The sequence below is a fragment of the Aulostomus chinensis genome, chromosome 5 (genome assembly GCF_037954235.1).
Source record: "Aulostomus chinensis isolate RoL2024-O1b breed Wild chromosome 5, RoL_Achi_v1.0, whole genome shotgun sequence".
NCBI classification, from domain to species: Eukaryota; Metazoa; Chordata; class Actinopteri; order Syngnathiformes; family Aulostomidae; genus Aulostomus; species Aulostomus chinensis.
Window position 1 is genome coordinate 15,945,407 of NC_141324.1, and position 101,397 is coordinate 16,046,803.

The 101,397-nt window shown below is 43.2% G+C and overlaps 6 protein-coding genes and 1 long non-coding RNA gene across 11 annotated transcripts; 5 read left to right on the top strand and 2 right to left on the bottom strand.

Annotated features, from left to right (window-relative positions):
• The first annotated feature begins 21,179 nt into the window (after window positions 1-21,179).
• Window positions 21,180-46,014, top strand: LOC147261447 (uncharacterized). The gene is made up of 8 exons (XM_086204936.1): window positions 21,180-21,236; window positions 42,001-42,122; window positions 42,632-42,753; window positions 44,117-44,157; window positions 44,241-44,316; window positions 44,404-44,538; window positions 44,614-44,705; window positions 44,783-46,014. The coding sequence occupies exons 3-8, from the start codon at window positions 42,660-42,662 to the stop codon at window positions 45,146-45,148; spliced, it is 804 nt and encodes a 267-aa protein (XP_086061062.1). The 5' UTR covers window positions 21,180-21,236; window positions 42,001-42,122; window positions 42,632-42,659; the 3' UTR covers window positions 45,149-46,014.
• Window positions 46,015-46,191: 177 nt separating this feature from the next.
• On the bottom strand, window positions 46,192-48,876 carry sf3a2 (splicing factor 3a, subunit 2). Its single transcript, XM_086204937.1, has 8 exons — window positions 48,745-48,876; window positions 47,803-48,048; window positions 47,655-47,701; window positions 47,381-47,490; window positions 47,247-47,296; window positions 46,894-47,034; window positions 46,742-46,810; window positions 46,192-46,648 (listed from the first exon to the last, which is right to left on the bottom strand). Exons 2-8 carry the CDS (start codon window positions 47,998-48,000, stop codon window positions 46,382-46,384), a joined length of 882 nt encoding a protein of 293 aa, XP_086061063.1. The 5' UTR covers window positions 48,001-48,048; window positions 48,745-48,876; the 3' UTR covers window positions 46,192-46,381.
• A 1,412-nt stretch (window positions 48,877-50,288) lies between these two features.
• Window positions 50,289-52,124, top strand: LOC147261449 (dysbindin-A-like). Its single transcript, XM_086204938.1, has one exon. The coding sequence runs from the start codon at window positions 50,575-50,577 to the stop codon at window positions 51,592-51,594; it is 1,020 nt and encodes a 339-aa protein (XP_086061064.1). The 5' UTR covers window positions 50,289-50,574; the 3' UTR covers window positions 51,595-52,124.
• A 4,991-nt stretch (window positions 52,125-57,115) lies between these two features.
• plekhj1 (pleckstrin homology domain containing J1) lies at window positions 57,116-61,842 on the top strand. The gene is made up of 6 exons (XM_086203462.1): window positions 57,116-57,526; window positions 57,635-57,702; window positions 57,780-57,846; window positions 58,060-58,150; window positions 59,175-59,238; window positions 60,433-61,842. The coding sequence occupies exons 1-6, from the start codon at window positions 57,433-57,435 to the stop codon at window positions 60,523-60,525; spliced, it is 477 nt and encodes a 158-aa protein (XP_086059588.1). The 5' UTR covers window positions 57,116-57,432; the 3' UTR covers window positions 60,526-61,842.
• Window positions 61,843-62,034: 192 nt separating this feature from the next.
• Window positions 62,035-69,061, top strand: fzr1a (fizzy/cell division cycle 20 related 1a). Its single transcript, XM_086204939.1, has 14 exons — window positions 62,035-62,211; window positions 63,018-63,091; window positions 64,268-64,396; window positions 64,551-64,614; window positions 65,672-65,802; window positions 65,885-65,970; window positions 66,091-66,274; window positions 66,406-66,471; window positions 66,673-66,775; window positions 66,917-67,101; window positions 67,219-67,452; window positions 67,772-67,876; window positions 68,306-68,398; window positions 68,577-69,061. Exons 2-14 carry the CDS (start codon window positions 63,023-63,025, stop codon window positions 68,616-68,618), a joined length of 1,491 nt encoding a protein of 496 aa, XP_086061065.1. The 5' UTR covers window positions 62,035-62,211; window positions 63,018-63,022; the 3' UTR covers window positions 68,619-69,061.
• Window positions 69,062-81,274: 12,213 nt separating this feature from the next.
• Window positions 81,275-95,169, bottom strand: LOC147261452 (spindlin-Z-like). Of its 5 annotated transcripts, none has more exons than XM_086203464.1 (5): window positions 95,077-95,169; window positions 92,058-92,099; window positions 88,181-88,440; window positions 86,088-86,321; window positions 81,275-84,029 (listed from the first exon to the last, which is right to left on the bottom strand). In XM_086203464.1, coding segments are annotated over exons 1-5 (744 nt in total). In that variant the 5' UTR covers window positions 95,079-95,169; the 3' UTR covers window positions 81,275-83,823. The 5 variants fall into 5 exon arrangements, with proteins under 5 accessions (XP_086059590.1, XP_086059593.1, XP_086059591.1 ...); XM_086203467.1 differs by lacking the exon at window positions 95,077-95,169 and adding an exon at window positions 92,846-92,866; XM_086203465.1 differs by lacking the exon at window positions 95,077-95,169 and adding an exon at window positions 92,736-92,862.
• LOC147261453 (uncharacterized) lies at window positions 92,265-99,503 on the top strand. The gene is made up of 3 exons (XR_015115767.1): window positions 92,265-92,638; window positions 92,771-92,926; window positions 98,193-99,503. It is a non-coding gene; the product is annotated as an uncharacterized LOC147261453 (long non-coding RNA).
• The last annotated feature ends 1,894 nt before the right edge of the window (window positions 99,504-101,397 follow it).

A 101,397-nucleotide genomic window follows, 5' to 3' on the forward strand; every position in this document is an offset into this window, starting at 1 on the left:
GATCTGGGATTGTTAGAGAGGGAGGATGGGGAAGGAGTGTGCTGTAGTTGTTGCCTCTGCCTCCTTCAGTGTGAGCGCCTCTCTCGTTTAGCATGCTTTTCATCTCTCTCTCTCTCTCTCTCTCTCTCTCGGTCTTTATCTCACCACCCACCCACCCACCCCCCCTCCCTTTTCTCAGTCACTGCCTATCTGCTGCCGCTCCGGCTGTTTGGACTCGCTATTCACTGAGCTGCCGGGTTTAGGGTTTAGGGAGTCTCTTCAAAAATACTGCCGGGAAGAAAAACGAAGAGAATCACAGCAAGGATTAGAGGACGGCAAAACAGGAGGAAGGCGTATAATTAGAGTTTTAGCCAGAAGGAGAGGAGTGTAAATAAATAAATAAATACAAAAATGTATAAAATGCAGATTTGAGTGCAATGACATCTATATTTAATACACCAAATGTAAGGAGTAAATTAAATACAAAACACAAATCTGGTTCACAGTTAGGTAATTGCTGAAAAAATCTCAGGAGGATGGAAGACAAAATCTTCCAATTCCAAACTGAGTGAAATATTTGATCTGCTGCATACCATAAAATATTAAACTGAAATGACATGCATGCTTGCATGTAATTGACTTTGCGAAGGAAAAGAGATATTTGCTGCATGTGTCTATATTAATGTTACTTAATATTTATGAATTCTTAACATGCAGAAGCAGATTTTTTTGTTTCAAAAGTCTTAAGAGGATTCTGGAAATACAGACTAAAACCTGAGTTTTCAATGTACAAACTTAAACTCACTGATGAGTGTAACTGTAACACAGGTAGGAAACATGAGTGAGGCTCGAGCGTGCCAGTCCAGACAGATAGAGCCTGACTTGGTGGTGGCCTCCTGAGAGCTTTTAACCTTGTCTCATAAAACCTGCATCTAACAACCAAAATTTCAGAACCAAATGGCAGCAAAAGGGCCCTGATGCAGTGTTGTGAGTGTACAAGCAAAGAGAGGTTCTAAAAACGCCATTTTGGGATTTCAATTCGTCCATTGGGACTGTTACGTATAATCCCCTCCTCCATTTTGCCAGGGGCATGCAGAGAGGGTGCAAGACAGAGAGAGAAAATAGACATTTTTATTGTTCAGTCCTGTTGCCTTGTCAGGCTAAATCAGATCACAGCGTGCTAAGGTTCAAGCACACACACACACACACACACACACACACACACACACACACGGAGGAACACCGTCCTGTAGCCTGACTGATTGCCCCTGGGGTCAGTTAACAGCTCATCGCAGGAAAGGAGAAGTCTGGCCTTCGACCCTGAGGACAGAGGTTACGAATGTCATGCAGCCTGGTGGAGGCCAAGCCCAGCAAACACCTAAAACCTCTGAGAGCCAGTCGCACACACACACACACACACACACACACACACACACACACACACACGCACGCACACACGCACACACACAGAAGCAGCTGTTGAAGGCTGTGAGTTGATAAAGACTGTAACCCTGAAGTGATGCTTCAACCAAAACTGTTATTTACATGGAACTCATGATTAATTTTTCCCCTGCGTGGCCTCTGTGAATTCAGACAACGCTAGCGCCGTACTTGACACAGGAAGCTAATGGAGACCATGGATTTACAGACCCCTGATGATGCAGCTAGAACTGGTGCGAGAGGGAAGGAGCCGATGGGATAAGAAACTCCGCTAATAGGACTGCGACTGACGAGGACTGATTAACATGTGAGACACAGGTGATTCACTTAAAAAAGGTGGGAAAACAGACAATGACAGGAAGCATCAGTTGCGTAAACGCCGGGTAATTACATTTCAAACTAAAACAGGATATAGAAACACAACAGAAAGAGAAAAACAAACAAGTGAAGACAAGAAACAGCATCAGACGTACAAAAGTAAACAATTACGGTACTAACAGCAACAACAAGACCAAAACTGGAGTCTATATATGTATAAATGGTAATTTTGTGAATTTTACATTCAAAGAAAGTGCAAAATAATTGCATATTTCTACTTTGAACTGAAATATCAGTTGTGGTTAGCTTGTGATCAATGAGTGGACTACTGGTCTGCGCTCTCCCAGCGCCCATCTAGTTCTGACATTATTAATGACACGACATCTGACTGCGACAGCAGAGCAGCAGCTGGTGTTTCTCCACTAATTCATGACCAACCTTGTTTCCGAACAAATATTGAACAGAGCACTAGAGAAGCTGAAAATAATCCGGTGAACATGTTCACCGTTGCGTTTCAAATCACTTCATACAGTACTTCAGTACTTGTGTATATTTCCATGCTGGTACATTTGACTGCAAAAACCTCACTTTTCTGTCACCTAACCTTCCTCATCAAGGTCATGACACAATTTTAGACCACTCAGCTCTACTGACATTTTGAGAATTAGTTTGTTTTTTTTCACGGTTGCGCTTTTTAAAAAAAATCCTTGTGGTTGTCGATGAAACATCTGCACAGTGGGTGCAGAGCAGGAAGGTCACAAAGACAAAGCGTCCTTCTACGAGCTCAATGTTCTGAGGAGATTCCATTCCTTGAGACATTTCGAATAAATATGACGACGTCAGAGTAGAGACTACATGGGGCTCGCATAAATGTACCGGATCCATGCTAACAGGACCTACAGTAACTGCAAACATTCATACACATTTTATAGAGCTGCCAATAAGCATCCACCCCACTGTTGCCGAGTCCATGATGCAGTTGATCATGGTTCATTATAGAGACAAATACTGTAAAACGTAGGCATTCATTGTCTTTATTTAAAATTCACACTCGTACCTTTCGTCATCACCTGAAGTGCCTCCAGATATGCAAATGAATTCTTCAACAGGAGCAACTGTTCAGTGATGAAACAGAAATTTGCCTTTGATATTCCAGCGTCTTATTTTTCCTTGCTCTTGCCGACACGCTTGGTGAAACTAATCAGACTTGTCCGTTACTGTTGTGTTTGGCAACTTCTCTGCATTTCAGTGTATTGAATAGGCAGACGGTGGAGAGCCAAGTGGAATTACATCCCCGACCGAGGTCACGCTCACAAAAATACCACGCGGCTCTCATGTGACCTCAGCTATTTCCCATCAAGTAACTCTATATGTCACCGTCTGAAACTCCAAAATATTAAGCCGTTAGACGTCGAGCCAATACAGTCACTCAAGAGGAAGCTGGTCATAATTACATAAGATTCAGTCAGCTTTTATACAGACAAACATAGCAGACGATCAGAAATAAAATATTAAGTCAGTCTTAAAGGACGGGGAGCGATTGGAGGAGAGATGTTCCTGACATGATGCGTTATGCATCACCGTAGAAGTTCAGTTTCAATCACACTTTCCCGCCAAATTGGGGCAGTTACTCTTTTTAGGGTAGTTTTAGGGCGGAAGAAGGGCGTCGCACAATGCACAACAGAAGTCAGATGGAGAGGTTCAAACCAAAAGCTGGGTAAGTTAAGTCACCTGTATACACACTATTGGTGGCTGGACTTCTCTTCTGCCCTTGGCATGACGTAGCATCGTCAAGTTAATCTGCAGGGCGGAAGAGGAAGTGGGTGGGGGAGATCAGTGGAACCCACTTGTACTCCGTGGTTACTGGTTACTGTTATACTTGTGGGCTGTTTGTTTAGAAAGTTTTTCTTCCATGTGATAATTTTTTTGGTACATTCACAAACTCAGCTCTGATAAATCATTTGTTTAGTTCCTTGCTGACGTCATAGCGGAAAGGACAAGAAACTGCAGTGCATTGTGGGTGATATATGTCTTGCAGTGACCATTGTAGTTGATTGGCTCCCTCCCTTGGTTGCTTTCACAAAGCTCACTTTTGTTTCCAGTGAACTGGTCTAACACTTGTCATGGCGGTGGGGATTTCTCCCAGGCAAGAGAACAACCCAAGTATTTTTAAGTTCCCCCAGCAAACCTGACTCATTAGTTTGGAAAGAATTATTGGCAGGTGGGAATTCTCAGAACGGTTCAAAGTAAGATCCATGAACGGGAAAGGAAGCTGTTCCCTGGTGGTAGGGCAGGGATGCATCTTCACTGCAATGCTGCATGACTGCACTGCCACAGATTCCACTGTGAACTGGTCACTCACCTGAACTGGCCGGCTTGCATGGAGAACAATAACCTCACACACAAGCTTCACTGGTTTAAGTCTGTAGCTTCTTTTAACTTTGCTATGAGGCTCTTAACATTCCACAGCAGCCACATTCTTCTGTTACTCTATTCACTCATTGGTTTTACTGAGCCCTAAAACACGTTATGAGCCCTCAAGTTTTGCAGTGACTCCCATCCTCACTGAGCGAAAGAAGAACGCTATTAAAGCTTTAGAATGAGAGTGGGAAGAGCTGCAAATGTTGATTTTTGAGTGATGTGAAAGTTGCAGGAAATTAGATACGGCCAATCGGACCGAGGTCACGCAGCAAAAATTAAGACCGGAATGGAAGTGGAAAAATTCAGAAATGAGAAGATCAGGCATCATGTGATTTGCCAAGTTGAAATTGTTGGAGAAAAAACCCCCAGATCTGAGTCACACATGGGGCAAATTAGTCCACCATTTCCAGCAGGGTGAACATAGCCCCAGTACATGTTTCCATTTAAAAAAAAAAGAAAAAAAAGAAAAAAGAATTATGGCACTAAGTTTACAGTCTTTTTTGAACATGACATATTCAGTTATACTGACCTTTGCGTTGATGCAAATCGAACATAAGCAAGCCTAAAATTAAATTGAATAAACAGGACTTTTTTTTATGGTGCCTAATTGAGAAAAGTTCATTTTGTGTGGCCCAGACAGAAACACTTCATCTGTGTCTGATAATAATAAATTAGAGGCCTGCGGCTCAGCTTGTGGTGTACCTGAGCTGGCCATGACACGTCGGGTAATAACTTTGTTTTCAGTGCAGCCCTGCACCAATTGGATTTTAAAGAAAGGAATAACTTGTCTCCCCTTGTTTTGGCTTGCTCTATCTCTTCATCTTCACCGGGCCCTTCTGCTCGCTCAGAGAAGAGATCAGTGATGACACATTCGTTAGCGGTGAGAGAAATAACAGTTAGGTGTGATGCTAAGTGGCATTGTTATCTCTTTTTCTGTGTGTGTGTGTGTGTGTGTGTGTGAGTGTGTGTGTGTGTAAGTGAGAGCCTTATCAGTGGAAACAGACCTGGACGTGAGCAGGATGGTGAGCAGGAGGAGGATGTGGCGGGGCTGCAGAGGAGGGAGAGAAGAGCAACAGTGAAATTGAAGGATAAGAAAAGAAATGGGCGACTGAAAGAAGGCAGAGATGGGGATAGATGATAGACACATGGAGGATATCAAAAAGGGATAATGCGTTGTGAACGAGGGGCGCACAAGATAAAAGACAAAAAGGAGAAGAGTGGGAGGGAAATGGGGAGCAGGTGGGACGTGATGCGGGTGGAAAGCGGGAGAAGAGGGAGGGACTGGGAGGAAGAAGGGAATAGAAATAGTTGGAGGGAGAAAGTTATTATGAGGTGATAAAGAAGAGGGGACAGGTGAGGCAGTCGAACTTGAGGAATTAGGTTTTTGATGGAATGAACTTTAATATAGGTGCCTGGAGGATGGAGCAGATGCTGTTTCTTGTGACTCTTATTAAGAGTATCAAGTTCTGAAAGTGGGAGCAGAGTGCTCCATATCTACTTTGAGACATTCAATTTTAGGGTCTAAATTCTGAATTGAAAAATGTGCCTTTGGAAGTGGAACAGTTTTCACAATGGAGCAAAAAAAAAAAAAACCTTCACAGCTTGAAAATGGTCTGTATTTATATTGCAGCTTTCTACTTCAGAGGCATCCAAAGCGCTTTTCTGTGTTGCCTCATTCACTGGCTGACGGTGGAGGCTGCCATGCCTACTCAGGAGGAGCGACTGGGGGATCAAGTATCTTGGTCAACAGGACTCTGACACCCCGCCACATCTCCTTTGCTCAGTTAATCAGACGCCAAGACAAAGGTGACACATCTTGTAAAAAATGTTGATGGTAAACCAAGATGGCAACTGTCAAATCTCAGCCACCACAGAAAATTTAAAGGCAGAGATCTACCCATTCCAGATGACCACATCATGGAAAGGCCAACAGAAAGACCAGGAAAAACAGAAAACCTTCAGACAATCAGACTATAAACTGTTAAAAACATCCAAGAGGATAAAGTCTACAGAATCTTGCAGCTCCGATACAAGACTATCCACCAGTTGTCCCAGACTGACCCTTCTGAGAACGTCCCATGACGAGACCATCTCTGTTCACACTGGTATATTGGCCGGGAATGAGTTTGTAGGTCATAAACTGCATCCAAAATAGTCTCATCTGCATACCAGAAGGCAGCAGGGAACCAATCTTCGGAGACCCTGAGAGTGACTGTGTGTGGTTTTTATGAGTCCTGTCCCACAGACATGATGTGTTCATGGACATATTTGTAGATTTTTAAACATTCTGGGTTGAAGTTTTTCCCCATGAGGAAAGCCACAGCAGAGAAATGTCTAAGGTGCTCACTCAGGACATATGTACCCATTGTGGAGTTCCAAATTACACCCTCTCAGACCAGGGAGACCAGTTCCTCTCTGCTGTCTTCAAAGCTACCTGTGAACTCAAACTGCCTACCGTCCACAAACTAATCCCACTGAGAGAATCAACCTCAAAATCCATGACTGCACCTTTTGTGGAAGACAACCAAAAATGGTGGGACAATACCTTACAGATTTTTACTTTGCCCTAAAATTCTACAACGTAAAAAAATCACAGGGATCGGCCCCTCAGAATGGAATCTTGGTAGGATACCCAGAGGCCCCCTAGGGGTGATGCTGCAGTCCAACTCTGCCTCTCTGGACTCACCTTATCTCGCTCCAGACTGGGTCATGCAGAGCTGCCGAAGAAGCATCTCTTTTGCTCAGACAATCAGGCATCAAGTAAAACACTGCACGTCTAGATAATAAAATGTTCACAACGATAAATTATAATCCATGCCCTATGTGATTTGTCTTGGGAGAATTTGTGCCCTCTGCAGGTCAAAAAGGTCATTTCATAGAATGAAGCATAAGTGTTTGCATCACTGCTCAACCATTCTCAACATCTGTGCGTATCTATGGCAGCTGGAGTTGAATTCCTGTTACTGGCTGATTATAAACTCCTTGCTATTTGAACTACCACTCTTTATTTTCACAACAGTTAATTATAATGCATGCTTTACAGGGGCAGCACGGTGGTGCAGTGGTCAGCACTGTCGCCTCACAGCAAGACGGTTCAAGGTTGGAGTCCCAGCTCCATCACAGGATCTTTCTGTGTGAGTCTGCATGTTCTCCCTGTTCCTGTGTGGGTTCTCTCTGGTACTCCAGCTTCTCAGTCAGAGTCAAATGAGGTCACATGAGACTCACCTGAAGTCAGGTGGGAATGGCTATGACTCTTAGGGCGCATTTCCACTGGCTCACTTCGGCTGGGGTCGGGCCGGTTTGGCCCTGTTTCCACCGACCCCAACACGGTACTAACTGTTACCATTTTGGTCCCTGTTCCGCTGGGGTTCCAAGCAAGCCAAGCAAGGACTAAAATGTGACTTAAACACATAGCGGACGCTGATTGGGTAACCTACCCGCTAATGTCGTCTCCTTGGTATCATCTTAGAATACTGGTCGATGGCTTGGTAAAGACTTTTATACTTTTCTTGGGTGTTCTGTTTCACCACTTGAGGCCTTGCCTGTCTGTCCTCCCTCACTTTTAGTTTGAGCAAAAACCACAGACTGAGCAACAGGCATCACGCTGCCTCCATGTCCTCCATTGTTGTTGTGTCGCACACAAATTTCGTCAGGGAACTCTCAGCTGGTGAGTCCACACACCCTGATGTGGTACCCGTCAACGCATGCGTACCGAGCTGAAGTGAGCCAGTGGAAACACGCCCTTAAAGGTTGAGTTGGAGTTCCTGTAGAATAGTTGAGAGAACGATGTTGAAGACGGGGGACAGATGGTGGCATAAACTCCCTCCTCTGTTAAGAGAAGGTTTTTCCACCTTGACATAGATGGCTTCCTTTACTCGCCTTTCAAACCATCTGTCTTCCCTGTCCAAAATGTGCACATTGCCGTCTTCAAAGAGTGGGCCTACTCCTCAAATGTAAATAGACAGCTGATTCTGGGTCTGAGGAGTTTGCTCTTCTGTGTTGGGCCATGCGTTTGTTCAGTGGTCGTTTGGCTTCACCAAGCTCATTGCATAGTTCACTACGTTGTACGGCATACACAAGCTTACTCTCTCAGTCTGAGGTGTGCGGTCTTTGGGATGTACCGGTTTGTGTCTGAGAGTGTTGTTGTGTGTGAATCTATGTGCCTCATGTGTTTATCTTTGGAGATTTTGTGCCCTCTAAAAGTCAAAAGGCCACTTAATGGGACGGGAAGGAGGAGGGACTGACTGGGAGTTTTTTTGACCTTGCTATGTAAATGTTGCCTGCATAGGAAATGTTGTTTTTTTCCCTTTTTTGCGCTCTTGATCTAAAATACCAGTCAGTCTTATTTACTTTGAATTTACAAGCGAAAGCATCTGTAACACTACTCAATCATTCTGAACATCTGTGCCTATCCCTGGCAGCTGGAGTTAATTCCTAGGCCAGCAGGCATTTTTCATGGCGTTCCTATCTTATCTGTCGCCCTTTCAGCTTCAACTGCTTGACAGAAATTTTAAAGGACTTCGCCAAGACCTTTGTATCCGGTTTGCTTCTACGCTGACCAACAGAGCTGTCCCCATCCCGTAGGTAACTGATGGCATCAGAGGTGTTTGAATTGGTTTGCAAAGAACATTTCTTCAATGCTGAATTGGGGGGGTGGGTGGGGGAGTGTTACTTGGGAAATAAGCAACCTTTATGTCCTGTACTTGCAAAAAATTCTTTGTTATTTGGGTGCAGAACAAATAATTCTTTATTATTTGGGTGCAGAACAAGTTGCACTAGGACAGGAAAACTAAACCCGTTATTTGCCTGTCAATTGTTAAAATCCCTCAAATGTATTTGAACACTGAATTCCTCTGTCTGGTTGATTATAAACTCCCTGCTATTTTGATTCCATTTTGAACTGTCAAAAAACACAGAAATGATAAAGATGCAACAGGAACTGGTGCTTATCTTGGTAACTCAAAGTTTTATCATCAAAAATATATAAATGCTATGAATTAGGAGACTAAGAAGCCAAAGGGTTTGACGTTTGCTTTTCCCAGGCTTTGGAAAATCCTCATGGTATTCAACACACTGCTCCAGAGAATCCTCATCATATTTATCCCCTAAGTGCCACATTATTAAAGAGTTTCAACAATTTTCTATTCCTGTTGATCCGTGTTTGTGTGCTGCTTGGTTTCTAGATGACGATGCCGCTGAGTTTTCTCATATAAACGCTGTTGTTTCTTTTAACGTGTCACAAGAATGAGAATTTGAGATCAGAGTCAATGCAAGAAATGCATTGTGGAGTTTGATGCCAGCTGTGACGGTTGTGATGGTTTTGCAGTGTTCATTGCTCTCTGAAAGAGTCCCGTGATCCTTACATGATGTCCTCTGCTGCAGAGGGGACAGGGTGACAGGCATGTTGGGCCTCTTGGATATGAGCCCACAGAATAACGGGAGTCTATGGGGGACTCTATTGCCCATAAGCCCCAAGCCATAATACTCTTATCCTTGCTAGCTAGTAAAGCGTATTGTTGAATCTGTTATTCCTTCTCTCCAATGACCCACCTATTTGAGGGTGTTATCATGCCTGCAGGCTCATGAAAATCTTCATACATATCAGTTCTGGCAAAAATGTACATAGTTCAGGGGTCTCCAAACACCTTGATGGTGCCATGTGGAAATATAAGGCCAACTTATCACCGCTTGCAGATTTCTAATTGGTTTGGTTCTTTGACTGTTTTTTTTTTTAGGTTTTTCATCTTCGTCTTCCGCTTATTTCTACATATTAAGGGTCGCGGGGGGGGGGGGGGCTGGAGCCTATTCCAGCACCTACGGACGAGAGGCGGGGTTCACCCTGGACAGGTCACCAGTCCAGCACAGGGTCAACACATAGAGACAGACAACCATTCACACTCACAGTCACACCTACAGTCAATTTAGAGTATCAATCAGCCTCGTCCCCTCTTGATGTCTTTGGACTGTGGGAGGAAGCTGGAGTACCAGAGAGAACCCACACAGGAACAGGGAGAACATGGAGACTCACACAGAAAGATCCTGTGATGGAGCCGGGGCTTGAACCTGGAACCTTTTTGCTGTGAGGCCACAGTGCTGACCACTGCACCACCATGCAGCCCTTTTTTAGGTTTTGGTCTTTTTTTAAATAAATCACTGCAGTTTTCACCCCTTCTCCTGTCATTGCCATCAAACCTGTGTTACACCCACCCTGGTCTTCCCCTAGTGCCCCCTCCTTGTGTGTGTTTCCTCCTTCCTCCTCAGGGGTTAGGGTTAGCTGCTGACTGGCACACCTGCTACCCATCAACTCATCACTCTCCAGCTTAAATGCTTCCAGATCTTTACAGTCTACCACGCGGTAACTGTGTCAGGCTTTTAGAACGGTGTTTGACTACCTGCTTCCTCGTGTTTTTTGATCATCTGTGTTCCTGTCTCACGTTTCCACTCTGCTCTCCTGCCCTACTAGGTTTCCCGGCCGTGCCAGTCAGCTGTCTCAAGGACCCGCTCCCACCCTGACCTCAGTCCTCACTGTGCCTTCATCCTGGACCTCCTCCTCTGTCTCTCCCCACCGTCACTTGTCCTGCGGAACCTCTAGCAGCACCGTCCTCCCTCCACCATTCACCCCCCAGTATTCAAATAAATTGTTTCCGAGCTAACCCTGTGTCTGCTTGCTTGGTCCACCCGCCACCTGTTGCGACAACCTGCCTCTTTACTTGTGGGTTTCTAGTTGGTTTTGTTGTGTGACACAGAGAGTGGTTGGTATGACGGAGTTTTGTTTTAGCTATGTGTAATATTTGCCACTATATTATTCAATGTAATCAATAATTCATTCATTTATTACCTCCAGCAAGCAGGTACTCTGTTAGCAGGATGATACAACCACTGAGACTGGGTTTCTCTAAACTGAGTTGAGGGGTGAATCATTGGCCAAAGAAGAACCCGCTGAATGTTAAGTCAGATATGTTTAATATTTTGGGTTTCTTTTATATTAGCTTTGACTGAATTCATCTTGGAGGAGGAATGTAATCTCTGAATACAAAATAAGCTCATTCCCAGCATCTATGGTGGTTCCAACAACTCAGGACCAATGCAGCTCTGTTCAAACAAAGTTTATGTGAATGCCATCAGGAATGCTTTTAATTTTAGTCATTTCTGATATGATTTTGTACTCTGCAGCCTGCCTGATGCATGTGACGTTACCACGCCTCGCTTATGTCAGTTAGATTAGCCAGTCGCTGAAAAGACGTGTTTTTACCGATGCTGAAAACACAAGGTAATGTAAGAGTGTGGACGTAGACATCTCTGCCTGGGCTACTGGACTTGACGGAGCGCTCCCATGTTCTTTTAAAGTTTAAAATCACTTTGGACTTGGAACTTGTATCACAGATTTGGTCTCAGTTTCAGAACAATTACATCCCTCCCAATGATGGACCTGCTGTCTGCTCTCAGAACTAAACTAACAGCGTCCTAACAGCACCGAGCTCACTTTGTGTGTTTTTGGCTGCAGCTGCTATCGAGATTAAACTGTGAAGACAAATTCTTACTACAACAAAACTTTGAAGCTGATGACCTATTGTTTGTATTGGTCATCTGTCACCGTAGCAGTAAATGAACTTTAAAGCTTAAATCATGAGCGGTTTACTGTTTCCATCATCAAGAGGGGAGGAACCGAAGAGCTGGATGTATTTTAATAACCTTCTTGGCGAGGACGATGGATTAGATGCGTGACTGCCAGGTACAGGAAGATGGATAGGCAATACACAGAGTTTGATTTGGGTAGAAATTTTTGGACCAGCGAAAGACTAAATCTTCTCTGCTGGCATGCAGCCGTTTATATTGCCAAATATTCATACGTGTAGCAGACATTCTAGCTCATGTTGATTGCCCCTCCAACCTCCATTAGTTTGTGACAATTGTGGCATTTCGATGACAAACGTGGACAATTTGAGTTGACCTTTATCTGACCCCGTCACGAGGATCCCCTGCGCATAGATCCTGGCTTCTAGTCAGCATCTAGATACTCTGCACCAGGGCAAGATGAGTACAAATAAAGTGATGATATTTTTTGTTCAGTGTACATTTGTTTGTCAGTGAGGTAAGACGAGTGTTTAACTGACAGACGAGAGACAGTGAAAGCTGTCGCACAGATTCATGGATGAGAGACATCATTGATGATAAACGAGGCTGCCTTCAACCCTTCTGGAGGCAGTTGGAAGGCGTCTGAGTTGACAGAAAATTTCCTGATTTCAGATTTCACGTAAAGCATGTAAGCCTGAGTTACATTTCATGCATGCAAGATGCCAATCTCAAGTCTCTCTCTGAAAATACAGTCCAATTTAGCTTAAAATGGTTTCATGTCCCACTAGCTATATTTAGCACTAAATAGGAATTGAAAAATAACAATGTATAGTTCAGAAAAGCAGGCGGCACAGTGGTGCAGTGGTTAGTCGCCTCACAGCAAGAAGGTGCCGGGTTCGAGGTCCCAACTATGTTTGTCTAATATCTTGTTATACAATTATTAAGTAATTGGTAGGTAAGTTAAGTACATTTTGTTTTTACTTATTACAAACCGTTGGTATTTATTTTGCTTGATCACAAAATACACAGCCAATCCAGAAAGCAAAATTTTGAACACGATTTTTTTTCTCACAACAAATTAAACAAACATACCTTGCAGTATCATGTAAGTAACGACATTAAGAAACCAGGTTTGTTGCTTGTTTTCATGTCCATGTATGTTTGCTGCATATTCTTTCTGCTCCTGCTCAGCCAGTCTTCACGGGGACACACACTGAGATGTTTAAGCCGTTCATGTCAGCTCCTTCTCAAGCATGTGATCCCTGGTATCACTGAAAACCTGTTCCCTGCGAATAAATGCTGTTGTATCTCTGCCTTAATATCTTGGCTTACAGATCTTCAGTAGTGGCATGATTGTGAATTCACATGCACGTGCTGGAGGTGTTTTTTTTCTCCTCAGTGGCAGCTTTACCTCTACAGCAACGCCTTGCCATACCAAGCAGACGCCACCAGCAATAAAAACTCTCTCTGCTGGATGTAAATCTTCATCGTAGCACTGACAAATAATGTGTTTCTCTGCGATAACATCGAAGAGAAAAGGACATCATCGTGTTTTGCCCCGCAAACACTCAGCAGCGATGCAGAGCCCAGAAGGCACGACAAGAACGCACACTTCCTCGCTCAGGGGCCACAGCAAGCAGCCAGAGACATTGTGTGTGAAGTCCAACAGAAAGTCACATCAAAAGTTTGGATTTAAAGAGAGTGAGAAGTGGAGAGATGAAAAGGAGTGTCAGAAATGCTAAAAAAAAAAAAGTAAGGGAGGTGCAGCAAAGGGGGATGAGGTACAGTGTATGAGGAGGAGATTGATAGAAATGCAGAAAACCAGATTAAGAATAATCATTTCCAGAGGGAAAAGACAGATACAACGTGTCCCCGACAGATAGCTAGAGATAGAAAAATGAAAGAGACTGAGGGTGTGTGTGTGTGTGTGTGTGTGCGTATGTGCGCCGATGTTTGAAAATGGAAACAGCCCTGCAAGGTGGAGAGAGATGGAGAGAGAGTGTGAATTAAGAGATATGGAGATATGACAGCAGAGGTCCACAAAAATCAATACAGCTATGACTAGGGAGAGATAAAGTGGATTGAGGGGGGGAATTGGGGCGGAGAGGTGGGGAAGGGGGGGGTGGGGGGTGGATGGGAGATCGTGACAATAAAGCTGAAAGAAGGGCAAAGGTAGAGCTGGAAGGAGAGAGAGAGAGAGAGAGAGAGAGGCGTGATGAATATAAGAGAGAGCAAGCTGATGTGTGAGGAGCTGTTGTTTGTCCTCGGGCTGCTCTCTTCGAGGAAGGACAAGGATGTGGGGGTGGTTAGCAACATTTACTGACACAAACTGTGAGCGTGTGAGTGTGAGCATGCATGTGAGCATGCGTGTGTGTGTGTGTGTGTGTATGTGTGTGTGTAGTCATTTTCTACCGGAACCAGCCACCAATACCATTATATAAGAATGATCAAAACTGAAGAAACCATGGCAACTGTAATCCAAAAGCTCCATCAAACACATCACATCAGGTGTGACAGTGTAATTACAGATGCTAAATACTTTTTCAGACATTAAGAAAATCAATTTTCAATAATGCCTGTCTGATTTATTTATTTATTTATTTATGTATGTATTTTTTACAATGAGAAAGAGGAGCTGGCAGGCTAACAGGGAATAGATGTTATCACGCCTCAGCAGACCAGAGGGCTCGTAGACGTGAAGTCCTGAGGGGTGTTCAGACGCTGATGGACACACTCTCTGGAAGATGAGTGCTAAAACAGAAGCATGATAGACAGGAGATCGGTGCATTTGGGTCACACTCCCAAATGAGTCCCTCGCCTCCAAGCACATGCCTCCAACGTCTGTCTAGTACCCAGCTTAGGAGAGGATGAGGGGGATAAATGAGGTAGCTCAAGAGAATGCTGCCTCACTAGCTACAGCTTAAAAGCTCATTTACATCTGTTTCACAATCACATCGGGCTAAATTGGACCTCGGATGGCCTAAATACCAGTAACCACACCTGTCTTTATTCTTCGACCCACAGACCACCAGACTCCAACACCGTCAGGTCTGATAACTGGGTGTTGGCCCTTAAGGCAACAAGCTCTGCAAGCCACACCCTCTAAATACTGTGCTCAATGATTTTACAGTCCACATGAGCAGGGATGTATAATTGGGGGATTAACCAGGGTCCTAATGGAAGAGGAGCCTTGAAAATCCTGGGATGAAAGTTTGTTTTGCAGTCGGGGGCCCCTCAGAGAACGCTTGCATGTATGTTTTTTTTTAACTGAGCAACAACAGTTTCCAACAGTTGATTTACCGTTCAATAGCTCGATGATTGGTCTGCGATTCTGTTTTTTAAAACAAATAATTTAATCCTTTTAATTCCCCGTTCTTGTGTTTTTCTTTCGAAAGTTATTTAAAGGGACCATTTGTAAGCACCTGTACAAGCTTTCACTTGAACTTGATCTAAGAAAATGTGGCCAAAAGATTTTGATCGCTTTGATTTGCCTACATACATCCAGGGCTGGGTTAACACTTCAACATCGTGCACACTCATAACAACGACGCCGACAACAACAACCTGCATAGAAATGCAACTACAAACCATAAAGATCATCACAACCATAGCTGACAAGACGAAGGCGTTCTTATGTGAAAGAAACGTGTTGAGCTGTCCCGTAAGCATCTTACGTGGCTGATTTTAACTCTTAAAAGAGAAAGCCCCTCCACAAAGTTGAAAAACTTCCAGATCAACGGACAGCATTTGGATTCAACCACTGTTTGATGACCATTAGAAGCCAGTCAACTCAATGGGCTCTTGATTATGGACTGCGCCTGACTTGTTTTTGAAGCTGTGATAGGTAATCGTGGAACGGCATTTTCCCATTAAATGTCTGTACATGAATTTTCATTTGTTGGTTTTGAATAATCATTCTTGGAAATCATCCATCGTCAACCACTTATCTTGGCGAGGGCAGCAGCGGGGCTGCAGCCTACTAGCTATCACGGAGTGAGAGATCCAGTAGACCCTGGACAGGTTGCCAGTCCATCTCAAGGCTCACGTATAGAGAGAAAATTATTCACACTCACACCTATGGGCGACATAGAATCTCCAATTAACCTAATGAGCGGGCTTTTGCTGCATGGAAGGAAGCAGAAAACCCAGTGAGGGCACATGCAAGCGTGGGGAGGATATGCAAACTACACACAGAAAGGCCCCAGACGGCTGATGAGGTGGAACCAGAGCCATCTTGCTGTGAGCAACATAGATAACCACTGCCCCTCTGTGCCGCCCACTCTCTCTCTGTCAGTGTTAGAAATTTGAACATTTAGAAACAAAGATCAATCAACATGCTTGACCTGAAAGTGGAGCAAGAAGTTTTGCTAATTCGGGGCAAGCAGAAGAAAGTAGAAATGTCAGAGGAGGCAAAGCATCCTGGGATTTCTCCCAACAACATGTGTCTTGAACATGTGTCTGGGGTCATCTGTGAACATTTTCACTGCCAAGTTGGTCACAGGGGGAGGAACCATATGTTGTCCGCACTTCACCAAAAGTATAAGATTCCCGTGCCAACTGTATAGCAGGGAAAATCCTTTCTAACTCTGTCACATTCTGACATGGAAATGCTGGTGAGCAGCAGATGGCAGATTTGCCCCGTCTGCTCAAGTCAGAGTTGATTGTTTTGTTGCCATTGTTTTGTCTCCATTGCTTTTAAACAAGGAACAATGAAACGCTACGCTGTCATTTTTACCCGTCTCTCCAGCAGTGACTCGACCCATTCAGTTCACACTGACTCATGCATTGACGTGCTCGGACGCCTGATCAGTCAGAGGGGCCAAGTACGTCACCTTAGGTCAGACAACAGAACCAATTTCATTGCAACTGAGCAAGATCTACAGGTAAATTGTTAACAGACTCATATTTGGAAGCTCCTTTCCACCTTGGCAGCAGTCAAAGCGCTTTACAATGATGGTGGTGGCAGGAACAATCAGGGGTTCAGTATCTTGCTCAAGGACACAGTCACTGGGGGAAGTGCGGATCGAACCAGCCCCTCACTTGCTAGACGGCCATGCTACGCCTGAGCCGTGCTGCCCAAGAACCAATAGAAAATAAGAATGAACGCTGCAACAGAAGAATGGGAAGCGGATATTTAACCCTTCTGCTGCTGCACATCATGGAGGAGGTGGAGGGCCATTGGCTCATTTGTTGAAAAGAGTTCTGAAAGGCATTGACAAAACAAATAAAGGATGATGACCTGGGATCTTTGAGATTGAAGATCTCTTATTTGAGAGGGAAAGTTACACTCAACAAACATTACAACAGCAACATAAACAAGCTAGAGTTTTTTTCATCAGTCGTTCCAAGTGGATGGTCCCTGAAAGCAACGTTCAATATCAGTGTAATAAATAGACGCTTAACAATACACGAGACGAGTGAAGGAATTCCTCCCCATCTTGCAAGAAAGACCGAAACGCCTCCTTGTTCACTGCAGCCTGGAGCTCCCAGCCATGATGTTTTATGAACAACTTGGAACTTTGAGGCTTCAGGATGCTCGGATTACTTCAGACAAGCAGCAAGGAGGCATTTTTGGGTTTCAGTATGTTTTTTTTTTCTCTGTACGTTTAACAGTTGGTCATCATTCACTTCAGTTTTTTGGGAGACTACTGTAACGCCTTTTCCTGTGAAACTCCTGCCGTGATTTGTGGACTAAAAATCCCAGCTGACATTGGGTGAGAGGCGGGGTTCACCCTGGACGGGTCACCAGTCCATCGCAGGGCCATCAGGAGCAATTAGGGGTTCAGTGTCTTGCTCAAGGACACTCGACATGGTCACCAGGGGAATCGAGGATTAAACAGCGACCCTTCGGTTGCTAGACGGCCACTCTACCTCTGAGCCATGCCGCCCCGTCTGTAAATTTTGAATTTTGCATTTCTAACACCCCCACAGTTTGCCCTCAAAATGTTTTTGTGTAAATATTTGAAATGAGCAGAAGTCAAACATAAATGCATCAGATTATGCAAAACTCCCACACTGGCATTCCAACAGAAACTCACAGTAGGATGAACAACTGTATAAGTGAGGATTTAAATATGAGCGATACCAGCTTGTCCAGGAAATTTTTTTTTTTTTAAATCTTCTAACACTTTAAGAGATTTAACAGCTCTGTTAGTTTCTGGTTTCTTCTTTAATATCAACTCTAATGGTCAATCCTGCAGGCACTCGAGGGCCCTCACAGTGAAATAAAGTCTGTTGAGAGAACGAGTTAGCCCTTTTTACCATAATTAAAACTTTCTTATCAAATGTGAAAATCACTAGAGGCCCCTGCGCAGATGAATGCAGCAGAGTGCAGTCTGATTGGCGTCATTAGTGGGACGCATGGAGTAAAAGGAGATTTCGTCACTGTCTTTCTCAGCTTTAACGTCTCAGTTTCTTCAGCTCTAGATATGCGAAATCTCATTGATTTCAAAATGTTGGTGTGAGGATTGCTAACTTCTCAACATTCCCTGCTTATGGAGGCCATTCATTCCCTGCATAGTCCCCTATACGGGGAGGCAGCTTTGAGGAGTTGTTCAATACTCATTCCGAGTAAAGAAAGCTGTGAGGCACAACAGACTAGAGCGTGCACAAGTTCAACCCCACATCAGTCAAAATCACGCAGCGCAAACAGCTTCACTAACATGAGTTGCTGCTGAATTTTGTTTGCCTCCTCCCCAGCAACAGCTGTGTGTATCCGTACGGCCCATTTTTTTCTTTGACATATCTCAGGAACACCTCGAGGGACTGACTCCAAGTTTGGCTGCAATATCCACTGGGTCTAAGGGATGAACTTTAAAGATTTTGGTGGTCAAAGGTTGGAGGTTATTGTCAACTCAGCTCAAATAAACAGCCTGGAACGCCTTGAGGGGATTTCTCCAAATTTGCAACGAGCATCCACCGGGACTCAAGGGAGATGTGAAATAGTTCAATGAAAGGACAAGGTCAGTGACCGGCACACATCAAGGTGGCGTGCGTGGAAGAGCAAAGTGAACATAATAAACCTTAGATGTATTTCCAGTGCGGTAGCTGGTGGTCCATATTGTTGTAACTCTGACCAAAACCACATCTGAGAGACTTCAGTTGCTCAGTTTCAAATTTAGAAAATATGATGCTGAATATCACATTTTAAATGCTTGCAAATCAGAACAGCAAAGCAGTAATTGATTACTCTGCGTGGGTAACATTGATTCACAATGAAAATATACAGTAGAGAAGTTTAGAAGTAGCATTTTCCATCCTGAAAGTCTACTGTAGGTTGACTAGAGAAAATCCAGAGTATGATGTTGAGTTGCTGCTTCTCCCCTGAGCTTCTCCGCTGGTCCTGTCACTCAGTCATGGTGGTGCATGAGCTAATAGGCCCTTTCCCAGCAATCACTGCTGAGTAAGTACACTTAATTATGGTCCTGTTCCATTTAGGTGGAGTTTGATATTGCTCATGCTGGCTCACCGGAATTAAACAAGGCCATCATTAAGAATTACCCTGCTATGACATGTCAAAATGCTGCTATGAATGTCTGACCATGATGCAGGGGTTCGCCACTCTCTGGCTACTACTTAGGATATACAGTATATTTACTTGAATTAAGCCCTGGTATAAAGCTAGATTTTTGCTGTGTAGTTTAACTTCAGAGTTGTGAAGAGAAGTCAGTCTTACGTTTACGAAGCAAACTTGCCTTCAAGATATTTTTCAGCAACTGCTGCAACTCACTGCCCTGAGGTAAACAGCATTTCCCCCATCTTAGAAAGCTCTAATGCAGTTTTTTAGTGTCTAGTTGATCCTTGCACCCCTCCATTTGCTTACAGGTAATAAAGGCAGTATATATGTGGGCCACGTCATCCACGAAGGACGAAATCTGGACCCTTTACCATGCTGAACAAATGGAGTGGCATGGAAATCTGTGACCACACGAAAAATCCCGTGCCAACCAATGATGAGATACAGGGAGAGAATTAGGAACGGCAGTGTTGAATTTCATAACTAGACTGCAATGGAGCGCAGACTGACATGTTTGTTCTATGCTCAGTCACCGTGTCAACAACATGCTTGCAACCTGATTTTAGCAGCTTGCCACATTAGACATGGACCACACACGACAGTAAAAATGGCAAAGTTGAGCATTTTTACAAAAGCGGTTCAGAAAATTTTGTATGAAATGCATCAACAGCTTTTTGCCTTTATCCCCTCGGGGGTGAACTATACAGTCGGTGCTGAATGAGGTGTGAGGGACTGAGGGAGTGATTACAAAATTGGCAGGAGCAAACAGGAGGCAGAAGGCATCTTCCTGTGAAGCAACAGTTTCCATTCAGACTCAATCGCAGGGCATCTGTCACGGTCGCTCATGCAATACTCCATCACATGGTCACAGTGGACCATATGGCTTATGGACCCATTCTGGATATCTAACTGGGCATTTCATTACACTTTATTGTTTATTTCTGCTTGGACTAGAGATGCAGTAGGGGTTAGGATGGATGTGTCATGGTACGGTATATTTCTGTTAAATGGAGCTATAATATGGCCACTTATCATTATACACATACACACAGTACATATATGAATACACACAAATATATAAATATATATACAAATACATATATATATATATATATGTATTTGTATGTGTATATATACACACACACCCGTGCTTAAAAGTGTAATGAGAGAAGAACACATCTGTGCAATTCCTCCTGTTTAAAACCTTTTTTATGTGCATTCTGATGGAACTGCAGTCAGTCACTCATGACAGTGGTGCTCAGGTGTGTGTTGCATTTTTACCTGTCCAGTGGCGAACTGTATTTATGCATGTCAGACGATCCTCCACAAAAATAGAGTGATCGTCAGTTGTTGTTCACCCCCCGTGTTAACAGTTATCCAGGAAACCAACTTAAAGCTGCTGGCACGCCAGGGAACAGTTTTATTTTCCTCCTCATAAATAGATACAAAACGTAATCATTTATGCATATTTTGATCATTTTTGCTTTCCCTGTCCCATCTTTCAAAATGTCTCCAATAGACGGGTGTGGAGCTTAAAGATGAGTCAGACAGCCTGAGACAGAATGAAGGAAAGATGAGTCAATTAATCTGAACCAACAGGAATAATGTCTTTTGACATGTGGAATGGAGTGAGAAGATCCCATATTTTCATAGCAGGCGCAGAAACACAAAAAGACAATTATTGAGAACGTGCATCTCTGCGGCGTGTGTATGTGCGTGCGTGTGTGTGTTTGCCTTGCATGATGCGATGATCTTTGAAAATGGTTTGCGACATGTGGAAAGCCAGAGGACAAAACAGTGAATCACGGTGGTTGTTCCTCATATTAGATTCTATTGCCTCTACCTGAGGCTGCTCTCACCTTTCTGTTACTGTGGCGTTTCATTTTCTCACAGGGTTTACTTGATTTGACGCAGATGTGTCGAGGAAGGAGAACGAGGGAGCAGAGCAAAAAGAGAGGAGGAGGGGTTGTTGATTTTCCTTGAGTCTGTGAGTATCAAAGCATCATTTGCTTTTTAGAGGGGGTTATTGTTGAGAGGCAGCCGACTGGAGAGCCCTGCTTGCTGTACCTAATCGGAACCGAGAGCGTGACGACTTGATTAAAAACTCAATGAAATCACTCACACAGACGCACACATACAGAAACGTACACATCTGCTGTGAAATTGCCACTTGAAATTTGGTTCTTGGTTCATTCAAACGTATAAATGAGAGCATATTATTTTGCACAGAAAAGGCAGCAACAGCATTACAGCAACATTAATCCAAAACCCATGTCCAGGAATCCCATGTACATTGTGAAAGATAACAAAAGCGCACATTGCTACATGCTGGGCCGCTATTTTATAACCCCAATACTCAGTTGAGTCCTTCTTTGTTTGTAAATCCCTGATTCAAGTCAGGTTATCTCAAGGAAATTGTTTAAGAAGGTCAGGCATGATCCAATCATAGCTGTACTCAATACTGTGCTGAACAACACAATTCAACATTTACAAAGACCTGAGTTGGAAAAAAATAAAATGAAATAAAAACGGGATTGTGTCTATAATGTCAAACTGGAGGGTCTTTTACCTAACAAATGAAGCGTTCTCCTACATGTCCCTATGTGCAATTGGAAAGACCCAATGATGGGATTTTGGTTGCTCTTGTGATTGACTTCCAAGGTAACGCAAGGTTCACCTCCAATGTTGTCTGATTATGGTTGAAGCTTGACAGGTTTTTTAAATCTTTTTTTTTTATTATTGAATGGGACAAAATCATGAAAGATGAACATACATCTTTTTTATTTCCTCTGAACAATCACCGTATTTCCAGGCATAGTTACTTGTATTTGCATGTCACGGTCCTGTCTAGTTTGGTCATGGACTGCAGGTTTTGGACTTTTTAGTTCATAATGAGTGACTGTTTAGTTTGGTAGTTCATCTGTTTCCTGTTCTTCACCGGTGTGTCTCTGCTGTATGTTTCTCTTGGGTTTTAGTTCACTCTGTTCATTTCCTGTTTTATTTTGTAAGCTCTTCCCTCCTGTGTGTTTGTAACTTCCTGTATGTCTGTTTCCTGCCTATTTTGAGTGCTTAACCTGGGTCTTGTATGATAATCAGTTCCAGACCTGCTCCCAGCATTTTTCACCCTATCAGTTCCTTCCCTGCCCTTGTGTTCGCCCTCATTTCTTGTTGTGTCATGAGTTGAGTGTATTTTAGTTTGATTGTCAGTGTCGGTCTGTGCCAGACCCTCCCATCCCCTCAGCTGTTGTTATCTTGCCAGTTTGTCTCCCAGTCTTTTCCTGTTTTATATCAACTCTCCCATCCTGGGTCTTTGTGTGCTGGTCACTTTGTCTCGATGTCTGTTTCCAAACCTGAGTGCTTCACCTGTGTCTTGTATGCTAATCCGTCCTCAGCAGTTACAGACCAGAGGGGTGTACTATAAAGCAAGTTCAACATAGCCAAGCTTTCTTTCAATAAGCTGGCTTGACAAACCCTAAACTCGCAATCAGAGACAACTGGTATCACGAAGGTGGATATGATTTTCTTTGTCAATTCAGGCTTTCTGATCCAGGCTCTGTGCGCGTCCCCATAAAAAGGGGCGTTTAATGCGTCATTTGACTCTTTGGAAATGGATAGATTGCGTGCTGCCTATTTCAGTCGAGAAGAACAAGTGACTACAATGGAGGGTTGTGAACAACATCAAACAACAGTTGCTGCAAATAAGGCGAGAGAAGAATGCTGGCAGAAAATTGCACATCGTGTAAATTCTTAAGATTATTAATTTATTTTACCACTCAGTGCACTCTCTGTGCCTCCCACATCCAAAGCTCTTAAACTCCCTAGAGAATCCTATGAAGGAATCAGATCTATACATTATATTTCACATGCAAGTATTTGTCACACTGATTATTAATGTAGTAAACTATAAATGTATGTTACCTGCGATTTTATAGAAGGCCTCTTTTATTGTCATTGTGGGCAAATGGCCGGGGAACACTCGAAACATATTCAGTAGTTCAGTGAGATCAAGTACAAGTTTGCGAGTAGCGCAGTGAACAATATTCTTGCTCAGATTTTCTGCATCAACTGAATGCATGTAGGTTCCCGTGGCAAAAAAAATCACAATGATATCCACACAGTTTGTGCTACTGTGAGTGCATGGCTTCTTTTTGTGGAGTTACTTACGTACGGCTCCAGCAGGTTGTATAAAAAACGGATTCCCTCAGATGAGAATCTGTAGCATTTATAGAGAATGATGTCAGGAAAAGCTAGCAGCTCATTCCGGTCTCTAAATACTCTCTCCCTCGGTTTTGAGTTTTTGTGTTTAATTTTCTCAGTTTCGCTGGGTTTTTTTTTTGGTTTTTTTTGCTTAATTACAAGTTGAAGCCTGTCCAGCCTGCCCTCTGCTCTCTTCATTTGTGTCCTGCCACTGCCACACAACAGTAATAATGTCTGAATGACTATCGACAAATGAGTAAAAGATGAAAGGTGTTCCTGATAGCAGTAAACCTGCAGACAATAATTACTCTGCAGTTTGCTTCACCACTAAGAAGCATTTTAGAATCTTGGTTTCACTGCTCAACCACTTTCCTGTTTTGGTTCTGCCATCTGTTTTGGGATGTTCTTTATTTTATATTTTTCATTTTATTATTTATTTTAAATAGAAAACATCATATGGTTTTGGATCTTGGAATGGTTTGTCGGTAGAAAGTGGCCTGTGGTGCTGAATCAAAAGTAGTACTGTATGTCATTAAGAAAACAGTATGTGGTGCTGGATCAGGACAGTAACATAGAAATATGTCACACAATCAGGAATGGTACGTTGGTAGAAAAATTGCATGTGGTGTAGAATCTAGAGTGGAATGACAGTAGAAAAATGGCATGTGGGGTTTGACCAGGAGTAGTATGCCAGTAGAAATTGGCACGTGGCGCTAGACCAGGAGTAGTATGCCAGTAGAAATCGGCATGTGGCGCTAGATCAGGAGTAGTATGCCAGTAGAAATCGGCACGTGGCGCTAGATCAGGAGTAGTATGCCAGTAGAAATCGGCACGTGGCGCTAGATCAGGAGTAGTATGCCAGTAGAAATCGGCACGTGGCGCTAGATCAGGACTAGTATGCCAGTAGAAATCGGCACGTGGCGCTAGATCAGGACTAGTATGTCAGCAGAACATTGCATGTGGTGCTAAATAATTATCAGTACGTCAACTGAAAACAGCATGTAGCACTGGATTAGAAATGGTACGTCAGTAGAAAAGGGCTTGTGGCTTCTGGCTCTTCTGCAACATCGGTATAAAATGGATGATTAGGGGAATGCTTAACATTTAGTAGCATGCATTTCAGGTGTGCAGCCTCTAAGCTATGAATCACTGAATCTCATTTTTCTCACAGTATTATTTGTAATCAAAATTCATGAGCACCTGCTATGAACAATCCAGCTCCACTAATCACAGCTCTCTGCTGCCACTGTTGCACACATGCTGATGGCTGTGGATGGATAGAACTGCATCTAGTCGACTGTTAGCAAAGGATTAGGCGGTTATTAATCTTTAACCTTCATCACTCTGCTTGCTACCTCTCTCTGCCTTTCATCTCTTCCATACTGTAACATTTCATTCTCTGCCATCCTCCCAGTTCTGTGGCTCTGAACCCCGTGGTCATGAGCACTGAGTGGTTTTGTATGTATAGGGCAGAGAGGGAGCATTTTAATTAATTTCCTTGTCTATATCTTCCCCCATCCACCTGCTCCATGGTGCTAGCAGGCAGAGTGTAACCTGGAGTCGAGCTCGAGCTGATTTGAGAATTGCAATTATTTCTTCAACACCCTTATCACAACTCAAAACCACACATATCCGCTAAAGTTGTATTTAAAAAAACAAAACAAAAAAAACAACCTTCTGGAAATGGTGATGGTGGAATGTGTTTGTATATGCCCTCGAGAAAACACAGACAAGTTTTCTGACCTGACATTCTTATTTAGGTGAAGGGAAATACCTTTGAATTTCAATTTGCAAAAACTTGGTTTTAAAGTCAAGAAATAAAACTGGTTGAATGTAGCAAACAGGAAGCAGAGGGCTCCATTGTTGAAGTCCCTCTCGAAGCAGTAGTAATTATTCCTGTCCACTGCACTGGTGTCAGCATGTGGTTATCGTTGAGCAAATAACCCTTAACCTCAATGAGCTCATTTGTTGCTTAACAAACCGTAATCCTAAGCCTTAAAAAGATGTTTTTTGAGCATAAACCTAACCAAATGCTAACCATGCTATTGTCATCTTTTTCCTAACATTTTTATCACCCTCTCCATGAAGAGGTTGTCATCACCAAATGAAAAGGAGGTAGACAAAGAGTAAATTCTATGGCGCAGTTTGGTGGTTTGAAGTTTTTGACCCCTCAGAATTATCACTCGCAGTAGCAGCAGTTGAGACCTTCTTAATACCTCACCCAAAAAGTGTATTTTGTCCTTGAAGTACTCACAAATAGGTGTCTTTAGTTTACAAATATGTCTTTTTCCCTCCTGCATCACTTCTTTGTGACTCCAGAATGCACAAAGAGCTAGCCGCATATATTTAGCCTGAAGCTAACGGACATGCGCTTGAATAGACACATTCAGTTGAACCAGCATGCTCATACTCACAATCATCCATCGTAGCGCTGAAGTAAAAAACATGGACAACATTGGACATTTTTGGACAGTTTGGTGTTGCTAGCCGTCAGTCACCATTATCTTGTGTAAATGAACGTGGCTGGAGCCTTCAGCACTCTGGAGTCACAAAGAAGTGATGCAGGATGGACAAATGTCTTTTGGGAGCATAAGACATCTATTTGTGATTAAAAATTCAAGTGAATTGACAACAGTATTAACACAGTTATCATAGCTTTAGTTTCAAGTGCTGATAAATGCAACACCACTGAGACTGACCCCTGAGAACCTTGCTCCAGGGTACTTCTAGTAGTATTCTTGTCATAACTGTACCATTACACCTCTGCTGTTGCCCAGTATTAACATCTCCTGCGTCCCATGGTGTGACGTATCCAATATGGATATGCACATTTCATTTCTGTAACGTTTTCTTTGATTAAAGATGTCAAGGACAACATTTACACACTGGTGCCTCTCACTCCTGCTGCGCTAATCTGTTGTACTGGTTGACACAACTGACAACAGACAACTCATCCAGACTATCTTGTCACAATATATTTGGTTATGCTGTCACATGTTTACAGTAAAAGGATGAACCTGTCAGAGGCTAAAGTTGTTAATTTTTTGTGATCCCTTCTGTCAACATCAGCTTATCTGTCCACTTGAAAATCGGCCGTCTCAGCAAGCTTTTCTGAACCTTCTGGTCTTTCAGCTTAGACCAGCGTAGAAAGGCTGAACCAGCACCGACTCTCGGCTTGCTCCTTTGTTGGTCTGACAGATTTGAGATGAATAACTGAATGAACCCTCACATTTCTCAGCCATTTCTCCAGATGATCAAACGCCTGGCAACTCCTGAGCTCCAGCGGTCAGGGATGAAGCAGATAACATGTGATATCAACGTGTTTATGCTGTTGGCTCAGAGATCCTGAACCGCTTGTCTGCCAAATCACTAGAATGTAAATGTTGTGAATGGTTTGACTATGACTGCCACTATGATTTTTTTTTTTTTTTGTTCAGGTAAACTTATACTTTCATTCTGCACCTTTAGGAAAGTTCCGTGAATGTCCTTTTTTGTATTATTTCCTTTCTTTAAAGTCTTCTTTTGGACTTTTAAATGACTTTGCTGCTGCCCCACTTCCTGTCCTTGTAGCCTACTGCCTTCTCAACTCCCCTGACAATCTTTGAGACGCACGAACGCACGGGCGCACACACACACACACACACACACACACACACACACACACACACACACACACACACACATTTAAAAGACACCAAATGTCAATTTCCCCTAGCCTTTGGAAAAGTAGTTCCATGCTGTTTAAGCACTTGGGGCATTTCAGAGTTTTGAGAGGGAAGACTTTGAGCCACTTTGGGAGAGGTCAGGCAGAGGAGCAACAAGAGAACGTAGCAGGGACTGAGAGGAGAGAAGATCCTGAAAAAGAGGAAGGTGTTGATTGGAGAAGCAGAAAGAGAGAGAGAGAGAGAGAGAGAGAGAGAGATGAACCGGACTGAAAGAGGGAGGTCTAAATGAGAATATACAAAGCATGCTGTAGAGGAGGATTGACATGTGAGGGGGTGAAAGTGAAGGGAAAATTGAGGCTTTGACAGAAATACAGTATGAAATTGGTTGTATTTGGAGACATGGTGGCGAAGAGGCTGGAAAATGAAAGGATTGTGCAAAGAGGATAAGGGAGAGGGAAGGTGGGAGACTGTCAAGGCTTTCAGTGCTTACCTCTGTTCACCTCAGTCTGAAAAATACATCTTCTGCTACAGGCGAAACAACACACCCACATACATGCTCTTGCTCTTTCTCTGCCTTTCACACACACTTAGACACACACACGCACGCACACACACGTGGAAGAATGCTGATCTCTGGACCCATGGAATCCGACATGGAGTCAAAGGAGACTTTCCCCCTCAGTCTTTTCCTGTTTCCGTCCGTGAGTTAAAGCTGAGGTGAAATCAGGCCTGAAACACACAGATTATTCCAGCAGTTTATCACTGCAGAGCGAGATGCGTATATTGAAGAGCATGGCCGACACACTGCACAGGAGCTTCCATCATTTCCCTTTTAGTAATGATTTTATATAAAGATTTTGAAGTGGGAGGCTGGGTAGGTGGGGCCTCCTGCCAAGTTTAGAGCCAGTAAGCCAATGGCTGGCATACCTTTCCAAAAACAGAGACAGGTACCAACAGCTGACGCCCTCTGTGACCTCGCTGATGTGATGTAATGCAGCTTTTTAGCTGTAATACACTTTAAATAGCCAGCTGCATGTATTTATGAGGTACCAGAGATTTGTAGTTCATTAATAGCACTTATTCAAGGATTTAAGTCTCATACCTAATGTGTTTGGACTTGTGAGAGAAAGAATAATAACGTAATAAAACAGCGAGCAGCAGAGATTTCAAATATGGCTCCGAATCCACAAGGTCACACTTGGATTGTTCAACTAGACAAATACCCTTCTGTGCTCTCTGTGTACATTATCTTAGAGACGTTCATGTCTCCTTGACTATAAGGGCGCGTTTCCACTGGCTCACTTCAGCTGGGGTCAGGTGGGGTCGGGTCGGTTTGGCTCTGTTACCACTGACCCCAACACGGTGCTAACTGTTACCATTTTGGTCCCTGCTCCGCTGGGTTCCAAGTGACCTGAGCAGGGACTAAAACATGACGTAAACACTAGCGGGCGCTGATTGGGTAACCTACCCGCTAATGTCGTCTCCTTGGTATCATCTCAGAATACTGGTCGATGGCTTGGTAAAGACTTTTATACTTTTCTTGGGTGTCCTGTTTCACCACTTGAGGCCTTGCCTCTCTGTCGTCCCTCACTTTTAGTTTGAGCAAAAACCACAGACTGAGCAACAGGCATCACGCTGCCTCCATGTCCTCCATTGTTGTTGTGTCGCACACAAATTACGCCAGGGAACTCTCAGCCGGTGAGTCCACCCACCCTGATATGGTTCCCAGTGCTAGTGGAAACGCACCGACCCAAGCCAAAGTGAGCCAGTGGAAACGCGCCCTAAGTGAACAAAATGTGTTTCCATTCAAGTGTGTGTGTGTGCTGAGCTATTGCCCTACCTGACTCTCTCAACTGGTACAGACAAAAATGCGTTTCCTTTTAGGTGTCTCTATGTTTATGGTTGTGTGTGTGTGTTTATATGCATGTGTGTGAGTGCATGTGGAAACAACGATGTGTGCTCAGTGATGCATGGCCCATTCTTCGTCTGTGCGGGACATCTGATAATAAGCCAATTGCTGGCACTGATGGAGAGGTGAGAGTGATGAGAGCACAATCTCCCTGCGGAGGAAGAGACTGAAGGGGATAGATGATGTGTGCAGATACATGATCGGCCAACACCTGAGACCTGCACCGCAGCAGAGCAGCCAGCTGATACACACCACTGTGTCAGTGTGAGCACAGTGAACCGATGCCTCTGTGTTGAAGTCCAACACTGCAGAAAGCTTCCTTTCGTCTGTTTACACTCACAGTTGGCACCACTCGTGTTGTGATGTATTAAGAAATTAACAAGTGCTTAGTCAAGCATTGTGACATTTCACGCATGCAGAAGAGAAGCCTTGATAAATGGTACCTAGTTTGCATTAATTACCGCACCCTAACTGTGCTGAGAAAATAAATGTAATCTTAAGAGTGGGAGTGGGACTCCTACGCACCGCTGAAATGGACCATTATTACAAGGCATACATTGATTACACTCTTATCACCAGCTGCAGGTCCACATAAACAGAAATAAAGATACATAATGAAGTAGAAATTGCATTATCGCACCCTAGACCATGCTCTACAGGCAGCTCCCTCATTTTTGAATATTGACTATTTTTTAGTGCTCTGCTGTGGTCCAGCGTGTTGAATACGTTCGCCAAAATAAAAGCACAACTCAGAGCACAAGTATAAAAGAAAAAAAACAACAACAGTACATAATCACTACAATTTATAGATGCATTCTGACAGCATGATAGGATTGCAATCCTGCAAATAGCCCCAGAGGGATGAATCAACGCAGGCTACAGTGAATCCTTTTCATTTCTGCAACCATTCACACGCGCAAAAAATATACTCAACACAACAGGGAATTAGAATTTGTCTTAAAGCATCTCGTTTGCCTGTATGGTTCAAAAATGACTGCCGGGTCCAGTGTTTCACAGAGAGTGAATTCATATACAATCTGCATTAACTGTCACCAAACAGGCAATAGGAAATCATCATCAGGAGCCAGCAAACACTCAGCGGGAATAACAATCACATATGTGAACCTGCATGTGAAATCAGAGTGCCTGCAGTGGTGAGATAAACAAACAGCAAGGCTTCTCCATTTGTCAGTGCGCACGTACGTGTGTGTGTGTGTGTGCGCGTGCGCACACGCATGTGAACCTTCTACAATATTGTGAGCCTGAAGGAGACCAGCAGCACAGTTCACTTCAATAACTGTATACTTACTGCCATTTTTCCATCCGTCGTTCTTCTATCTGCTGCTTTTTCTCCAAACGCCTCATTTCACAGCCCATAAATACACAAGGAGCGCAATAATAAAACAGCAAAAAGAAAACAAGCTGGGTACAATCCTATCACACACAAAAGCGTTTTCTACTCGTGTTAGCCAGTGAATGGGAACTACGTTATATTTCATCTGAATAATACAGGCTGGTGGAAAGACACGATGTACTTTGTAATGCTTTTAAATCCACAGCATTTTAGAGAGTAGCTGCTGTGGTGAGACGGATTGTTACATGGAAGTGGATAGAAAGATGAGAAACAACAGGAGGAGGAATTTGAATAGAATGCTGGAAAGCTGGTTGGAATCGTCATCCTGGAAACACCTGAGTAGACTGAGATTCTTCAAGTAAAACTCAGATTTCCTTGCTTAAGATGGCTGCAGAATAATTGGATTTTATTCGCTCTTCCAGAACGGGAATCTTTTGGAAAAAGATGAGAGGAATACTGCTGATGGTTTTGTACTACTTCTGTTTATGGCTTCAAGCATCTGTAAAGCAAGAATTTAATCTGAGGGTTTGTTTTTATCTAGATAAAGGCAGCCTAACATGAAGCCGTTGTGGGTGTGGACTGTGAGTGCTGTCCAAGGGACGAGGCCTGCTAGGGCAACATTAGCCGTCCTCGTCTGCAGGAACTCTCCTCCTGACACTGAGCCGGCAGCAAAACCTCGTCAGGATTCACCAACGTACGGCTTTTCTCACTGGTGGCCCATTAGCAATGACAAATAGTTAAACTATCAAACTGAGTGGTCAAATCCAAGTTGACTTTTAAAATTCTGGGTCCGTTTCACTCTGAGCACCCAGGGTGTGTCATAACATAACGTTAGGTGAGGCTCCGGTTGTATAAACTGAAGGGACAGCAGTATTGATAGATGAGAGAGAGAGAGAGAGAGAGAGAGAGAGAGACGGATGAACCCATCTGATGCTCCATGTGATTGCTGAAGCAGCCGTCCTAATCTGGAGTTGTCCCACTTTCCTCAACATGAATGGTTTTGATCAAGGTGGGCCTGCAGCCGTTCTGGGGAGGACACTGACATACAATATGTGCTAGCTAGCAAATATATATGACAGACATATGTACACGCAAATGCTTATGTGAGTAAATATCAACATTTTTTTTTACAGGAAAAAAACAGGATTGGATTTTGACATTGAATGAAAAGGAAAATTCCTCTTTGTAATCTGTTCGCTACATATTGTTGAATCGGTGAACAGGGTGACCAAGGAGCTGAATTAAACGGGTGAAAACGGCATGAGCTTAACGACTAAGACAAAAGAAGACTGTTTTATCTTCAGTCAGCTTCTCACTTTAAATGAAAAGTTGGTGCTTTCATGTGTTCAGTTCTTGTTAGTGTTGCTGTTCAGAAATGTCCCTCTTGCACCAATCACATTGGAGCAATTTGTGCATCAACATCCAGTGACATGATTGTTGCGGCCCATTGTCAAACTAATCTGATCAAAGCACACCTGCAGAGTTCTGCTGACAGCTTCTTTTTGAAGATTGGCAGAGAACCGCTGCAGCTGAAAACAGGAGTGAGACGAAAACTATAAAGCTGCAGGCTCGAAGACCTTAAAAACTCACTTATTAGTGCGAGTCTTATTTATCTTTAGTCTTATCAGAAAATATTGATCGTAGACGCATTGAAAGGGAACTTCTGTTTTTTTTCAACCTGGATCCATTTATGTCTACCTTTTTTGTCTGAGTGATAGAAAGAACCGTTTTTGAAATCGCTTCAGTTGTGGGGCGAGGCCACAGATCCCGCCATGTTTGTTATGGTCCGTGTCCTCTCTCACTCAGGGAGAAGTCTCGCTCTAAAATCTCCTGCCGGTTGAGCTGTTGATACGGGCGAGCTGAGGTCGTGGCGAGTTTTGCTACATATAGATGCGAACATTCTTGCAGATCCGCTGCACTTTTCCATCATCAGGTCTGCGTTGACCGTTTCAGGGACGAGAAATAACTTTCTAAATTAAAATGCTGCTCTAAGAAGAGAGAGTCCCGCTGCAGACATTCACTTCTCCTTCCAGCTACGTTGTCAGACAATTTTAATAACAATCCCAGCCTGTCAATGTAAAAAAGGATGCACTTTTAGTGGGCATGAATTGACAGGAGCCAGTTGCCCCATTGGATGACATTATAGTGTGCTCAGAGGCTGCAGGCAGCTCTGGTCTTGCTTCATACAGGAGTGCTTAAAAAACAGTTACTTCCATCACTCAGTTATAGGAAATAAATCAGAAAAACAGGGTCCTGATAGAAAAAAAGAAGTGTCCCTTTAAAGGGTATTTGTACCCTCGGGTCAAATAGCCTCAATCTTTTGTCCCACACACTGTTTTTTTGTTGTTGTTTAGCTTTTGAGGCTGCTGAACCCAGGCTTTGGACCGCTCGACTCTCCCTCATCAGGTTGGCTGAGTAAGTCAACTCTGTCATGACGGGAATGGGTCGGATGTAGTATGGATTCAGTGCTTCGTATCTGCCGTCAGCTATGAGACACTTTGTGACCTCTGTGAGAAGCACCGTATAAATCAAGTTTACTCACTTAACTAACTTCTTTTCATTCAGTGCGATTTCACACAGTTCATATTTTTGATTTTTCACCAAAGTAAGACTGCTTGTATTCACAGCATTTTTTTTCTGGTTTTCTAAATATCATAAACTTCAATTTCAACTTGTCAGACGGTCCTTTACTGCTCTCCCTCTCCTTTAGCTTCCTGCTTTGTCAACCCTGCATCATGCTGGGGACGAAGTCTGACAGTCTAATAAATCATTCACTGGATACACTCAATGAATACATAAACAAGCCCTCGCCTCAGACTTTTGGGCCTATTTGGAAGTGATGTATCCTGTGAGGCAAGTAGGACTCATGAGTACACAAGGCAGAGAGATCCAGAATGGGTGCCATCCTTTTCTGCTTTGATCTGTCCTGCTACTATCCACTTGCCTGCGGTCAAGTGCGCAGCTGTCATGGCTCCCAACGAAACAAGGAGGCAGACAGAAGGGGGTTCCTTCTGAGTGAGGGCTGCGATGCGTCGTCCGCTGTCGCTGCACACAACGTGGCTTATGTAAGCACGTGGGGGTTGGGGGTGCAGGAAACAAGAGGTAAAAGAAAGAGGAGGAGGAAAAAAAGTGTCAGGCAGGCATGGGGAGAAAAGAGAGGGAGACAGAGAAAGATGGGAAGAGCTGTCATCATAAAGACTCTGACTCATTCCCACTGTTCTGGATATAGCACTGAGCTGAGAGGCATGTAGCTAATGTACGACAGCTCGAGAACAATTACATTCCTTCAAATCAGGATTAGGCTCATAATGTGAGAGAGAGCAAGCTGGTCTCTGAGAGAGCTCGGCAGAGAGAGTTTCCACTGAGCCCGCTGCCAAATTAATTGTAAGATACTTTAACTCTCCAGATAAACTCCTTCAAATTACTTTTTTTACATGTTTGGGCCAGAAAAGGACTGATTTTGTAGAGGCTAGTAGCGCTTTGGGTAAAAGAAATGCTGTCAGTTTGATATATACAGTCTCTCTCTCTCTCTCTCTCTCTCTCTCTCTCTCTCTCTCTATATATATATATATATATATATACATACAAAAGAAAAAGAGATTGATTGATCTTCCAGCAGAGAATAGTGTGAGGACCCTATAGCAGCACCGGTCAGATATGTGATTTATATTCACTCTACCATTGTGTCTGTAGTTATCCACAGAGGCAGTTAAGGACCTCAGCTTGGCATGTTCTCCCTCTGTAAGTGCCTCCAGAAAGGACTGGCTGTGAAAGCTGCAGTCAAATAGCTGTAATTATCTTCAATCAGTTGACAACCAGGGGCCGGCTGAAAGGCTGCTCACACACAAATATGGGGGAGAGAGAGAGAGAGAGAGAGAGAGAGAGAGAGAGAGAGAGAGGCATTGAGGGGCTCCAAGGGTAAAATATCTCTTGGAAGAAAAGAAAAAAAATGGTTGTGATTTGGTTTTTAAATCAGGCGTCAGGTTTCTGAAAGATACATCATGATGGAGATATCAAAGGAGGCTGTAGCAGGTGTGATGACTCGTCAGGGGGAGCTTGCAACAGCAGCTTCTCCTCCTCGACAGCCACATCTACGAGAAGCAGTTGAAATGAAGTAACAAGATGTCCTTCATAACTACATTTTCATCTTTACTTCATATAATGTGTGGGGAATTTTTCACACCTCCAAATCTGACCAAACATTACGTAACTCTGGATAAAGTTTAACAGTATTTTCGGGAAACCAGGACATTTTCAAATCGCTCAGTTTCAGGCGCCTGGTACGAACTTGGCCATTTATCACTGCGGGATGGAATTTTTACTGAAGCTGTCAAAAGTTGTTTTTGGTTGTTTTTTTTTTTAATCGACCAACTGGGAATTAAACCTTTATCTCCTTGTTCCTTTAGAACTTTATCATCTTTAATAATGCTCCAGAATTCAGCCAACTTTTAGATACCTGAGTGCAGTGCGACTTCACGAGACCAAAAATGACAAACTGCTGTACATGAAAGGAAAGCTGCTCATTTTTAGAATTCCCTCTTGATTTAACGTACGCGTGTTTGAGGGTAAACCGTTTACTCACACAAGCGTAGAACATATGGAGGTAAAGCTGACAAGAGTCCGTGCCAAACCGTCAGTGTTAATGTACAGCGTTGAGGGTGCGTGAACCCGATGGCTCGATACTCCGATGATCCTGTGATGTCACTCTTTCTGATAGAGTTTCCTTAAAAAAAAAAAAAAAAAAAAAAAAAAATGTATGACAGTAACTCAACAAGCCTCCCGAGAGACGCAACAGTGTTTGCTGTTTCAATTTTCACTTTAAAATGTGTGTTCCTGTGTTGAAGCGGTGAAGGATCCACTTTCAGCTCCTGCTTCTCCAGTAAGACACACAGACGCATCGAGAAACGGAGACTTTTGCTTGTTCGGGTTATTTTATCAAATTTGCAACAAAATAAATCTTACACGAGAAGAGACTAGAATAGACGTTTCGATTTTGTTTTTCCTCCCCTCCATCACTTATTGACACTTTAAACAAATGAGAGCTTTCTTTGAAATTGATTTGCAGTTTCACTGATTCATAATGAGTTTAAGACAGAAAATGAGTTATTGATTAAATGTTAAAACGAACATGCATCACTGTGCATGAGAGGTAAAACACTCGTACGGAAGAAAATCATCTGAAAATCCACCCAACATGAGATGAAACCACGAATTTTGGTGTTTTCAGACTCCCCGTTTTTGTGTATCCTCCAGAAGTCAACAACGTGGTCATCACTGAGCCGCAGCAATAAATCACACTCTTCTTCTGTGCATGAAGCTTCACATTATTCATCTCCCACAGGCGCACAACCCCCGGTCGGAGCATTAGGGCTTTGACAGAAGCTGTGAAGCATTGGCCTGGAACTACGGCTCTGGAGCACAGTGAAAGGCCTCGACAGCCTCAGATGAATAGATGATAATTAATACACATAGCGCCCAGAGGACCGCGCTACAGTCTCAGGGCAAATTACCGCATCAATAAAGTGGCCTGGACACAATGAGAACGTAAGAGAGGGGGAGAGGGGAGGAAAACGTCGTGCAGCTCTCAGGTGTTTGACTGTACCAGAGAAGAGCTTCCTTTCGCGATAGAATAAAACCAAATCTCCAGAGGGAAACTAAAATAAAGGAGCAAAGGTTAAACTGCTCTCAAAATGTGAATCTGCACAGAAAATGTTGACTATCAGGCTAAAGCACCACGTACCAGTGTCACAAACAAGCTATTGCAGCAGAGAAATAAACACAAGTAACGTTCTTCTAAAGTTTCAAACACCACCAATTAGATTTCATGTAACAAATTCAGTATCCGTGGCCGCTTACACTCTTCTTCACTTCTCAATTCTCTGCTCTTCCATCAATCTCTCTTGTGCTCATCTCATTATGATGAAACGAGGCTTCAAGATATTTGGGAAAAGATCAATGGGAGGAAATGCAAAGCCTGCCTATGATGCAAATCTTTCTCCTAAGCTTTTATTCTCTAATCGTTCCATCCCCTGCGCCAGTGTCACATATCATCCAGCAGCGTGTTCCAGCCTTCCTCTGGGTCGGCGTCTCGTTCCAGCTGGGCTCTGAGAGGCGTAACTCTCTGGATGTTCCACCTCTGTTTCCCCCTCCTCGTGACGGGGTAATGAGAGACAGTTTATCACATTGTTTGGACATTTACACATTTGGCTGCCTGAAGGCACAGTCAGGATTACAGCAGTGCTCTCACTCATGAACCCGGCAGGAATCGCACTCATGATGCGGTCAGTTTCATGTGGTGGTCTCGCAAAGATCAAAGGCTCAGCGAGCTGCCTGAAGTGATGGAGCGTGGCAGCAAAACACTCAAGTCTCTCTGTGGCTCCAAGAGGACATGAAGGCTTTGGTTTGAGATTCAAAGTGAAAGGCGAGCAGCACTGAGACATATGACAGAATCCTTCTGGGTCCAGTGTCATTCCTCTTTACTTGCAGGTTTTACACTGTCAGCACATCTGGGAAGGAGGATGTTTAACATACAGGCAGAGATCTGAAGCTGGAAGGCAGGCAGGTCGTCCTGAGAGGCTGCCGGTGAACCAGCGTTTCCGGTTCAAGCCGACCGACTTGCCAGGTTCATTTCTTTTTTCCATGACAATAATAAATGATGAAAAAGTTGGTTTAATATATGTGGAATAAATATGGAGGGAGCTCAAGTTGGCTAGAATTGAACTAAACTGGGCGGCACGGCGGTGCAGTGGTTAGCACTGTCGCCTCACAGCAAGAAGGTTCTGGGTTCGAATCCCTGCTCCAGCATGGGCTCTTTCTATGTGGAGTCTGCATGTTCTCCCTGTGACTGCATGGGTTCTGTCCTGGTACTCCGGTTAATAGATGGATGAATTAAACTGACAGAGACACAAATATTTTTACTTCAATTTGTTTATTTGAAAGAGGCGTAGAACATTAATATCACGTCTCTTAACATTTTGAATTGTGACCCCTTAAATAACCCGGCTGGTGTTCGTGACTCCCGCTAGCACCCACTCGCAGCATCACTGTTTTCATTTTGCCCACAGACAGAATAATAAATCCTCTTTTGGCTTCATTTCTTTTAAAGAAATAACTGCAACAACACAGTGTACTGGACATGTGCTCACAAACATGTGTACTAGAGGCTTAAAAGATCAATAATGGAGGGAAATACATTCCCACGGTTACTGAACTATACCGATAGAAATATATTAGTTTAGCCTTAGGCCTTAAGAAATGTTTCCTAGTGTTTCATAATTCATAGCTTTTAGTACTTTATACTAGTTTTTATAGTTTTCAAGTGCAGGCACATTTTGACCTGACAGCCTCATTTTACTTTTAGAAGTAAAAACATTGTTTCGCATAAATGAAAACTAGTTCTTGAGCTAACTTTTTTTTCTCTTACATGTAGTTGTTTTTTTTCCATGACATCAAAACTCTACAAGTTTCTTTTGATTAATAAATTGTGTGAGGAATTCAGCGTATAGAACATCTTGATTTACACAGATTGCTGGATATAATATAAAAAAATATATACATTCTATCATCATTATCTGTGCTCATCCAGATTCATATTCAGATCTGGGCGCATCCCTACAAGACACATTGTATCTCTAGTAGAATATAAAAAAAAAAAATTGGGGTTCTTTTTTGTTTCGTCTTTTTTACGCACAGTCATTTGGCGACCTCCAGAAATTCTTCAGTGACTCCCATGAGGATCCCAACCCCCAGGATGAGAACCGCTGCATTCATGAACATCAGCGTAAAATATAGCGTTAGCAAGAATACCAATTCACATCCCGAGTCCCTAGGCATGGATAAGGGAAGGGAAGAAGAATAAAATAGATATAATACAACACATACACACATACACGAGGCATTTATGCTAAACACTTGTTTCATCCAGTTTATGATGCAGAAACAGTGCAATTAACTCAGCTGTGTTCCAGCTACAACCTGTTCTGTGCGAGAATAAATTAGGGGAGAGGTGCTGATGCAGCTCCAGAGAGGGTTGATAAATAAGAAGCTAAACCCCTCAAGATAGAACATGAAAAAAAAAACCACACACACACAAAAAAAACCCCAAGATTTTTGGGAGAAGGCTTTGACACAAGAGGAGGATCTAGATATGATGAATTGCTTTCTGGCTCAGGCTCATTTCCATTCCTACCACTATTGATTCATCCACCATTCAGTTCCAGTAGCATCCGTGAACAGTTCATCTCCGGGGCCTGCACTTATCTTCAATCCATTCTTCTTCATGTCGGGCAACAACCACGGTGCCGTTCTGTTCTCACTAGTCTTTTTTGATCTTGTTTTGAATCTTTTAGGTCTGAATGTAGACAGATTTTTCCCTTTGTGTGATGTTCTTATTAGAAATCCGAGTTCGCTCGTTAGCTTCTTCTTTTTTTTCCCCAAAAGCGTTGGCATTTTTCTATAAAAGTATTGTTTTTATGCTCAAGAAATAAATGCTTCACTCTTTAGGCAACATGGACGAGAAGTCTTTCGAGTCTTATAATAACAGCCTCTGAGCCTGAACCATCTCCATGACAACTGAATCCTCTGTTATTGGAGACTGTGATATAGATTTTAGCTTCTCAGAAAGTTGCTGTTAAATAAAGTATCAAGGTCCTCTGACACTGCAATGCTGCTTGCTTTTAATGCAAAAAAATGTGTGCCAGTAAATGCATCCAGCATCTGCATGACACCGCTGGGCTTTGACAGGTAGAATTTGAGAACTTCTGCGGAGAGTCGATTAAATCAGAGCAGCTGAGTGGAAGGAATCAACTTTTGTGGAGTCCTCAAGAAAACACATCGACTCTTCTTTCACAATGAGTGCAAACCAAAAGACAGTAATTTAACTGGATATTAATTCAAGTTCACTAAGTCATCCGAGCTTGTGGGTTGCAGAAAGAAGTTAATGATGTTTCACGCTCCGCCATGCTCCTCGGAGAGGGAGGCTACAGAAGGTCTCACAGGGCACCGGACCTTCGGTCTGTTCTCTGAACAGAGACGCCGTTATATGAGGACAGAAGGAGACGAGCTCCACCACACCAGGATCCCTCTAGAGCCTGAATTTGGAGCAGTGATATCCGCAAGCAATGTTAGCTCGCTTTATTGGGCACAATGTTTTCGTGGTTGGGGTGTGTGTGTGGGGGGGGGGGCATGTGCGCTGTCCTTGAAACATTCTTTAAGGAATTAGCCCGAATCTGTTTTTGTCCTGGATGAGCTGAGAGGAGAGAAGCCGCTATTGACTTTAAGGAGAAGCTGTGCCAATTTGCAGGTTCAGTTTGACATTGGAGGACTTGATTTGGAAGAATGAATGCATCTGAATCAAATTGTTCAATCAGTAGTAATTGAGAGGACTGTTCAGACGGATGATTCGCTCTAAATGAGACCGCATCCTTGTGACTAACAAACACTGACATAGAGAGGAGGGTGGGAGGGGTGGGTGCATTTGATCAATCACGTCTGCAAGATGAGCTCATTACAAGCAAAAATTACACAAAATGAACACATGATGCCACTTGTGCACATCAGGAAAGATGGGCACATGACGCATCGTGCAGATGGTGCAGTTAGTCGCTCGTCACAGCTAAAACAAGCACGCTGACATCAAACATCATGACAGAAATTCATTCAGCCCCTGCAGACTGTGCGAGGAACCTCTGACTTTTCCTCCAGCGCCACCAGCGGGTCAAAGTTTACATTTATACAGCGTAGACCCTCAAAATTAAGCTGTGTAAATTAGATAGCAGAAAAAAGTTATTACCCAGACAAGGGAGCTCACTGAATGGATGATGCTTCGACTTTTCCTCTGAGGCCACCATGAGGCGGTATGATACGTGCAATGTCTGAAAGTTTGGATGACTTCCAATGATACGTGGTACATATATTGTCTGGTGATACATTGGTTTCACCAGACATGCGCACTGCTGCGTCTTCGGCCGCGCTGTCGTCATGGAGTACCAATAAATCTTTCCAGCAATATTGCAAGAAGAACAGATTTCCAAACATTGTCTGGCAAAGAGGGTGAGACCACACATCTGTCCCATGAGAGAATTAGCTTTCTTAGTTAGCAACCAAATACTTCCTGATTTTATGAAGTTCTTGAATACTTCCTGAGGGTGGCACAGTGGTGTCTGAACTGTTTCCTCTCAGTAAGGTGGTTCTGGGTTCAACCCAGACATGGTCTCCTGCTTCCTCACCCAGTTTCTTGGCATTTAAGGAGGAATGCAAAGCAGTGCATAGATAGATGATGTCTACAAATAACACAGTGATTAATATGTGTGGAGGCCTGGGAGGTATGTGGTCGTGTAAATGGGTTGCAGCAGACTCCAGGGCCTGTCTAAGGGGGAGAGGGCATATTATTTAAGCCACTTTTAGAGACACAGAGGCCAGTTATTTAGGACCAAAGCTGTTTTCTAAATTTGTAAAACAAAAATGTGTAGGTTAGCATTTAAGGTGAGGGTTGCAGTTAAGCGTTGGGTTTCATCTCCAGGAAATTAATGTAGAAAAAGGAATGTGAAAACTTTAAAAATATAGAAGTAGAAATGTCTTTGTTCACTTTATCACGCTTCCAGTTGGGTTTCCTGCAAGAAGTCAGGTTCCAGTTTGCTGTTGAGTTGTTCATTAGTTTTTGGGGATGTGCTTGTGGCAGCAGTTTCTGAAGTACTCATCTGCCTTTCTATCTGTGTCCTAAAAAAACCAGAAGTTCTATCAGGGTTTGATGTCAGAGCAGCTGCTCTGGGTTTGCAGACCTAGACTTCTCTCAGCCAGACTACCCACGGCTAAAGGTTACTGAGCTTATGTCCAATTCAAAGTGATTACTGATGGGTTGTGCAGTAGTGTGTGATTCAGCTGGAATCAGGCAGAGTCCCAGCAAAGGTATGAGTCATCAAAATCGCCACAAGTCTGTTTACCAACACTTCATCTCCCCTCCCACATAAAGGTGGCTTGCAACCAGCTCCCTCTGATGTAACCCATCATCTTTACATCTGTTCACAGCTTCTTGTTTGCAACCTCCATATCAGGAATTTGCCTCGGAGCTTGGCAACATCAACACACATATAAACATACCAAGTCCGTGGTCAGCGCTAGAGAAATATTACAGATGTACTACAGCATCTCTACATATCGTATTCATCTATAATGTATTCAGAATATTTGACCGCCGTATGAGTGCTTGATATACAGGCTGGTGCTGCTGATCGGCACATAAAAATTAAACGTCCCCCTCTGGTGCTGTGCCTGATGATCAGTGTGTGTGACAGACAGCAGGCTGCAGGTCTACAGTAAAAAAGCTCCACTATTTAAGTGTAGTGGCGCCCTCTGCTGGTGAATTATGAAAAAGCGTGATTCAAAATTTTCACATCAACAACTGTGTGAAGCTTTTTCCACCGTTACTGTTTGGCTTTAGTTCTGGATATCCGTAAAAACTCTTATGATGGGAAATGAGACTTTAAAGAACCCAGAGAACCAAATCTTTTTGCAACCTGCGGCCTCTTTCACCCCTGCCAGTCCTGTCTTGGGATTTGACAGCTGTGCAACACGTGGTAATGTCAAGCTTGTTCCTCTGACTGGTGCTTTTTGTTTTTTCATTCTCCAGCACCTGTGCTTGGCTGTCAGACAGTTCAGAGCGTGACTCCGCCATCATCTCCGCACAGGAACAACAGCTCAGTGACAAAGGTCCCCACACTGCTGCACGGGGGACCCCAAATGTCGAAGCAGGTAGGTTTTTGTTTCACAGTTTAGGCCTCATGATTGGGGAGCCTGACTGGGTGCGTAATGATAACATCAAAGCTTTTATTTTTGTTAAATTATAATTATCTGCTGTGGGATTTCTTCTTCTATTTATAGTGGTGCAAAGACATTATCAGCTCAATGTCCGTTTAGAAATGCCATGTAAGACATTAGGGCCTCGCAGCTTTCATCCGTAAATGTGAAGGTCATGGAACTGCTTCCATTTTATTCATAAACAGAAGACATTGACCTTCTACTAGCAGCACTTTCAGCATGTGAACACAGAACAGATCATGAACAAATAGATTTCTGCTTGGCACCAAATGAGGAGATACTGTGCAGGCTACACTTTCAATGACATTGTATTAGGAAGGTAGCAGCCGACAAAAAGCCCTTCTAAAAAGACCCAGATTCTTGATACAGACCCTTTCAAGCCTTGAGCATCATCGTGTGATAATCTCAGTCATTTTTCAAGATGCGCTTTTTTTCAAATTCAGTTTCACTTTCTGCACTCTCAGAGAAGGGATGGAAGAAAGCTATGAGACATTTGAAGAGGAATTTGGGCCACCGAGTGCAGATCCTCCTCCACACAAGCCTGTTCGACAGATCCGCAGACCAGGTGGCGACACACACACACACACACACACACACACACACAAACCCACAGAATCTGTAATGCCTGCACATAAAAGCCTTAATCCATTGTGTAAAGATACTGCACTGCACTATAAATACTTAGAGCAGCAGCCCGAGGAGCCAGCGAAACATGATCCATGGTCAAATACAACACAGTGATAATGCACCTCAGTCGTGCTGGAGGACGGTAGTTGGTGGACAGGTCATTAGGCTGTCAGCGGGGTGTAGTGAGTTCAAATCCCTTAAAGGTGTGTGTATTTTTATGAGCGAGGAAGACCAGCATGTCGGTCGTCCTCCAGAGTGAAATATTTCATTTGAATTCTTATTTTGTACAAGCATTCCCGATCAATTCATCAATATCTCAAGTACATGACTGCCAGAAAAACAACTATTGGCTGCCAGATGAGGTCCAGTGATTTTTTTTAAGGTGGTCTTTGACCTCAAGCGTCTAAGAAGGACCAATTTTGGTGTGGAAATGCATTTACGCTCGCTTGAGGAGGAAGAGTCGTTTTCGTTTGATCCCTTCATTTCCACCACATGGATTTAAAATGTTTCCATTTTACTTAATGGCCAAATATTTATTGTTGTTGTTCCACTAAGCACAATGTTAGCATGCTAACAGCATGCGGTTGAACGGTCTTACAGCTCCACATTAGCACGTTAGCACTGTGATGGCAGAGGGCATTAGCACCAACATTAGCATTTACCTTGAAAAAAGAATTAAAGAGCTGCTAGCTTACAGACTTAAAACAGAAGCAGTTTGATTGCTGGACAACAGAAAAAGAATAGGTCTTAGTGCATGGATAAATGAGTATGACAAAGATTTCTTTTTAAGTTTAATCCATTGTGGTTAACTGTGTTAGAATATAACGAACATTAGCTAATAAATCTATCGAAATAGGTGTCAATAGGCAAGTTTAGCAGCAATCTTGACACGTAGCAGGGTCAGCACAGGTGTAATCAATAAAATGAAATGCCTAAACGGAACAAGGTCATCATTAATGTTAATGATCGCACCTCTTTACCCTGCAAAGACACGTAACAAAAGTGTCTGCTCTGAAATTAGGAGGACAGATCCGTTATGATCACCAAAGTGAAACATCAGGCCCGTTGTTATACTGACCAAGGCTGAGTACTGCATACGTGACGTGATGTGAGGACATCGACCAATGAACATCACTGCCATTCAAAGTTGAAAAGGAGACGTCAGTGTGCCTCATGCTAAGAACCTATTAAAAACTTATTGAAACACTTGAAACGTTTATTTTACGTATATTCACGTATTTGATGTGAATATGTTGGGGTTTTGTTTCTGATTGGTTCTAACACTTGTTTCTGTCCGTCAGCTCCAGAAATGTACTCTACCAGGAAAACCAAAGAGGTTGGAGTACGTGCACCTTTTCACTTGGTCACATTGCTGAGATCCTTCTGCTTTACTTGATTTTTTTTTTTTTTTTTTCCCTGTTGCAGGAAACACTTGCAGCTCCACAACAACCAAAAACAGGACCTAAGATTTTACCCAGGGAGCCCAGCTCTCCCAGGACCAGTGAGTCACTCCCGTCCTGCTCCACGGTCTCGTCCGCTTCACCAGCACGAGTTTTCTAACAGGTCCGTCTCTCCCGTCCCTCTTCAGCTACCTTGCATAAAGCCCTGTCCATTCAGAATCTGACCCAGATCGAGACCCCGTGGGAGAACGTCACCCTCAACCGCTGTTTGTTAGTGGCCATCACCATCCTGGTGCTTACCTCCGGCTTTCACCGACTTCACGGCGAGTACACAAGCGGGCACGACTAAGACTGTAGGTAACGTATCTGTTATGACTAAATAGTGTCTTAAATAACAGAAGCATTGCGAGGTCACGGGACGTCCCAGGAGGAAGACGCCGGGCTGACAATGAGACGTTCAGGCTCATTACGTCACAGACATACACTGCAGGTAAAAACTATGATACATTTAGGGTTTGACTATTTATTTCATCCTTCTGATCCTAAATCAAATCTAATGTTGCGCAGCCTGAGACATCTCTATGGGAAGTACTGTTTTGGTGGCTGCCTGATCTTGATGACGAAGACGATGAGGAGGAAGAGGACGATGACGCACCTGTGAAAGGACGGAAGTCTAAGAGAGGAGCAGCAGCCTCACGAGGCCTCAGAAACAAACCGCTGCCTGACAAAAAACTCATGAAGCTGAAAGATGGGAAACTAAAGAGCAGAGGCAAGAAATTAAAAGATGAAGACACCAAAATCAAGAAAGAGAGAGGAAGACAAGAAAAAACAGAAGAAGACGCTGATGAGGAAGACAATGAGGAAGTAGTGCTTATAAAGAGTAATAAAGAGGAAGAAAAGAGGGTGAAGAAGAAGAAGAGTCAAACAGGTTGAGTTCTTGCATTACTGAAGAACTACAGCTTCAGTTGGATGTCTCCAGCCACCAGTAGAGATCCCTGTCTGTAATATCTTTAGTGAAGTATTAATAAAGTAGAGTGCCCCCCACCCCCCTCTGCTCCTGAGTGTTGGCATTGCAGAATGAAAAATAGAAAATGACATCTCTTCATTTTATCCTTTCAGGCATTTCAATGAAATTAGTCGTAATTTCATTTCATTTAGAGCAGGGTTGCTCTACGTGGGGCCCACGGGCAAAAAATGGCTCAACATGAGGATCAATATGGTCCAACAGATGTACATAATATATAAATATTCTATAAAAATGACATTGTAAATCACTGTTATGCTGGTTCACCCCCCAACGCCACTGACAGGTACCAATGGGATGAGAGTGTTTCATCTGCTAGTGGTTGTAATGTTACAGCTGATCAGTGTTCACAGAAGCTCCAACATTGTTTAAGTAAAGGATTTTGACATCCTAGTCGTATTTAGCGATGTAACGACAACGCAACTGCTCCGAGCCTGCAGCCCACTTTCAGTTTTGGCCCTCAGGGGTGAAAGGTTTATGTACACCAGATTTCGGATGACACACATTTTCTGTAACCGTGCCAGTGTTCGCCAGCTGGCTGATTTCCAACTGATGTCATTTGGCGAGGGCGTTCGCGAGCAATGTCCCAAAACGTCAACCTCCCGCTGTCTTTCCCCTCCACCTCCACAGACTAACTGGAATGCTACATTATATCACACGTTAGCCTGCTAAACATGAGGAAATATCATTAAACAAATCTACTGAAAAAAGATTTAAGGGATCACTTATCAATCAGTTCTTTTAGCCGAGTTCCCCTTCCAACTAACACAGTGACACCAAGAAATTTAAAATAGATGTAATAATGACTTTAGCCTATTTAATTGCAGTTTTGTCATTGGCTTCAAATGTTTCTAAAACACCTGCTGTCAATAAACGGTTTGACTGTTACTCATTCAAATCGCCTCTTTCATGTGTTTAATATCTAAGAAAGAATTCGATTCAAATGTTTGTTTTTCCCACAGCATTTAATTACAAAAACAGAATCATAAAATACAAAAGTGTGGCCGTATGTATCCAGGCTGCCCTACACATTCACACACAAGCCATGAAAACGTGTCAAAACCTGCATGATGTCGTATCTAAAAGGGGACTGACAGGAAACCGTGAGGCGCCACTAACCACCAAAATCAGCTGATCTGGGATCAATTGTTGGACATTAGACCCTCAGGAGGAGGCGGCCTCATCGGCATGGGCGGCATGGGCATCTGAGGGGGCATCTGAGGGGTCCCTGGGGCACCCGGGGGGAGGGGCGGGATGGACATCCCTCCTGGCGGGGGAGGGGGCATGGAATCATTCGGTGGGCGAGGTGCACTCATGAGAGGAGGCGGCCGTTTCACGCCGGCGGGAGGTGGCGGCCCACTGGACTGCGGAACTGCTTTCTCCATTTTGAAGTGGAACTGTAGGAAGAACTGGGAGGGAACATAAGAGGAGAGGCAGGTGAGAACACACACTTCCCTTACCTCCAAAATGTGTGTTCAGAGGTGACAACTGTTGGCTTCTACCTGTTTGGTTTCTCTGTTCCAGTGAGTCCAGAAGCGGTTCTCTGCTTTATCAATTTCTCTACTGGGAACCTTAAAGAGAAGAGCAGTTTAGCTTAGAGCAGAACCGAGTAAACAGACAGTAAAATGACGACCTGAACGCATCCTCCAGTCACCTTGAAGGCAATGGTCTCATAAGGTTCTGCAGCCAGCAGGAGGTACTGCCACCGACGGTCAGGCGGCTCAATGCGCTGCTCGTACGCCGACATGAAACGATGCCTCGGTCCGATTCCTTCAGCGATTTCTGGGTAGTCGATCTGACAATCACAGAGAAATACGGGTTGAATTTAATCTGGCAGTGAGATCAAGTCAGTTTTACAACATCACTTAGACAAAGCAGTTTTATACGTTAGGACATGAAGTGATAGTTTCTATGTGACACAAATTGGATTCAAACTTGCTTTCTTTATTCAAAAAATGAAAAACTAACATCTAGTCAGATGGTTTCTCAGATGAAATTCCAACTAACCTGGAAAAGTAAAGACTGCTGTCCAGACTCTGGGTCCCGTTGTTTGGTTACTATGGAGATGAAGCCAAACCATATTTAAATGTCATAAAACCATGAACAATTACTGTCTGAAGTGATTACACAGATACTCTTACCTTTGTATCCTGGTCGACCAATTTTGACGAACTTCTTGACCTCGACCTTCACCTTCGCTGGAGCTGGCTGAGCAGGAGCTTCTTTGGCCTCTTTGGCTGCTCTCCTCGCTCTGGGACAAACAGAATTAAGAGTTGATGACCACACACAGGAAGTGGGCGTGCGTTCAAATAAGTTTCTGTTCAGGTGAGGTGATCTGACTTAAATAAGATTATATTGTGAGCAATGCAACTATGTTGCTGTAAATTCAAAATGAAAGGTAATACAAGGACTTACAGGTTAGTCTGGTGCTTCTTTCCTTGTGTGTGAGCTAAGTAGCTGCCCTGGAATGAACAGAGAAGTTAAAGGGTTTTTGTTTTGTTTTTTTGGAAACCATGAAATGACAGACAGCTCAGATTACACTGCCTCAGTGCGAGTCACCAACCTCATTGTTATGAAGTGTCAGACAAAGTTTGCACTCATATGATCCCAAATGATTCTTCATAAAATAGGGATCTTTGTTGATGTCGATGGTCTCCAGCGCCAGCTGACGTAACCGCTCTCGTCTGTCGCGGTTACTCTCCGAGGCGGAAGCCACCCCGCCGCTGCCCGTTTTCCCTCCAGCTCGATGCTGGAAATCCATCTTTGCGAGGCGAAAGACTCAAACCTGTGGATTCCTCCTGTCTGGATTCTGTAGGTGGAGGATATGCACATAGAATAGAGGAAAACAAACTTCATTGGTACCAGAGAGAAATTTTGACTCTACAGTTTACTCACATAAAACACTCAATAAATATGAATTTTAAAAATAAACTAAAAGATACCATGCAAATATGGTAAAAAGATCAAAACAAATTACAACACAATAAAATACTTTTCATACTGCAACATCTTTTACACATTTAATATTACAAAAAGGAGACTGGACAACACATTGACTTTAAATATATTTTTCCTTTTGCCCACAAGACGCACGATGCTCGACATATTATGTTTGTTTACCCCTGGACCCTCTTGGCTAAATTACATCAAAGCTAATCGCGCCTTGCTACGGCTCCGCAAATATTTGACCAAATACTCACAGCTAATAAGTTACTACAGCGAATTCGAAATTCTTGCCATGCTATAGCTTCGACCTAACTACTTCAATGATCCACAATGTCCAAATAACAATACGGTTTCTACTGAATTCATTCCAATACTACTGCTAAGCTAATAGTGTAGCATGCTAGTAATGAATGACTTCCAATACGTATTCAAGCGATCGAACAACTATTAAACCGGAAATAGGTTTGTGTATATACTTCAGTATAAGTTATAAACACAAAAAGTCACAACTGCACAAGATGGGACATAGTACACAGTTTTCTTTCTCCAAAATACTCACCAACTCCACAACGAAACGATCACGCTAACCTAGATCAAAGTGCGCATGCTCAGTCCCGTTGTTCTTCTTTGGGTGCCTGTAGCATCTTTTAAGCTCTTTACCGGCACCTGCTGGAGTGGAAGAACACAGGGGCCTTAATAGCGACATTAAAGAGAAAGTGGTACTATTTAAGAATGAGAATAAGAAAACTGTATTTATTCCACACTTGGGAGATTTAGATAGTCTCAGCAGCATTAACAGAGAGAAGAAGAAAGGATAATATAACTGATAATACCAAAGCCCTCTACAAGAAGGGCTAGAGACACCTCCACCTGCTGAGGAGACTGAGGTCCTTCAGAGTGAGCAGGGCCTTACTGGAGACTTTTTATGATACTGTGGTGGCCTCTGCAGTGTGTTACCCTATGGTGTACTGGGGTAATGGAGTCACAGACAGGGTCAGGACTGGACAAACTGGTGAGGAGAGTCAGCTCTGTCCAGGGCTGTTCACTTGACTCCATCCAGGAGGTGGCGGAGAGAGGGATGTTAGCCAAGATGACATCCATCGTAAACAACACCTCCCACCCCCTGGGTCACACTGTGGAGACCCTGAGCAGCTCCTACAGCGCCAAACTGCTGCACCCTCAGAGCAAAGAGCGCCACCACAGGTCATTCCTACCTGCAGCCATCAGGCTGTGCAGCTGCACACTGTGAACATTCACATTTCTGTTTTTTTGTTTTTTGTTTTTGCAATGTACAATTCCATCCAGTGGCTTTCAGATGAGAGGCAGGTTCACCCTGGACAGGTCACCAGTCCATCTCAGGACCAACACATAGAGACAGACAACCATTCACACTCACAGTCACACCTACGGTCAATTTAGAGTATCAATCAGCCTCGTCCCCTCTTGATGTCTTTGGACTGTGGAAGGAAGCTGGAGTACCAGAGAGAACCCACACAGGAACAGGGAGAACATGGAGACTCCACACAGAAAGATCCTGTGATGGAGCCGGGACTTGAACCTGGAACCTTCTTGCTGTGAGGTGACAGTGCTGACCACTGCACCACCGTGCCGCCCCAGTGTGCAATCATTGGTGCTATAACATATTCCTATTTTTCATGCTTGATATAAATATTTTTTTCTGTAAATTGTCCAGTATAAATGTTAGTATTTCTTTATGTTAGTTTTTGTTTGTTTCTTATTCCATAAATATTCAATACTTAATTGATATTATCCTTTCTTCTTCCCGCAGTAAATGCTGCCGAAACTGCCTAAATTTCCCCTGTGTGGCATTAATATAGTGTATATTATTATTATTATGAGCTGAATAAATAGAAAAGCCTGTACAGCTTACGAAATTGTAACAGTTTGATTCCCTGAAGAAACAAAGTCGTCTCAATTTTGTATCCCAGCTACTCTGACGAGGAACGGTCTCTGGGTTAACTCGAGGTGTATTTTCAGGAATGATTATTAATGCTCATTGTGCCTGCGTCAAATAAACATTGACGTAGTGACCGTCACGTACTCCGGGACAATAGGTGGCGGTATGCACCCACGCACCTTGTTCGCGACCCGCCAGTAACGGCAGAGAGGAGAAACGTTAATCAGGAGACTCAGCAGTGATTAAATGAAACTCGTGACTCCGGAGCTCGTGTTTACGTCCCGTGAACTTGGAGCTTTCAACGTTTTTCCACTTTTGAGTTCTTGAAAGCCACGAGAGGGACTCGGGTTCTTGTGAACACGGCAAACACGAGCAGCTGTTACCGCTGGGTGATCGCTGGAAGACCCCGCCGTCTCTTGAAGCGAATGCTAACAGACGCTGGCGTTCCAGGCGCCTCAACACGGAAGAGTCATGTTTGAAAACTTCCGAGAAAGACTCCACTTGGTCCAGCAGGATTTAACTACAGGATTCAAGAACCTTGGAGACAAATCAAAGGAGGCCAAAGTGAAGAGGAGGCCCAGGTTTGAAGACAGCCTTCCTCATTTCAGTGCTGGTCTGGAGATCCTCAGCAGGTACGAGGAGAATTGGTTCCTGCTTCATAAGACGACTAAAGACTATTCTGAGGCTGCGGAGGCAGCAGATGGAGATATGGTGATGCTGTTGGCCCACTGGGAGAGAAGAAGAGCGGCTCTGACCCAACTCCAGGAACATCTGCAGAGCCTGCCAGCGTTTATCAGCGAACTGGACGCCATCACTGCGACTATCGCACATTTGGAAGGTGACTTCGAGGAGATGGAGAGCAGGCTGGTGTACCTGGAGACGCTGTGCTGTCAGTGTGATCAACAGACATTCAAACAACATCAAATCGACCAATTGGAGGTGTATAAGAAAAAGAAGAGGAAGGAGTTGGAGGCGCTGGAGGTGGAGCTGAGTGCTGAGCATGATCAGATGGTGGCACAGTTGGAGCAGGCCAGGCAGCAGAAACTCAGGGAACGGCAGAAAGTCTATGAAGAAGCCTTCAACCAGGACATGCAGCAGTACCGGGCCATGGGATTCCTCCAGCACCGAAAATCGACCGGAGCCGACGAGTCTGTTCTGGATCAGATGACTGTAACAAACATATCAGACCAAGAGGCTTTTGATGATTTCCTCAACTCCACAGGGGACGACCTCAGTACTGGGTCATCGCTGACCTCAGGTCCAGACCTGGAGTCCTGCTCCTCTGAGTACTCTAGGAGCCCATTGAGTCAGGCCCCTCCCACAGAAAACCGGCCATCCAACCAGGAATGGGCCCAGGAAGAGGAAGTGGGCAGCGAGGAGAGCGTGGAGCTGCTGGTGCAGTCAGACGAGGAGGACGTTCAAGCAGACATGTCTCTGGTTGGCCCGGAGGGTGTCGATCCAGTCGGGGGTTGTGAGAAGAGTGACTGTTGATGATGATGATGGCAGGAATATATTGGAACGTGACTGAACCAGTTTGACTTGATCTGATGAAAGAATCATATTGTGATTGTGTCAAATTACCGTGAAATAAACGCCAAATTTTTCCCTGCGGTTGCTGGCAGGTGATGTATTCTGATCTACTGCCCTCTTGTTCCGTTCTCTGCATCTTTAATAAAACCCGCGATGGCGTCTATCGTCTGGATGAAGCAGGCTGCAGCTACCAGACCAGACTTGATTTCTGACGAGGTCGTAATGACCTACGACCTCCAATCTTCACCCTACAGCTGTTTGAACTCTGTGAAACTACACAACGACCACGTTGACAACCGTGGAAGTGACGACTTCCTTTACTTTCAGTCTTCCAGCATGAAAAAAAACAGCCGAGAGATTCTTGGGACTGTCGTGCAGCTTTCAGCTGTAAGAAGGGTTTGTTATTGTCGTCAGTCAAAGTTGTAATCATTTCAAAATTCCACGTATTTGTTAAGAAATACTGCACATAAATTAAATTGTATAAAAGCTCACCTGCTCGCAACATTTTAATTTGATGTGTCCTGCGTATGAAGGCGTAAACCATCCAGCAGTGTGGCGAGAGATGAGCAGCACCACGGCTCTGACATCACTCACACATGGGGTTGAATTTGTTTACTATCTTTACATTTTTGCTGGACAAGCGATCAAGTTGGCTCCTGTCTACATTCTGGTTGATGTTGCATTTATAGAGGTAGTACTACATTCTGGTTGATGTTTCTACCTGATATCTACCTAGTAACTGCATTTATAGAGGTAGTACTACATTCTGGTTGATGTTTCTACCTGATATCTACTCTAGTAACTGCATTTATAGAGGTAGTACTACATTCTGGTTGATGTTTCTACCTGATATCTACTCTAGTAACTGCATTTATAGAGGTAGTACTACGTTCTGGTTGATGTTTCTACCTGATATCTACTCTAGTAACTGCATTTATAGAGGTAGTACTACATTCTGGTTGATGTTTCTACCTGATATCTACTCTAGTAACTGCATTTATAGAGGTAGTACTACATTCTGGTTGATATTCTACCTGATATCTACTCTAGTAACTGCATTTATAGAGGTAGTACTACATTCTGGTTGATGTTTCTACCTGATATCTACTCTAGTAACTGCATTTATAGAGGTAGTACTACATTCTGGTTGATGTTTCTACCTGATATCTACTCTAATAACTGCATTTATAGAGGTAGTACTACATTCTGGTTGATGTTTCTACCTGATATCTACTCTAGTAACTGCATTTATAGAGGTAGTACTACATTCTGGTTGATGTTTCTACCTGATATCTACTCTAGTAACTGCATTTATAGAGGTAGTACTACATTCTGGTTGATGTTTCGACCTGATATCTACTCTAGTAACTGCATCTATAGAGGTAGTACTACATTCTGGTTGATGTTTCTACCTGATATCTAATCCAATAACTGCATTTATAGAGGTAGTACTACATTCTGGTTGATGTTTCTACCTGATATCTACTCTAATAACTGCACTTATAGAGGTAGTACTACATTCTGGTTGATGTTTCTACCTGATATCTACTCTAGTAACTGCATTTATAGAGGTAGTACTACATTCTGGTTGATGTTTCTACCTGATATCTACTCTAGTAACTGCATTTATAGAGGTAGTACTACATTCTGGTTGATGTTTCTACCTGATATCTACTCTAGTAACTGCATCTATAGAGGTAGTACTACATTCTGGTTGATGTTTCTACCTGATATCTAATCCAATAACTGCATTTATAGAGGTAGTACTACATTCTGGTTGATGTTTCTACCTGATATCTACTCTAATAACTGCACTTATAGAGGTAGTACTACATTCTGGTTGATGTTTCTACCTGATATCTACTCTAGTAACTGCATTTATAGAGGTAGTACTAGATTCTGGTTGATATTCTACCTGATATCTAATCCAATAACTGCATTTATTGAGGTAGTACTACATTCTGGTTGATGTTTCTACCTGATATCTACTCTAGTAACTGCATTTATAGAGGTAGTACTACATTCTGGTTGATGTTTCTACCTGATATCTACTCTAGTAACTGCATTTATAGAGGTAGTACTACATTCTGGTTGATGTTTCTACCTGATATCTACTCTAGTAACTGCATTTATAGAGGTAGTACTACATTCTGGTTGATGTTTCTACCTGATATCTACTCTAATAACTGCATTTATAGAGGTAGTACTAGATTCTGGTTGATATTCTACCTGATATCTAATCCAATAACTGCATTTATTGAGGTAGTACTACATTCTGGTTGATTTTCTACCTGTTATCTACCCTAGTAACTGCATTTATAGAGGTAGTACTACATTCTGGTTGATGTTTCCTGTTTAGTGGGGTTGCTCAAAAACAAATCTTAAAGGGCCTCAAAGAATTCTTTAAATGAGTCAAAGGTCCATTTATCGAGGTCGGTCAGGCTACATGCCATAATACTGTAATATTCAAAACAGAATGCCATTTTTGTTCAAAACAACAAAAATACAGACTAAAATATATTGTCATTTCCATTTTGAATAAAATAATAGTTAGTAATTAAAAATAAATAGTTGAATAAAACAAAACATGACCCCTGTCATGAATCCAAGACAAATATGTCAGGAAGGGGTTAAGAAAACTTTTCTTTTTAATTATAACCACAAAGAACCACAAGGAAGAAGGAAAAGTGTGTTTCTGTCTTGTGGTGAATCAAACTTCTTTGGAATTCCACACTAACAGGTGGAAAAATCAACCATTTCAGTTTAACAAACCGATCGAAATTTTAAAAATTGCTCCAAAAACTGAAGTGAAAGTGACAAAATTGCGTTTGCAGCAGTGAAAGGCAGAAAAGCTTTGCAGTGATGACTCAATTCAAAGTGAAGCAGGATAATTGAAGGATCAATTTCTGTCACTGACCCTGATGAGGGCCTGTGCATGTTGTAATGTTAAATACGTGTTGGCCTTTAAAATGCAGGACTTCATTTTACACAGACACTACTGTGTGGCCTTTTATGTTTTAACAACTGCGTGCTTATATCAACCATCGTCCATCGTCGTCTTCCGCTTATTCCTTACTAGTAAGGGTCGCGGGGGGGCTGGAGCCTATCCCAGCACCTACGGGCGAGAGGCGGGGTTCACCCTGGACAGGTCGCCAGTCCATCTCAGGACCAACACATAGAGACAGACAACCATTCACACTCACAGTCACACCTACAGTCAATTTAGAGTATCAATCAGCCTCGTCCCCTCTTGATGTCTTTGGACTGTGGAGGAAGCTGGAGTACCAGAGAGAACCCACACAGGAACAGGGAGAACATGGAGACTCCACACAGAAAGATCCTGTGATGGAACCAGGACTTGAACCTGGAACCTTCTTGCTGTGAGGCCACAGTGCTGACCACTGCACCACCATGCCGCCCTTATAGTAACCATTTACACTAAAAATAGGATACACGGGGAAAAGGAATCTTCTTGAGCTTCTTCATCCTTGCTCCCCAGCTCCCCCTGGTGACAGGGTAGCAGCAACGCAGGCTAACTAGAACAAATCGTTCATTTAAGAGGACAGAAATTGTTGCCTCACAGCAAGAAGGTTCCAGGTTCAAGTCCCGGCTCCAGCACAGGATCTTTCTGTGTGGAGTCTCCATGTTCTCCCTGTTCCTGTGTGGGTTCTCTCTGGTAGTCCAGCTTCCTCCCACAGTCCAAAGACATCAAGAGAGGACGAGGCTGATTGATACTCTAAATTGACCGTAGGTGTGACTGTGAGTGTGAATGGTTGTCTGTCTCTATGTGTTGGTCCTGTGATGGTGACCTGTCCATCCTGCAACTCTGAACAGGATGAGCGGAAGATGATGGTTGGATTTAGATTTTGATGTAACAGTTAATATAACTTTCCTTTTTTTACGTATGAACATTTTTTTGACAATTACATATAAAGTGTTGTTATGCATAAATATCTGTCTCAAATGTGAGGAAAATGAGTTAAAAGTTGAAAATATATCAGCTAGAAAATTGTAACTACAATTTTTACATTTGGCCCCCCATAACCTACAACTGATATCTTGCAGCAAAAAATATTTATACAAACTAAATGACAGAAAATGCTAAGGCTGCCATCCCATGCATGAGCTCATGCTAAGTTAGCCTCAGACCCCGTATTCAAAGTTGAATACACACGTTTAGATGTTTAAATGTGTTGAGGCACATGTTTCCTTCAACTGCCCAATCAGAAGCCCTCCTCAGCATTGGGGTGGTGTTACAGGGGTGTAGTCACAATAATGGCATAAGTGAACTGAAAAATGTACAAAGCAAACATCAGGCTGAAATACGTACGCGTGTTGTACAGGACTCCGTGTAAAAATGCGTGGCAGCGTACAGGCTTGACCTCCAGATTCTCTGACTTTGGGATTACAGCCTGCCCCCCAACCTGCTCCGTCTCTGGCCACCTGGGAGCACGATGTCATGGTCTGGGTTTTGTGTGCTTTTGTGTTTTGTGTTTCCTGTGCTGTGTGTTTGCCCAGTGTTTGCTCCAGCGTCAGCTGACTGTGTCCCTAGTGTGTTGACCTCGGAGACTTGTGATCGTGCTCTTTTTTAAGTGTGTTGGCTCAGCTTGGCCCTGCTGCCCTAACAGTTCCCTTTTCTAGTGCTCCCTCAGTTTTGAGTGTCTCAGAGGTCCGTAGGTCACCCAGCTTCCTGTCACCACCTCCATATGTCATCTCTGAGGTGTTTGGTTTTTTAGGGCCTGAGCCTGAAGGTACTTCAGGCGAAGACCCTATTATGTTTGCTCGTTTCCTTCTGAGTTTTGCCACCGTGTTCATGAACTCAATCTAAACTGCATCAGTGTGCCTGTCTGTTTCTGCTCCCGTTGGTCCACATAAGAGACCAGACCCTCACACACTGGTGGTTGATGGCTGCTTCTCCTCCATCTTTAACTTTGTGCACACGTTCATCTTGTATAAAAAAAAATTTTTATAACTAAAAGTATGAATCAGTTGATGCCGTTTTTGGCTTTGGTCTCAATGTCCTGACGTCTAGGTTGTTACTTCCAGACCTGGTGCAGAGCTTCATCAATACTGGGTCTGCAAAGCTCTGGCAGTGCCACAGCCTCCTCAGGGGTGCCCACATCCCTGTGGCTGGTAAAGGCTGGTAAAAAAAAAATCATCACACTCTCCACCATTACCTGATCAATTTATCCAAAAAGGAAAACAACAAGATGATTAGCATTGTGCAGGAAAGACAAGAACTGAGCTTATTTACTCTTACACAATTAAATTCAAGGCAAAACCACAGCAAAGCAGAGAAATCAATGGCAAGGCATCACACACAAGGTAAAAAATATGAAACAATTAAATATGTTGAAATTGTGTGTGTGTGTGTGTGTGTTTCTCAAAAGTAGGAAGTCGCACTTTTTGAGAGATATCTTTCTTATCTCCCAACCACCATTAGACACTCCCGAAGAAGGAAATCCTGTTCGCTTAGTTTGACCCTTTCCGGTTGCCGTAATCTACAGAGTCCGAAGACAGCGCTGTCCGTGCAGGGTGTGTAGAATCCATCTGTGTACAGGAGTCTTGTCTAAGCTCGACCACAGAAATGTCAGACAGCTCTCATTGTCAATCATAAGACACCAGATATCGCGGTAGAAATCAGTTTAAACGTCCGCTACGGTTTCCTTTTATTTTTATTCCTTTTTTTCGTTCACGGCGTTTATCGGGCGCCATCCTCGTACTCTCGGAGAAGGAAATGGCTGAGCGGTAGTCAGGCTCCCTGTGTCGGCCGGGGTTTAGTCTTCTCGCTGCTCCAAGATGCGCTTCAACGAGAAGGAGCTGATGTGTTTGAGCCGCCAGCCGTCCGAGCTGGCAGCCGAGCTGGGGATGCGAGGGCCCAAGAAGGGAGACGGTACGGTTGTAAATTCACTTCCGTGTCATGTCTTGTAACGTTACCGACTCGTAACTACGCGGAAGCCTGTGTTTGTGTTAAGAGTTTCACGTCTTCGTTATCACACAGTCGTAAAGAGGAGGCTGGTGAAACTGGTGGTCAACTTCCTTTTCTATTTCAGGACAGACGAGGAGGAGGTGAGCTGATCTAGTTGTTTAAAATCTCTGCACATTGACAGAGTGGAACTTAATTAAAGCCATCTTTTATCTGCCAGCCGGTTGGAGCTTTGCTGCTGGAACAGTGTCGGGTGGAGAGGGAGGACAGCCAGACCTTCTCCATCGGTGAGCTGCAGCAGTTTCACATCTCCGTCGCTGTTACACTTTGATATTAGTGACTCACGCGTTCACACGCTCCCTCCCGACAAACCGATTGGTTTTTGAATTCTGCAAATGAGTCGAGATCAGTGGGCAAAAACACCCTCAACTGAATAACATCAAATAAAAATAACAGTTATGACTCCGTATTAGTTATTTTTGTGCATGCTGTGTTGGTAGCGTTTCTGGATGAGGCGGAGAGGAAGTACCTGTTTGAGTGTGACTCCGAGGACCAGTGTGGGAGGTGGATGGACTCCATCATCAAGGCCAGGTTAGTCTCCTTCTCTTCTAGTTCCAACTTGTACCATTTATTGAAACCACTCTTATTAACCTTAATTATTAATACCAAAATGACTCAAGGGATATTTTGCCATGATGCCCAAACAGGAATACAAATCTTTGGGGTCTTCCCAAAATCCCACAATTTTCCTCACGCTCCTAGGTCTCTTTTGATTGGATCTCCCTCTACTTGAGTCATCACAGCTCCAAGTTTTATCCAATCAGAGGCTGAGTAGTGTTGGTTGGGGCCACTTCTGGGGATGCCCCACTATCTCAAGTTCCTCTGGGAACAAAAGAGCCCATTTAGGATCCAATTTGTTGCATAACCTGCTGATGAATAATATGAATAAACGGGCGAAACGACTACAACACCCTACACTTGCAGGAGCAGCAGAAACTACGACTTATCGGCCTGAATAAAGACTAAGAGCTGTAAATAACATGGTCGTGTCTTCATGGAATATTTCTACTTAACATCTCAAGAGGGTTGTGGATGTGGAGGAGTATGAATATTGAATATTCAAGGGGGGTGGAGGACTTAAAAAAAATGGGAACCACTAGAGTAATGAATGCATATATGGATCAGCAGATATTGATTTCAAGATTATAAGTCAGTCATTTTAAGGTGAAAGTGCATTCACGTTGTTGTACAGTGTGCTTGAGTGTGAGGGCAAAAACTGATGTACAAGGAAACACAACGCAGTGGCTCGTCCTTCAGTACCTTATGGCGACTTCTCCCGTGAGATTACAGAGTCTCCCAGCCAGCGTGAGATTTCTGGAGTGTGTTTGACTCTCATCTGTCATACCTGGGATTCCTTTCATTACACCTCATAAGAAAAATCTGAGATAGAGACGACGCCCCCCAATCCATCCATGCTATAGCAAACTAAAACTGTATTGATTCGTTAGCAATCACACACGGCGGGTCGTCACAAATATGGTTCTCGTCATAATTGTAATTTCAACCCTCAACTTTGGGGAAGTATTGACTCAGTTTGTTGTCTCGCTTCTTGCAGTTATGAGTTCATGAGGAAGAACCTTATATTCTACAGAACTGAGATCCACAGGCTAACTGGCAAGGTGAGATCAGTGCACACAGACGGAGCTTCTGCCCGACACTTAGAGAGAATAATGGTGACGCCAGCTCCACCCACTGGATGCTGCATCATCTGTACCAGCAGAAGGTGGATTTGTAGAGGAATGAGAGATGTGTCAAGACGCCAATCCAGAGGAGATCAGCACCTGTTCATGTAGCATATGAATGCTACCTCAAACGATGTGGGGGGGCTTCAGGGCGGTCCTCTGTGTGATCACTTACCGGTTTATTAAACAGATAATTGTGATGGCACTGTTGCAAGCTGGAGTTTGGGGTTTGTTTGCTTTTTTTTTGTGCTTTTTTTGGCTGGATGTTATCAGAGCTAACATCCAGCCAAAAAACCCAGCCAAATTAAAAATTTTCTGTATGACATCGCTAACAGTAAGTGGTAAGGACCTGTGCTTATGCCACATTTGTTTCTGAGTGCCAGCATCTTTTTTTTTTTCAATTGTTTTCAAGTTTTTGCAGCCACCACAAGAGAAGCGCTCCGGCCAGCAGCTGTTCTCCAAGTGATCCTCCTTTCTTTTCTTTTTTTTTGGTGCAGCTATTCGAGCAGCCCTAGTTGAAAATCTGAACATTTCAGAAAGATGCCGGTGTCATCTGGCTCTCTTTTTGACCGGTATTCGTCACTATGGTAACCGACACACTGCAGGAGCAGCTTATTTTTGCTCTGTCTGTTAATCCTGGACTGAATTCTGATAGAATCCTTTATAATAGAGACAGAAATGCCAGTTTTTTTTTTAATGTTGACTGTGAGTTCTGTGCATCTTTTTAGTGTATTGACGTCTTCAACAGAGTAGCGGACGCACACACACACACACACACACTCATCGCTCTATGGAAGTTAGACTGAGAGGTGACATTTTTTTTAAACTCATTCATAGATTGAATGCAAACATCTTTTGGTTGGTGGCTGGTGAAATAAACCACAAGTAACCCAGTGAAAGAAACAATTAGCAGAGTCATGCTGTTCCATCATAGAATTTGTGAAGGTATTGTTGTCATAGAAACACCTGTTGGGAACACAAGGCTGCCATTGTTTTTCAACCAGCAAAAAAAACCCAACATCAGTATGTTGAAAAAATACTGTATTTTCTCGGTTCTTTTGCATACGCTTGAACATAATTACCCAAATGATCAACTCACTGTTGTTGTTTCCTCCTCTGCTCCCTCCTCAGGACCCGTTGGAGCAGTACGGTATATCAGATGAAACTCGCTTCCAGGTCAGCAGTAGCCTGCAAGTTGCGGGGAGAGACACGTCCTCCTTGTAGACCAGCACCCTGCCTCGAGACGTGATTTGTTTTCTTTTCACTTGCCACTAAAGAACATTCGCTCCTGGCTCGTTTGACAAGCATATGAGCTTTTTTTTTAGAGTTGCAGACATTTGTTAAACACATCCTTTTTTTTCCCCCTAAGCGGATTGAGACGCAGCTCGTCTCATGCGAAAAAATTCAAGTCTCCGTGGAATATAAATCTTCTAACACTGTCCTTTTCATTGTGTAAGTAGGCAAATGCATCTTTTGTGAAATTATCCTGTAAGCTAGCCAGCGAGGGTGGGGTCTGTGTGGCGGCGAAGAACAAAAACTAAATGTACATCTACATAACCTGTTCTTGCTGGAGATGATGAAAGTGATTCCTCCGATTATTTCAAGTAGTCTTCAGTTTCGCAATGCTTCGCTACAGACTCTGCCTTAGCGAGTGAACTCCATATTTCTACTGGACAGACTGTACTTTCAGACGATCTGATCATCTGTTAGGATTCATTAGTAAAAGTTGAGATTTTAGCAGCAGCTGCTAAGCAGGGATCAGTTCACGACATAGTAACTCATTTTAAAGCAGTAATTGGAAGCCAGTGATTATGAGACAGCCTGCCTGTTAAAACTCCGGCAGCACCTAGTCATCTATTTTATCTGCTGAGTTGAGCCACATTTTTTTTCTCTATTTTATTTGAAAAAAGAATACTTTAGCGAGCCCAGTGTGTGTATATTGTAGCCTGTTGTGACTACTTTGTTTAAAAAAAAAAAAAAAAACATTTTTGCACATAGTATTTTTTGGGAGTAGATGGGTGTTTTTTGTTTGTTTTTTTTAAATTACAATAACTTACTTGAATGGATTTTACCTTTCTGTCTGGCACTTTCAGTCAGATTCCTTTAGTGAAGCTGTTGGACCACACTGGGATACCAGGATCTTAGCTGTTTTTTTGTTTTTTTTTATAACGTCACATGTGCGTCGTCATCGGTGAAGCTTCAGAAGAGCTTTCAACCAGACGGACATTGAATGTGTATTTGTTTTTTTCACTTGCTTATGGACTGTGTTCATTCTAGTTTGACTTCATTTTAGATTCTGAATTTGTTCCATTGTCTTTTCATTTCTTTAGATGATCTTTTTTATTAATAAAAACATATGAAATCAGTGTTTATTATTACATTTATTTCTTTTTTAATATCATTACACAGTTTTTCTTTTACTCCCAGTCATTTATTGGTTGGTCGATTGCCCAGAATGTCACATGACATTTTTAAAAAGGAAACCATCTAAATTCCCTTTCATTTGTCTGACAATACAGGTCAGTATTCTCCACCCTGCATTTTCTACAAAGTCCTCCTCCTTTATTGAGTTTCAGATTAACGTCGGCCGTCATTTTAGAGAGGAAATAGTTTGCTCTACATGTAAAAATGAACATATTCCTCCTACACACTCCTGACTTAACTAAGTCTCCTGTGAAAGAAGACACGTTTCCTTAGCAACGCCGAATGTTGGATTCAAAAATTGTGACGTCACGTCCTTCCCGTGGTGCTTTGCGAACCCATACTGAACGCTCGGCTAAGGAAAACATTTGTATTTTGTGAGCCCTGTTTTTTAAGATTAAATCGCAGTAAACAGTATATTTTGATAGAGGGCCGCTTTGTAAAGAGAAGCTAGTTGTCGTTGCGTACCGGGAGGAGTTTTTGGGGACGGTAGGTTCAAATACATGTGTAGATCGTTGAACAATGTTGCTAGTGAAGAAGCAGCTATCGCTCCTTTCGTTAAGTCAGCTAGCAGCGCTGGCTAGCTTTAGCATTAGCATTGCCCTCTTCGCTAGATTATTAGGTTGTTTAGTTTGAGCTTGATTTCAGTGTTCCGACTTTGGCTACGTGACAGCTACCACTTTTTATATTTTTTTAAAATGTCATTCAACATGCAGATTCATCATGTTAGAGGGGTTAAAGTTCATAAGTAGCTGTTTGAAGGTGGTTCGAGTGTTGTTTGTAGCCGAAAAGCCAGTCTACATCCCTTAACGGGTCATGTACATTGTCACTAATGTCCTGTAACACATCTTCCCCATATTTAGCTCGCTTAAGGCGTATTAAGACTGTTCGGTGTTAATTATATCTGTGCAGCTGAGTCGTAATAGACTGTTTATTGTGTAGTTTATACCCTCAGAGCAAATATGTCAGATTTCCACCAGAATTTGACTAAAGGAATGCTGCGTGACGGTGACTGTCTAGATAGTCCGTTCATTATCATCGAAATGCCAGTTTAACCTAATGGCGTATGTCCAATCCTCCGAACTATAAATTGATCATTTCTTCTGATTAGTCATGACGATGTTCTAGTGCAACATGAAAACACACTCAGTCAATGCTACATTCCTGGTAGACATCTGTTTCTTGATGAGCAGTCAGAATGACTTACAGTCACCATTGTGAACACACTCACGTCTTGACATACTTCATCAGAAAAATGCTGTACTGTGTGTTTATCAGTTTCGACCTGTTTTCAGGCATCATGGATCAGGACTATGAGTGCAGGCTGCTGAGGCAAATCAATATCCAAAATGAGAATGCCAGCCCAGTCGTAAGTACACGACACAAACCATGTGTTGCAGGTGTGAACTTGGCGTGCAGTGATGGATCCGTTATGGTTTCAGTTTGCTTTATACTTTGGGGAAAAGAAAAACATCCATCTGTCCATCCATCCATTTTGTACTACTTATCCTGTTCAGGGTCGGGGGGGGGGGGCCTGAAGCCTTTCTCAACTGCCTTTGGGCGAGAGGCTGGGTTCCCCCTGGACGGGTCAGAAGTCCATCACAGGACCAACACATAGAGACAGACAACCACTCACACTCACAGTCACACCTACGGTCAATTTAGAGTATCAATCAGCCTCGTCCCCTCTTGATGTCTTTGGACTGTGGGAGGAAGCTGGAGTACCAGAGAGAACCCACACAAGAACAGGGAGAACATGCAGACTCCACACAGAAAGATCCTGTGCTCTAGCCGAGACTTGAACCCAACACCTTCTTGCTGTGAGGCGACATTGCTGTCCACTGCACCACCGTGCCACCCGGAGAAGAAAAACTCTCCCAGCAAATCACAAGACAATCACGCTGAGTGGAAATGTAAATATAACATAAGAAAACTGTCACTTCTATATGAATCGACAGTTATGGTCTCTAGTGCTGTTTTCAATTTACCACTGAGCGAATGAATGATGTCACTCCCAAGTTGGGTGTGTTCCAGTATGCTCCAATAAAACAAGGGGAAAGGTTAAAAAACACATTGTTGTCAACCTTTGTTTACTTGTGTGACCACAAAATTGAAGTTCACATATGTGAGGTGAACCGTAGGTCAAGGTTGTGTATTAACCAGCCCATCGAGCTATAACCTCATGTATACTGAGTCCTCCTTGCCTGACTAGGTAATTGTTTGGACTGGAGTTTTATCTTAGCCCTTCGCAAACAGTGCTTGACCCAGCAAATGATTTAGGATGGGCAGAGGGTGGGTGTTAGTCGCCATGTGTCAGGGGAAGAGAAGTCGTTTGACAGTGTCGCTGGTGGAGAGTGAAAACAAGACCTTAATCGGCCAAATGAGCAGCTTTTGTAAACGCTGCCTCCTGTTGCTAACACCTCAAACAAATGCACCATCTGTCCCTTTAATATATTCCTGTCTTTTTGTTTTTTTCCATCATGGTTTAAGTCACACAGTCCATTGGCTCGTCGCTGGTTATAAATGGGTCTCATCTCTTGTGCAGAAATCTTCAGGAGCAGTGCGAGCTCTGACACCAACCAGCTCCCCCCTGTCCTCCCCCAGCAAGCACGGCGATCGCTTCATTCCCTCCCGGGCCGGAGCCAACTGGAGTGTCAACTTCCACCGCATCAATGTGAGTCTGCCTCAGATACAACCAAGAAATAACTGCCTCTCCTTCTAAAGTAACAACAGTCAAACATACTCTTTCACTCCATTATACTTCCTGCAACATAAAATGTTAACACTTGGCTGAGAAAGTGATTTACTGATCTTCTCTTGTGATGTAGGAAATAGAAAAGTCGCACAATCAAAACAGGAAAACAAAGGACGGCACGGCAGACAGCAACAAAGGTAAACTGCCTTTATTGGGACGCAAAGGTTTGGACAAATAAAAAGATGATAAATCACAATGGGATGTGTTGAAACATGCGACTCTGTTCTCAAACACAGCTGTAACAGTTGAGCCTCTCCGTGGTCAGACCTTTCGTGGTGCTCGGTCACCTAACAGCAATCCGTTCATTTTTATTTTTATTATTTCTATATATTTATATGATTTGGATTTTTTTGGTAAATGCGTTGTGTTTGTTTGTTAAAGAAATTCTGGTCTACATTGATTTTTTTTTATTTTATTTTAAAACATTTTTTTAAGAAGATAAATGTTTGCAAAGGTCAAACTTTCTTTAAATAAGTGAGGGTTTTTTTTTTCCTCTGGGTTTTTATTCAATAACATTCCAATTCAGTTTAATTTTGTTTTCATCTGAACCACCATAAAAGGCAATCCCACCTCCGTCTTCATGAAATGCAATCACAGATGGCGTAAAACATGAAGTCTTGTTTTTTGGGGGGGGGGGGGTAGCGTAGAGGAGGTTCGCAGGTTCTCTTCTTCTATTTGGAGCAGCCATCTTCTGATGATGTGCCATAGTCTGTTTTATTTGCTCCAAACCAGCTGGTAGGAACACGCCTGATGCAGTGTACTTAACATGTGTATGACGATTACATGGAAACACCTTTCATGATTCATTGATGCTGCGTTGAGTTTGATGTGTGCTGCAGAATCACCTTTGTTATAATGCTGTCGTTATCACGATCTTTTGGTAATGTATCACAAGGTTTCCTGTAATCTTCAGCCAGCAACAGAAGACAGACCTTCTCTGCTGCTGCTGTAAATTCGGTCCCAGCACTTCGTCTGCTCCAGTCAGACTTGATAATTCATCGGTTTCTTGTTTACTCAGCCTGGACGGGCTCATGGAACCCAGGAGATAAGGAGTAAACAAAGCCTAGTGAGAAATGCTCCCTGATCTTCCCAGATGTGGGCAAGCTATGAAATTGCCGTGGGAGCACAGTGTTTGAACTGAATCACTTGAGCAGCCTGGTTTCATTTCTCTCCTGTCTCCTCCTCTGCCTTCAGCCGATGGTCTGGCTTATTCCGCTCTGCTGAAGAACGAGCTGCTGGGAGCGGGCATCGAAAAAGTCCAGGACCCCCAGTCAGAAGACCGCCGTCTGCAGCCATCTACTCCTGCCAAGAGGAGCCTTTTTAATGTAAAATCTGTTAACCTGTTGATGTGTCAGTGGTATTTTGTCTTTTCATGTGTATAAATACGCATGTGCTTGTATTTTGTAGTATTCTGTGAGTGCTAAGAGAGCTCTGCCTGAAGAGGATGGAAACACGGTCTCTCCATATTCTTTATCACCTGTCAGCAGCAACAGGTAATACGTCATTCTCGTGTGTGTGTGTGTGTGTGTGTGTGTGTGTGTGTGTGTGTGTGTGTGTGTGTGTGTTTGTTTGTTTGTGTTCCCTTTATCTGAACAAGATCTTTTGCATTGCAGCCAGAAGCTGCTGCGGTCGCCAAGGAAACCTACACGTAAAATATCCAAAATTCCCTTCAAAGTTCTGGATGCTCCGGAACTTCAGGACGACTTCTACCTCAACCTAGTGGACTGGTCCTCTCTGAATGTGCTCAGCGTGGGACTGGGTACCTGCGTATACCTGTGGAGTGCCTGCACCAGCCAGGTGTGTGTCAGCTGCAGCCTCTTCCTCATCAGGTGTATGAATGAGCTTCGCTCTGGATGTCAGCAAATCTGTTTCTCAGCTCATGTTTTGTTTTCTTTTGTTGTTTTTTGTGTTTTGTTTTTTTTAATTAGGTGACGCGTCTATGTGACCTTTCTGTAGAAGGAGATTCTGTCACGTCAGTGGGCTGGTCAGAGAGGGTGAGTTTGCCTGTTATCTTTATAATGGTCGTGAAGTTTTGTTGTGACTGACCAGAGGTCAGCTGACAGATTCATCACGAAACAAGGCTGTTGAGTTGACGTTCAGGAGGGATTCAGGAGCCTCCCTGAGCTTCCCAGGCTGGACTTGGTTGTTCTGACCGTTTTGCAGGTTGCAGCAATGTCTTGTTCTGTTTTTTTCAGGGGAACCTGGTGGCTGTTGGGACTCATAAAGGGTACGTACAGATTTGGGATGCAGCCGCCGGGAAGAAGCTCTCTGTTCTTGAAGGACACACAGCCAGAGTGGGTGAGTGGAGCGGATGGAGGTGCAGCAGCGTTAAAATACTACCATCTTCATTTGTTTGTCCCACGGCTGCTCAGCGTCGCATCTCATTCACGGAGAGTGAATCATCTTTGCCTCCGTCTGCTTTTCCTCCTCCGCTGTCAGGTGCGTTGGCATGGAATGCCGACCAGCTGTCTTCTGGGAGCCGTGACAGGGTGATCCTGCAGCGAGACATCAGAGCCCCTCCTCTCCAGTCAGAGCGCCGTCTGCAAGGACACAGACAGGAAGTGTGTGGCCTTAAGTGGAGCACAGACCACCAGCTGCTCGCTTCAGGTGGAAATGATAATAAGGTGTGTGTCCATGAGCAACACATCCCCATATGAATAAAACAGGACCAATGTCTGATCATGTCACTTCGTGTGTGTGTGTGTGTGTGTGTGTGTGTGTGTGTGTGTGTGTGTGTGTAGTTGCTGGTGTGGAACCACTCCAGCGTGCTGCCAGTGCAGCAGTACACAGAGCACTTGGCTGCAGTCAAGGCCATCGCCTGGTCGCCCCACCAGCACGGCCTGCTGGCCTCGGGGGGCGGCACTGCTGACCGCTGCATTCGTTTTTGGAACACTCTGACAGGCCAGCCGCTGCAGTGCACCGACACCGGATCTCAGGTGTGCAACCTGGCCTGGTCCAAGCACACCAACGAACTGGTGAGTCACCTCGTGCTCTTGACTTTGATTGCATGTTCAGGCTCTGTGACACCAGAGAAGTTGCGCTATCATTACTTTTTGAATCGCTTCAGTGGACTAAGTAGCATCTGATGGATGCATCTTGGCTGTGGTGGTGCTCCTCCCCATGCACCTCGTAAACAATGAATTTGTTATTATTTAACAATTTGTCTTAGAGTAAACACAAACACGTCCCTCGCTACTGGAAGTTGTTACTGATCTTATTCAACGCTGTCGATGTTCCTCACAAGGTAAACAAGTTCAGGAGGCTCCGTTTGTCTGTCTGTTTGTTTCTCTGCAGGTCAGCACACACGGTTATTCCCAGAACCAGATCCTGGTGTGGAAGTACCCCTCCCTCACTCAAGTGGCTAAACTGACAGGACATTCTTACAGAGTCCTCTACCTGGTCAGTGTGTGTGTCTGTGTGGCTGCAGAACATTTTTGTCAAACAAAAGAAGCCCATTCATCCCTGTAAAAGGAAACAAAATTGTATCTTTCATTTCATAATCATGACTTTTCAAGGGCTTCCATGTCAAGGTTTCCATGGCAGGCCAAAGCGGAAAATACGATGTGGCGGTTTAAAGAGAGAAAAGTCTGAAGTGTTTAAAAAAAGAAATAAACTGTTGGTCTGTGCAGACAACTTTAACAGAATAAAGAACCGGCGTGTGTGTAGAATCCAGCTCATCAATCACACGTTCCCCTGCTCTCCACTAGAACCTCTCAGACTAAGAGAGGAGTAAATATGAAATAGACCAAATATAAATGGACCAATGGCGTCCTGTGTCTGGGTGCGTGTGTGAGAGTTTTTGCTGTCTTAATGGTGAGTTGTGTGCAGGCAATGTCCCCCGATGGAGAGGCCATAGTGACGGGGGCCGGTGATGAAACGCTTCGCTTTTGGAACGTCTTTAGCAAGATGAGATCCACGAAGGTATTTACTCTCTCAAATGTTTCGTTTGTCTTAGGGGCTTGCAAGCTAGGTTTTTTTTTCTTTTTTTTTTAATTCTCTCTGGTCATGTGTGGTGTGTGTGTGTGTGTGTGTGTGTGTGTGTGTGTGTGTGTGTGTGTACGTGCATGCGTGCGCGTGTGTTGCCTCCTTCCTCTTCCAGGAGTCTGTGTCGGTGTTGAACCTCTTCACCAGGATCCGGTAGTGAGAACACGTCTCACTGCCACCAGGGAGTCAAGGTTGGAGGTGGAGTTGTCTTTGCATGCGTGGAGTCTGAACTGTAACTGGGCCCCTTCTTTGATTCTTCATGCCACTCTGGGACGGCGGGCCCCCTCCATTGCCCTTAGTGTGTCGGCCGAGTTGTAGCAGGAGGTGAAAGGAGCTTGAGACGTGAGTGTGAAGGGCGGAGGGACGCATACGCACTGTATTCCACTTCCTAGTGTGACGGAGCTGCTGCCTCCTCCAACAGATCTCTGAACCACAACAGAACTGTGGGACGGTTCTTCTCTCCCCACCCGATCGTTATGTTTACAGACTGATATTGTGCATACCTGCCAAATCTTGAGTTTGTCCTTTTTAATTGTCTTATTTATTTTTGTTTTGTTTTGTTTTTTTATTGTTTTTTTTTTTAATTACTTTATTTTTTTTTAAGAAATACATATTTTAACACATTATCATTTCTTTTGTGTTTGTTTCGAATGCTGTTTGGTTTCGCTTTTGTTTGTGTGGCTGGAGTTTTTAGTTTGTTTTCGGTTGAATCTGTGGAGTATGTTTGGTTCTGGAACTGCCTTCAGGGGTTTAGGGTTTGCAGACAAATGGAAGCATTTTTTTGTATCTTAATTAGAACCAATAATGGTAAACGTGGTAAACGTGGACACGATAATGTCAACTTATGCCGATAGGAGAATTGTCAATGGATAAAAACCAACCAGCCTGATTTGTCTTTTTAAAAATCTAACTAAAGTTCCTTTTTCCTCTCAATTATTAAGCACTATTGGTTAATACATCTTCATAATCTCTATACAACAAAAGCATGATTTCCATCATGTCCTTTATAATATGACAAACGCTCCTCTTCTCAACAAAGAGGAGGGATTTCCTCCATTCTGTGGAAGTTTTTTTCCTTAAAATGGCAAAATCAGGTAAGAAAAACATTGGAAAAATGAAACATTTCTGATGCCATCAGTATTTGTTTTTAAGTATAAATAAATAAAAAATACCCCAAAAAGAAACCACTTCCATGTCATCTGCAACATTTCCTCCCCAGTTTGTCCATCTTTCCCAGTGTGAATGTTGAAGTCAACTAGTGTGCCACATATTTATTTGTGTTGTGCTGAAAGGTTCCTGTACAGTAACGGCATGTGTGTGTTTGCTAACTCGGAGGGAAGCTGATGGGCAGTTCACTGCCACTTGAAAATCAAGAGAATTCTGTCTGACTTGAAATACAGAAAGAATGTTAAAAAAAAAAGAATATTTCTGTACTGAGATAATCGACAATTAAAACGTCATATCTTGTACGTTTTGTCCACTGTTTTCCTGGAGGAGGTCACACCCGCGTCAGTTCGTAGCTGCAGATTTCACAAAAAAAGCTCAACTGAAATAATAGTACAAATACTTATCAAACTAACAGAAATCAATGATGGAAACTGGAACGCGCAAACTTCCGACAAACCTGTATGACATCATCAGATGTGCTTCCGGATAGATTCCAAAATCTACTGAATTGTTTCCTGTAACAGGTGAGAGCGGTTACAGCTACAAGCTAAGAGTTAGCATTTTGTAGCCTGACGGAAGCTACAAAAACAGGCTTTGTATCCTGCAGAGGAGTCATGGAATACAATGAAATACTTACACTCGCAATTAGTACAGGATAATTGCAGTAAAATATAAGAAAGTATGCAAGCACACCACAGTGTGCAGTGCCTGCAATTAAAACATAAATATGTCGCGAGTTATTCTGACTAAAACAAGAGTAAGACCTACAGTTCAACTAATAAGCGATTTAGTCCCAAGACTAAATCGGCTTCCTAAAAAAAACCCCGAACAGACACATTAACGCTCACCACAGAGACATGGAAGTCAGTTTTCAATGACTAAAACACTTGAAGCTTTCGAGACTAGAATGTTAAAACTTTATCAACTGAAACTTGATTACATAAAACAAGATGAAAGGAGTATGATCAAAAATAACATGGGTGCTTGAAAGGAATGGATAAAAGAATTATTGCCCGAAATAAACTCTGACTTGCACCTTACCTGTTTCATGAAGAGCTCATTTCAAGTCATTTCTTTAATTTTTCTAACTAAATTGTGGAGATTAGCATCTTCTTACTTGAAGAATCTATGACAAATATCAAATGCACATCTCCCTAGTTTTTTTTTGCTGCTCCGAGGGAATTCATTTCCTTCTGTTGGCAACTTTTAAAAAATGTTCAGAAGCATGAAGAGCAACTCCGTAGAGGATCATTTTTAGTTGTGGATTAATTAATACATAGTGCGCTAGTACGTATAAAGGAAATAAGACAAACTAATATACCCATTATAATGAACATGACTTGGCAGATAATTATACAAAGGAACTTACAAATATGTTGTTCACTGTAATTAAAAGAAAGTCAAGTTTTGGCCATTTCTTTTAAAATTATCATTATTCATTTTTTTTCATTTGTCAGGCCACATTTAGCACCTGGGTTCCACTTTGGTTAATTCTGACTCAGATAACATGAATACATTAAAATGCAGCGGCCCTGTATTAAATCCTGCCGTCTGGAGGACTGTAATGTTCAGTTTTTATCGATCCGTCACAGCAATATTTGATTTGAATGGTCAGTCTGGTGCCGGAGTTGTACGGAGAAGCAGTATCCTGCTATTCTCAACATGTAATGAATGGAACAGCTTTTATGATGATGATGTAAACATAAATGAGTGAGAAATTAAAGGAAAAAAGCAACATGAGGGTTCAGCTCGTCATTTTCTGAGTATCAGGTGTGACCAGCAGAGGGAGCCATCCCATGACCTGCATCCTAATCCAGTGATTCACTGCTGATGCCACACCCATACAATCAACCTTAACCAGGTTACCTTAAAGGTGAAAATCCGGTTAAACACTCACAAGACCATATCCTGCCAATAATGGCGGCTGTCTTTGACACAGGCTATGAAGGAGGTTGAAGCTCAACAGGGAGTTATCTAGAGTTACATTTGTTAAAGAGCCAGTAATGGCTGCAGAATATCCTGAGGCCCCCAATTATCATTATCCATCCCAAACAGGATAGTTTTGACCCAGAACATAAAAATAAACCCTCACACATAAACAGCATATTGATTTAATCAATAAACTAAAGCCAAAAAAAAAAAAAAAAAGACTGTTCTTCTTGCCGACCTCCGCAAAGAATCCTCCTCTCATGAATCGCTGGACCGTGACTATTAATAGAGTTAAAGAAGAAAACACGTTGGAGATCATAGTAGCCCTACGTGACAGCTTCCATCAGCACCAGCGAGCCAGACTGAGCCCCCCCCAGCCTCCATTATAATGTCATCTAAATAACATGCATGGTCCATTATAGTGATCAGACAAATCATTTGAATGGAAGACATTCAACTCCAGCTCATCTGTGGCTCGCGGTGGGCAGATGTTAACATTAAGCCCTGAAAGCAGAGGGAGAACGGGGGGGGGGGGGGGTCACTAATATGCATAATCCTACCTCCTGATGTTTCTATCAAGAGGCACCGAGTGGGATGTTCGTCATACAAGTAAAGCCTCACAACACAGCGAGCAGGCTCTTTCCCCAGGTTCCTTCCTAAGCCCAACTCTCGAGGTGCATTGTTAACTAGCCTACAGGGGTATATCAAAGGAACAAGGGCTTTGTGATTACTAAGAGCTGCAGCCACCCAGGCTTCTTTGTGGTCATTTTGTCAGAGGGAATAGAGCACAGGGAGGGTCACTCGTGTGCCTTATTTTCAAATACACACCAGTTACACACCCCAGCAGCACCTTGCTTGCTTTCATCAAATGGGGGAGGGGAGGTTTTCTTTCACAGCCTGTGACCTGTGACAAGCAGTCAAAGGAGCAGATGTCAAAGAAGATGCTGGGATTTCAAAACACGCAGCAGTAAAGATTCACCTGTTGCTGGTTTTCATGCGTCTTTTGCAGACACGCATTTGGTTGAAATGTCACACGGAGCCATGGCAGGAACAGGAAGCGTCCTCTTTCCTGTAACCTCACTGTGAACCTGTCTGCTGCTAAGCGAGGACGCTCCAAAAAAAAATACAGTCCAAGCTATTGATGTGGGGAAAATAGAGCTCTGCCATTGTTATTCCCCGAGAAATGTCAAGACAAGAGTCAACGTGTCTGATATTTGTGATAAATGAACACATTTTGTGTCATCGTTTCTCAGATTGATACATGATGAACTAGAATTCACTCAGAGAGCAGATTCACTTGCCGCCCAGGCCCTAATTAAAACAGCAATCAGTGATGAGCGCCCCCCCCCCCTTCACACACACACACACACACACACACACGCACACATGGGTTGGGGGGTGTGGCTGTTCCACAGACCTGTTGAGCGCTGTAGTGTGAAGTGAATATCACGAGGTAGCACTAGAAAACACATACGCATGCTATACATTATGTTACTGCGGTTAAATCAGGTTTACCTCCTGTAACCACCAGGTAGCGCTGTGACTAGGACTTCAACGCACCTTGCAGGGTTTTTCAAACTGGAACTCTGGTAAAAGTTTAGAAAACAGTCCAGTTACCACAGCTTTGTGTTCTATGGAGAACTTGGTCACCTCGCCATGGTAACAGAAACCCACAGTGACTCGCTTCAGGTGCCTCTAATCAAAAGGAAGGTAGTTCTGGTCGACCCACTGGGAGGAGCACATCAGTGTGCGAGAAGGAGAAGACTTCATTCTCCTTTTTCATAAATTCAACACAATTCTGTCGGAGCAATCTGAGGATTCGAGGAGAGACGTGCTAACTCCACACAGAGAGGCCTGAGATGGCCGGCGCTCAAACCCAGAACCATCCTGCTGTGAGGCAGCACTGCTGAGCCACTTTGCCAAAAACATGACATTTCCTGTTGCCACCAGGTGGCGCTATGACTAATCTGCCTCAGACTATAAGGGACCGGGTGCTGCTGCCTCACAAGTTTGGTAAGAAATCAGCCTCATAGTTTTTTGTTTTTTGGAATCCTGCAGGCTGACAGAGAAACCTTCAACAACAAGAGTTCCTTGGCAGAGGCGCAACGTGTTGGATGGACAGAAATCTTTGTCATGTGTTTGATAAACATCTCAGACTTCAGAGAAGCAGTCGAGGTTGTCATAGCGATGCTAACTACTTAGAGACAGGGCCGCTCTATCCTTCAAGACACACAACAAAGCTCCCTGTAGTCCTGCAAAGAACTATATGTGATGACTGAAAATTGAATTCCCCCAGTCAGAGTGTGATGTCACCCTCGGCAGCGTCCCAGCACTCAGGTCGTTGTCAATTAAGCACCGGATCTCGAAAACGTGAACCCTTTAATTCATTATCTGCTCCGAAATGTTCTGACTCCTCCTTGACCACCGCTCAATCCCTCCACTCCATTTTGTAAACTTTGACTTTGTAGATTCGGCTCTAACATTACGTCCTCGTGGGAGATGATTAGATCTAAAGATCTCCGCTGTATTCTAGTGTTAATTACTACAAATCTGCCATGAAAACACCAGAGGCACGGGATCCTAAGTTACTCTTTAACTAATGGCAATTACAAGTGAAATTTAAGGACTTTACTGCTGCGCTGTGACGATTAGGTTATTTTACACAGATGCCTGGTCTTGATTCAAGTGAACTCCTCACCACGCGTTTCCTCTGTCAGATCAAAATCACATTCTGACATCAATTTTCTTTGTCAGTGCCGCATGTTTTTTTGTCTGTTCCTCGAGCAGGATTGCATAAAAAATACCAGACCGGATTTACAGAAACATGGCCGATTGTTGCCTCCTTTGTTGACAATGAGGAACAGTTTTCAGAGGCTACAGTGGGGGAAGGTGGGAGAAACTGTTCTCACCGCAGTCGTTTGCAAAACAGAGACACATTTGTTTTCTTTCACACAATTTTACCATCTAAACAGAAAGACTCACACATTTTGCTCCATAACCCTCCAAGAAGAAATCTCCAGCTGAGATTTTGTTGTTGGGTTTTTTTGGTTGTTGTTGTTGTAAAAATTCATCGTATTTTCCAGAAGGAAATTTAACCGAGGTGCCTCTCCAAATAAGAAGCGCAACAGCGAATAGTTGCGATCTGTCAGTGAGTAGCCAGAGTTGTAGCGGTGCCTCTCAGCTGAGGTCTCTTCTGCTGATGCGGCCCAATTAGCTGATCTGAGTCTGCATGTCAATCAAGTGGTTTTCGATGAATATGTTATAAACATGTAATGGCACTTGTCTCTGGACATTTTTAGTCAGTTTGCCAAAAAACAAAAAACCCAAAAAAACAAAACAACAACAATAGCCTGCATGGATTTGAAAGAGAAACTATTTCCTCTCCGATTTATGTTTTTAAACCTAAAGCTCCCTCTACTGAAAGAAATGTGTTTCTCTTCTTGTAGAATGTTTGAACTTCAGTGTGCAGAGTTGGACTCCAGGAGGCTGTTGTTAGCTTCTTTGGTGAAAGTGTAAAAGTTGATCGTGGTTCAGAATTCAGAGGACGATGCAATAAAAGTCTCCAGGTCACGACTGGAGAGAACGGACTTGATAGAGAAGTAGGGGGCATCTTTATGTTGATCAATGTTATCTATGATATCTGATCAGGGTGCCAAAAATCGGATTTTTACCAATATCTGATGTTGTTCAACATGTTTTTTTCACTGCCTCCTTGCAGAGATAATTAACCTCTTCTGTAATCGAACAAGCATTTTATTATGATCCTCTTGCAATGCAATGCTTCCGTGTATATGATGTTCATTCATCAAAACAGTCAAACAAATTCAAAACAGTCACTCATTAGTCATGTAAAGCATAACATATATATTTTACTGAACACATACTTGTGAAGAAACGTATCAATGAACCTTGCTTCGGAAAGGAGTGAACCATACTTTCTTTCAGTCAGATTGACAGATATCAGCATGTCCACCAGTTCCGATATTTGATTTTAACGCCTATATCGGTATTTATCGCAAATCGCTACTTTTTAATGAGGGGGAGAGAGGGTGGCGTTTCACGGGTTTTTATGTGGTATAATTTTTTCTGTACAATATCAGAGTATTTTTATACATCCCAACAGAAGTGCGGAGGAGATCTTTAACGTTCCCTGCTGTTCTTCAGCCCCCATATGTTTTATGCATACCAATCCTTAACCTTCATATAACGTAATTTGGCAGCTGCTTTGGGCCGCACCCTTAACAGGTCTGGAAAAAAAGTCCACGTCAATTGGCCTTCTCCCGCAGCCATCACTCGCCGTGGTCCCGCCTCCTGCTCGTCTTTATAGGGGCAGCAGACGTATATAAACACGCTGAACCGTCTTCCTGCAGCCTACCCAGTAACATCGTGATAACCGTTACGTGGAGCTCGGATGGGAGGGCTCACCTCGGGCTTGATTTCAATAGAAAAACCCAACAGCGGAGCAGACGAAGCCTTCGGCCAGCCGACCAGCACATGACACAAACGGTGAGTTCATCTCTGTCCCGCTCGGGGTGTTTTTGTTTTTGTTTTTTTTAATTCTAATAACGGGATTGTTTATCTGCACGGATGTTTGCTGTGTCCCTCCACCAATGCCGCGGGTTTTTTTTTTCTTCTTCTTCTTCCTTTTTTTTTTTTTTTTTTTTTTTTGCACTTGCAAAATTACAACAACAAAAAAATACACACACACAGAGACATACACAGACATACACACACAATAAAGACTAACAGGCTTGGAGCTATTTTGGAGAATAAATAACTGAGAGAAGGAGCAACGAGGGTAAGGAAATGACAAGCCCCCACTTGCAGCCTCGACTGTGGGGGGAAATGTTTATCATGTCGTCATGATGCCGAGGATTGAAGAGAACAGATATATTTGACGTTCCTTGAAATCAGGACCTGCACATTATAGGTGTCAGATATCAGTGGACTTGAGTTTTATAGCCTCCTGAGAGAAAACTTCGGTGCAGCAACAGGTGGCGTGTTTTTTTTTTTTTTTTTCCCGGGCCGAAAATCGAGGCGAGATGCTGAGGAGATGGACGCGGAGGAAAGTAGGGCGTCATTCAGCACCGAGACACTGGACAGCTCCCACGTCGAAGCCTACTCATTTCCTTCAGCTGCCATCTGCACGTTACTTACAGCTTTTATGGCTTATTTTTGATCGTGTGGTCACGCCTTCTGAATATCCAGTTTGGAAACTAAAGCCAGACACATTTGAACGTCAGGCTCCAGCGGTAGATTTTTGAAATAACATGCATGTTCCCGACTGGTCGAAATAGCTTCTGCTCCTCTTCTCCCTAGTTTGCACTCAACCTTTCCCTCCACCCATGCTTCCCTCCACCCTTCTTTCCTCTCACTAAACTGTCCCCATCTTCCCATCCCCCTCTTCCACTGACTCCCAGTCTTGTTGCATAGCTACCAGCTCAGAAACATACTGGAGATGCAGGACAATCTCTCTCTCTCTCTCTCTCTCTCTCTCTCTCTCTCTCTCTCTCTCTCTCTCTCTCTCTCTCTCTCTTAGTCCAAATGTGACTAATTGGAAAGAAAATGACTGAGTTGATGGTCTGTGATTGGATTTCTATTCTTAAGAGCGGCGGCTGCAAATTGTGCACAGCTTTCAGCTTCTTTTCACTGCATATGTTTAACAGCGTTTATTCTAAGTGCTGTGCTGTGATCCTGTCTCTCTCCCCCCCCCCCTCCTCCTCCTCCTCCTCCTGTCTCCCTCTTTTGAGGGAAGCTGAAAGGTTGGCATTACAACAACAAAGGAAGGATGGAATGTCAACAGGCTTCAGAGAGAAATGAGTTGAGGGGAAATGCAGAGATGGGGAGTTACACGTTGGGTTACGTCCTCCAACACCCAAAGTTCGTAACCTCACACCAGTGGACGAACGAGCTGGAGTCTGAAAGCACCACGCTTTGAAATCAATGCGTAACGTTTAACGTCAGTGGATATTTAACTGTGCAAAGGCTTGATGGTGTGACAAGTCTTCTTCTTCTTCTTCTTCTTCTTCTCCTTCTTCTTCTCCTTCTTTTACTTCGACTTCTTCTTCCTCTCCAGATCCAGTGGATGTAAAGCTCCCAGCAGAGCAGAGGGGAAGTGTTGGTAGTGCTGAGTGGAAGACTAGTGATTTTGTTGTGACGCTGATCGAAGAACAACAAGTCCCAGTCTGCCTCCCAGCACAAGCAGCGCTCTTCAGGCTACGTCAGCTTTAACCTGCGTGGCTCTTCAATTCAGAATCCACGTCGGCTCCTGTTTTTTTGTTTTTTAAAAAAAAATGAGACGTGCCTTTAAAAAATGCTCTGAATCATCCCTGTGCCCCCTTGTGAATGGGCAAAGCCTTGTTATTGTTAATTACTGGAGGCCATTAAATGCATCATTTAAGCAGGGACACTTATTAAACAGAAACACTCAGACAATGAAAACTGCTCAGGGAAATATTACAAATACACAAAATACACCAGTGCATTTGAATTCATTACATTGGAATTATTTATTAAAACACTTTTCAAGAATACATGTTATTTTGAATTATCAATAATAAAACCAATGTGTAAAACGTTGATGTGTGTTGCAGAATGATTTCTTTCACCACAGCGTGCTCACTACCGACTAGCCTCTGTTGCTCGACATCATCTTAGAAAGCCTTATTTAATACTTTACAATGCAACACTTGGAGTACTTAGAGGACTAAATACACGACATCCATCAGTGAGAGCGATCTGAATCGCTTAAGTGGCTGCCTGACTCACTGTAATGAGCAGCACAGGGTTGTAGTATCTTCGTCATGATGACTTTGGAGTGACCAGGGGAATGAAAAGGGGGAGCCAGTTTTGTAGCACAGTGAGACAGTGTGTGTACAGAAGGGAGATGGGATCCATTATGACGATTGTAATAATGGTGTGAAGCCCCCAGAGATGCAAACACACACATGATGACACATCGCAAAGCCAAAGGAGCGGGTAGTCATCCTCAGGGCGCGGGGGCAGGGGGCGGGGGGGGGGGGGGGGATTCTAGTGCATGTTTAGGTGCACAAATTAGCAAAATACTAGAGTACTTAACTTGTACTCTTCAGTGCTAGTATTTGATCTGCTTATGAGCTGGACCCTGAGCCAGGCCTTCCTGAGGTTTGATTAATATCAGTAAACAGACCTGAGCAAATACACCGTCTCTCTCAGTGTGGGATCACCAGTGAAGAAGCAACATGTATGACAGATCCTGCTCCACTGCTGCTGACGCTGCGTTCACGTGCCTCCAACTGGCAGAGAAGAAAAAGAGCTCATAACAGACACAATAAAAGAAGACTCAAGGATACAGTGTCTCCCGCCAGTATCTAATACAATAGACTAAATACAATGTAAAAGAAGAGGGCGGGTAATGGAGGCTTCAAATATTTAAAATGGTTGAGGCTTTAGAAATGTGGTTACCAGGATACCTGCATGAGTGACCTGACAGGATCTTTATTTCCGCATGACAAACAAGGAGCTGAGAACAGAAAAGTGAAGCCCGCCTCATTAGAAACATCACGCACCTTGGCTGGATGTAAAACACCATGAAAAGTAGAGCGTTTATTCACCACCCAGACCTGTGAGATATGACACTGCAACTACGCCGGAGACCAATACGTCATGTTACGTTTGAATGTCAGATCATCTCAATCACTGCCGCTGAGCGGAAACGCAGAGCAAATATCAATGGCTGTCTCCGTTAGTCCTGATCACAGACATTTTCCTTCAGAGAAGCTTGTAATGTTTTAATTAAAAATGCATCATGGCCAGTCTCATTCACTCTGCACCCTGTCAGTCTCCAGATTGGCGGCATGCTGTTTTTTCATATAGAAAACCAGGGACTGGCTTGTGTTGCTAAGCAACACAAAAGAGTCAAGTGCATTTGTTAACTGGCCAATCAGAATGAAGACAAAGTTTCAAGATTTTTCAAGAAGGTCCCCTGAAAATGAATCCTTTCTTCTGACAAGCTTTGACTTTCACTCAGCTGAGAATTGTGCTGAGTTCTACTGAGAGATGTTCCTAATATCCCAGCTGGATTAGGATTTATAGCGACAGCTCTCAGTTCAATCCAACTGCACCACAAAACATAGCCTCCAAAATGACCACTACAAAAAAAAGCACCGAGCTCTCAGAATGATTCACAAACAACTCCACCTAGGAGCCAGTATCACAAACATTCATATCATAAAAACTGAACAATACAACCCCTTATGACAGCAAAAATGATTTCAGGTCAAATTAAGACTTTGCTACGTGTATGATAATGACGTAAAGAGGTGGCTAATCAGAGCCGAGCAGTGGGAGGGGAGAGGTTTTCACTGGAGGTGTCCAGATAATGAAGCTGTCCTCAGGATTCCTCTTCATGTTCAAGACTTCATCAGTTTCAAGGTGGCTCTTATGGGTGAAACATCATCTGCTCCGCTCATCAGACCTGGTCGCAGTTGCTCCACAGAGACCCTGTTTGCCATTGAATCACATCCCTTATCCAGTGACCCCCCCCCCCCCCCCCAAAAAAACCAAAGTGTATTTTGCCTGTCAAGTACTCACAAATAGCATCACTTTCCAACCAGGTATATTAGGTATGAAGCTAATGGCTCACAGCAGCCATGGCAACAAAAGTATTCATAAATGTTTGGAAAGGTTATAATTGTTTTTGTTTGTTTGTTGTTGTTTTCAGCGCAAATTAGAGTTTTAGAGAATTTCTGAGAATATAGGTGGTTAAATAAAAAAGAAATATGGATTGTGGCAGAGATGCACTTCAGGGTTTGCAAACAGACTTTCTCTTTTTTGGGCAGTTTTTCTGTTGTTTATAGTTGGTCACTACGGGGCGCCATTAGCACCGAGCTAAATATGCGTGGCTGGCTCTTTCTTCATTCTGGTGTCACCCAGTATCGATTCAGCATTGGATAAAAACATGTATTTGTGAACTAAAAAGTCCTGAGTGTGAGTACGTGAAAGGTAAAGCATACTTTCTTGGTGAAGTATGGCTTTAAGCTACACGCACCAAATGTGGTGGGCGCGTCAGTCTCCTCCGGGTGAGCTCATTTATACTGTACATTTCAGGAAGTGAGTTATTATATTTGGCATTTTGAAATATTCTTCAGATTCATGTCATATTTTGCATTAATAATGTAAAAAAAAAACTGTGAGGATTTTTAATAGTGAAAGGATTGTAATGTCTTGGAAGCTGTTGAAATGTTATAAGAAGGATCTACATAAACGTCTAACAATAATCCGTCCCTGCCTGAAGACATCTACTACATGCCAATGTAGAGTTACAGTCACCTGCTGTCGACAGGAAGTGAGTCATACATGACGAAAGCCATTTGGTTTACATGAATTTCACATTGTGTTCGACACTTAGTATGAATCAACATCTGCTGTGTTAAAGGGGCTCGACCTGGGAGACGCACGACACCACCGCAAACAGGAAGCAGGGAAAACATTGAAGCGTCAACCCAACGAGCCTGAAACTCAGGGGGCCACTCCCAAACGCGGCCCCTGTGACATTCATGACACAGTTACAGCACCACTTGAGTCGAAAAAGATAAATTGTCCATTTACCCAACCCGGCATCATGGTGCTTCATGCAGAATCCAAATTTTATTCGGATTCAAAAACATGTTGCTCTGCAATAACAACACGATAACCACTACACACCCGGTGTGCATGAAGGTGTGAGGACACGCTCGCTGCTGCTTGCAGCTTTAATTTACTGTTGGACACATGCCAAACTCCTACACACAAAACAAACAGAAAAATAAATCTCCTCTCTCCTGTGCGGAAGAGATTTAATAAAAGTAAAAACTACACAGGAAGACAGCAGTGAGTTTGACCATTATCAGGCTCCTGGAGGACAGCACGAGTCCACGATCTGTTCTGTAACTCGCAGGGGAAGGCTGTCACACCTCAGAGCCAGAACTACACACACGTGGTTCTTCTCTGACCTGTTTGGCCTGAAGTGAAAAGCAAAGCCAGGCAGATGGTTGAATGAGGGAAGAAGGCGGCAGAGAATAGCGTTGGATGTGTAAAAGGAAATGCGCAACAGGTGATAAACAGCACCAGACACTTTCTCAAGGGCCTTGTGGGATGCATGTACTCCATTGTTACTATCTGGGCAGTCAGCCTGGCGTGATGGTATGCCAACTGCTCGCCGCTGATGTCTGCTCTGGCACACGTCACCGGCACCCTGGCACCTCAGAGTGGCTCTGCGGGGGGGGGGAGCAGTCAGCATGTGGCTGTGTGTGTGTGGTCAGGAGGAGCGGGGATCAGAGGAGGACATGTCTGCTCATCAAAGCTGCTGCTGACATTTGATGAACACACAGCAGTGCTGTTAAGATATCAGACAGAAGCTCCACCTCGTAGCAGATTGTGCTCAGCATTAAATAATTACAAATATCAGAGCAGGGTCACCTCCGATGTAATTTGGTGTTGGATGATTAAACACCAGCATGTCACAGTTAAATAAATAGCGACAAATCACAAGCAGACAGCCTTAATTATGTTATCTTCTGGTAAGTCTCTAACTGCTGCTGTTAGCAGGTAGCCAAGACATACTGCACCTTCAAACATGCAGGCACGCACGTAACATTTAGCTAGCATGTTGTGTATTTCTGTAGACCCGACATTTAGATGATTCTGATCATCTCCAGCATTAATTACTAGCTTCTGTTCCTCTGATTTCATTGGCCTTTAAATACAGATGCTAATCAGGAACCTGATTAAAATGGTAGCACCAAGAAAAGTGACGCAGCAGAACAGGAGGGAAACGACGACTTACACGATTTCCTGTTCGCCCGTTAGTTACCTAACTGCTGCCCACGTTATCCCCACAGGAGGAAACTTCATGACTTTTCCTCCAGCTCTACTAGTTTTCCTGTTTTAGTGTTTAATATCCAAGCAACTGGCGTTCTTTTTCCACTAATTTTATCACACCTGTATTAGCTTTCATTACACTCTTACATTAAATTTAATAATTTATCTTAAAAATCAGAATCCCTGGAGTAGTGTATACCATAATTAACACCAATAACTTTACATGTTTTGCTTATTCTTTATGTATTAGCAGTCTATACTGTAATACCTGTAATTACCGCCACATATGTACGACTCGTCTTGTATAATAATGTACCAACTGTCAATGAAATGATTTTTCAGTTCTGAATAAAACATGAACTTTTTTTTTTTTTATCAGTGTTTGCTCATGCACCTAATCATGATATTACACATTTAACTCAAGTATCGCTAAAGTACAAGTACCGCTATAGTAAAAGTATAGCGGTTCCTGCGTGCTGAGTTTGAAATAAACCTGTAATGCACAACACAACAGTGGTACCAGCTTTCAACAACAACTCGACATGTTGACAATTTTCAAGCATCTTTTAAATTCATAAAAATGTTTCAGATTATATTTACAGGAAAAAAACAAACAAACATTTAGGGTCACAATTAACGATATTTTGAGGCCAGAATACATCATCTTACATCATTCAGTTTTTGGCAAATAATAAAGACTTCAGTTCAGAATATTCAACGATGTTGGTAGCCAATTTTACCGACATAAATAGTGTGTAGCACAAACACAGTTGAAACAACTCGACATAAACATCAGTATTTGATATATTATTATAGAGTAGAAAACTTGCAGTTTACATCATGAAAGAGAAATATGATACATGAGTTTTTCTACAGATGAAGTGAGACGCGCTCGAGTCTCAGGGATGCTTATAGACGACTGAAACGTGAGTTCACTGTGGATGGCGATGGTGTCTACAGAGGTCTACCCAGCAACACACAGAAAAAGCACAGCAGACAAAAGTTTTTGCAAAAATGTTACCAGCAGCACAGCCAGGTATTTCCGATGAAATAAATAGCACAGGCATAGAAAAGTGAAATGAAGTCGAGGTCTCTGGAGGAAACCAGATTCTCTTTAGTTTGATGTGTTTCTTACAAAAAGGATGAGTTTGGTGTGATTAAAGGTCTAGCTCCGGTTCATCTGCTGGGCTTTACACCTGGTCTCAGACCTGTTCTATTTACACTGAAGAGGTCCTAATAGTCGAACATCAACTCAAAATTCATCATCAAAAACCTGGAAGTCTTAAAATGGGAGAGTGAAAGGAAAATAAAAGTAGAAAAAAAAAAACGAGACGGGGTTTGTGATATTCAGTCTTCCACTGGAGAAGACGGAGCTGTAACACTAGGACAGGTAACGACTGGCGGGAGATGAGGCGGGACAGTCAGTACTAGGTGGTCTTCACCAGGTCGTAGACGTGAATGTGGACGTCGTCATCGTATTTAATGTAGTACACAGTAGGCTTGGCTGGAACCTGGTAGATGACCAAACCCGTCCTCTTCAGGCCATTATCTGTGACGTACTCCACCTGTTTACCCACAAGGCTCTCTGGCTCCTCACCTGGCTTCCTGTCCGCCGGGAGCAGGTGTTTGTTCTCTGGATGATGGACACACAAACAAGAAGCAGATAAGAACGAAATAAGAGCAGTGTTACATGGGCAGGCATTTCTTTCTTTTTTTTTTAAGCCCAAGTTTAATCATTCACTGCAGATGCTAGTAAATCATCACCAATATGCCCCAGTTCGATGAAGCATTCGCGCCCCCCCCCACACACACACATACACACACACACCCTGTACACACTCCTGTCTTCTTGTTAGAAAAGGGGAGGACACTAAGACAGAGATGGTTAAAACACTGATCAGGGAACTGATAATTCATCCTGTCAAACTAGTGAAACATTGAAATGCACCTTCATGTTAGGGCTGCACAGTTATTCATTCAAACTGGTTCAGAAACTGCACTACGGACTGTCAGACTACCCTTTGGCCTGTCCACCACTTTTATACAAATTTCACTTGGCATCTTTGATTCAGAAAACAAAAATCCCACCATCATCATTTTCATGGGGTTTTCGATGAAAGCGAGAATAATGAAATCAATATTCCCTTATATTACAAATCATATTGCGATAACAATATCAGTCAATGTAATCACAGTGAGATATTCTTTTCAAAATGGTGCCGCTTTTAAGAATGAGTTCCTTTCTTTTCTCTGGGTCTCCCTGGCCAGACTGGCCCGGTATCTCCCAGAGGGGCAGGAGGCTCCTCCCAGCCCAGCATCGCCCGCTCATCCCGGTATCCTGGTTACTGATGTTTGCATAATCCTATTTAAATTGATTTCAATAAAAACTGGAATTGCCACAGTTGTATGCCAACCAGTCCAGTTACAGTGGGCATCCAGGTTTCTGACTCTGTACGTGCAGATGTTAGGACCTGCAGGCTTCTCAGTAAAGACAGAAACTGCTTTTCTTTCCCCGGAATATCCTGATTTGACATGGAAGTTGAACTTGTGGGAAACATTATATCACCATTTCATCTGCTCTACATTTATGGGCAATTCTGTCTGTATTCGTGTGAAAATTCCAGAAGTGGATGGAATTATGTATGTCTGGTCACAGTGACCTTTGACCTCCGACCTCTCGTCAATTCTTCCTCAAGCCAGAGTGGGCATCTGTAGGGAACTAGCTCAAGAAAACAATCAACCCCAGGAATTAGAAGAAAAGAAAAAAAAGTAGAGGATTTTTTCCCCCCATTATGTACTTGGAGAGAAACAAGTGGAAATGTCAAGAAAGAGGAAGAAATCAGGAAGATTTCTCATCATCCAGCACTTTGAGAAAAAAGTGGAAATGTCGAGAGTAAGATCGAAGTGCCAATACATTCAGACAGTGAAAAACAAACTACACACTGCTAAACTGTGCACAATTCCACTAAGATGACATTTAAATACTAAATACCACATTGTGCTTGAACGTCTGCAAAAGGTGTGCTGGTCACAATGACCTTTGACCTTTAACATATTTCCACTTCATTCAGTTCTGGAGTCAAGTGGACATCTGTGCCAAATTCGAGGATTTTGTTCTCTTAAAGCATTCCAGATAGAATAAATTAATTATCTTGTGAAGTGACTTCAGTAGCGTGTACACACACACACACACACACACACACACACACACACACACACACACACACACACACACACACACACACACACACACACACCTGGCAGACATGGATGTGTTGACAGGATGGAACAGATTATTTAGATCGGTCATAAATCTGAAGTTCAGATCTCTGTTCTGGACATTTATGCAAATGTGTGCATATTTCATTTGACCATGTGTGATTTGCATATTCAAACATACAAATTCAGAAATATTTCAAAACCAACTTGGGAAGTTTCATGGAGTTATTTTTAGTTAAATTCTTCAATTTATAAATCTCTAGTGAACTGAGTAGAAACTGTACAAAATGTTCACCAAAAAAAAAATTTAAATAAATAAATAAAACACCCAAACAAAGGATAAACAGAGTTGGAGTGTTTTAAATGCTGGTTATGTAAATTTGTGCTGGTCTCTTTCTCCAACCTCTCCACTTCCAGCAGCACATGAAACACACTGCTGGTTTTATACACACCGACACTAAACTTTCTGTACCTGATTCAGGCAGAACGCGCAGATCTCCGTCCTTATAATCGTCCCACAGCTGGTACATGTACAACACTGGATCCTTCTCATAGGTGATGTAATACCAGTGGGTCATGATGGGGGCTCTGGACAGCACCATGCCTCGCCACTCGTTTTTCTCACCGTCCTCCTTCTCGAACAGATGCTCCACAGCTCGGCCCACCAGCTCCTCCGCCCCGGGAGGCACCTTGATCTTATTATTCACTGCAGGAAGGACAAGACACTTTGATAGGCCTGTTAACCTGAACATTTAATAGATGCCAGACGAAACAGCGCATCTAAGCGTGATGTGAAAAGAGCAGATGAAGCACGACTGACTGAAATGTTCCCTTTTCCTTTGTAAACACATACAGAACACAGCACTGAAGGTAGAGACTGCAGCATTTTCCTTCAAAACCAAATGTAGCTCCTTCCAGAATGAGACAGAATCTAAGTTTGGCTTTCACCCACTTTCCAGCACTGAAAAGTGATGAGGAGTGATGTAGAGACATGAGGAGTGATGAGGAGAGATGAGGAGTGATGAGGAGAGATGAGGAGAAATGAGGAGAGATGAGGAGTGATGAGGAGAGATGAGGAATGATGAGGAGAGATGAGGAGAAATGAGGAGAGATGAGGAGTGATGAGGAGAGATGAGGAGTGATGAGGAGAGATGAGGAGAAATGAGGAGAGATGAGGAGAAATGAGGAGAGATGAGGAGAGATGAGGAGAAATGAGGAGAGATGAGGAGAGATGAGGAGTGATGAGGAGAAATGAGGAGAGATGAGGAGAAATGAGGAGAGATGAGGAGAGATGAGGAGTGATGAGGAGAGATGAGGAGAAATGAGGAGAGATGAGGAGAAATGAGGAGAGATGAGGAGAGATGAGGAGTGATGAGGAGAAATGAGGAGAGATGAGGAGAAATGAGGAGAGATGAGGAGAGATGAGGAGTGATGAGGAGAGATGAGGAGAAATGAGGAGAGATGAGGAGTGATGAGGAGAGATGAGGAGAAATGAGGAGTGATGAGGAGTGATGAGGAGAGATGAGGAGTGATGAGGAGAGATGAGGAGAAATGAGGAGAGATGAGGAGAAATGAGGAGAGATGAGGAGTGATGAGGAGAGATGAGGAGAAATGAGGAGTGATGAGGAGTGATGAGGAGAGATGAGGAGAAATGAGGAGAGATGAGGAGTGATGAGGAGTGATGAGGAGAGATGAGGAGAAATGAGGAGAGATGAGGAGTGATGAGGAGTGATGAGGAGAGATGAGGAGAGATGAGGAGAGATGAGGAGTGATGAGGAGAGATGAGGAGAGATGAGGAGTGATGAGGAGAGATGAGGAGTGATGAGGAGTGATGAGGAGTGATGAGGAGTGCGCCTGCTTTCTGATGGACATGTAGGTGACAAACGCCGGTGGTTGGCTTGTGTTCGCTGGCAACTGAGCTTGTACTAGCCAGCAATCAACTTGTCCTAGATGGCGTTAAGCTTGTGCTAACCAACAGTTAGCTTGTCTTAGCCTGCGATTGGCGCATGCCAGCCAGCGGTTAGCCTGTAGTAGCCAGCAGTTAGCATGTGCTAGCTGGTATTGAGCTTTTACTTAGCAGCAGTTAACCTGTCAAGGCCAGAGTTAAACTTGGGCTAACCAGTAGTTAGATTGTCCTCACCAGCGATTAGTGTGTCCCAAAAGTTAGCTTGTGCTAGCCGGGGGGTTAGCGTGTGCTAGCTGAATGATGATGGGTGATAGCAGACCCTGATTGCAGGGCTGGGTGGAGGTGTTCATAGTATTCCCGTTGTTGATATGAGTTTAAATAGCTCGCAGCATCGTTCATCTGTACACTCACTCTCTGTACACACAATTCATACGATATTTCAACATGCGGTTTAGTTATCTGGCGAGTGATGCATTACATGCTTCTCTCTGCAGCAGTGTTTTTGATATGAACAAGAAATGAAGACGTCAGCAAGGATAAAACTACACCGAACCTGCAGTTGTTAGTCAAGCAGTAAATCAAAAACTAACCCCTTCTACCTTTTAACCTTCATGCTTGAAAAATACCGAAGTACCAACATGGCTCTCATGACAACTCACCGACTTTCTCTGACAGCACCTGAAGGTTGGACACCCGGCTGTCTTTGAACAGCTCGATGCCGTAGACGCAGTCAAAGCCGTCATATTTGACCATGTACAGGCTGCTGTTGACCGTCAGCCGCTCCAGAACCGTGCCTTTCCACTTGGTCACGTTTCCCTTCTCCCTCCAGGTGTGCTGGATCCTGCGGCCCAGCAGGTTATCAGGATCTGGGCTCAGGGTCGATGCCGAGCTCTCACTCAACTCTTCGCTGCTACGTTTCCTGTGATAACGAGAGAATCCGCTTGAGCTCTGCAGGTTGATGATTTGACATATTTTTCGGTCTTTATGATTAATTCAGTTAGGAACATTTTAGTCGGAAGTATGACTTTGTTGTGGAACCTCATCCTTCTATACATAACGAACCAAAGGCAGGGAGGGCAGGAGCAGCTGCACCAAAGAGCTCGCGAGTCAGATACAACTGGGGTGATCTGGCTCAGTGCAACTGATCAAGAAATATCACCTAGGAAGCTTGTTTTATTTTGCGATATCAGGCGAATTTATCTCGTTTTTTTCTGAGGGAACAACATGCAGATTTCTCGATATCACAGAATAATTCAGGTGAACTCAAAAAATGAGCGTCTCGTTTATTTGAACATATCTGAATTTGGGCTTCAAGCCACTGTCATGACTGTTGGGGAGGATCCAAATAAAGCAGCTGGCAGCTGCTGCTGGCTGAAGCAGCGTGTAGCTGGTTAACCTCTATAAAACTACACGTTAGAACTTGACAAGGGCACCGCTCACGTTTTCCTCTGACAAAGTGCTGCCACGCCGCCTGGATGAAGTGCTTTTATGGTGAGAGAATAAAACTCTGTGTGTGTGTGTGTGTGTGTGTGTGTGTGTTGGTTTCTATGGCAACAACATCTTGAGAAATTCTATGATAGACTTGCAACAAACTTTTGATTTTAATTATCTATTTGTTTTATATATCTATTTTTTATACTTTCATTTACTTTTTTTGTCACAAAGAGCACCAACCAGAGGATGCTTGAGCTCATACTTGGAATCGATGAGCTCAGTAATGGGGACGTCCCGTTGTCACCGCTCACTCTGACAGCTGTAGAGCCGAGGATGTGGGCGCCATTTGGACACGCAACGTTTATGGGTCTCTCAGACACAATGCCACGATGGAAGCACTGCACTCTGTGTTGCGCTCGGGCTGCACAGCTCATCCAAACTGAATCAAAACTGCAATATGGCTTCCTGAGATGCCCTGATGATGCATCATATTGTACAGCCTTAAGAAAAAAAAGCATCTAATACACATCACAAAAATTTAAAAAAAGATTTTCCATGAAAAAAAATGAAAAAAAAAAATAAGTTGGAATGCAGGATACCGAGTTAGTTCTTCTGTGGATATCTGATGTCTGATGCCAAAATTTGCCAATATTGTCTGTATAAGAATAAATTGCTATATGATATACACAGCAGTTTTGCTTGGTGTCACTTCCAGAGGGAGGGCACTTAGTTTGGTGAGCTCGTGCTCGGCAATGGAAATTCAGTTGAACTTTGACCTCTGTCTGCTGCACCTCTTGTAATCAGTGAACTGAACCCGGCGTTGTGACAGAGTCCTCGCCGATCATCATGAGTATTATAATGTCAGGCGTAAAAACATTATTAAGGCCATCTGGTTTGCTGTGAGACTACAAACTGATTCCTCCGTACCCCCACAGCCGCCACCACCACAGATCCGGACAACAGCTGATGATCACGATCTGGACTTTCACTAACAGATTTCTTGGCATCATGTTCTCGTGGCCAGATGCATGAAGCTACCTATAGACTCATGACTACAACTGCATAAACCTGACAGAAATATACACGCGCAGCTCTTTCACATGACTGGCTCTGTTTTATATATCTCTGTGCTTTGCTCAAACATGCATGAGCCAAGCATCCACTCCCACAAACAGTCATAAACCGAGGCTGACACACCGCTAATTAGCTCATGTCCGTATGACCTACTGCTGCTGCTGCTGATTCACGTGGAAACAAAAAAGGTTGAGGGGGTAAGTGGAGGTGTGATGTTTTGCTTGGTGGTTTCAGCAGTGATAGCAGCATGGCTCAGAGGTAGAGTGGCTGTCTAGCAACCAAAAGGTCGCTGGTTCGATCCTCACTTCCCCCGGTGACCATGTCAAGTGTCCTTGAGCAAGATACTGAGCCCCTGGCCCTGCGACGAAGTGGTGACCCGTCCAGGGTGACACCCGTCTCTCACTCAATTTCAGCTGTGCTAGGCTCCAGCCCCCCCACTCCCACCCCCGTGCCCTACCCTTTAAGGACAAGCAGTATAGAAAATAGATGGATGGGTTTCAGCAGCGATACACTCAACATGAAATATATACAGTGGCAGCCACCAAACCCACCATAGCTCACACCATTTGGATCTCAAACCCTTCTAATAATCAAACTTCAATCCTACCAAGGCGTCATACATTCAAACAAAGTGATGTCATTTCCCATTTTCATGTTTATTTCAGCCACTTCACCCTCAACCTGCAGCCAAAATATGTGTGGTGCGTACACAAGTGAGATATAGGTGACGGTACACACAGAATCACCGCACAGTCTTTTTATAAATTCCAGTTTCTAGTTTAAAAGTTTTTGAATTTATGCATCAGACCCCTGAACTCCCATAATCAATAATAATACTGTTGCTGTTGCGTCACGCTAGAAGCTCACGTGTGTCAGATTTGGGATTGGAATCGGATGCTGATACTGATGATGTTCATATAATGACTGACTTTACCCATCAAGCAGGGCCAATCCACACACGGATCCAGATTTCATTTCATAGTTTACACTGGACCATGAACCCACTCAAGGTGACATGAGACATATTTCTGATCAATACACATAATTCAAATAAAACTGATTTGGAACACATTTTCATTTAAAGCAATTCTTCTTTTAACGCTCTTTAAAAAGAACAATTGCCGTGTGATTTTACAACTTCAAGATTGATGAGGAATTTCATCTGGTAACCTTTCGTTTTAACTTTCTTGGTCTTCTCCTCATAATTCATCTGCGAGGATAAAAGCTGTTCTGGGCCCAGTCCCCGACCTGAGCCATCTCTGAGTCTCCAATTCGTTTCTGGTGTCTGACGAATTCCTTCGACACACAAAATTCCTCTAAAAAAATGTAACCTTAAAAAATACTAGAAAGAATACCGAAGATATAAATAAAGATGATGTAAAAAAAAAAATGAACTAGGCTACGCTTTATATATGTATATTGTTTAACTATAGAAAAAAAGAATATAATTTAATATTATTTCCAAGAAATTGCCTCGTGTAAAGTCTGCTGCTTTACGTTCTTCCATGCAGCCTTTTGTCTGAGGACACCGCAGCCTGAACAAGCAGCTACAAGGAGCCAAACTCCAACATCTCATAACTATTAGAAGGTCCAATTCTGTTGTACAGATGTGTTTGGGTTTTAGTTCAAATGTTTTTTTTTATGCCTTTTTATATTTGAAGTATAAACAGTTTAGTGCTTGTTACTTACTTGGTTGAAGGTTTGCACGCCAGATGTTAATAATAAAAAAAGGCCAACAAATGAAATGAATTATTATTAATAAATAAAGAAAAAACTTGTCATTTGCTGAGACTAAGATTTGAAAAGTATTTGTTAAAAAAGGCCCTTGAATTCGCGGATGTCATATAAAGTCATAGTTTGAATGTTAAGAAAATGTGCTGTATCCTGGTAATTCAGTTTTCTGGATATCAGGATGAGAGATTTAGCTCATAACATGAAGGAAGCCCCGTATTGGAACTGAAAGAAATGTAGATTCCTGACAATCATGGTGCAGAATCCCTCATGGTAGGACTCGCTGCGTGGTCCTACCTGCCCCGCTTCTTTGACATGTTTCCATAAATTCGCCCAATCCTGGAAGACACAAAAGAAAAGCTTGTTAGTGAGAAAACCCCAACCAAGCAGACGCCTTTAATCAGCACCAACCTAACACCAAACCCCGCGTTAACACAGCTGTTGTAACTGAATAAACAGACTTCTGTTTCCAGCAGGTTTGCTGCCCCGAGTTCAATCAACAGCCCTCGACCCGCTTCACCGGATGTAAACATTCCTGGTCGAGCCCGATGCTAATGAGAGCCACCGCAGCTCTGCGCTAACACGCACTACAAGTCCGTTTATAAATAGACGTGGAGTCCCGGTAACTCCTGTCTAACTTCCCCGCGGCGACCGTTAGCTGAATGTGGTTAAATGTCAAAGTGTCGCGGGGTCAACGGCGAATTAACGTTCGGGCTTTTTTTCTGTGGGAGCTAACGACTCCACATCCGCCGCTGTCGACCTGGCGTCTGTGTCACTCTGGCTCCTGCATTTCTACACATAAGCTAACTGAACAAAAGGAAATGCATCGCCATGTAAGCGCTGAATTTGTACCCGGACTGTAGCTGCAACAATAACGGGTAAAAATAAAGACTGACCCCTGTAAATGAATGTAGACTTAAAACGCACTCGACGAGTTCAATTGGCGGGAACCGGCGTAATTATCTGTTTACCTACCTGATCAATAATTTCACATGCGTTTGTCTTTGCAGATTCCACCACCTAACGTAAGCTTGATACACGGAAACGACCTGATTGGTGGACTACAACTACCGGAATGAACTCACAAGCTCTCAGTGCATCCTGGGAGTTAAAGTCATTGTCATTTACATCCTCCTGGTTTGGTGGCGCTGTGGACGTCTCTAGAGGTGAGTAACGTTCATCAGTTATGGGTCTTAATATCACTCGTAATACTTTAATAATTAAGCCATACCAACTGCAATTTACGTATTTTTTCGCAGTGTTCGGGGAAACTGGGGAACACGGAATACTACATTTCCCATCATTCACCACAGATTCATTCATAGGCATCTTGTCATTGCGTTTCTACCTTATACACCAAGTTAAATATTACGCAGATAGAAGACGACTTAAAAATCAAACATATAATATACATGTAAAACAAAGATATTTGTCGTAATTTATTTTTGAGTGCTGTACGCCAGAATTATATACGGGCCCGAAAACATGAAAAAGGCTGAATTACTACTAATTTATAGACAACTTTATAGAAATTGTGTTATTATTTAGGTTGTATTTGAACAATTATCATAAACACTTCTTTAAATAATATTTTTTGTCTTAATTTATTTGAGTTATGTTGCAATTGACAAATGTGGTTGGAAAAGTTTAATTGCTAGCAATAAAATGTGAATTTAATCAGTCTGGTTGTGGGTCCCTCTAACATTTATCTGCATAAAAGCAAAGTAACAGTGAGTTTTATCTACTTATTTTAACGGCATGCTAGTGTTAAGGCCTATCAATACCAATTTGTAGCCTGGATATAATTAGTTCCTATTTATGAAGTGGTTTAATTAATAATCATGCATATTATAAGGTTTGTAGAACCTTTTTCCTCCTTTATACAGTAAAACACATCCTAAGAGGTATTTTCCTTACAGCCTGCCAGTAAGAACACGCTGCTAAGTGCATGTTTCCACCACAAGATGTCATACTAAACACAAAACCTCTGCTACTGCCGCTATTAAGACATGATGGAATGATCAGTGTTCAGAGTGAATGATGCAGCACCCCTGGGTGCTTGTCAGACAGGCTTTTCGGGGAACAAAGCGGAGTGTGTGGCTCACCAGTGATGACATGAATGAACTGAGTGTGCGGTGGGTATCGCAAATCACTCAGGAAACACTCGCTTGCATTTGTTTCGTCTAATCGTGTTTAACTGATTTTGGTGCAGACAGACGGAACCTGACGTTACTAATGTGAATCCACAATCATTTGACACGTTATATTTCTGAATATAACAAAAGAACAGTGTGAAAACAACAACGAAAAAGTTGAATTTGGCCTGATGATTATGTGACAATTTAAACAGCCTGCGTTAAATCAACCAGCGAGTTATCAGCTCATGATCCCCTGACGACTCTGAAATCATAACCCATGAATTTATCTAAAAATTTGTTTAAAGAAATCACTGCACAGCTGTTTTAAGATTTTTTTAAACTGCTGCGTCTGAAAATAGTAAAATAATATAGTAGTAGACCGCTTGAAAACAGCACTTCACATTTGTAAATAAAATGTTGGGAGAGTTTAACCAAACAGTTAATAATGTGTTTTTAATAAAAACCACATGAAAGCTGCAACTTGTCTCCCGTTCTCTGCTGCGGAGAACGAGAGTTTTAGTGGTTGGACTTGTCCTGCTGAGCTGCTCCTCATTAACAGACATGTAAACACGTTTTACACCACTCATCGTCCCTCAGACGCTCGCGGTTCAGACTGCACTCTGCCAGTCTCTTAACTGCAACTATCGATTGGATCATTTTACCCACACAGACATATTTTGGGTCTGCCATCATGGTGGTCTGAGAAAGATGCTTCTGGCCAATGACAGAAATGGGATTCTGGACTCAAACAGTTTGACCACAGACTGATATTTCAGTTCAGTCCTCTACAGATGGAATCGCCGTGAGGTGTGAGTCAGTGTTGTTGCACTGTAAAGCTGACAGCCTTTCTGAGAATGCCAGTGTTGTATCGACACAAAACTGTCCGCCGTCCAAGGTTGACTCCTCTTGTCCTTGTTGTCACAGCAACAGGAGAGGCCTGGATGTCTGAGAAACCGTCTGAAATTTCTAAGTATGGAGAACAACTCGGCACATCTCGGCACCAGGAGTTCCCAAAGCTGCCAGAGTAGGGCCCTCTCCTTTGGGACACCTTTTCCTCTGGTTCTAGTTCTGGGTTGGTGCTACAGCTGGTGGCAGCTGCAAACCTTCTAAGAACTGGCTTGTTTCTCCACTGGTTGAGAGACACAATAGAGCTGCGTAGATACTTTCATTTCACTTACATCGTCTCTCTCTCTCCTTCCAAGCGTTGTTCCTGTCCTTAAAGTCCTTCACTGGCGTCCAAAGATGATGATCCTTGGGTAATGGATGCTTCTGCTGCTCAGCGTGCTTGCTATGTTCGATCTTTAAGTTTTGGTTGGTTTGGTAGGTTGTGATTGTTTTCCCAACCAGGGTTCAGTTCTTTGTCTAAAGAAACAGGACAAACTGGTTCTCACTCAGGCGCTGGCTCTGAATCAGCTCCAGAACTGCCTCAGTGGGAAAAAGTGTCCCTGAGAATTCTAGCTTTGACATAACACGAAACTTTCCCTTTGTGGTCACAATGTAAAGTGTAGCATGACTTATTTGAAGGTTGAAGTAAGTTTCTGAGTTGGGCAGAGTAGCGTTTAGGGGAAACCTGTGAGTTGTAGGCTGCTGATGCACAGGAGGACAGGCTAGAAACATTCTGGCCAGTTGCCACATTCAGAGGTCATTTTAAAGGGTTTAAAAAGTTATCAGAACATCTCATAACATTTTTAGAACAGAAAAAAAATCCTTGCTGCGTGGTTAAAAATTCAATGTGGGTATAAAAAATCTATTCATGTTGACGTGATCTTCATAAAGATAGCACTATTGTGTGCGTGTGTGTGTGTGTGTGTGTGTGTGTGTGTGTGTGTGTGTGTGTGTGTGGTGGCTCTCAGCTCACCTTTCCTCTGTGAGGATGAAAAGTGGCAATCAGTCGATGAAGTCTAGTGGGAAAAATCAAGACCAAACATACAATATTATCGTTATAATTATTGTCATCATTATTGAGTGCTCACTTGTGTTTTGCTAGCTTGTTTTTCTATATCCTGTCATGAAAATCCCCACACCTTCAGACTGCATTGGTAGAAATGAATGTCTGTGCAGCGTGATGTCGAACTGCTCCTCCTTGCCTTGAACTTGTGTGGTTTGTCCTAATCATTCATGCAACGAAATGTTTTTTAAAAAAGAGCTCCATAGGTAAGACTAGCTACACACATTACAGCTGTTGCATCTGCCATCCTGCACTTAGCCGCTAAATGTTTCAATGTAATTATATCCCGTCAGTGTGATAATAAGCAAATCATCTCTTTAATTGGGTTTTAGGATTGTGTAGCCTTTGCTGTCACACCTAATTGACCCTCAGAATTAGTTGGAGTACATCTGCCTTAATTTACGCACATCTCTAATTAACACTTCCACTGGAAGCAGAAAGGAATGCACTTGCGTGTGTGTGTGTGTGTGTGTGTTGTGATATGTCTATAGTAAGTGTGTGTGTTCTATTATTCCTGCGTGTGACATGGGATCTCATGACCCCAATATAAGAAGGAAGTTATGAGAAATGTTAAAGTAGTAGAACATCGTCGTGAGATGAACGTATGGCATAAACTATGCACCGCTTCCATGTAGCAGCTGCGCCACGAGTACAATAACCTTTATTGATGTGGTCTTTATGCATTATTTGGAGCTCAGGTCAGCACTGAGCGTGTGCTTCCCTCTGCCTGGATCCTCTACAAGCCCACATATGGCTGGAACTGATTAATGTTGAATTTAAAACATGAATGAGCACAGAAACAGTCAGTCAGGAGGTTTCTGTTTTTTACTGCATCACTTCTTTTGACTCCAACTCTGTATAATGTTACTTTAATCTGCAGGCACTGTGGCATCCGTAACCCCAGCAAGGATGTGCTGTGATGTCATCACCGCCACGTGTTTGTTTGTTCTGCAGGACAAGGAGAGAGAGAGAATTCATCCATCTATTTTCTACCATTTATCCTGTTAAGGGTCAGGGGGGGCTGGAGCCTATAGAGAGAAGATTCTTTGCAAAATATGTAATTTGGAACTTGACGCTGAAATTTGTTTTTATTTTTTTATTGAAAGATGTCTGACTGAATATGTGAGTCAGTTTTATAAAACTGCAACTGCTTGGAAACTGTAACAGGAAAACTGCTTTGAGTAGAAAACTGCTGCTGAGACATTCGGCCAAAGAGATGAAACAGACAAATTAAGTTACACCACACTTTGGTACACTGGTTTACATTTTCATGTCATGATGTTAAAAAAAAAAAAAAAAATCATGAAAGAACGGCAAATGAATGTGTAATGTAATTTTCATTGTTTGTCTAAATGTGTTTTTTTGGAGGAAAAAAAAAAGAGTACCTTTCAGGGAAAGATATCAAAGTCAAGCACCAGTACTGAAAGAATTGGAACTATACCCCCCCCCCCCCCACACACACACACACACACACACCCTTCCTTAGCTATGATCAAAGTACTCCGTGTTATAATGGGACAGAGAGCGTCAGAAAACAAGTCAAAATAATGAGCTTGATGATGGTAAACCTCGCTTTCTGGTAAACTTTTGTTGCTGGTAAAAAGATGTGTAACTCTTTTGCAGGTCCTTCTAAACACCATGAGGCGGACAAATTCATACCACAGGCAGCATGTCTATCTTGTAATCTTAGCTGGGATCCCCGACGTACAAGACTCCCTCGAAGAGAACGGCTGCTTGCACGTATTTTCACCCTAAAGTTGTTTATGATGATTATTTTTGATTGTGCAAATGTGTCTAATTTACTGTGAATTCCAAAGTCATCAGTTGGATTTTCTGGAGGAAATGAGTTTTCAATGTGACTTGAAGGTCCCTGCCCTTGCCACTCTTATCCTAAGGGACAGACGTGAAAGGGAGGTTTAGCTTCTTGCTCAAGGACACTTCGACAGGATTATTGATGGGCAGAGTAGGCGTGGCCCAGATGTAATCTGAAACCGTCTGCTTGCGGGACTCGTTGGCTGTCACCTCAGAGGACACATTCGTCCCTCCTCGTACTCCTCGTTAAACAATGATGTGAGATATTCTGCTGAGATAATAACGCCGGCGAATATATTGATCGCTGCTCTGTACGGAGATGTTATTGCAGTTCATTACAGTTTATTTTGACGAGTAACAGTGAGTTTCCCCAGAAGGTTTCTGGCCTCTCAGTGGACTCTCTATCTGTCTGCCCATGCTTTCTCTCTCTTGTTCTTCAATCCTTTAATCTCTGCATAAACCCACTCAGACTTCATAGCACTGAGTCATACTGTATCACATCAGTCTCCTCTTCTCTCCTCTCCTCTATTTTAGGGTTTCACATCACCTCCCTGTGTGTGCGTTCTTCCTGTCACTGCTGCACAGACAGCAGGGGGTGCTGCTCTGTCGATCGATCGCTGATGCTGCTCAATGATGCCATCGCCAGCACTCAGTTCCTGTGTGTGTTTGTGCTCAGAGCTCTATCTAGTATATGCATGTTTGTGTGTGTGTGTGTGTGTGTGTTAAATTAAACTCTCCACAATGAAAAACCTGTTTAGCTTAACTTGCACAGAGATTTGACAACTCAAGCAATCACAGACTAATCTGCCTGTATTGGGAGGCATTTCAGGTCTTATTCAGCCGGCTGCTCGAATCAATCACAACATCCACAAAGTGATGGATCTATTTTTACTCAGGTGACAGTTTCAAACTAGCTATATAGAATACTAAAATACAGGGTCCCGCAGGAGATACGAGAAAAAATGAGGATATAGAAGGAGAAAAAAAAACTTCATTTTGAGAGCACAAGATGGAACTTGTTCCCTCAATGTAAAGCATTTGTGGCCATGAGCTAAAACTTGTTCCCACAGTTAAGTGATTTAAAAAAAAAAAAAGTCCCTGATTTGAATTAATTTGTGGCCGTGAGATAAGACCTCTTGCCTAAATGTAGTTATTTTATATGAAGAATATAAATTGAGGGAACAAGTTGTATCTCATGGCTTTGAAAATAAAAAAATTCTTTACTCCAACACTGCGAACAAAATAATTAAGAGAAAAAATGTTCTCACCAAAGTCAAAACATGTATTAACTTTCACATAAAAAGATAGGAATAAGAGTTAGCAAGGAGTACTATAAATATCGTCCATCTTGACCAATCAGATAAATGCTTTCTGCCCACTGAGCAGTGTAATAGATTGGATTATCCAGCTTTGCCAATCACTGATTTGCACACACTAAGTTCTGCTCTGGAGGGTTGTGGCTCTCCAGTAAGTGGAGCATGTGAGTCTGTCAGAGGTCTCGCAGACATACGGGACGATACGTCCATCAGGGCGTCCATCAGAGCGCATAGTGTAGATAAACACTCCAGAGATGTGTTGGGATCTACAAAATGCCATCTGTGACTCGAGGCTGCGGCTGTTAAAACAGCATCAATTCTTCAACCTGGCTCCTCCTCGTGAATACTTAGTGGAGACTGCAGCAGTGCGAAGCCCATTTGTGATGATGCTGCTCATCAAAACAGGATCTGATGTCAAACGCACGTCCGAATACACGTCATGTAACTGCAAGGCCTCCAATCTGTTGCTCGAGATGTGAACGGATACATTTTTCCTCTTGTTTACTGCGATGTTATTAGTATTACTGAGTCTGCGTGTCAAAAGTACAATAAAACAGCAGAAACAAAACACCTCCTGTGTTGTGTTGCGTGTTTCCCGGTGACAGCAGCGCTGGGGTGGAGACGAGCTGTGCGTCTTGGTGTGGGGGCTTGCGGGTGAGGAGGAGGAGGCTGGAGGAGAACGAGAGCTGGTCCGCAGCTTTACCCTTCCAGTGACTCAGCAATTTCAGAGATGAATTTTTGTAAATAATCCGCTCTTCTCATTTTTGCTCCCTTCACTCCTTATCCCCTTTGCCCTTTTCACACTCACATCTCCGCCTCTCCCTCTCTCGCTCAATAATCATTTATGTCTCATTACTTAATTGCTTTTGTGCACAGAAATAACACCTCATCATTATAATGACTCTCAATTAGAGGAGAGGGGGAGAGAAAATATGAAAACTCATCACACAACCATTGTTTTTTTCACTCATTCCTTTAAGTGATTGAGGTGTGAAACATAATCTGGGTGAAGGCATTATTTAAATTCTGTTGGTTTGCGGTTGCATCCTCAGCTGAATAACCATCACTGACAGCCCTCATCTGTTTAGTGCAGAGAGAGACGTCAGAGGCACTTTGCTGAAAGCAGAGAGACACAGGGACAGAAATAGACTATACTGGGATATCTGAGGAGAGGAGGAGAAGGGAGAGGCCCAGGGTATTCTGCCATCCGAGATAACACCGACTCTCCAGCATGGTGGAGTGGAGAATTAACGCCAAGGGAGACAATGGGGAGCATGAGTGTGCACTGGGTCATGCAAGTGAACTCGTGTGTGTGTGTGTGTGTGTGTGTGCGTGTGTGTGTGTGTGTGTGTTCAGAACCCTTGGGTGGTCGAATCAGCGGTGGCCTGAAAGATGACAGAGGGAAGAAGGAGAAAGGAAATGAGCTATTAGATTAGGAGAGACTCAATAAGGAAGAATGTTTCTAGCAGGGGAACACGTGTGTCGCCGCTACAAGCGTAATACTCTGCAGCACATTTCAGTTTAAAGGACCGACACAAGCCTGGTGATCCGACTGAATTGCAATATTTTGTCACCTCATTATTCAGTCGGTGAGCCAGGTTCTGTCTGCCAGTGCTGTGACTGACATCGAGTATCTGTCAGCTGGATGTCATTTTCAGTCAGCACAGAAGTGGTAACAGTCAAGGCTGTAGAGGAGGATTGTAAAAACACTCGAGTCACGACTCAGGTCTCCACTACCATAAAAAGTTCTGACCAGACATAAAAAGTAAAGTCACGTGTTTCGCAGCCAGGAATAGTTCAGCTGAAACGATGGAACAAATATGTGTTGTTAAGAAGTCACATTCAGATTTTACGACATTTAAGATGGAACCAACCACACAATTATTTCATCACATTATGATCTGACATTGTCGTTGACCTTTGACCTATGGATGTACAGTGTCTCACAATGTCTTGCTATTGGCATCAGATATGCATCCAGGTAATATTTAAATTAATAATCATTAGTGTGTGAATGGCTTTGCTTCTGAGTCACAGTGACCCGACTTTTGTCATTCGAGTGCGAACCAGTAGGTGCCTTGAGCTCACAAAGATGAGGTTTTTTTTTCCACCGATGCATCACTTGTTTGTGACAGAATGCAGAAAGAGCTAGAAGGTAATGGCGTCCCATGGCAGCCAGCTAGCAGTAACAGCAAAACTGTACAAAAACATCCGCTGTGACTGCATATAGAAGAGGTGGATTATAGCAGCTGTTGCACTTGAGAGTTTATAAATGGAAGGTTATGGACAGTTTAGCTTATTTTTGTGGTGGCGGTCATGGCGGAGTCCTGAAACCTCGAAATAAGTTAGCATTGTTGAACGTCAAGTGCACGTCACCCCTGCGGCACACTTCTGAAACCATTTTTTTTTTAAATGAAAGGAAT

Excerpts from the sequence above, each read along its gene's own strand:
- sf3a2 (XM_086204937.1), bottom strand. The coding sequence starts at position 48,000 with ATGGATTTCCAGCATCGAGCTGGAGGGAAAACGGGCAGCGGCGGGGTG. Across the intron at positions 46,811-46,893 it reads ATGAGACCATTGCCTTCAAG|GTTCCCAGTAGAGAAATTGA; the intron begins GTGACTGGAGGA and ends CTTCTCTTTAAG. Across the intron at positions 46,649-46,741 it reads GGAACAGAGAAACCAAACAG|TTCTTCCTACAGTTCCACTT; the intron begins GTAGAAGCCAAC and ends GTTCCCTCCCAG.
- LOC147261452 (XM_086203463.1), bottom strand. The coding sequence starts at position 92,293 with ATGTTTACATCCGGTGAAGCGGGTCGAGGGCTGTTGATTGAACTCGGG. Across the intron at positions 88,441-92,057 it reads ATGTCAAAGAAGCGGGGCAG|GAAACGTAGCAGCGAAGAGT; the intron begins GTAGGACCACGC and ends TCGTTATCACAG. Across the intron at positions 86,322-88,180 it reads GGTGCTGTCAGAGAAAGTCG|TGAATAATAAGATCAAGGTG; the intron begins GTGAGTTGTCAT and ends TCCTTCCTGCAG.
- plekhj1 (XM_086203462.1), top strand. The coding sequence starts at position 57,433 with ATGCGCTTCAACGAGAAGGAGCTGATGTGTTTGAGCCGCCAGCCGTCC. Across the intron at positions 58,151-59,174 it reads GACTCCATCATCAAGGCCAG|TTATGAGTTCATGAGGAAGA; the intron begins GTTAGTCTCCTT and ends CGCTTCTTGCAG. Across the intron at positions 59,239-60,432 it reads TCCACAGGCTAACTGGCAAG|GACCCGTTGGAGCAGTACGG; the intron begins GTGAGATCAGTG and ends CTCCCTCCTCAG.
- LOC147261449 (XM_086204938.1), top strand. The coding sequence starts at position 50,575 with ATGTTTGAAAACTTCCGAGAAAGACTCCACTTGGTCCAGCAGGATTTA.
- LOC147261447 (XM_086204936.1), top strand. The coding sequence starts at position 42,660 with ATGGAAGAAAGCTATGAGACATTTGAAGAGGAATTTGGGCCACCGAGT. Across the intron at positions 44,317-44,403 it reads GCCCAGCTCTCCCAGGACCA|CTACCTTGCATAAAGCCCTG; the intron begins GTGAGTCACTCC and ends GTCCCTCTTCAG. Across the intron at positions 44,539-44,613 it reads CGGCTTTCACCGACTTCACG|AAGCATTGCGAGGTCACGGG; the intron begins GCGAGTACACAA and ends CTTAAATAACAG.
- fzr1a (XM_086204939.1), top strand. The coding sequence starts at position 63,023 with ATGGATCAGGACTATGAGTGCAGGCTGCTGAGGCAAATCAATATCCAA. Across the intron at positions 65,971-66,090 it reads TCACCTGTCAGCAGCAACAG|CCAGAAGCTGCTGCGGTCGC; the intron begins GTAATACGTCAT and ends TTTGCATTGCAG. Across the intron at positions 67,453-67,771 it reads CCAAGCACACCAACGAACTG|GTCAGCACACACGGTTATTC; the intron begins GTGAGTCACCTC and ends GTTTCTCTGCAG.